Raw genomic sequence first — 144,179 nt, forward strand, 5'->3', positions numbered from 1 at the left:
ATTGTAAACCTTGAGGCTCAGCTTTTCCTGCACAAATGATTCTTAACTGGACTGGATGACGCCTCTGGCATTTCTTCCCTGAGGGTCTCGGGCAACTTCATGTTTTTCCTCACTGCTTCCAGATATGAGTATTCGCTGTTGACAAAACTTTAGCTGTTATTGTAAAACATGTTGCAGAAACAGGAAGCTCTTAACAAAACAAGCCTGCTTGTAGCAAAGTCCTCAAAACTGAAGAAAATAGAAGTGAGTAATGAGAAGCGGAGAAAAATAGAGCAACAAAATTGCTTCAAAGGGGTCATTTTTCCCACCTGCAAATGGGGGAGGGAGGGAATTCTATGTTAGGTGGGAAAAAAAAAAATCTAAATTGAGTAACATAGAATAGTATCAAGTATGGCACAGAGGTGTGTGTATGAAACTTTGGTTTGCAGCGCATCTATTTCTAGACTTTAGCATGCAAGCCAGTCACTGTAGACTGTTTTGGTTGCCAGCAAGCAAATCACATTAAGAAAACAACACAAAACAAAACAAAACAGAACCATAAACTGAATGCATACATAATATCATATTTTCAAGTGATGGCTATAAAACGGAAGTAGTTGTCTGTGGCATGAATGGAAGGGGAAACATCTGCAAAATACACAAGCTCTTAGATAAGATGTTAATCATATTTTAGGGATACATTTAAAATCAGGGATGAGGCATCTAAGATGTACAGGCATTAAAAGACATTTGCTGCTTAGCTGTATGGGAATAGATGAGAGCATGATTTATTTTTTATTTGCCAGTCTGACTTGTGCAGAAGATTTGTGGGACAGTATTCATGAATGAATGAATGGGAGACGTTGGCTTGTTTAGTCTAGCAGAACAAAAGTTGAGAAAGGATGCTATTGCTACCTCCAAACACTATCAGCAAGAGGAAAAAAGTATTTCACCTAAAGGGCAATGCAGGCACAGGAATGTCCTGGTATAATTAGCAATTATAGTTCATAATCCTAGGCAAGGAACTAACTTTCAGAGTAGTGTAGGCAAAACTATCTCACTCATCTTAAAATAGAGGTAAGAACATTTATAAACAGGATTATATGGTGCCATTATCTGGCAGAACAAGGACCAACCTCTGTAACCTCTAAGGTCCTTTCCAGTCCTCAGTTTCCTTGGTCCTATCAAACACTTTTGTCATGCCTATTGCGATGTATGTTCTCCCTGACCACCAAGCATGTTCCTTGGCCAACCACCACATGCAGAGAAATAACTTGTTTGTAGTGTGTATCCTCTGTGTATCACGCAGCCTGCAAAGGTTTCAAGATTAGTTCTGCTTCCGAAAGTGAGTTCAAGCACATGGAGTAGGTCAGGAGATAGGGACTGGGGTGCATGTGCGGGGGTTGTAGGAGTCTCTGTGAGTCAAAATCAGCAGTTCATATCCTAAGACAAGCAACTCTTGCTGATAAGCAATGTAGATTAATTGCAGTGTATTTGCAATTTCCTCTCGATTAAGTGATTAGTATAGATCAGTTGTGAATATCAGCTATGACCCACAGCCTGACAGGCGTTGACACTTCTTCCCCCAGTTGTATGTTGTCACCCAGGACCAGCTGCTATGAACTACTGAGCAGCGAGGAACAAAGGCAGCAAGTGTAACCAGTCACTGCTGATCCATCCCTGAGCAGAAGCAGCAGCTGCTGGTGACTCTTTGTCCTTGGGACTGTTCACCCCAGGTTCTGCCTGCTCAGCTGCTCTGTGGTGGGATCATGTCTGCGAAGAACAGCTCCTGGGTATTGTTTGCAGCTGTGAGGATCCCCCTGCTGATGGATTATCCTTGGGGAAACATCTGCGTTATGTGAGGCAGAGGCTGGAGAAGCAAGAGGTGCAGTGGTGTTGGCACACTGCCCTTGGAGATGATAACAAGGTGGAAAACTGCAGCGAGGGAGAGGGAACAAGGGTGTTGGTGACTGGGTGAGGTCTTCTGCACACTTATCTGACATACTTTGCGTGATGAGACGTGAGTACAGCTTGGGTTGGGTGACACCTCTGTGGGTGATCCTCCACATTAGCTAAGGAGGTGGCAGCTGCCCGCAGGCCTACTACAAAGGTACGGCCACCGTTCTTCTTCCCCAGCTCTGCTGCAGTCCCAGCACAGTTAATGGAAGTGGGAAGATGAGAGGTAAAAAGAAAGCTTACTAGTTCCAAAGACAGAGGGAGCAAGGGGCTGGAGCGAGGTGGCAGATGAAAAAAAATTCATAATCTGTATTAATTTTATTAGCTTTTTAATGGAGAAAAAAAAGATGTATTTACAAAGGAAATTTTATTTTTACTGTCAGTTCTGACCTAGCAGCACCCCTCTCTGATTAGCGAGAGCTCAGCTGTACTCTGTCCCTATTCACCCGGGGAATTTTGAACAATGATATTTGTTTTTCTACTACATCTCAAAGTAATGCTTATTGCTGTTATTTTTATCTGTTTTGTTTCTTATTGCACATAGGTGGAGACCTTAGTTTTTTAAATGTATTAAAAACGATTTAAAAATAACTTTTCAGTAGCCTATTTTTTAATTAAGATAATAGGATTAAGATTCTAATTTAATTAAAAACTCTATTTTTAAATGCGCTAGAGAACACAGGAAAAATGTACAGAGAAATGTACAGGAAAAAAAGGTATGGAGGAAAGCAGAACAAAAATATACTTGCAGTGAAAAGAAACTAGTGTGCTTAACTAGAGGAGGTGCTTTCTGTGGTTAGAGAACTCACCTGGTTGTATCAGGACACTGTCCTTCAAGGTCTTAAAATTAGTCATTCTCAACCCCTCTTAAGTGTTTTTTGTTTTTTTTTTTTGGGGGGGGGGGGGGGATTTGTTGCTATTTTTTCATGCACTAGAGACAGGAAATAATCTACATTTATATTTTTTTCTTTTTGAAATCATGATTAGTCAAACATTGACTTTAATTTGGTTAGTACAGAATTAAGAAAACTTAAACTTGTTTGAAGAAAAGGTTACTGTTAGAAAACCTAAATTTATACTCTGATACTGGTGAGTAATGTACTGGAGAATCTGGCTTTTTTTTTTTTTTTCTAGCTTGGTGATAAATATAGTATTGCAATTGTTTCACGTATATACACAGTAAAGATTTTTTGGAATCTTGATTTTGAGAGAGATAGTAGCTTTCAAAAGCAATTTAAATTTTTCAAATGAAATTATATTTAGTTTTCATTTTTCACTTTTTAATAAGTGATTCTTGTGAGCTCTAATGACGGCCCTCACAAACGTGCTGTTCGGAGGTTGCAGCGTAAGCGACCAGAGGCAGTGTTTGCTCTTTGGGCAAAGAAGAGACGGGTGCTGCACGAGGTGCATGCTGAGGGCAAAGCAAGCTCGCTTCTACCACTGCTCCTGTGGAAGATGCTGGTAGGGAGGCGAAGAGGAAATGTGAGAGAGACGTGTTCAGAAAAGAAGAGCCTGGAAGACACGACATGAAGGGAATTCTACTGCTCTGGACACACCAACATGCAGGCTCCTGGGGAAAGTGGCCAGGCTTTCCTTTTATTTTTTATTTTTAGCGGCCTGCATTGCTGTGTCACAGGCACATGGGCAATGGCAGAGGGGGCCGCACGAGGCCCACAGGCCAGCCTTCGAGTGTGTTTATAGGAATCCATCGGGTCGCGTGTCCACTTTACCAAAACGCCCTTTTTCTTTAAGCAAGGTGGGCCGTCCGCTTACCCCCCCTCAGCGCCGCAAACCCCAGGACCTGCAGCGAAGACACAGCACCCACAGCACCCACCCATCTCCCCGCAGCTCCCCGCACCGCTCAGCGCCCACCATCGCGTACTGCCCGTGGCGCCGGCACCCCCCGCGTGTCCCCGGCCCGAGGGTCGGCGTGCCGGGGCTGCCGGAGGGCGGTAGCGAGAGGCGGGGGCTGGCGATGGGCGGGCAGGGAAGGAGGGAAAGAGGGAGGGAAGAAGGAGGTGGCGGCGGCCGCCCGGGGCTTTCGCCGCTCGCCGCCTCGCCGCTGCCATGGCTCCGCTGCGCTCCGGCCCGGCCTGGTGGCGCCTCCTGTCCTGGGCCGCTCTCGGCCCCGTCCTCTGCGGCGTGCCGGGGCGAGCCGAGCCGGAGCCGGGCAAGGAGCCGCAGCCGGAGTCGGACCCGCACGGGCGGCACCTTTACAGCGCCGAGATGCTGCGGCACGGCGCCGCCGCCGCCCCGCACTTCGTCATGTTCTTCGCCCCGTGGTGGGTATCCCGAGCGCCGGGCGGGCGGGAGGCCGTGCCCTGCCCTGCCCTGCCGGGCTGTGCTGTGCCCTGCAGCGCCCGGCCCGGCTCGGCTCGGCATGGCCCGGCGCGGCGCGGCGCCCTCCCCGCCCGCCTCTTCCCCCGTTGACGTGGCGGCGGGAGGCGGCCGGGCCGGCGCGGAGGCCGGGGGGCGCTCCCCGAGCCCCAGGGGCCGGGGCTGGGGCCGGGGGCGGGGGGCGGCCGGCGTGAAATGGCGGCCGGCGGCGGCGGAGGGCCCGGGCCGGGCCGGCTGCGGGGCCGCGCGTTTGGCAGCCGGCACGGCCCCGGGCTGGCACGGTCCCGGCCGCTGCTGTGGGACGAGGCACCCCGGCTCCTCACGGCCCTGCCAGGGGTTGCTGCTGAGGGTTTTGTCATAGCGGTGTTTAAAAACTGCTGACTTACGGTTTTCCCGTGCCTCTGGCCTTGCAGATACTTTCTTGAAGAGGTTGTGTGCTCTCTGCTCCGGCAAATAAAAGGATAAGTTTGCTACAAAAGCAGTAGGAAGGGTGGCGTGGTGTCCCCGAAGCCACAGGTCACTGTAGCACGTTATCAGAGCTGGAGTTGTCGCATCTGTGAGACATCTGCTGGGATTTTGCCCTAGGCTGGTACACCTCACGCAAGAATAGTTGAGAAGACTCTGACGATAGGGCTTTGTTGGATATTATAGGTATCAAGAGGACAGTGTTCCTTACCTCCGCACATTTCCAGCAGTTGCTCATATTCATCTTTTTTCATCATCTCTTCTCCTACCATTTAAAAAAAAATCTGTTTCTGACTTACCGATACTAGTAGAGTTATTAGGAGTTTTGTTGTAGGTGTTCCCCCTCTCCAAGTTCTCTTAAATTTAGATAAAGTTCATGAAATGATGCCTTTGCAAAAGACACATTTCAATCCTAAGGTAGCCTGTTGGTACACGGTGCCATTGACGAATACATGTGTCATGCTTCTACTCGAAATGAACTCTAGAAAAGGATTTCCTTTCAAAACTGAAAAAAAATACTTAATTTATTTTGTTATTGCAATCAGCTTGTTAATGCCATACAGAGATATTAAGCAAACACTTGAAAGAGCATAGACCCATAGAATATCCTGAGTTGGAAGGGACCCATAAGGATCTTCAAGTCCAACTCCTGGCACCGCACAGGTCTACCTGAAAGTTCAGACCATGTGACTAAGTGCACAGTCCAATCACTTCTTAAATTCATACAGGCTCGGTGCAGTGACTGCATCCCTGGGGAGCCTGTTCCAGTGTGCAACCACCCTCTCGGTGAAGAACCTCTTCCTGATGTCCAGCCTAAACTTCCCCTGCCACAGCTTAACACCATTCCCGTGGGTCCTATCACTGGTGTTTATAGAGAATAGGTCACCTGCCTCTCCGCTCCCCCTCGTGAGGAAGCTGTAGACTGCAATGAGGGATGAGCAGATGTCTTCCTCTGAAGATCACGAAAGTGGAGGAAGCCCAACTTGCTAGCAGAGGACCCTTGACTGAGAATAAGGTCAAAGAAATTCCTATGCAGAGCAGCAGTGCTTCTGCTCTGGTCTCTTCTCGGGTGATAATACCTTTGTGTCCTCAAACTTTGACCGTTTCACAGGCATCTGTAAAACCAGATGAACTTTTGTCTTGGCACGCGGTTTATAGGAGACCCTCTGCCAAGTAGGCTGTTGCAAAGTCTAGCATGTGCTTTGTCCTCAGAGTGCATCAGAGAGAGCTCTGGTCTTGCAAACTTGGACCATTCTGTGCCCTTGGGAGGGCTGAGGATCTCTGCCCAACACAAGCATGAGGGAGCGGCGTCATTTGCCAGACTTGTTGCAGCTTCTGTGTTTGTTACTCTCGCCTTTAGCAGGCCTCATCAACATCTCTGGGTTTCAGCTCCAGGGCCTGAGTCTGGACTCCGCGCGCCTTTTGACTAGCAGCAACAGGTCCAGGTTTCAGGTCCAAGGGGAAGAGAAGGAAAGAGGGAACATCCAAGTGGTTCAGAAAAGGTGCTTAGGTACACCAGTAGTTTTGTCATCAGTGGGATCAGATGATGGTTTGACAGCCCTGGCGTCTATATTAGAACCCCCTGCCCTGTTCCTAGGTGATTCTAATGTACTAATCTCCTAATGCTTCTCACTGGTGCACACATTTTGTCAGTGCTCCCTGCAGCTGTGAGGGAGAGGCCTAGCAAGCAAATTGAGTTAGAATTTTCTTTCAGATTGTTACAGGTGCTGCTGATGTTAGATAATGAATACTATCAGTGAGTTGAGTTGGACAGAGCAAAACTCTTTAATACAGAATTCTTGAAACAAACTTTGCCACAGGCCTCACACACCCTTTTGGTAGCAACAGTAGAGATGACATCCTGCATTTGTTTTAAATATGGTGAGCTACACCAAAAAATAATTAAAAAAAAAAAAAAGTGTACTCCAAGTCATTTACCATCAGATGTCTAACATTTTTCATGATCAGGCTGTCCTCCTTTGTATCTACAGGTGACAAGGCACAGAACCACGAACAAGTGGCACTAAATATTCTTAAAATTTTAGCCATGCCTATTGCGTGCCTACAGAGAGAGGAGGTTTCACTTAGTTGAACTGAGTCTCAAACAAGTAGGCTATTTTTATTTTTATTTTGACGAGTATAGGTCTTTTCAACATACTCTGGAAGTCCACTGAGCTGAAGCAGACTTGATTGCCACAGTTTGTTGTGGCTGAATTGAACTCTGTTGACTGGATTTTATCTTTGCTGTACTCATTTGTCCAGAGGGGACTGGTCCTTTGTTGCCTGTACAATTATACCTATCCTCAGGCATACAGAACTTTTTTAATTGGGTAATGATTTGCACTATGTCTTGCTATGAAGCTGCCCTAGCTAACTGCAGAACTGTAGCTGTACTGGTGACCTCCAAAAATGTCCTTGCTGCACACTAACTTCTCATAGCCCAGGAAATACACCATCAGGTCCTCTAGGGTAGAAGCACTGATACTATAAGCAGAGCACTCATCTGTCTGCGTTAGGTAAAGCAGCATGGTGTTCTGGAGATACTGATGCAGCAAAATAATCTCCAGGCACAAGCAATTGTGATACATGGTTGCTCTGAGTTAAAATCAGCAACCAATCTCCAAAATCTTACAAAAAATGTCTTTTCACCCTTATCTCCTGATGTTAGTAGTATAAAAGAAGAAGAGTTTTTGTTGTTGTTTTGTTTGTTTGTTTTTCCAGCAAGCTGGGTCTTTCCTATAGCACTGCCAGTCTCTTTTGGATCATTTATGATCCAAACATCTTCATTTATGTTTCTATGCAGAGATTATGAACTCTTGCACCTGCCTAGCCCATGCAGGGAAGGAATAGCAGGACTCCTCATTGACTCTCAGGTATCTGCCATCCCCAGTGGGAAAACTAGCTGTTTCTCCAGTCCCACTGATTGATAGGGAGTGATAGCAACAAATGACTGTGTAGGTACATGGGCCTAAGAGAGACTAGTTACATGGTCTTGCTCTCTTTGTTTTTGACTTCTCGATTTTATGTTGTTCATAGCAACACCTTATGAATTCTAGAAAAAGATCTTCCAGGGACTGTCTTGCATTCTGCTTCCTTATGTATAATACTGAATTTATATGTAAACCAAGAATGACTAGCAAGTCAGTTACTGATTCAGATATGAACCTTCTTCATGCTTTATTTTCAATTTCAGCTCATATAATCCGAAGAAGAAGGAAGGGAGTGGGGAACTGCATATAGCAGAGATCATAGCGTTAAATATGGATAAGGCAGCTCTGTTCTGTGCTTAAAAAAGGTTTATTACTTGAAATTTCCCAACATAGATTTCCACACTCAGTTCTATATCACCAGGCAGTACTCATTATGTTTAAAATTTCCACAGACATTAGGGAAGGGGACCAGAGAATCCAAAATTCTCCTCTTCAAGCTCCATGATGAGTTGACTGTGGAGGAAGTTCAGTCTGAAGTTAAATATTTAAGGAATACTTAATTTTGGTAGTAGTACATTGTATTCCTTCACCATTACAGTTCAGAATGAGATCGTATTCCTCCACATAGCGGGAATATGTTACCCCCCCCGACCAACTGCAACAACCTTGTTAAGATTGAAAGATGGTTTTATTTTGCGTTAATGATATCAGGGTACCTGTGGAAAGGTGTGAATCCATGCAGCTTTTCTATAAATTGACTCAAAACCATCTGTATATGTGAAATTTTTTAATGGGATCTTTGGAGAGCCTAAGAAGCAATTTACTCTGGAGTCCTAATGCTGTTTTAATTGTTGCTTTAAAAAGTAGACTTTCTAGGTCATGTCAAGGGCAAAAACAGCTTTCAAACTGCCAGGTTGAAAATGTTTTTAGTTAATCCAAATATGTATTTCTAGATGTCTTGAAGGATTGGCAAAAGCAGCTGTTAAAGATAACTGGAAATCCATTCCTTAGCATTTTTCATCATAGTTATTTACAGGAATAGGGTACTGCTATAATGGCTAGAACTACTAGAAAATTAATGAGAAGAATAATAGCCATTTTCTACTTCCAGAGAGTTGCTGTTAACAGCAACTACAGTAGGCCACTTTTCCATGTATATGCAAACATAGTTTATAGTGTGCTGCAGGGGCAAAACACAGCATTGGAGGATTTTGAGAAACCCTGTTGAGATTTTAGTGCCTGATGTGCTTCATGACCCAAGAGTTACAGTTCCAGTGATGCACACAAAGAGACTTGCAAAGAGACCACGAACCATAAACTTCTTGCCTGCTGCTTAAAAAAACAGTATTTTGAAATGTTGAATTAAAAAAGCTGGACAGCCTCATGTGATCTTTTTCTAGATGGTTAGAAAATGCAGAGAGCTTTTCTAAATAGCCTCACTAAGTTCAGAGGGTGCTCAATAGGCTTTCTCTTGACAATTTTTACAAGGTGTGTTTGCAATGTTGTTCTACATTGCATAGTAGTATTTGCTGTTACTTACTGTAACAGTGCTCAAGTATGGAAGATTTCTAACTTAACTATTTTTAAATTTATCAAAATCTTTGACTGTTCGGTGCATGACTTCTCCATCGAATCATTGCCCTGTAAACAGAGCAGCTACTTGAAAATATTTTGTTCATTCTGTCACAGGTGTGGACATTGCCAGCGTCTGCAGCCAACTTGGAATGATTTGGGAGATAAATACAACAACATGGAAAACCCGCAGGTCTATGTTGTTAAAGTGGATTGTACCATAGACATTCCACTGTGCTCTGAATTTGGTGTCCGAGGATACCCTACGTAAGTATAAAAGGTGGTCTGGTCCTGTTTCTTTTTTTTTTTTTGGTTTTCCATGATCCTCTGCCAGCTTGGTGAAGTTAACTTCTATGCCCTATTTTTTGGTATTTTGGATCACATCTATGTTCAATTTAAGCCCTTTTACCATGTTGCCAAGTATCATGTGATGTATACTACTCTTTTTTTTTTTTTTTTCTATTGAAGATACTGTTTCATGTCCTGACTGTTTAAATAAAGTCCAGAATTCGTCCACTTTTTCTCTTAGAGTACCACTTTCTCAAGCAATAGTACATTTATGCAGCCGTGATGTGTGTCATAGAACTGGTCTGGTCTGTCTAACCACATAAAACTGGTATTTTAAAAAAATAATTTGTCACAAGTTTGTCAAGTACACTGCACCATTCTGAAATAACGTATGGGTGATCCGTTAAATTTTTGAGGGAACTGGGTCCTCATAAAATTATAAATTAATAGCAGAATTTAGCATAGTAGTGGTGATGCTGTACAGACTTTTCTGGGTAATTTTGCTTATATTGGCCTGGGAGAAGTTCAGTTGGAGTTTAAGGTGTTTAAGCTTGTCCTGTTAATAGTGATAAATGTCTTACTGCCTTGGCTTTAATAGGCAGAAGGTGATCTAGAACATCTATGAGAGGTCAGCCTAGTTAGTGCTTTTGAGTCAGATACCTGTACTCCCTTTTTCCCTGCTAAAAAGGAGCAAGGGGATTTTTTTTTCATTTGTGTCTTCTTTAAAGCTTCTTGAAAAAATTGATTCAACTGCTTTGCTAGTAACTCATCTTAGTGGGTAAATGGAGAATGTAGTCTTCCATAGCCCTTCCTCAGCCTGTGTTTTTCCTTCTCTTGGCTCACTTTGTTTAGTGTTACTGCTGACCCCAGCAATGGACTGAACTTGACGTACACTCATGGCTACACTTGCTTTGACGCAGATGAGTGCCACTGATTACAAGTTGAGAGTTATAAATAGCAAAGTCCTCACTGAAGTAGGAATTGTTCTGAAGGGCAATTTGTGGCTTAGTTCCACTAGAAATATCAAGAAACAATGAATTTTACAACTTGATTTTAATATCCCCAGAAGCAAACACTGGTTGTGTTTGTGTATTTGAATAGTTTATATTGTGGTGCTGTTCCTTATAAAATAGAATGAATGGCAGACACATTGAGTAAGAAAAGAAACTAATGGATATGTATTATCATTTTTGGATAAGTAATGGCTGTGTAATATCACTTGCATTATGTGGCTTTTTCAACATATTCATGTGTTTGTTTTTCCCGACCTGTGGAATGAGCAGAGAGGAAAAACATTTAAAGAACGAAAAAAAAATAGGAAAATGTAATGCAAAATAACAGCTTGGCAAGGGAAGCTGAATCTGGGTGACAGCAGTAATTGAATCTAATTATGATTTGCTTTAAAAGATAAGACTAGGTCAGAAGTTTGGTATTGACCCTTCAGCAAATGCATTTCCAATTTTAACTAAAATATTTAATAGTAAAAGCTTTGGGTAGTTTATGTAGGTAGGTGATGGAGAGGGGAGAGCAAAACAAAAATAATGTTTTTTTGGTGAACTGAAATAGGATTCATAAGCATAACAAGTGATTATCCCCAGACCTGAACTCTGCAGTGTTTTATTTGCTCTTGCTTATTGGTCAAAGTAATATTAAGATGCATTGATTTTTAACATGGCATTTCTGTTTACTGTTTTTAAAATCCTCTTTAAAAGCTTACATGGGAATGAAAAAGGTGTCTTAAGTTGTGGACATGTTCTTTCTAGCTGAGAGCAATTTCAGATGCTGATGTGAATAATCAAGAGAGCTGCTAAGCCTGAATTGCTGTGAATTAGTAAAGTATGTTAACACTCTGGGAATGTTTCATGTGCAAAAATTTTTATCTCACTCTTTTCTACATTTTAATCCTTTAGTTTAAAGCTGCTTAAACCAGGACAAGAACCTCTGAAATACCAAGGCCCTAGAGACCTCCAGGCACTGGAAAACTGGATGTTGGAGAAACTAAACGAGGAACCATCTGTAAGTGAAATGGGAATAGGAAAAGGAAATACTTCCTTCTGCAGACTTGCTGATCTGTCGTGTCTATAGGTTAGGTTTCCCTCACTATGAGCAAATCTGCTTCTGAATATAAAAGTCTGATGGTAGTAACAATATGGAACAATTTTTGTGTCTATCAGAATAATAATTAAAACTGCCATCCTATGACCTGCCCTTGGTTCCTATATTTAAAACTAAAGTGCATAGTGCAATTTTTAATGTGTAGCATTTTGACATTTTAAGATACAATTTGTTGTGTAAATTCCATTAACACCAGTAGTCTATAATGTCTCTAGAGTAAGAAAAGCAATTTAGCTGTAATACAGGATAAACTGCATTTATATTGGGCTTAATTTCCTCTTAACAACATGCAATGTCGTCTTCAGCTCAGTTATTAGCTGATAATGTTGTAGCCTACAGAAAGGGTTTTAAATAATCAGTTAAGTAAGTTAAACGAGTATCATCACTAGGGAAAACTAGGAGTTTAGTATTTGTGTATATTAGGTAAGCCTTGTCTAAAATTAATTTTGTTAACTTGCCTAAAATTAACTTTGTAATAGCTGTTTCTAATCAAGATGAATCTATAGTCATTGCTGGTCACAGTTTGAACGTTTATATTCAAATAAAAGAAATTACGATCTTTTTTAATAGCTAAGCATTAAATCCTAAACTAAGAAATAGAAATGTACTTCGCAGTTTTAAAATTATTATTTCCAGTTCTCACCTAGTATCTAGAAAGTCATCTTTTGCTTTTGCCAAGTGCCAATGAGTTTGCTGCAACTTACCTATAAATTATTTGCACTTTTTCTGTTGTTGCTACCTTCACAGGACCATTAGGTCCTCTTTCCTGCATTAGGGCAGCAGAAAATAGCTTTTTCACTACCTATTTTTAAATAGCGAAAATATCACCAAAACTGGTGGTATTTTTGAGACATCAGCAGATGTGGCTGATATATGAAGCTATAGAGTAAAGTAATCTAAGCATATTAATATACGGTGATGTTTCAAATGCCATAGTAATTAAATAAATGTGGACTGTGACTGTACTACAGCACAGTGAAAGACTGTTATTCCAGTAATTGTTTTATTGTGTCTTTTCTATTTGGTATGCTATTTTGCATTTTGCTTTCAAGTAATAGTTTAGTAGGAAATGTTAAGATACCTAAATCAAAGTAAATTAGGAAGATAGCTTTAGGAATTTAAATTTTCAGAGTGCGGGGTTTATAGCACTACCACAGAAGGGCATGATACAGGAATCAAATACTGTGCATTTACTGAATGAGACAAAAACTTTTCTCATGAATAGGATCCAGAAGCTGTTGCGGAACCACCCAAAGCCCCTGAACCTAAGCAGGGAATGTATGAACTCTCATCAGACAATTTCAAGATGCACATAGCAGAAGGTAACTGTTTTTTCATAAGCACAAGATACCTGCTTACAGAGACATAACTAGTGGGAAGTATGCAACAGAAATGTTAGTTTTCTAGGTACTTCCTTCCCACTTTATTTTCCAGTAACACCTTATGAAAGAGGATGAAACTACACACCGTGTAAAAAGGCTGTAGTTTAATTATGCATTGCACACCATGAGAAAATTTAAGAACAGTATTCCAGAAGACAGTAGAGTTAAGGCCAGATTTATTGTCTGTGCCCATGTGATAACACGAGTGAGATAGATACTAAAGCTTACTAAACTAACCATTAATTAATTAGAAATATTGTCAAGTGTAAAGGAATGTTTTGTGCAGTGAACTTAAAAAAAAAAAAATTCCCTGTATGTGTGGCTTAACAGGGAATTACATCAAAATTCTTTATGGATTCTTCTCTCTACCCTCAGGGATACACTGAGCATTAAACAAGTTTACAGTCTGAGAAGATAGTGTCAATTGTTAAGTGTAGTGTATGTGTAAATGTTTTTAAGTTGTATCCATTGGCATTCATACACAAGCGGAGGAGGTATTCTTATGGCGATACCCAGGAGCTGATCAGGTTTATAACCATCTGTAAAGCTTTTGTTGTCTCTGGACTTCGATTACAGAAAGTTCAGTGCTTAAATTTAGCTGGAGGCTTAGCAGTTCTGCTTGGAAGGTTTACTTTTCTTCTTAAAAATAGCCTTTATGTTTTTTTGTGCTCTAGGGATAAAAGATTTTATTTTTGTTTCTATCAGAGAGGAGTGTATATCACAGAGTATGTGATACAGAATAGATGATTTTGACTAGATGTTCTTAATTCCTTTATAAGAAATTTCATTATTCTCTTTATGTGACCAAAGCAAAGCAAGCCAATCAGTATGAAAGTATTTCTGATGCAGAATAGACAAGTTAAACTGCTGCAGTTTACATTTCCTAGTGTTTTTGTGGTATTTTTCATCTGACATTCTTCTGTGAACAAGCCCTCAGACTAGAAGGAAATTCTAGTAATATCAGCCCCAAAGTAGTCTTCAAAGGATTGTAATTCTATTAAAAAGAGTTTTCCCACAATAGCTGTTTTTTCCTTCAAATTATTTTTTTTCTTGTTTTAATTAACTGTATTTTATTTTGCAGTAACAGAGACTTGCTTTGATGTGTGCAGAAGCATGCAGCATCTTGAATTAATAGTGATTCTAATTAAAGGAAATTACATATTCTGCTTCTCTGCAATTAAGATAATACTTTTAAATGAAGCATTAGTATGAGATAGCACAAAGACTCTTCTCTCTATGAAACACTATGAAATTCTACAAAAAATTTCTATTCGTGGAAACTGTACAGCACTTTCTGAATAGTTAACATGAAAACACAAAGAGCAGGGCTGGAAGAGGGTGCATTGAAAGCTGAACAAAATTAGTTTGGTAGCTCAGGGACTCAATGCAGTGGTGTTTGCTTAGAGATCTGTAAGTTGAAATCTAATATTTACTTGGATTTATGCTGTTATAAATACATGCTCCTTGGTGGTTCTTTCTACTCTGTAATCGGGAAGTGATTGATGTAATAGAATTAGACATTCTAGCAAGTGGTAAGGTTAAAAATGCCATAGTTTTAATATCTCATTTGTTGGCTCAAGGTTGTGATGCTGTTTGGATTTTCAGGGAATTTGGCAATGCTTTGGGACTGCGTACAATATCAAAAACCTAATTGCAGAAATATTTTGCCCTGGTCTTTTATTCAGAGTATTTCCTATCTTTAACCCAGGAAATACCATGATAAATTTGCAGACTGAGATTAATACCTAGCCTTTAATGGCAGCCAAATTAATTTCAAACGGGTTACATCTTTTTTTATTTTCTTTGACTTCAAAGGTAATCACTTTATCAAATTCTTTGCTCCTTGGTGTGGTCATTGCAAGGCTTTGGCCCCAACCTGGGAGCAGCTGGCTCAAGCCTTTGAACATTCAGAGAGTGTAAAGATTGGCAAGGTAAGTGAAGTAATCTTTTCTTAATCTGAAAATGTGTTTTATGCGAATGAATTTTTCATTCAAGTATCATGATATTCGTTCTGTGATTTAAAAATAACATTCATTTTCTTTGTCAGCTCTTAAATACTTTTATATTCGTAGTTCCTATTTTAATTTTGTGGTGGTTATTTTTTCTTGCACATTCCATATTTCACTCTGTTTTGAAGAGATGTCTGTTTTGTTACAATTGACAGGACTCCCTCATTTTAAGCAAGGACTTGTTAGAAACATCAAATGCTGCTCCTTGTTTTTCAGAGAGTGTTGGGAAAAAGTCTAAATATTTCAGAGGCAGTGAATAATATTTTGAGATTTCTTTTCTTAGGCTTCCCCTCTGTCAGAACTTGATAGACTTAACTGTTCATTTTGAGTGGGAAAGTGACTTGTAGTTTGCCTTTTACAGCATTGGATTTCTTAGCAAGTTTCAGACCTACAGGGTTCTTTAATTTTTTTTTTTTTTTATTTTATTTTTTCTGTTTACCCCCATTGAACTTTCTAAAGGTTTCAGGGGGTCTTTCACCCTAAAAACTGATATCTTGTCCTACTTTGCTATTTCCCTTAGGGATGATAACCAGATTCTGTGGTGTATTTACCATGGGAACTTGTTACTTGTACGTGGAGAGACATCTATGCAGAGGTATGGAGGTGGTCTGGCAGTTGCAGTTACTGGCTTTATTTGCTGACCCATACCTAAGTCCAGGTGGCTAATGCTGCAAATCTCCCTGTATGTGCCAGCAGTGGAAAACTGACTGGGCTCAGCTTCCGTATCTTTAAACTTTCAGATCAAGCAGTGGTGTCAGTCCTGCAGAGGGACAGGAAATTGGCAATCTCATGTCTCTGCCCTCATGAGTTTTTTGGCTATTACTAGGGGTGATGAGCTTGACTTTTTTATTTGTTGTTTTTTCTTTTTTTTCCCATGAAACCCTTTTGAAAATTCTCTAGTTCAGATATGCTGTAGATGTACAGAACAGGTCAGCATGGTTAAACTTTAGAGAAGACATATATATACACTTTTTGAGACCTGGTAGATATAAAGCATGATTCCTTCTAAGAGTAAAATATCAGAGGCTAATGCTCCTTTGATACCCTTTGTACAAAATATCCGTATGCTGATTTACTTCTTGCAAACCTGGAATGCCTGATAAAATCATTTCTTAGCTTAATTATTTTCTTGAAGCTGCCATTCTCTGTTATCCAGAGAAGAAAAAAATAAATCCCAAATTTATGTTGTATTCAATTGTCTGTCATGTTCACAGCTACTGTTGCTGATATTTGCTGTGTAATAAAGCCACTAAGGTTTGTCTCCATGCCTAGTCAATTTTGTGTAACTGTATACCTTACAAAACTAATTGAAACACATGCTGGTTGAGATTGTAGGTCGGTAAGTAAACAGGAAACACAACTGTTTCTAAGAAGGCTGAACCATGACCTTCATGTAATCTGGAGAAATAGTGTCTTAACAGCAATGCTATCTACTGGCAGGATTGTGTTTAATCCTTAGAACTGATCTTCAGTGATCTGAAGCAAAGTGTTTTTAATGTCAAATACAAAATCCAAGTCTAGAGAAAAGGCTGCAGTGCTTAATTTATATTTTTTCTTTGCTTCAAAAAAGATCATGAACTGGTAACTTTATAGATTGTTTTATGACAAATTAGAATTGAATGTTGCTGTGCACTTGGAATTTCACTTGGAATACAGTTAATTTGGTAGCTGTTGACATTTATTCTGATTTTAAAGAGTAGTCGTACATTTTACAAAATGGATGAGCCAATAAATCTTCACTTAAAAGCTCTCTCACATTAGTGTTTTGTGTTGTCTTCGCGGCAATTTTATTCAGATAATTTCCAAGTGCTTATCTCTGATATTTAGTTATGTTTCTGTTGTTCCTTGCTACTGTTTCTACTTCCGTCTATCCATACCTCGCTCCTTGATCCCTCCTGAAATAAAAACAAACATCCACACAGCCTCCCAATTCTATAACCAAACCACTATTTGGAAGAAGACCTAACTGTTCCCAAGACGGTACTTCGCATCAGCTTTTGCCGAGCCGTGTTCATGTATTGTTCATGTATTTTGTTTGTTCATGTATTTTTCTGAGACTTTTAAACATAAGATGATGTTTAACATGTATCTATTTTATACATGGAATGTTTTTTTTTTTTTTTCAAAATGTAGGTTGACTGTACCCAGCATTATGAGGTCTGCTCTGACAACCAAGTTCGTGGCTATCCCACACTCCTCTGGTTTAGGAATGGTGAAAAGGTGAGTCTGCAAGCTCAGCAGAAGATCAGACCATTTTTTCCTGGATAATACGTGGGCTATGCTTAGATCCCGGGGGGGAAAAAATATCAATTTCATATTTGAAAATCCCCTTGTGACACAGAAGATGTTTGAGGTTCAGACTGTTACTGGAAGAGGTATACTTGATCCACAGATAAAAGTTAGAGCTGTTCCGTGCACCCAGTTGACGTTTTTCCTTGTAGCAATTCAAAGAAATATACTGAAGTTATAGGAAAGTAAAATATTTATAAATACTGCATACTTGAACAGCAGCGAACAAACGTATATAAATAGTAGTGTTACTTATCACATGTAACTTGAGAGAGTGCTCAAGTTAGACAAGGTGGCACATCCAAGGTTAGAGGCATTTTCAGTTAGATATACTTTGGTCTGTAAATAGATTGAGTCTGAAGAACAAGAAATGTTCTGCTGTTACTTCAGAATTATTTTCCAGCTTTTTTTATTTTTATTTTTCAAATAGCTACAAAAGGCATGACACCTTGCAAGAACTAATGCCTCAGTGTAGAAAAGTTAGCTGTGTTTTTTTCTCAACAAGCAAGATCATTTTTTTTGGACCCTTTGTAATCACTGAAGTTTAAGTTGCTCTGACTTACTTGAATCAAGTGGAAGAAGAAGACAGGTCACTGCTGTTGTATTTGGTCAAGATGAATCTCAGCTGTTAGTCTGAACAATATATTTCTGTTGACATCAAATTGTTTTTTCTCCATTGGCAGTGTTGGTATTCCCTGGTGACATGCTGCCATCAGAATCACATGTTCCTTCATTGCCTGATACAATACATTTAAAAGTAAAAAACCACAAAACTAAGTCCAACAACTTTCCAATAATGTGACACAGAGATTCCTGGAAATCTCTTCAGCCGCTATTGTAGTTTTCAGTAAGGAGGGGGCGGAGGAGGGCTGCTTCAGCCTTCCAGCATTGTTGTCCATAGTACCATCATCCCCGTTGTCATAACTGAAATCTGGCATCACAACATTCATGTCGGTTAGAGGTAGCAGCAGCCCTGGGAGGAATGAATTGGCATTGACCTCACTCTGCTGAAATGGATACGAACAAGCAGGTACAGGCTTCCTGCATTATTTTAAATTAAAATTCCTTTGTGATATAGACCCCTGCATTGGACAGGGCTCTCACGGTAACAGAGACTACCACCAGATAGCAATGGGTATTTTATTATTCCTTGCAGTAGCTTTAGGTTCACAAAAATAAAACATTAAGAATGCTGACTAGAGAGAGAGAAAGATTAAAGTGGAGAAGTTTCTGAAATTTACTTCTAGATGCTCACTTCTAAAATACCTTTCTCCAAAAGAAATTTTAACTTATTTCCTTCTGGTACAACAGAATCTATGGCAAATCCTGAAGACATGGGGTGAGTAGAATGCCGTGGAGAGGTTTAAAGGCTAGCTAATCAAATTATAAATACGTTTACAGTTAGCAATCTTACGTTCTTCTGATAAGTATTTGCTAGATTATCTACATATGTACGCTTATGCAAACTATTTGCTACTTGTAGGGTGACCAGTACAAAGGGAAGAGGGACTTTGATTCCTTAAAGGAGTATGTGGATTCCCAACTACAGAGCTCTGAGAAAGAACCACCAGCAAGTAAACCCACAGAAGCCCCACAGCCGCCTGCGGAACCACCCCAGGCAGAGGTAGGTGTTCCCGCACTCTGCGATTGTATAGAAACTGTTCAGACTGTTTCAGCAGCTTGTCCAAGTCTTCCATGTGTTTCTCCCTCTGATAGATTGAACATTTTTAGGTGTAAATGGTACCAAATATCTTCCTACTTTTTAAAAAAGCAAATAATGAGTGGAATCAGACCATAAATCTTGGTGATACTTTTACTAACCCGCTGAATTGGAGAAGGTGAAAAATATCTGCCTCCTTTTTTAATGGTTGCAATAAGTGGTTTAGCCAGAGTGGCATAAATGCAGTCTTTTTTGGTGTGCTGAATTACGGGCACCTGTCTGTGTGACAGCATACTTTGTTGCTATGGAGATGAGTGTCACTTGCAAGGTTCTCACTTGAACCTAAGGAGACAGCAAACAGCACTGAGCCTCTAAAAAAAGTCACTGTCCCATTCTTTCAGCCTATCTGCAGAAACAACAAACAAGCAAAGATTATGAAGACTGATCTAGATGTGTCAGGGTAATGTGTGCCGTGGCAATAAAACTCTTGGGTTTGGAGACTTGGTTGCAGGAGCTACAGGGGTTATGAATGTTGCCAAGGAATTGTCAGGAATAACTTAATCACCTCTGCACAGCTGTACTTCATGTCACGTAATTTTCTGTCTTTTTTAATAACGTCTGCTTTTCATCTGTCATTTTTCTTGCAGCTGAATGTAAAATTGGCAAGGCTGAAAGATCAGGGGTCATTTTAAAGCATAGCTTGTTATCAAACGTGGAGAACACAACTCTGTCCAGAAAATAAGGATGGTGACTTACACTCCCTTGTGATGTAGAATGAACTTATATAATTAAAAAGTGTCTATATTGTTAATATAAATACAGTTTAGACCCAGTTTCTCACAAGAGAATATTATCCTTCCCATTTCACTTCTTCCATTTGGGTTACTCGTCTTATATAAGATGGCTAACAAAAAGTGATGTTAGTTTTGCAATTTTTATGTCCCTCAAAAATTATATTTTTTTTAAATCGGCCTCATATTTGGAAGACAATAACAATCTGGTGTTAGTACAATGCAGAAAGTAATCAGTCTTCTTTTTGTTTTTAGAGAAATAACAAGCCACATGTGATGCAAATTCCCACTTATGCCGTGATTGCACCACCATACATGCAAACAGGAAGAGATTGTTGGAGGATTTTTTTTTTCCAAATAATAGTAGATACGGTATAGAACTAAGGTTAGTCTTTGCAGTTTTACACCCCAGCTGTGGATGCCCCCATTTCTTCGTTGCTCACCTTCAGACACTTTGGTTCTGCTTTTCTTTTCATGAGGTTTGAAACAAGGGGCTAGCCCACAGCTGGCACCACAGGCAGCAAATCAATGAGTTCTGGCTCCAAATGTGTGTCCCATTGTGGATTCTCCAATTATATGGGCCAAGTACATGCTAGTACTTTGGCCAAAATTGAACTTTTACATCCATTCAGTTCAGCCACACTTCACTAAATTTACTCAAAAATGATCCAGATGTATTAAGGCAGGGTGACCAACAGATGCCCAGATTAAGTGGTTGCATAAGCTGTATTTTCCTGGCGAAACCAAGCTAAAATGTAGCTGTCTGATATTATACTTAGTTTTGTGGTTGTATAGCTCACAATGCTATTCTGATAGTAATCTACACGTCTTTGAAATGTGTTTTACTATGTGGATCATGGAGAGGACATTTTTTATGGGTTTTGCAGATTTGGTATCTTAGATTGTAAATGATGGATATCATGGTGGATAGTCGGCTGAATATGAGCCGGCAGTGTGCTCAGGTGGCCAAGAAGGCCAACGGCATCCTGGCTTGTATCAGAAACAGTGTGACCAGCAGGGCTAGGGAGGTGATCGTCCCCCTGTACTCGGCTCTGGTGAGGCCGCACCTCGAGTACTGTGTTCAGTTTTGGGCCCCTCGCTACAAGAAGGACATCGAGGTTCTCGAGCGGGTGCAGAGAAGGGCGACGAAGCTGGTGAGGGGCCTGGAGAACAAGTCCTACGAGGAGCGGCTGAGGGAGCTGGGCTTGTTCAGCCTGGAGAAGAGGAGGCTCAGGGGTGACCTTATCGCTCTCTATGGGTACCTCAAGGGAGGCTGTAGCGAGGTGGGGGTTGGCCTGTTCTCCCACGTGCCTGGTGACAGGACGAGGGGGAATGGGCTTAAGTTGAGCCAGGGGAGTTTTAGGTTAGATGTTAGGAAGAACTTCTTCACTGAAAGGGTTGTGAGGCATTGGAACAGGCTGCCCAGGGAAGTGGTGGAGTCACCATCCCTGGAAGTCTTCAAAAGACGTTTAGATGTAGAGCTTAGGGATATGGTTTAGTGGGGACTGCTAGCGTTAGATCAGAGGTTGGACTCGATGATCTTGAGGTCTCTTCCAACCTAGAAATTCTGTGATTCTGTGATTCTGATGTTTGGAACAGCTCGTAATAGAGGAATACGTCTTTACTGTCATTTTTATTAATTTAAGATTTTGTAATTAATAATTAAGTATGATTTCTAGTTTACAAATAATTTTTTAGAGGCGATACCACTTCAACTTAATGGAATAACTTAATTTGGTGAACTAACAGTCATTTACAGTAAAAGTTTATCTAGTACCTTTAATTTGTAATTTCAAGTCTCTCTTTGGCATCCTTTCTTAAAACTCTTACTGGGTTAAAAGTAGAATTGAAAATCCTGTCAGCTGCACTCTTGTTTTTTGCTTTGCTTTCATTTGAATTTGAAGCCTTTACAGGCATGAGATTCACTCATTTATTTATTTTGAATCCCTCCCACCCATAAAAGTGTCACACAGAAATTAAGTTTGTTCTGGTTCTGTGCTGTCATACAATCAGTTAGACTGCCTTTAAGCAATGTGCTATCCTCCCGTCACTCCCATCCCATTGCTCCTGATAACATCAGGAGCAACAATTTTTCACGGCATCTGTGTGAGTATGGTGTGGTGATGTTCTCCTGGCAGGCAAGTATGTGTTTCTGGTAACAGCTTTCTCTGCGTGTGCAGTGCAGGGGTATATAGCAGAGGGAGAGCAGCTGTCAAGACATCTCTAGTATGCCATAAATACCTCCCTCCACTAACTCTCCAGTGGTCGTTGCAGACTTGATGCCAACTGCTCTCAGCATTATTCCTTTGAAACACTTGCATGACGGTGTGTGAAGGTGATTTTTTCCAACAGCTATCAGTTTGGCTACAGGCAGAAGCCTCTGGAAGTAGGGATGCTTTGCTTCTGCAAATACAGGTGAGATTCATAGTGAAATACGTATTTCTCTACATCTCTCTAAGGGAGGAAAGCAGCTAAGGGATAAATGCTAGGTATTCTGCTTTTAATTTTGTTCATATCATCAGTAACAACATCTTTCCCAGTTTGAATTTCCCTCTCAGGCAGCTCATTTGGCCAATGTTGTACATACAAAAAGTTTTGATTTTTTATTTTTATTTTTTAAGCAGGCTGCAGTGCTCTCTCTGTCCGAAAAAAACTTCGATGCAACCATTGCTAGGGGAATCACCTTTATTAAATTCTATGCTCCATGGTAAGAAGTTTACACCTATTTTTATACCTGTTTTTCAGGATTATTGTTCTAAGCTGTTTGTACATTACTTTTTTTAGGTCTTTTGAGTTCTTTGTAGTATGGTATTTGTCTGGATCTAAAATGTGAAATAATTGAAGAATGTGCATGCTGGCATGAGTTACAGCAAAAATGTTCAGTCTCTTTTAGCTTTCTTGAGATTCCTCTTTGTGGAAAGGCTTACAGAAGCTTTTCTGTGTCAAACTCCAGCTAATGTCAGGGAACAAGGAGAGTGAAGCTTTCTTCACTGGCTTCTATACCTTGATTAGGGCAAGCTGAAGGGAAGCTATCAGCAATGTTGGTTGAGAAAGGAGAACGTGTTGGCCTTTGGGACCTCTCCTGCCACAACCAACCTCTTCTGGAAGTGTTATTTAGCACCTGGAAATTGGTACAGACTGTAGAACTATGGATAACGGGCTGTTACTCTTGAAGTAACTGATGCATATGGTGTAGGTGTAGACATGGAGTGGAAAGCACTAGGGAAAAAACCATCATGTCCTATCTGGTCTCTGCAAATACTGGCATATCCAGCAGAGCCTGGGACTCAAGCTGGGATAAGACCCCAGTATTACCAATTCGCAGAACAAATATTCCCCCCAACACACACACACACACTTTATCTTACTATTCCGTTTCTGAGACAAAAAAAATGAAAGTTTTAAGTTGCTTTATCTGGTTTATAGACTTCATCTTATTTGTGCCTTGTTGAATTTTGGGGAATTTGTTTGCCATCTTTCGCATCCATTGTCTGCTCTTCTAGTCAGTAAAAGAAACCTGGTGTAGGGGGATAAAAGAAAATTAAGCTTAATTTCAGTACCTGATTTCATCACTAGCCATTTAATGAGAGCAGGACATGAAGAATATAGAAAGATCTTTTGTTTGTGGTGGCAGAAGACCGCTATTACATAGCAATGCAAGCAAATTCTACCCATTTTTAAATGTATTCATGAATATCAAAATATTGCTTCTTAACTATGCCACTAGGCCCAACCGTGTTTCTGACTGTAGACTAGAAGTATCAGGGGAAGTTTGATTTTTACATAATCTGAGTGATGCAGTTCTTCTCCAGTCTTTTACCCCTTTATTGCAGCATGGTTTGCTGCTTGAGAGCCACTTCCATGTTCTTTTATGTCTGAAAGATCTGCTTTTGGATGTGGGAAGGTATCTGCCACCATTGTGTTAGGAAACCACCCTTATCCCACACCCCTTCGTGCTCACTGCTCTTCATTCAATTCCTTTATCCTTTCTTTGCACTCTGGGGTATTGAGATTGATTCTGTGCCTGTTGTACTACACCACCAGCAGAACTGGCTGTTAAATTCAGTTTATACCTGTGCACAAAGCAGAAAGATGCCAGTTTGATTTTGCTTGTTGGTAGATCTAGTTCATCATCTGAGAATCTTCTGGCAAAGTTGGATATAAAGATATATACTCCCTTTTTAGTTAATTTTTCTGAATAGCATGGCAACTTAACCATCATCCCCTTTGTGAGATTCTTATGGGGCGTTGCTGGCTCCCAGAAATGGCAGGCTGAGAGATGGGGGTTCAAGATGCATTGCAGAGAACCAAGTTCTTAACCAGTATGGTCTCCCTGGCCACAGAAAGCCACCATTTAGGAAAATACTAAGTATATTTATGTAGCTGGTATCCTAGTTTTAGCTCTTAATGTCATCCTTATGTATAGTTACAGTGCACTGCATATAAATGCCCCTTTTCTCTTCCAAGTTGGTTAACTTATGTTGGGCTCAGCAAACACTATTATGTTGCTTGCTAGTTCTGTTCTTCAGTTAGTTCTGGAAAAAAATTAATGGTAACTTGCGTAGTAAGCATACAAGTCATCCTGTTCTAGTAGTATTGTGCATGGTCAGAAACGCTTTTATACCGTTCTACATTAACAAGGTGGTTTAAATATACACAGGCTTGTATTAAGAAAACTTTTGCAGAGACATCATTCCTTATTTTTTGCAAATGCCCTGATCTAGCCTTAGGGCAATTACAGGGCTGTTCTAATTACCCAATTAAGGTGCAGCTGGGTTAGAATAGAATGAGCAATGTAGCCTTAAAGTCTAAAGCACTTTGGGAATTCTTCTTGAAGGCAGTTTAAGAAGTTCAAGCTATGAACTTGGCTTGGCCAAGTTAAAAATATAAACAAAATTAATACTTTACTATAATGCCTGCCATTTTACAGTATCATTTTCTCTTTTGACACTAGTGTTTCACTGTGTGTACTCTGTGGACCACATTCTCAAGTTACTGTATTTACTTATTCTAGAACATCAGGAAATGAAGTAGAAATAGGCTTTTTTTTTTGGTGTTATTGGTGATATCACTGGGATAATTCTATATGTAATGCAAATCAGAATAGGATCTGTTTTTTTTTTTTTTCTAAGTGAAGCTTACGGACTACCACACAACTCCATTTTGGCTCTACCTGAAAGTACAGTGATAGTGAACTTGAAAGTGAAGTTCTTCCCAGGAAGATTATACCTTTTTAAGTGGAAAAGTAAATTAAACTACTAGTGTAGCCCTTAAAAAGAGAATCTATGTTGAGAAATGTTTCTACTAAAATTAAATTTCCAGCATCAGGAGATGCTACATTGCTCAAAGTGGCAATTAGGAACTGGAGGGAATTCAGTAGGGAAATTAAAATCTCATTTAAGCTATCTACTTTAAACCTAACAGGCATATACTACCACAAAAGTCAGCGTTAACTCAGTCATTTTTAAAAGAATTAATTTGTAGTATAGGCATTCTGTACCTCATCTAAAAAATCGGTTATTTCTGTGTGATCTTAACATTCATTTAAGTTGTCTCTGTGCTCATCTTTATTTGGTTTCGTATTCCTCTGTAGAGTAAAATGTTAATGTGCTGACACCTAGAATACCATTCCAGAAGAGACAGATGAAGGCCAGAAACTACTTCAGTGCTGAACTTACATGAAATCACTCACTTTTGTTTTCTTAGCTCATTTACTGACATAATAGTGCAAGGGAGTTGGAGGCCTAAATCATTTGGGGATAGGAAAGGCAGCTAGTTAAACTTGCAGATATTGCAATAAGACAGTAGAGATAAATGGGAAGGTGTATCTGTTAAACAAATCTCTCTCTCTCTTTGTTTCTAGGTGTGGTCACTGTAAGAACTTGGCTCCGACTTGGGAGAACCTTGCCAAAGAGCAATTTCCAGGTTTGACTGATGTCAAAATAGCAGAAGTAGACTGCACTGTGGAACGTAACGTCTGCAGCAGATTTTCTGTAAGTGTGAAAGAGCTGGAAATGAATTGGATAGTATTGTGTTCCAAATGTTAGGGGCTCCAGTGTGCAGCCTAGCTGGCTGCTGGGTTGTGGGTGCCTAGTGACAGTGAAACTGGATTCTTAGCTAATCCAAGGGAAAAAAGGTAGTTGAGATTAGCACAAGTAACACAGTTTCTTTCCTGGATAGTTTGCTTGGATTTGGTCATTCTCACTATTGGATGAAGATGAAGGAGTCCCTAATTTAAGAACCATCCTTCTGTGAAACCACCAAAGCCATTGTGGTAGTCATTGAATAGTTCTGTTCCTAGAAAAAAAAGGTGGCTTTTAGAGCTGGTAGCCAGACAGTTGAAGACAAAGGCGGGAGCTGGCATTCCAGTTGCTGCTGGAAGAACCTAGAGGACCATTTATTTTCCTACTTAAAATTTAAAAAAAAATTGCAGGTTGGCAGTGAAATTTCTTTTTTTTTTTTTGTTTTGTTATTTAATTGAAATGGTTTATTGGTTTAGAGTGGTTTGGCGGCTTTTCAAAGTCAGATAAATACCAGTAAGTCTGGAAATTACTGACAAATTTCTTTTTTGTGTGTTGTGTCTTCTTGAAGGTACGCGGTTATCCTACACTTCTGCTCTTCCGAGGTGGGAAGAAAGTCAGCGAACACAACGGAACGAGAGATCTTGAATCGCTGCATAGCTTTGTGTTGCGTCAGGCAAGAGATGAATTGTAATAAAAATCTGGATGCTCTATCCCTGGCTGTCTTTGTACAGTGGTTGAGGGATTTAAGTAATTGCTAACTTTTAAATAGTAGGGGGGGGGGGCTGGGAGGGCATTTTTTTGTTTGTTTTTAGGAAATTGAATGTACTAAACATTGGTATCTTCCCTCTGTGTGTGTGTTAAATACATGCTACCCTACTTGTGAAAGAAAACTAACATGTAGCTACTGTGCAAACAGAATATTTTCAGTAGTGGTAGTGTTACTGCATTTCTGCATTCCCACTAAGACGTGTAAATGGTTTCCTTTGAGACTAAAATACATTAAGAAAACCAAATTAAGGACACCAGTAGAATATTTTTGTCTTTGGGTTAGATTTGGTTAAAAAGTAATCCTTGCAAACTGCACGCCATTGCTAGAAAGGTAAAAATGGCAGCTGTGTTAACTTCTGCCTCTACAACTGCACTTATAACCTATTTGTCTTAATATAGCTGCTGGTTAAGAAACAGAGAGTCATGGGAGATTGAAAACACACACACTTTTGGAAGATACCAGGCCACCATGAGCTGGTTGTTTCCTGTTAATCCTCTCAGCATTGGAGGTCTAGCCATAATGAAAGTAATGGTACTGTAACATGTGCCTGAACATTACTGCTGCCACAGTGTACGTCAGGTGGATTTTTTTGTAGGCTGTTTATGTCCAGCTCCAGAGGAGTAACTATGCTCTACTTATATAGAGCCAAAGTGAATAGGCGCTGTTATAGCTACGCCATTAGTATTAAATGATGAGTTAGACCTCAGAGCTGGTGACATGCGTTTCCTACCCTAACCTGAATTCAGACTTTGTGCTGACCTGCTCCTAATTCAGAGCACTTATAGAACATCAAGTAGTACAATGTTTAGTTTTTCCATTCAGCTTTTCTACAGTCATCTCAATTAGTTCCCCACTCTTCTTAAGCCTTAACCTTTTTCCAAGCTGTAAGTGTTGATAAGTTTGAATGTTAGGCCCATGCACTCTCTGTTGCCTTGGATTATAATATGGACCTATTCTTTGGTGCATAAGATGCTCCATGTTAGAGGTAACTGAAAGCCAAAGAATGTACACTGCAGATACTGTCATAACACGGTGACAGCTGCAAACCAAGGACGGAATTCTGCCATCCTGTGTGCATAGAAACTCATGGAATGAGTACAGCTACAGGCTAATTTGACTAATCTGTCAAAATGCCAATTTTTGTCCATCATATGGAGTAGGGATTTTTTTCCTTTTTTTTTTTTTTTTTTAATAAAAAAAAGGAAAACAGCAACCAACTTTTAAATCAGTGAAATGTTCCTGGTACTTCACTTTACTGTCTGTCAAGAACCTTTGGTTCTGTTCAGTCTAAAAATGTGTAAGAAAATCCACAATGAAAGCTAAGTGTTGTACTGGCAGATGTATTAGATCAATGTATATTCTTCTGCCTTAAAGGAAGCCTTTATTACCATGTTTTTAACAACTTTCTAGTGAAGCACAATGCCATGAGTTTCTTGTATAAAATCGAAGTGGTACAATTGTTTACACTGAGATTTTTCTAAATAAAAACTTTTTAAAAAAGCAGTCTTTCTATAAATGATACAGCACAATGAATATACAGTGACAAGTGCAATAAATTATAGCTTGTATTTACAAGAAGCCTTTTAAATGCAAGAATCAGAGGTAAGTGCATTTAATACGCGTTTAATATTGATCAAAACAATTTGCTATTAGCTTCTGCTAGACAAACTGTGGCTACCATGTGATTGTATCCTTTATACCAGTTTGTTAGTTGCGTGAGTCGAAGGGGAAAAGTTGGCCAAATACTTGAGTAAGTAAATTGCTGACATTCTTTCTTCCTGTAAATAAATTGTCCAGCTAGAGAATGAATGGCCCCTAAACTTTTACATCTGAATTACAGCTAGAGAAGTGTCCTGACTTCCTTCCTGAGTAAGTGGTAGTAGATGAGGCAGCTCCATGTGCGGAGTGGAAGGAAGTTGCGTAAGAACAAGTGTATAAACCTAGACTGCCTAGTCAAATACTGAACTGAAAAGACCAGTCAGGGTCCAACTTCATGCTAGTATTTCTAACACAGGGGGCAGCCAAGCCATCTCACGCTTGCAGCATCAGATTTAAACTGCTTGGAGACCAAGGGACTCAAAACGTTTGCTTTGGCACAATTTAAGATGCACATATCATGACAGGTTTCAAGAGGATACCAACAGTATAGGTGTGGTAATATGAGTCCTTCTAGACAAAAGGCAATTCCTAGCCTTAGGCATTACATATTATTTTGTACATGATGTATGCTCTAAGTCTGATGTACTAACATTTCTTTAGCATCCCTTTCCCTCCCCCCCGAAAAGACTCACTGCTTTAGGGTATCCATCTGGTAAAACTGCAGCACACATCCAAGCAACTGATAAGGCCAAGCTGCTATGTGAGATTAAGACCATCCCAGCCAAGTAAAGCATGTGTGCAGGCATATTGCTGCTTTGCAAGCCCTGGCTCTGCGGAGCTGAGTGGCTGCTGCAGCGTCGGGTTGGGTTTTAAGAATTCCAGCTGTTCGCTCATGCCACAGTGTGCGGTTCCCCAAGCCCTTTTCTTGCACAAGGCACATAAATGGTGTTTGGAAAGCTATTTTGTCAACGTTTTTTTCCCCCCAAGATCAGGTAGTTCATCGAAGTACAGAAGGTAGTATGGAAGTTCATGGTAGAATCACAGAGTCCACCTGAAGACTGTTTGTCAGTGACATCCACAAGCTCTTACTACCATATTCCTGTATTTCTTCAAGATTACATTGGAATTATCATCGAAATAAAGAACTGATATGGCATTTAGTTTGGTAGGTGCACAACATGGTTTGGGAACGTAATCGGGATTCATAAGATGAACCTGTTGTCAAAAAGAAAACACAATTGATACAATGGTAACTTTGAGAAATTCACTTATGGCTTTGGGACAGATCTTTCTGAAGACTTACCAGAGTCTGTACGATGGCATGATTGGTTGCATTCATATGTGCGTTGAGTGGAAATGAGCACTCCCCATCACAGTAGTTGGCTGCATAGCCCTTTGGAGCTATTATCCAGTCCTTTTTAGGAAACAAACAGAACTTGATTGAAATTAAAAAGTTGCCAGCTTCTACAGACAACTGGATGCAATTAAGAGCAGCTGAAAATTTTCCACTAACTTTGTCTTGAGGGTGAAAATGTGTTTTCACTGAAAGTTGTTTTTTTTTCTTTTTTTTTTTTTTTTTTTTAGTAAGCTGTGACTTTTCCATGGACACACTGATTTTAATGTCCAAAGAATGGTGCATTGCTACGCACAGCTTAACTGCCACAAACTAAAACAGTTTTATTTCTAAAGCTGCTGCTGTGGTGCCTTGTGAGGATTGTGGTTTGGATGCCTTCACGTTCCAACGTTTCCTGCAGGTTAGGCCTGCTGGCTGAACTACCTTTCCTAGGGTCAGTGTAGGAAGTTTCATCTGTCTAACTTCACTGCTGCCACACTCCCACACGAGGGGAAGGACAGCCTGCCTGAGCGGCAGGTGGCAGGGGACCCTTTGGCAATAAGCAGAAAGCTGTGAAAGGAGGGGATGCTTTGCCATACAGATAATGCAAAGAATTTACAGATTTTTCTCCTGCTGCTACAAAAGAGCCAAAAGTAAATTAAAATAGAAAAAGAAATTGGCCTGTATGCTAATAGTGCAGAAAGGTGGTTTTAAAGAGCCCTCATCAGTTAACAAGAAACGTTTTTCTTCCATCAGTATCAGGCTCTGCTATCACCCTACAGGATGAAGCACTCACTGGTGCTCTTCTTAAGAGTCTTAGAGTATTTCTCCTTTACCTGACACTATGTACCTGTGGTAGCATGAATTTTGCTATAGCAGTAACTAGGCAGCCAGCAAATGTTACCACAGCTTTACTAAGTCTGCTGTGTGATTGCTGACGTGAGGGTTCTTGGGCATATCAAAACTACCCCTTCCTTTTACAGCTCATCACCCCTTCGTTTTACTTGCTCACCCATAATTTGCTCCTGGGTAAGAGAGCTGCTCTTCATAAAACAGTCACTCTCTTGATACAGAAGCAAGTACTGGCTATGTAAATACATTTGTGGTTTAATGTGGTATATGGGAAGCACTGCAAAGGGCATGGGGAGGTGTGACTTTGCTAGCTCTACACACACACAAAAAGTGTTGATTAAAAAAAAAAAAAAAAAAAAAGACATTCAGTGAAACGTGACAATAAATGATACTGGCTTGGCCCTAAATAAGTTGCCCTAAGGACCCCTCTAGACCTGCAGCATTACAACTAAAACCAATCTTTGGTCTAACTACTACAGTCAGTGCTAGCCCCCTTGGGGGCACAGGTTAAAACAAAGCTGATCTCTAGAAAAACTTGATTTCATTAAAACTAGTACTTAAACCATTTTTTCCTTATCATTAGAAGCGCACAGATAGGAGCCCTTGCTGTGACTCCCGTGAGTGACAGAGAATGACCAGGTATTTGAATCTTATAAAGTATCAAACTTCCTCTGGATTCTATCAAATATCACAGCTATCAATATTTATTTGCCCTTCACTATGACTGGTTTTAATGGGGAGGCACAAGGGACATTTTAAAGCATAATGGCAGCCTCGAGTGGAATTACCATGACACTGTTTAGATAACATTTCATAACAAAATGTCTGGTTTACCCAGAGAGAAACATCACACACCTGCCATCCCAAGTCTTGGAAGCTCACGTAAAGTTCATGCTTCCTGCACGCTGTTTTTAAGTCACTGCTGTTGTAATCTGTTAAAATAAAATAAAATAAAATAAAATAAAATAAAATAAAATAAAATAAATAATAAAATAAAATAAAATAAAATAAAATAAAATAAAATAAAATAAAATAAAAAAGAACAAAACAGGAATTTAGGAGGTAAAACAGTCTGGAACACACAGCTGGGCAGATGTGCGCACTGCGGGCTCAGCAGCAAGGAACAGCATGCTCCCATCAGCAGCCCAGAGGAGAAGGGTGTTGAGGGACATCCAAAGCAGGCCTGAAGTTTTTAAGATGCCTGTGGGAATAGCGGCACCCACGTAACAGTGACTCCGTTACAACTCCTTCAGTCTCCCTTAAAAACCTGACAAGCAGTGCTCAGAAAACACCTCCCCTAAAATCATTTCTTAAAAATAAATCTCTGCTCCTTCAGCCCGGCACGTGCCACATCCCTGCTGCATGCTCACGGTTCCAGTGTGCACTGCCCCGGGGGATACGCTCAAAATGCACAGAGTTTCCAAGAGCAATACAGAGGCTCCTCGCCACCCTGTACCTGTTAGAAGACATCCTTGCACAGCTCTGATGTCCTGTAGCCAGCAAAGCCACATGCCCTGTCTCAGTCTGTGCCTTCCCCCAAGCCTACCCCAAGCATGGCTCCACATAGTACCTCTGCTCTCAGACCTGTATCATCCACACTCTGTAAAACTCCTTCCCAGAACCCACCAAACCTCTCTGGCAACACGTTTATCTGCAGTTGACACAGGATTTGACAAGCTCTCACCGTTAACTTGCTTCCTGATGCCAACATTGTATACAGAGAAGCATGGTGTACCAAGCCCTGACCCTTACCGCAGCGATGTTTCGACCGTGCAGAAGCTGCTCCGACAGCCCTACAAAATGCAGCTTTTGAACAGTGAGTGGAATTTCCCATCTATATTTGGAAAGAGAGGCGGCTTCGCATGCGAACACCTGGGACCGTGGCGAAGGGAGGACTTTAGCTGTGACAGAGGGGCCTTTCACTCCCCGATGGCTGCCCAGATCCAGCCTGGACAGGCGGTGGCTGAGCATCTCCCCCACAGTGAGAGGCAACCCTCACGCCCAAGAGCATGTGGGAGGGCAAAGAAAAAGCAACAGCCACGATGGGAAGCAAAAGAGCTGGTGTCAAGCATGGTGGGAGCCTGGCTCCCCATGCACACAGTGACACCGATGTGCTCGTCCTGCAGGCAGAGCCTGGAGCTGGACCAGGCCTCCCAGCGTTTCCACCCAGCGCTTCACCAGACACGCTGCCGCACGCAGGAGGATGCCACACACGGATGCTGATGCCTTGCCCCAGCCAAGCAGCCCCCCGGCGCCCCTAACACTGCGTGAAAGGGCACGGTCCCAGTGCAGCTTTCCACAAGTGTGGCAGCTGGGATAGAAAAATATTTTTAGTGACTTTTTCCTTGGCTCTGAATAAGCCTTTCTTTTTCTTCTTCTTCTCTTCCCCCTCACCCCCCAAGTTTGGGAACTACAAATGCAAATATTTATTCAGAAGAAAAAATATAATACTAAAAGCACATCCAACTGACATTAAGGGCAGCCCAGTGTTACAGCTGGGTACAGTTAACACTGAGGTCTGAAAAAAAAAACTTACACCTCAAAACAAACCTAGACTCCAAACCACCAAAGATTAGAGAGCTGTTTTTAGAAGCAGTTTGGGTTTTAAACTTTCAGGATTGCATTTCAGGCCTTCAATAGCTTTGCTTCAATCACGAACCAGGTGAGCAGAGCTGGCTAACAGTCTGCTGCCACATAAACACACACTATTTCAGCAGTGCCTGGTAGCAAGGATGGAGGAAGGCCTTTCTGTTCAAGCTTTCCACTTTCAAACCAGACATACCCAGCAGAAACCAGGGTGTGGGTTGTTTTTTGTTTGTTTGTTTGTTTGTTTTTTTCCAGATGAAACTTTTCAGTCCCTGAAATTTCTAGCGTGAGATGTTTCTAAATGATATTATTTCTCACAATGAGAAATGAAATGAGCAGAGGATATTTTTGGTGGTCAAAAGCTTTCATTTTAGTCCCTGAAAACATGACTTCATTGTTCTATGGGAAATATGCTGTTTGCTAGGGAAAGAACATCGGTATTTGACAGGGTGTTATGGCGGCTGGTTAGATGGCATTTATCTACTCATAACAAAGGACACAGAACTATGATATGTCCCAAATACAGCTACAATTTACCCTAATTAGCTATGGGAAAGGGGTGAAGTGAGGGAGGCAGAGACAACAGGAGTGGGAAGGAAGGCCGCAAGCAATCAGAAGTTCCAGAAAACAGAGGGGAAAAAATTGTTTAACAAATTATACCAAGCAGAACAATGTGTCCTCTCTCAGTGTGTCCTCTCACTCTGCGTAAAATTGCCCCTAAAAATCCTCAATGTCACCTAATTCATACCTTGCACTGCATGCCAGCTACTCTCTATCCCAGGTGGACACAGCCAGTCCTGCCTTCTCACTTGCCCAAACACAGAGCTCACCTACCTAAGTGTCAACATAGTGAACATCCCTTTTCCTGGGATTTGCACTCTCCCACATATAACCCTTACCCCTTCTCTCCCACTTGTTATATTTTTTCTTACTGCATCTTGAGGATTTCTTTCAAAATCTTTCAGCTTCATGGTGGTGCCACATCCATCTGTCAAGCTCCAAATAGTCAGTGATTCCCAAACAAAGTACTGCAATGTTGCACTTCCCTTCCGCTGACCACCTTGACAATGGGGAGCTCTTCCATGGCGAATGTACAGCACCTGAGGTCTGTCACTCCAGGGATTTGCAGATTTGTCTTCCAGTTTGCATTACAGCTGGCAAATACTTGCAAGCAACATTGTCTGCATTCACGGGGAATTGCTTTTAGCCCAGCTTTAGGGATGCTACAAACCTTTAAAAACCTCTAAGCAGTGCTTTTACAGATAGAGGAAAAAATGCAGCAATACACAATGATCCTTTTCTTATGGTTTGGGGCTTGGCACATGCCCTAGAGCCATGTACTCCCAATTATGACCCTGAAAAAAATGGGGTTTTGCCTGAGAGCTCAAGCACACTGATCTACTGAAGGTAGCCTTCACAGCACATTATCTTGACCCTGGAAAGCAGTGTCAGCTGCCCCAGTCCAGTGTGTTCAATGGCCCAAATTGCCATCCTCAGTGCAAGATGTTTCCCAGAGACATCCACTATCCCTGTGAGTTCATGGGGCTGCTTTGGGACTTTCTACAGGCCCACTGTGGGCTTAGCAAATTGTCTCTTCAGTATATTTGGGAATACCAGCTTGGCACTTGCAACAGGTTACAATAAATAAATAAATAAATAAAAGAACACCCCTTTTTCTGCACTCATAAATAAGCCCCAGGGCAGGGCAGTTCCAGCAGAAGAGCTAGGGCGGCTCCTCTCCATGGGTGCCTGCTCCAAAGGCTGTCTGCCCTCACCAAGGATGCACCGTGACACAAGCCTGCCTTTCTGCCAGCACAGATGTTTCTCTTAAGGCTGGACACTGGCATTTCCATTGCTGAAAGGGGAGAGAGCATAGTCTGACCCTAATGATCTTCCTCCTACAGATAGTTGCACACGAACCTCAGATTTTTTATAACCTCTCCCACGTTAAGTGCTGGCAAAGAAGATATAAATATTTACTGAGGTTGATCTGCCTGAGAATACCCTCACTGCTCCCAAGGTGCCAGTTTACCAAATTCCACAGGGTAATTAATTGCCTCTGTCATCCCAAATAGCTCTGACAGAGGTCTCTGAGGCCAGCCCCTTCTTCTTGGTGTTTGACTTTGGTGATTTGTCCAGATAAAGCTGGTGTAAACCGATCACATAGTTAACAACAGCCCACTTCACATGAAAGTGGCCTGCCTGGGCGGGAAGAAGGGGAGATATGGGGCTGGAGAGGACACGCACGTTATGGCACATGGGCATGCTGGCTGCACCACATCCGAGACCTCCATTAAATAGATTTTATGTGAGATAATGATGTTTATTAACAAGATCCTTGCCACTGTGAGAGCATTTGGCCTTACTTGCCTTCAGTGTATGCACGCACTGCCCTTTGAGGTATCGAGCTCCCACATACGCAGGGTAGCATGCCGGTAATGGAGTGCGGCACGCACACACAGTGCTGCATGGAAGTGTCACCTTGAGAGCCCCTCTGCTTCTCATCTTATCTTGGGGCCTCCAGGACTGTGTGAATCACAGAACCATAGAATATCCCAAGTTAAAAGGGACTCACAAGACTCCGAGACCAACTCCTGTCTCCACACAGGACTATCCAAAAATCAAACCATGTGTCTGAGAGTGCTGTCCAACACTTCTTGAACTCCAGCAGGCTTGGTGCTGTCACCACTTCCCTTGGAAGCCTGTCCCAGTACCCGACCACCCTCTCAGTGAAGAACCTCTCCCTAATCCCCAGCCTGACCCTCCCCTGTCCCAGCTCCATGCCATTCCCTCGGATCCTGTCACTGTCCCCAGAGAGCAGAGCTTAGCGCCTGCCCCTCAGCTCCCCTTGTGAGGGAGCTGCAGGCCGCCATGAGGCCTCTCCTCAGCCTGCTCTGCTCTGGGCTGAGCAAACCAAGGGACCTCAGCCACTTCTCATATGTCTTCCCTTCTAGACCTTTCACAATCTCTGTAGCCCTCCTTTGGAATCTGTCTAATAATGTTATTGTTCTTATACTGTGGTGCCCAAAACTGTACACAGTACTCAAGGTGAGACCGCACCAGAGCAGAATGGGACAATCCCTTCCCTTGACCAGCTAGGCATGCTGTGCTTGACTCACCCCAGGACATTGCTGGCCCTTATGGCTACCAGGGCACACTGCTGTCTCACATTCAACTTGTCATCAACCAGAACCCCCAGATCCATTTCCATAGGGCCGCTCTCTAGCCTCTCATCCCCCAGCCTGTACGTATAACCATCTGCACCCTTCCCAGGTGCAGATGTTATTAAACTTCATGCGCTGGTGATTGGCCAGCCCTCTAATTTGTGAAGATCTCTCTGCAAGTGAGTCTTGCTCAGAGCAGCATGAGCAGCCAGAAGCTGGATGTTTACACCACAACCTCTCAGTAAGGATGAGGCATGGAGTGGGATGTGCCTGAAGGATGACTTGTGGAAGAGAATGGTTAGTGCCACTGGGCAAGGAGATGGCCACACACACAAACCAGCTTTCAGGTAACCTACAGAGGAGCTGATCACACAGCACTAACGCTTGTTGGAGACTCCCCAGGTCTTCAGGTTAACAACAGGGTCAGCCCAGAGCATGGGCTGAGCCCACTGTAGACGTGGCATGGCAATGGCCTCCAGATCCTGGAGGCAACTGTAGAAAAACACCTGCACTCTCCTCCCACCCACATTGTGCCTCTGTGTCCTGGGCCTGAGATGACATGTGATTTTCTGCCTTAACGGCCAAAAATACTTCCTTTTCTTCCTGCTCATCCTCCTTCTGCAGAAGACCAGAGCTCGGCCCCAGGAATGCATTGACGCAGGACTCTATGTCAAAGCAGTTCATAACCATGGGGGTTACTCAGTTCTGCTTTATATAAGCCAGTTATAATTACGTGTTTATAATTCAGGGAAATGAGCATTCTTGGCGAAAAAATACAGACTATTTTCATTCTTATGCCACAGCCATAACCTTAGCCTCTGAGCACTTGGTACTGACTTCAGGACAAGAACTGCACATCACAGGAGACACAGCAGGGTCCCAGTCCTGCAGGCAGTAGCGTGCTTTAACAAAACCCTCTGGCTCACCAGATCTAGTGCCAGTCCAGCAGCACACTTCAAATGCTCCTAACAGCAGGACTTGAAATGCTTTCCATATTTTGAGAGTAAATAAGGCTTTTTTAAACACAGCACCCCAACCTAAATCACAGCATCATTTGGGAAAGGGGCTCACATAGAGGAGGGATGGTTCAATCCACAAAAAAAGCACCAACACCAACCAGCTGCCTGACTCACCATGAGAGAAACTGCCCTCAAGCCCTGATGGGTAGCACCAATCTCCCAGCTGGTAGAGTACGCACAAAAAATCTGATGAGATGCAAGATACAGTGAAAGAGGAAGATATGCAGGTGGGGAGTTGAGCAGGTGGGGTCCATGTGTGGTCCTGTACCCACCTTAGGTCCCAGTGTGTCTGGGTGCCCCCAGGAGGAAGGTGGCTGTCAGGGTAACCTCTGGGTTCATATTCTACATTGCCCTGTGGCAAAAGCTTCCCCAGTCCTGCTGTGCACATGTGGGGCATGTATGTAGGAACCCACCCAACTAGAAAAGAAAAAAAATCCCTGCAATCTTTTTAATGTTAAAAACCCACACTGGTCCATAGAGCCGTCCCTGTGGGGTCGTCAGTGCCTCTTGGGCTATTAAATCAAACACTTCCTAAGGAGAACAGACTCTGAGAGAGTAACACTTTGAAAGGAAAATAAGCTGACGCTGTCTCTCTTTTCTAAACACAGAAACCAACCAAACATACATCTTAACTTTAAATTCCTCTCCTTTTCCCTGCCTTAAATCCACAGAGGCTCAACTATGCCTTGTTGACTACTGAACTGCCAAATTCCAAGTTTTACATTAAAGCTGTCTTTGAGTGAGAAGAGCTCAAAAAAAAAAAAAAAACAAAAAACATTTATGATCACACAACAGCCAGCTATTCCCCCCCCCCTTTTTTTTTTAAAAAAATAATTTTATAATCTCATGCCTGTTGTAGTCAAGAAACCAGCAATATAAAAATGGCCCTTTTTGCCAAATGTATCTGCTCCCTCTGGAGCTTGGAAACACATCTCCTGATTTAATTGTAGTAAAATCTTGCAAGAAGAAGCCTGCAGAGCTAAGGAGGTGAAGCTGGAGCCCATCCTGACTCTGCTACCAGCTCCTACACGAATAACAGTACCCACAGCTCTGGGCAGGGTGGTTGCTCATTCACTAGACCACGTGGACACCAGCTCCCCCATGTTTCCTCCCTACCCATGCTCCCCAGCTCTACTGCCGGTCTCAGAGAAAAAAGCCTCCAGTGCAGCACCACTGCCAGTCCTACCCATGACCCAGCAGCATGTGCATGACCACTGTGGTGCAGCCTGCCCACTGCCCGAGCACGCCAGAGCCAACGGGTTCACGCTGGTGAAGCTTTGGTGAGACTGGCTCATTTTCCCGCAACAAAACTAACAACAAGACTAGCAAAACCACCTCTCTTCCTGGGGGTTTAGTCATGCCTAGATGCAGGAAAAGCAGGGATCCTACTGGAAAAGAAGGGGGCAGCATAAGCAAATTAATCAAGTAACCAGGAATTGGCTGAAATGTTTAAGAGGAAAGAAGGTACTCAATGAATGAAGTCCTGCAGTACTGTGACGTAGGGCAGAGCAGCTGCAAAGCAGTCAAAATGCACAAGGCAAGACTTTCTCAATTTTCATCAAAATTTCAGGGTTGTCCCACCAGCACATAGCAGCACTTGTAAGCTTGTACAACACAGCAACATGCAATCTTTCCACAGCAAACAGGCAAGCCTGCTTGCATGCCTGGAAATGAACCTCACCGTTTACACTATTGTTCCCACAAAGGGAAAAAAAATCTCATGCTGTTCTAAAAGGGTTTTTCCAAAGAAAACCAAATGATGACCCTGCTGGAAACATGTATGAGCAATATAATAGATCCCAGTGTACACTGAAATGGTATCTTTTAAATATAGCATTTCATATGGTGTGATTCTAGGCAAATATTGAATTTCATGGCTGTGACTTCACACAGGGGTCTGTATTCTACCCTGGGTTTGAAAACTCCTGTAAAATTACTTACGTGAGACTCCTACTCCCATCCCATCACAGGTACAACCTGTGCCCCCAAGGAGGGGCACCCCACCTCACATCCCCCTTCTTGCTTTTCCACACCAGTGCAAACAGGAACATCACAAGAGGAGGCCCCAGCTCCCAGACAGAGTGGGTGTTTCATGATTACCTGTGACAGTCGACACCCTGGAAACATCCTGAGCCTGGGTGGAGCGGTTTCGACTCTGCTGCCTGCGTCTGCTTGTTGCTGACCTAGTGGTCCGGACGTGGACTTCACTCACTTTGAAGAAGGCCACCATGAAAGGCTGCTTGTCATAAGGGCCATCTCGCCCTATAAGGCCTGCTTCTCTAGGATTTACACTGAAACCTTCAAATCAAACGGAAAATTGATTGTTAGAGGAACTACACAGTTGGATTGCTCTTTCCAGCGCTGCAGCATCCCAATAAATAGGATTTCCTCTCTTCTTGATCATGCTGTTTCTCTTTTAGCATTAAACCCCCCCCTTCTGCCACCATGACCTGTGGACATTTTTACAACAGCACCCCATCCACCATGGACAAGAAGTTCCACCATGGCATCTGGCTCTTTGGTACCCCCTATGAAATCTCTACTCCATTTTAGGCATGAAACAGGTATAGAGATATATATATAAAACACAATGACTGTATGTCTCAGGACTGTTTAAGCAGCTGCCAGTGACTGTCTCAGTGGCTGTTTAAACACAAGGAGCAGAGATGGAGCTAGGAGACCTTTGGGGAAAGCAAGAGATGCTTTGGCCGGAGTACACAGATGGGTTCTCAGCACATTTGGGTAGGTGGAGGCTGGCACTGCATTTTCCTCAGGGAGAGCAGTTAACAGTCCTTCTGGTCTCATTTGACCCCACAGTTGTACCAAAATCCAGGATGGAGTGATAAGAAGAAAATATAAGGTTGGAGGCCAATTCCCACAGAAGGAAAATGTCATCATTGTCTTTAGTTGCCATCTGCTCACTTAGATCTTCTCCTTCCCTACTGCTTATCCTGCAACACTCAACTTCATACTGTCTTACATTCTCTCATTTTCTTTTCCACTTTTCAAATTTTCTGTGCTCTGTGAAGTGCCATCATTACAGCCACCCACATTAAATCTGGACGCTGCTAGCACCACTTCCAAACAGCATCCAGGAGGCTCATGAGATTACTCATGTTAACTGGCCCATGACCTACCATCCTGGGTCACCACGCTCAGCTGGAGCCCCATGTTGTGCTGAGGGTTCATCACCCACATGTTACTGGTGGCAGTGACATCAAACTCCAGCCATCCCTCCTCCGAGGCCCACACCGCCCTTGTGTCCAGCAGAAACAGGTCAGAGGATCTGCAGAAGAGAAAAGCAATAACGAGACAGTGATATCTGGGGTTTTCTCCCCTGGCTATCAACCCCCAAAATCTGCCTGTTTGTAACAGGAGTTTTTCCACAAGATGCATGTGCTTCTGCATGTGAAATTCAGGATCACAAAGGTTTTTCCACTGTTTTCTAGGCTGTAGGAAAGGAATCTCAGTCCTTAGGTCTTGGTGTTTCTCTATCAGCAAGAGATTCATAAATCACTCTTCTTCCTGAAGAGAGTAATTCTAGCCCTGGCAGGACAGTGGTCAAATTACCAGCATTTCCAGGCATTCAGTGACTTTGGTCAAAGGGTTTTTGTGGTTTCAGTCCAACTTTCACAAGACAGATCTACCACAATTGATAACAATAAAAACAAACAAACAAAACAAACAAGTAACAGGCCAAACATCAAACTGAAGCAAAATGAACCCTAAAGACAGATGGTCCCTAAAGACATTTTGCTCAGGTTTTGCAACATGGATTAGAAAGTGTTGTTCCAAGGATGTTGGTACTGGGTCTCCTTCATGGACTTCAGCTTCAAGTGCTATCAAGTCTATGCCTTTTCTGCAGGATCAAACGGACACTAAAATTCGGTTCAATGAAATCAACTGCAGAAGCATCCGGAGAAATCCTGTTTACATTTTCTCACTGTATTAAATGCATAACTTTCATGTGCAAAAGAGCTACAATTTCTATCCTTAACATATGACAGCATCACAAAAGTGGATACCAGGCATCAGTCCCAACTTCACCTGTCTCTCTCTGTTGATTTTTTTTTCCTGACAATAACTTAATGGAAATGAAAAACGGGATACCTGTCTCTTCAACTAATCAAAGGTTAACTTCAGAAAAAAAGAAGTTTTAATTGAGTTACACTTTATTTTTGGCCAACTGCTATGTCATACTGCCCAGCAGCTTGGTTTACATGAGATCACACATGGAAAAATAAGCACTTAAGTATATTAGGGCTCCTAGTGTAGCTATTTTTACAGCGTGAAGGCTTTTCTCTGCCTCGCTGGTAGCTGCACGCTGTGTGGTTGACTCAGCAGCCTTTCCCACAGGAGTCTTTGCCATCGCTTCTCCAGCGGTAACAGGGTTCAGAAACAACTCTGACCTTCACCTCAAACAGCAGCAAGTGGCTGGGGCTAGCCAGCTGCTACATGTTTTGGAAACCTTACGGTTGAAAGATATGGGCTTTCCCAGGCAAGTATTTAAGCTGAGGCATTGCTTACAGGAGGCTGCAAACAGCACCTGCAACTGAGACTACTTTTCCCCTCTCTGGGTTAAGAGAGAAATGAACTGCTAGATCATCCCCACCTCTGACTAAGATTTACAGACTGGTCCTCTCCAGTGCTTGACATGGTCTATACCTGAAAAGTGTTTTTCCTAGAAGCTGTTCTGACCTACCCCCTCACATTGATTTCTTTTTGGTTTCCCATGCCCAGTTTCCCTTCTCTAGGTGCCACACATTCCCTTGCACTTGTCTGCTTCAGACAATGTCCCACTGAAGCCTCCAGACTGGAGCAACTTCAGCATTATGTCCGCCCAAACCAAACAGGTCTGGCTGCAGAGCTGCTGGGAACTCTGTGAGAGCAAACTCTGTATACACCTTCATGAACACTCAAGCACACAGGATTAGTCAACTCTGCACAAATTTGAAGAGGAGGCTCAGTTGTTAATACCCGCTGCCTTGCACTTTGTGCACACAGACCTTTTAAGCCAGAAAGGAACACAAGGACCTAGTCCCTTGCCTCTGAACTCCAGGCAGGATCAGATACATCCACATCACTCCTGAGAGATGTTTGCCTGACCTGATCTTCAAGTTTTCCTGTTTTTGGAACTCCACCATCTTCCCAGGAAGTCGAATATATTTCAGTTGAAGTTTTTTTTTTTTTTTTTTTAATAAAAATAATTACCCACAATATCTAACTAAAATGACACAACAGCCTCCCCTCCTTAAAGCATCACTGAGTCTTCAGTCCTTCCTTGCAAGCCATATTTTCTAGACTTTATTGTCACTGCTATTCTATGGACCTAGGTTGGATCAAGATCTCACTGATGCTGAGTACAATGGAAAGAATCTTCATGTGTTTCTGAGACTGTACCTCTACTCATACATCTCAGAATAGCATTTTGGCTTTTTCACAAAACTCACTGTTAACTCATGATCACCTTGTGATTCACTGTAATGTCTAGATTTGTGCTGCTGCACTGCAACATACCCAGTCACTTCCTAAGGTGTATTTACATCACTGATTTGTCGTGCCCAAATGTAACTTTCCTTTCTATCAGATCACACTTTTTTCTCCAGACTAGACCTTTTTCACTCTTAGTTTATTTAAAATACAGCCTTGTCTTCCAGTGGGTCTCCCCCATTTCAGTGTTCTCCACAAATATAATGAGCAAACTCTCTGACCAAGGTACAGTGCTACCAAATGTGAGTGCTCCACCTTAGCCCAGTATCTCACACTGGCTCTGGACAGATTTAAATGCCTTTGTAAAACAGAGAAAAAGTGACAACTAGGCTTTCCAATCCAGTTAACTCTTTGAAGAAAAAAGAAAAAAAAAAAAAAAGAGTTAATACACAATTAATTTTCAACCAGCTTCTCTATTTAACTGGCTTCTGACTTGTCTGAGTGCATAAAGCCAATGATGCAGATTCACCTCACAAGTACTGTAGGTCACATCTGTAACATTCACAGGTAACATGTCCTAATACTTAAAGTCTGTTTTCAGTTAATGTTTGTTACCTGAAACTTGCCAGGCTGCACAACATTTTCTAGTAACTAGTAGCATTTATTGCTAGTTTTGTTTTCAGCATGAAGATTTAAAAAAATAAAATTAAATTAAAATCACCTATTTCCAAAGACCAAATTAAGGAAAAAAAATGAATTTACTTAGAGCCTGCCTTTCCCTAGAGCTGCAGGGCAGAGAAATGTCCATGCTGCTCCTGACAACAAAGTGTACGGTGTCTGATGCTTGAACAGAGACTGAGAGGTCTCCCAGGCTAGGTGGAAGGGATATTACATCCAACCAGGTGGGGAAGGGTGAAGGCCTTGCTGTGATGGTGGGGGACATGTCGACACACAAGGACCAGATGAATAGACTCTGGAAAAAAGCAAAGTCTGCAGAGAAAAAGAAGTAGAAAGTACCTGAGACCACTATGTACTCCATGAATCAGGTCTGTTATTCCTGAGCCAGCATTTCTCCACTTTTAGAAATATATGGTAAACTGCTGGCACCTTCCAGCAGGGATTGCTCACAGAGTGGACAACCTGCTACTGCTACCATTTGTGGCAACACAGCTGTCAACAAATGCAGTGACAGGCATCAGAGATGTGAATCCCACACCTCCAGTCTTGCCCCGTTACATTCAGGAGCAAATGCAGCCACCTAACTGAATTTGCTTGATTTTTTTTTTTTTTTTTTTCCCTTCAGTCCTGCTTCCTGAAGATCATGGAAAAAAGTATCTATTACACTCTTCTCCCATTAGACTGCAAAATACAGATGGAAGCATGAGAGCTAAAGCTGCTGCCTAGCTTACTCCCACTCCTGATGCTGGACTGCAGGCTGATTTTGACAGGGACCATTTTTGTCCTCTGTCTTTGCTTTCCAGGTTCAGACTCTATGACGTTACCCATTGCAAAAGTTGGAGCACACACAGCAGATGAGCAGGGAGCTCCTGCAAGCCAAAGGGTGTTGCTGGATATATATATATATATATTAAAAAATAAATAAAAATCTGGTGTCAGCAGCTTAACCTAGAGGAGACAGTTTGCCCTCACTGGTATACAATATTATATAACAACTGTTACTACAATGTTCGACCATCTCACCTTTATTTTCAGCATGCCTAACCTGAATGAGTTTAATTAATGACTTCCATAGTAAGGGTGTTGCAGGCATAACATGTATTCATGTATTATTTCTCTGCAGACTTTGCTTTTTTCCAGAGTCTATTGGAAGACGTACGAGGAACGGCTGAGGTCACTGGGCCTGTTCAGCCTGGAGAAGAGGAGGCTGAGGGGAGACCTCATCACAGTCTACAACTTCCTCGTAAGGGGGTGTCGAGAGGCAGGAGACCTTTTCTCCATTAACACTAGTGACAGGACCCGCGGGAACGGGGTTAAGCTGAGGCAGGGGAAATTTAGGCTGGACGTCAGGAGGGGGTTCTTCACAGAGAGGGTGGTTGCACACTGGAACAGGCTCCCCAGGGAAGTGGTCACTGCACCGAGCCTGTCTGAATTTAAGAAGAGATTGGACTGTGAACTTAGTCACATGGTCTGAACTTTTGGGTAGACCTGTGCGGTGTCAAGAGTTGGACTTGATGATCCTTAAGGGTCCCTTCCAACTCAGGATATTCTATGATTCTATTAAAGGAAAGCTAGTGTGTGGGAGAAACTGAGGCAATGAGCCTAAAAAACTCTCCTGAGACAAGAGCGGACATTAAGTGGGAAGATGCAAATTAGGGATTCCTAACTCAAACCTGGAGCTCTCTGCTCTGGATCATGGCCATGCAGTATGGTCTCAAATCCCAAGAAAGAAATGGAAGTCTTTCCATGGCCTTCAGAGGACTCTGGAGGAGGACTGGGAAGCTAAGGTCAACAGAGCAATCACAAGTGGCTGCAATAAACAGAAAGAAGTACACAATTTACCGGAGAAATGTGGCCTGTGTGATTCAGAAGGCAGTATTTAGCTCCAGTGTCCCCAGAGAGCAATATGATTTGTCAGATATAAATATCAAATACAACTACTATTCTTAACACCGGCATCCCAATCATGTACTCTGGGCATTTATAGGAGAAACAGCTTGCGTTTAACTCCAGTTCCTCCCTGTCCCCCCCAAGATAAATATTTTGTTAACTGAAACCTCTGTGTAAACCTTTCAACAAAATGTTTCTGGGTGTTAATTCACTTTAATTGAATACTAATTAGATTAGAATTTATTCAAATTAGTAACCAGGTCAAGTGGTTAATCTCAGTTGCTATACTTAGTGAAATGTTTGCATTAAAATAATTTCTCTGTTCTGGGTACACATTACAACATGGAACTTTGCTACAGGAAAAACACCAAAGCTATAAAAAGCTGAATTTAAAGAAGCATATGTTGAGCTAGGTTTTTTAGTTTCCCACCCTCCCTGGCCTTTTTTCCCTGATCGGGCAGAAGTCTTACAGGGAGACAGTGAGAATAAACAGAACTCTCACCTTCAAAATGACCAAGTTAAAGGCCTCTTATTTTAATTACAGAGCTCAGAACAACGTTTTTGGCCCAACTTCAAAGCTTGCAATTACCCAGGTGTTTAAAGGATTGTTACGCATCAACAGCCATTTACCAAAGCATTAATTACTCTAAGTCTCTAAAACTTTCCTCAGCTGAACCTTTTTGTTTACTTTTCTTCAAAGACAAGTTGACATAATAGTCTAGACTGCCTAACAGCAGTTTCTCAAAAGGGAATTTTGAACAGAAATGTGTGGGATTTACATTTTAATTAACACACTTTCTAAATACTCTTCTGCGTACACTGGATCAGAGTCTTTAGCTTGAACAGATACTGACCTTGTATAAAAATTATTCTGTACATAGCAAACTACCAAGATGATTTGCTCTTATCAACTAATGACAAATAACTGTACTCACAACAGATGCAGCCTTACTGAGTTGAATGAAGCTTCTTGCAGATAAAACCTTGAAATCATCACAGCCTTTTAAAAACTTTGGATCCACCACCTTTCAAGAGATGTAAGTCCTACTGTGATTTTTTTAATGTTTATTGCTTGTAGAACATATGGCATGTAGAGCTTACGTAGAATAAAATACTGTCAACAGATAATACACAAAACCTTAACAACTTAGTATGTCAAATGACCATTACTGCAGAGAGTTAAAAGCACCGTGGAAAATCTCATCCATCAGCACCCATTCATATGCAGAGCTTCAGGCAAAGGAATGCCAGCACCTGCAATGAGCTGCCATGGAAAGCTCTATCATTTTAGTGAAAAGAAAAAAAAACTCAGTTTAACTGTCTCGAAGAATCTATACCATCTCTGGGCCAGGGGAAGAGATATGCAAGTCCTATAAGAATTCATTAGAAATAAGGAAAGAAATTCTAGGCGCTGTCAGCCTGCAGATGAAGCTACTTCCAATATGGAATAGGAGACCAGCAACTGGGAACTAATTTGCAGGAAAAAGCATAAAATGGAGCACAGGGACACACCAGAATGGAGAGGTAGGTAAGCTTGGCTTCACACTGCTCACACCACCAGTGCTCCATCTGATTAAAAACTCCCGTGTTGAAAAAGCTGTCCTGTTTTAAGGCTGCATCTGGCAGAGTGGAAAGTGAGAGCCTAGAGATGGAGGACATGGTTCCCCCACATCAAGGCTGGGGGAAGTTCAGCCTACACATCCGTGATAAGCCCCAGCAAAACCAACACTGATATTTGAGCACAAAGGTGTCTCCCACACCCAGCTCAAGGTTGTGAGCTTCACAGCTTTAGGGAATTAATATTTCACCAACAGGAACAGTAAAAAAGAAAAAAAAAATAGTCCAAAGTCAGGATAGGACACATATTTCTCATTTCCTTGATTAGGACATAAGGACACCAAGGGACATTCTAGTTGTAGTGATAATTAAAAGTACCACACCTCAGCTTTTAAATGCAATTTGAGCCATGAAGATGGAGGAGAGCGTAAATGGGAAGTATTTATCTTTAAGAGAAGAAAGAAGGCAGTTATTTATATAGCATTCTTTAGTTTTGGTAGAAAAAGCCAGCTGGTTATGGAACCGGTAAGTCTCATCCAGAATAACTTTGACTTTTAAACTACTAAAAACAACCACCCTAAAACACAACAAATCACATACGCTTGGTGGGAGTTGAACTGAAATGCTGACAGACACTTCTCTATAGCATCATGGAAACAGCTCTATCATATACAAATATATGCACACTATATACAAACCTGACCCTAACTTGAAACAGATTGATGCTAGCTTTGTCATTTGTGTTACACAACCCAGTCCAAAATCCAGTTGAGGACAGATATTTATTTTCTAAGCTATAAACACTGCCGGCAAATCAATTTGCCCTTTAGATTAGAAGCTCGGATCGTATTTGTATAAATATCCTGTTGCAAAGAGGAAGACTTTATTACCACTGTAACTGGCAGCTAAAAAAAATGATGACAGCCTTAACTCTTGAGCAGCTGTGCTCAGCAGAGGAACACGGTCCTTAGATGGTGGCTTGGGAGGGCACGCTGATGCCCACATGTGTTTTATCACATAGGAGGAATCTTTCTCCAGTTCTCACTTTTCATTCCAGGTGCAAATGAAACTGTTTAATAAACTTTGACCATTAAGGTACCGTATCTTCCTTTGATCACTAGCACAGGCCGCTGTGTTTTTCATAGATCAGTTGTTTGGACAGTGTGGGAGTGTTTTGAGGTCTGCGTTAACAGGATATTTACACTTGAAAACACACTGATGATCCAAACCAAGGACTAACATCTTTGATCAGCCACAAACTGCCTTCCCTCCTCACTCCTGACCTGACACCTCACTGGGTGAGAGTGAGGAAGCTTCAAGAAAGAAATTAATGATCTGTTTCCAGAGACAAACTCATTTCCTCCTTTCCCTTGCAAAGGTTTCGCTTACACGACAATCCACACCCAAAAGGTATCAGAAGTCACAGAGGGCTTTGCTGGTCTCTCCCAAAACTGGTGCTTCACCTCAGAAACAAGCCTACTAGTAGCTGTGCACCTGTATCACCACAGGGAGGAGAGCATAGCTCCCTCCTGCCCAAACACAATGTCCCCACAGCTGTGCCCACGGTGGGACAAGCACCGAAAAGCTAGCACCACTTGTGCTCCTAAACTGGTGCTTTAGCTGACATCCCTGCTTCTGACACATACTGATAAAGAAGAAAAAAAAAATAAGAAAAATTCCACACCAGCCTTCAGACAGCCTGGTCTCTGATGTGCAGCAGCACTGGGTGGACACATCATCACCTATTCTGACTCCCACCATCAGCCACCACAGCCCATCTGAATGCCCGAATCCATCCCACCCACAGCAAACCAGAGGCCACCCCAGCACTGCTTCACACATGCTCCATGCTGTCAGAAACCCACGCTGGCCTGTCCTGAAGGTTTCATTAATCTCTTCTCCGCATCCCACTGGCATCTCCAACAGTTTGTGTTATGACAGAACGTGGCCGCTAGCTGTGGCTTGGTTATAAAACAAAAGTTTAGTTTCTAGGCACTATGTTTTTTGACCTTACAAAAGGGTGGAAGGAATGGAGAGATGAAAATATTACTGACACAAGTGAGTCAGTATTAAAAATGTTTTCTTTTTGAAGAGAGAATGTTCTTAAACCACACTGTCCTCAATATGTGTTTCATTGCCTGGAGACTCACGAGTATCGCTTCCATATTTCTGATTGCTTTTAACACAGAGAGTGCCGAGTGGCTCCCTGAAGGTTTCCTGCTGTTTCAATAAGCTTTGATCTCTGATCATCCACTCTTTGTGTACACCCCTACCTAGGAGACAGTCTCAAATGGCTCTATATAATCCTTGTTTTTAATCTCATCTATGCTGTCTGTCAAAAATAGGTTTGATAATTTAGTAGAAGGTAGAAATTTTAAGTCTCAAGTTTTGTTTTGTTTGTACTGTGCCCTAGGGAATTACCAGTAATGCTGTGTGATTCTGCTAAGCAGAACCCATACTTGTATGGGTTCACACACTGACACTCTTACTCCCCTGATGATCATTTTTTTGCTCGAGTAATACTGAATTAAGCCACTTCATTATACTTCATCAGAGCACAGGGATACTTCCATGCTGTGAGATTAAGATGATGATTTGTGTTTACTAAATCTTCCTTCTTACTTATCTCCTGCACTCCCAAACTCATTTCTTTGAGAGGAATGGGCAGTTGTTTGTTTTTGTTGTTGTTGTTTTAATTTATATATATTTTTTCCTCGGAGGTGCACACTGCCTTTCTTTTGGGAAGGGCTGGTTAAAACCCATACACTCTAGCTGCACCTGCAAGAATTATTTGCACCAGAAAATATTTTATTAGCTACATATAACTTGCAGACAACTGTTAACCCCGTAAAATCCAAGATTAACATAGTGATCGCCACTGTTGACTGAACAAACATCTTCTGTGGCCTTCAATGATGAATTTTCCTGACCAGAAGGAGTACTTCCCAACAGAACAAGATGAAGAAAGGTGCTACTTCAACTTCTTATGTTTTACCTGCTAGCTCATGAGCTAGACTTTGAGATCTGTGCAGACTCTTCTTTGTGCAATAAAATGCTGTCAAATGTCAGGAAATATCAGGCTGTTATTCAAGCCATTATTTTAAAGGAAGTGTGACAGAATTTTGTTTGTTTGTTTGTTTTGTTTTTTAAGTCAAAGGCAGCTGTTTTTTTCTGGCTCATTAGATGTCTGCTAAAGTGCAGCAGAAGCCTTACAAATATTTATCAAGTTTCTTCAAAAAAATAGTGCTATTCTGGGTTTTAACCTTCTACAATTTTCAACAGGAAAGGAAAATATTACACTCCAAATTAATCCACTGAGACAAAAGTAAAAGCAAGTGAACTGATGACAAAAATAAAAACTACTCAAAGAATACAGCTCCTTAAGGCATCCCAGAAGAATCTGAGGGAAAAAAAATAAATCAATATTTTTTCCTCCATGAAGAGATACTAGAGAACAACTAAATACAATGTTTTAGTATTAGCAGTGCTGTAAATGTATGTTTGAATCTACAGCAGCAACAGCATCCAGCAGAGTCAGAGGTGGTAAGCAGCTTCTAAGATATTAATTGTCTTTTAACAGCTATATACTTTTAATATAGAGAGAATAATTACTAGAGAAGACAATATATATTAATATATATACTCTTATATATAGATACATACAAAGAATATCTACATGTGGATATATTTATACACAAATGCATGTTTTCATATGTGCTTTTATATTCTATATATACATGAAATAGTCCTTTGGGGCAAAAGTACGAAGGGTGAAAAGGGATATCTCCTTTTTACAGCTGCAAAAATCAATGAGCCGTGTTTTGCCCCTCTCTGCACAGACAGCGTGACACGTCCCGCAGTCTCATCCAAAGCATGAGTTCCTTTAGCCAAACGTCTCCCTCATTCCCACCAGCAAAAATAAATAAATAAAAAAAGAAAAAGAAACAAAAAGGGAGTCTGGAGGGACTGGATGAGTCAGAGGTTAGCAATGAACTACAGACACTCATCTCTGGGTCAGCAGTTCATGCAGAGCCTGTGGCAGGAGGGATGGTGAACTGCTGGCGGTCTGGACCTAGAGGAAATTGCCTCACCATTCCCAGTCCCAACGGCACAGCCAGTGGTAGCAGCAAGGAGGACCATGACAAAAGACCCAAAATGTTCACCAATTCCAGGCTGAGAACTCCCTTGTGACCTGTCTGAGATGCTGTCTCTGCCCTGGACGTACAGAGGTCTCCACCTGGCAGTGCCCAGCATGCATGAAGACTGAAGCACCCAGAGCCAAGGGATGTGCCTGAGCTTCACCGCGCACATTTGTGGTGTGTTTAATATAAAGATACAAGGTGAGAGTACAGTTTTGTATAAAAAACAAAAAAACAGCCACCTTCTGAACAAAGATTTTATGAATTTGTTAGGAAGGAGGTATGTCTACCTTGTGCTTTATTCTCTTTCTTGAAGTGCATTACTTGCTTGCTCAGTTTGCTCTAAAATAGTGTGATACACACATGAAAGTTAATGTGTCTTTTTACAAGAGGCAACTGCAAACCTGACATGCTCTGTGTCCTGCTTTGTTGACCATCACAAAACTTCATATCTACCACTTCCATAGATGGCTTGGTAGAGATTTTCCTCCAGCTCCAGAGATGGGTCAGTATTTGTGAAATCTAAAATGAACCAACACTCACAATTTTTCACTCTATGAAACCATAAAGGAACAATACAGCTAATATCTATGGAATCTGCATGACCATCTGACTTTCTTCAGTTCTTTAAGTGGTCACTGAGGTATTCCCCAGAAGACACACGAGCCAACCTGCAACTCAAAGGGCAACGGGAACAACACTACTGTAAAACACATTTTTTTACTAATAAGTATATATGCATTATTTCTCTCTATTTCCCCAAAGGCCAGAGTCCCCACAGAACAACTGGTAGCTGTTTGATGAACTCTTCAAAGGTAGATTCTACAACTGGTATCAGGGGAAAGGCTGGAGAAAGATGGGCCAGAAAGGAAAATATTTAGCAAATCTTCACAGAGAAGAGATTAAGCTTTTTAAAACATTGTTATTTCTGATTCCCTTTTTTATTGTAATTATTCATCAGCAGAGTAACAGTTAAAATCCTGACATCCTGACATGCTTCATCAGAAGCAAGGAAACACTTTTGTGCCACAGCGTTACTCTGACATTTAATTGACCACACGTTCCCCAGCCTTGCATGTTCCCTCCCTCATCAGAAACATTATTCTTTTGAAATGAATCAATCAAGGTTGCACTTTGTTGTTTTTTTCATCTGTCAGTTTGAACCCTCAGAGCCTCTCTCTTTCACCTACCTCATGGCCACTGAAAGTCCAGGAGTGATTTTGTCCCTGCATCAGCATGCTGAACTTTATTCTGCTCTATTTACCTCAGTGTCAGTCTAGTGGACAGCAGATCAAGGCTGCAATAATCACAATCAATTGCAATAACACTATGATTTTACGCTGGTAGTATCAAGTTGAAAGGAGATACATGGACTTCAGTATGCAAGAGCAATGCAAGCATACATCATCTTTGGTTTAAAACTGTTGCCTTGCATCAGATTCTTGCTGTATGCCAAGACGTCAAAAAGGTCATACCGGGGACTTTCTGTGGCTGAGCCCCATTTAGGGCTCTGCCATGCCCTTTTCCCACAAGGGAAGGACCGTGCAGTGACATGTCCTGTACACGTGTACCAGACTGGTTACTATCAAGCATGAACACCCATGCTCAGCCCTCCTGGGGACAGCACATAGCGGCCCAGAGCAACAACCTCTCACAGAATCATGTAGTTTGGAAGAGACCTCCAAGATCACTGAGTCCAACCTCTGACCTAACACTAACCAGTCCTCCACTAAACCATATCACTAAGCTCTACATCTAAATGTCTTTTAAACATCCAGGGATGGTGACTCAACCACTTCCCTGGGCAGCCTATTCCAATACCTAACAACCCTTTCGGTAAAGAAGTTCTTCCTAATATCCAACCTAAACCTTCCCTGGTGCAACTTTAGCCCATTCCCCCTCGTCCTGTCACCAGGCACATGGGAGAACAGACCAACCCCCACATCGCTACAGCCTCCTTTAAGGTACCTGTAAAGTACGATAAGGTTGCCCCTGAGCCTCCTCTTTTCCAGGCTGAACAAACCCAGCTCCCTCAGCCGCTCCTTGTAGGACTTGTTCTCCAGACCCCTCACCAGCTTCGTCGTCCTTCTCTGGACTTGCTCAAGGACCTCAATGTCCTTCTTGTAGCAAGGGGCCCAAAACTGAACACAGTACTCGAGGTGCGGCCTCACCAGAGCCGAGTACAGGGGGACAATCATTTCACTAACCCTGCTGGCCACACTGCTTCTTATGCAAGCCAGGATGCTGTTGACCTTCTTGGCCACCTGAGCACACTGCTGGCTCATATTCAGCCAACTATCAACCAATACTCCCAGGTCCTTCTCCACCAGGCAGCTTTCCAACCACTCATCTCCCAGCCTGTAACGCTGCTTGGGGTTGTTGCGCCCCAGGTGCAGGACCCGGCACTTGGCCTTGTTGAATTTCATACGGTTGTCCTCAGCCCATTGGTCCAGCCTACCCAGATCCTCCTGCGGAGCCTTCCTACCCTTGAGCAGATCGACACACGCACCTAACTTGGTGTCATCTGCAAACTTACTGAGGGTGCACTCAATACCCTCATCCAGATCATCGATAAAGATATTAAAGAGAACTGGCCCTAGTACTGAGCCCTGGGGGACTCCACTAGTGACCGGCCTCCAACTGGATTTAACTCTATTCACCACGACTCTTTGGGCCCAGCTACCCAGCCAGTTTCTAACCCAATGGAGCATACGCCAGTTCAAGCCAGGAGCAGCCAGTTTCTTCGTGAGAGTGCTGTGGGAAATGGTGTCAAAAGCCTTACTGAAGTCAAGGTAGACCACATTCACAGCCTTTCCCTTATCCACCAAGTGCGTCACTTTGTCATAGAAGGAGATCAGGTTCTTCAACCAGGACCTGCCTTTCATAAACCCATGCTGACTGAGCCTGATCGCCTGGTTGCCCTGCAAGTGCTGCATGATGACACTCAAGATAATCTGCTCCATGAGCTTCCCAGGCACAGAGATCAAACTAACAGGCCTATAGTTTCCTGGGTCTACCCTCCAGCCCTTCCTGTAGATGAGCATCACATTTGCTAGCCACCAGTCGACTGGGACTTTCCCTGATAGCCAGGACTGGCCATAAATGATGGGAAGTGGCTTGGCCAGTTCTTGCAGCACCCTTGGGTGGATTCCATCCAGCTCCATCGACTTGCATACATCTAAGTGTTGTAGCAGGCCACCAACCATTTCCTCATGGATTGTGAAGGCCACATCCTGCTCCTCATCCCCTTCCACCACCTCAGCGTACTGGGTATCCAGAGAACAACTGGTTTTGCCGCTAAAGACTGAGGCAAAGAAGGCATTAAGCACCTCAGCCTTTTCCTCGTCTCTCATCACTAAGTTTCTTCCCCCATCCAGTAAAGGGTGGAGATTCTTCTTAGTCGTCCTTTTCGTGTTAATGTATTTATAAAAACATTTTCTGTTACCTTTAACAGCAGTATTCAGATTGAGCTTCAGATGAGCTTTGGCCTTTCTAATTTTGTCCCTACACATCCTTACAACGTTCTTACAATCCTTCTGAGTGGCCTGCCCTCTTTTCCAAAGATCATAAACCCTCTTTTTTTCCCTAAGCACTAGCCACAACTCTCTGTTCAGCCAGGCTGGTCTTCTTCCACATCAGCTTGTCTTTGGGCACATGGGGCAGACTGCTCCTGAGCCTTTAAGATTTCCTTCTTGAGAAGTGCCCAGCCTTCCTGGACTCCTCTGCCCTTCAGGACTGCCTCCCAAGGGACTCTGTCAACCAGTGTCCTGAACAGCTCAAAGTCCGCCCTCCAGAAGTCTAAGATAGCAGTTTTACTGGTCCCCCTCTTGAATTTGCTAAGAATAGAGAACTCTATCATTTCGTGGTCACTCTACCCAAGACAGCTCCAAGAGTAAAGCACCCCATGGTCAAAAATAATAATAATAATAATAAAAAAAAAATTCTGTGTTGACACCAGCCTCTGAGCTGCTTGTTTATCAGGTAGGCTTTCCAGGTCCTCTCTGTACCCCTCCCTGCCACTGTAGGAATGGAGGAAAGCGTGACCTGTACTGCTTGTCAAAGACTCATCTACTAATAGTCCCTGTTCCCTTAAGTCCTGTTTGATAGCCTTCAGGCTTCTCTCTTCAATATCATCTCTGCCAACCTGGACTATCAAAAGAGGATAGTAGTCAGAGGGGTGAACCAGGTTAGGAAGCTTTCTGGCAATGTCCATGACCCTGGCCCCACTGAGGCAGCAGACTTCCCTACAGGTAGGGTCAGGTTGACAAACAGGGCCCTCTGTTCCCCTGAGAAAGGAGTCACCTACAATGATCACCCTTCTGTCTTTCTTAGTGGAGGCAGTCCTGAGGCGTGGAGTCGACTTCCTCACCCTAGGCATCCTCTTTGGTAGACTTTTCACCTCATCCTCACCCACCGGTCTCTCAAGCTCCAGGGCCTCAGACCTGTTGTGTAAGGGCACCTAGGGAGGCAGGGCCAGTAGGGAGGGGAGTTGCCTGTGACGTTGAGCAGGGACCTGTCTCCATTCCTCCTCATCTCCTAGGTCCCCTCCCTCTGCTCAACAGGGCAGGGGGTCCACCACTGCTTGGGGTATCTCATCCCATTGCCTTTCCTTCAAGCCTTGCAGAGAGTTGCCCCACAGGTCTATCTCCCATTCGCCTACCTGTTTGGATGTTCCTGCAGCACTTGGTAGATGCTGATAAGGAAGGTTTGGTTTTTAAAGCTCTCCACCACGCAGTCCTTGTAGATCCGAAACTCAGCGGCTGTGACAGCCTCGCCCTCAGGAATCTGAGACAAATTGAACTTGAACTCCTTGTGGTGCCGCTGGTGAGGCATGAATTCCTTGTCATACTCAACTGCAGATGAGGAGAGGGAAGACAAGAAAAAAAGGAACCATGACTAAAATTTAACAACAAAAGGTCTCCTCATGCTGCCACCTGTTCCTTCAAGAAAACAGAAATCATATTTGTTTTCCAAACACAGACTTGGCAAGTGCCAGAAAAGCTTCTGCAGCTAAAGCCTACAGTACTTTGAGAAGATGGATGTTCATCTTCTTTAGCCTATGCCTTTGAGATTTCAGTATTTTATTTTATTATTTTTTTTAGAGAAAAGTCAGCTTTGACAGGTGAAATATGACCATGCATGTTGTTCCTTTTTAGAACATCTCACAACAACTCTGAGGCTGGGACCTCCCCCACCATTTTCCACCTATGGATCTCCATGTTTTTTATGGCATTTCCATAAGCCTCACACCTCTCTTCCAACAGAGGAGATGATTAGCTTCTTTTCATTTTAAGGCAAAAGAGAAAAGCAAAGACAGAATTAATGTTAGCACAAGGTCAACCAGTTCCATAATGGTCCTAAAAGCAGCTGCTTTGTGGCTCCTAGGTTTGTGCTTTTGCTGTCAGACTTCCTTGTGATCAGAGTACGATTAACACGGCATTTATCTCAAGAGTTAGACCTAACCAAACACTGTGCTTTCCTTCCTTTGCAGGAGCTTATCTGAGCCTGAGAGCTGTGAAGAAGTGACCTCTTCTGCTTTCTGTAGTCATCCTCCATGGCCTCAACCCTCCCGAGGTAAAATGTCAAGTATGGATTTTAGACAGGTTCAAACAAAAAGCCCTCCTTCTTCAGGCCTGAGGATTTGCATTTTCTCTGTTTCAGGCTCCCTTTGCAAACTTTACTTCTCATTCCATTCTTATAGTACTTTACTACATCTAGTTATAGTCTGATTTGAATTTATTGTTTATTATTTCTTCTAATTTTCTATTAGTAATTGCTTAAAACATTAACATGTTATGTAAACATACATAATTACACCTTTAAAGCCCTAGGGAGAAGGAAAACTAAAACCAAAATACTGTTCCCACCCGTGCAACTGAAGCAGCATACGTCAGTGAGGGATCAGTCATGATTATATTATCATTAGAGATATGATTAAATTCAAAGGCAGTGATAGAAGCACTGATTCCTTTTCACTTCAGTCTTTGTGCTCAGTTTTTGTTGCCTTTTTTCCCCTGCTCCTCACTGAGACATCAAACTGCAAGAGCATCCACCAGACTACTGTCACAACAGTCTGTGAGGCAAGCCACAGTCCCTGTTTTGCAGATGCAATACTGAGTCACAAGAAGAGTGACTTGTCCACAGACAGGCTTGTGGCAGAGCCAGGAATGATGGCCAACAAGCCTGACTTTCACTGCTTTACCCACAGGTGACCTCCCTGGAGAGCAGAAACCTCTCCTGGCTGCTGGAAACAGCCCATGGAGATTTTCCTCTCTACCTTTCCCGACTGCCTGTTCCTCTTCATTCCCCAGTCCCGGTTTCGTCTGTCTCCTCTCCCTTTCCTTTGGCAGCCCTTTCGTGTGAGCTGCCTCATCTGGCTGGATGTGCATCCTGGCTCCCTGTGAGACACTTAGTCACATCCTTCTCTTTGAAGCTCGCCTGGAAATCCTTTCACCTCCGCATGACTGCCATGGAGCATTTTGTGGGACACCGCGCCTTGAGATGCTGCCTTAAAAGCTGCCACAGGGCAAACAAAACTGCTGTCAAAGTCAGATGCTGCTGCCAATTTTGGCACGCTAGCATTATTAACTGAGCAGTTTGGACATGAAATGACTGAAAGCTGTGGGTGACGACACCCTGAGACTTCCAGAAAGGAGGTGGTAATGCCCAGCATCTCCACTACAGATTGCTCCAAGTTAAATGATGCAACGTCACCAAGCAATTAAATAGTTACCCACCAGTTATGGGTGACCCTCTGAAGCACTTGTCCCTGCTTTTAACCAGGAACAACCTCAAAAATGCTGGGCTAGTTAGAGAGACTTGTGTGGACGCTGGCCAGGAAGGGACCTGAGCTGCCCAGTGCCCAAGTTGCCCCAAAGCACAACACGTCTCCCAAAACAGAGTGGCGATGTATTTTCAGAAACTTGCAAGGGTCCAACCACTCAGAAGCTGCGTTCAGCTGTCTGCAGCAGAGCAACGTGCCCAGCCTGGCTTTGTAGCTTGCTGCTATAAGGTGAGAGGACGTAATTAATGGTGAGGGAACGTCTGCACCAGCCGTTTTGGAGAGATGGAGGGGATGAAGCAACGAGTCTCAATTTAGAACTTGTAACATCCTTGCTTGTGGGTGCAACAACCTGCTGAAACCCCCATCCCCTCCTGCCTTGCCAGTGGGATGAGGGAACAATGCACTGCAGAAAGACTGCTTTCCCCCAGGCTCATGGCTGCAGACAACAGGCAGCAGCCCCACTGTGCGTGGTAAAGACCTACAAGAACAAGGGGAAAGATGCCACTGGGATGAACAGCAGACCCCAGGCAAAAACCAAGCCAGGGAGACAGGCAGGGAGCAGGAAAACCTCAATGACACAGGAGAAAAATAGCCATGGGAATGCCCCCACACCTCCTGCCAAGGCATAGAGTGACAGTGCAGAGCCATCCCACCTGGCCTGCAGTGGGGACACAGCGCTTGGTGTGAGCAGAACAGCCACCTTCTGCAGTTACTTGCAGACCTACGCTACAAAATTCACAGTTTAAAAGGGAAATAGCACTACCCCTTTACTAAAAAGTCAAACGCATCCACAAAAGGGAAAAAAAAATAAATAACACCCAAACATGCACCACTGAGCATCAAAAGTAGATGCAGGTACAGCTTCTGACTCTGAGTACCCTTTCCCAGTTTGCAACTTGTGTGATATGTTACAATAGTATTTTCCTGTTTTTTAAAAAGTTCTTCCTTTCACCGTGTCCTTGTGTGAACACCCCAGACAATCATAGAAGCTGACCACACTGTTTATGGGGGAAGCATTCAAACTGATTTTGTTATCAGAGCTGGGAGAGTAAACAACCTGAAACACACACACAAGGAAACCTTTTTTTTAATCCTCCAGATTAAGTAATTTTGCTTCTTCTTTTACAAGAAATGCACATTCAGAAAGGCTTTATGTATATGGTATCCTTCTCAGATATGTTCAGTGTCCCTGCATCATCACAGGGTGGAAAAAAAGCCTACATTAAGCTTGTATGAAGTAAGTATAAAAGTTTAACGAGTTGGAAAGTTTTTCTGGCTATGTATCTTCCCATGATACAATGGAGGGTGGGTTTTTTTTTCTTTGTGGGAGTGGTGAGATATTTAAGTTCTATATACTCATTGTCACCCCATCAAGTTAATAATCAACTGTTTTCATTCAGCAAGACAGTTTAAAAATATAAAATGCCAACAGTTCTTCTCTGGGGGCTTTTTACCCCCTGGAAACAGTTCATTTTGAACAAAGAAGTCAAGCTTTAGAACAGTAAAATTTGGAAAAACAAGACCCAAGCTGCTGCTTCCCAGGATTACCCAGTTTGTATTGCTATCACATTACATCACATCAGATGATCTATTATTCAAAACGCAGATGGCACATGCCAAGATGCAAGGCAACAGCAAAAAAGAGAAATCATTTCTCAAGCTGCTTTCCTTTTCTTTCTTTTTTTTTTTTTTTTCCTTCTCTCCAATGGGAATTTGTTCAGGTTGGTCTGCCCAGCAACATGGTCAATCCAAAGCTGATTTTTGCCTGAGGATGGACATGTGCAAGTTCCATCTTCATAAAGCCCTTGCAGAGAAAACCAGACAGCTCATGGCTGGGCAGATTGAACACCAGTGCATCAGGAACAAGCCAGGCTAAAATAGGGATGGTAGGGTACTGACACAAACTGTAACCCTCTAAAATTCATCCTCAGGGTCACCCTCATTCTAAGCATTATTACCCATTGGTTGAAGTGGCTCCTTGGAGGCTACAGATCCAGGTTTGCATGTTACAAGCAAAATAGGGTCCAAACTATGGGCTCTGGGAGTTGCCCCCAAATTTTCATTAAAACTCTCTCTGAGCAGAATGGATGAGCACACGCAAATAGTTAACAGAGAACTGTGCCGGTAGCTCTTTACATTCCCCTTTACAAATATTTTTAAATACTATACAAACACAACACTATTGTTGAGCAGTTAAAAAGGCAAGAATGTCAAAATTAGGGTTACTGTGGTTTTGAATTTTGTGTATTCTAATTCTAAACTAGTTTTGCAATGGCCAATTTCAGCACAAGATGTCCTTAGTTTAAAAATAACATACTGCTTACAGTACTTGCTACTTTAAAAGCACTGCACAAGGATAATAATAAAAACAAAGTTAATTAAGAAATTAACACATTTTATCTGTCTTGGTAACTATACCATACTACTTCCATTTGAGAGTGTCACATACAGCTTTCACCAAGGGAATCTAACCCTGATGACAGTCATTGAAATGAACTCTTCTTGCACGTAGGAGCTTTCAGGATTTCTTTGGATCTGAAGTAACTAGTAAGCAGAAACAAGACAACAGTCTTTTCCGATTAAACACAATTTTCTTTTAGAATAACAACATGACTAACATGTCATGATATTTGGTGTCTTTCTCAAGTTCTCAGATGCTGAGAAAGTGTTAGGTCAGGTGTTCAGCTGACAGTCTCAACAGTGTCTTAAGTCTTTAGGTCAAGCTCCAGGAGCTAAAGCCAAAAATATTAAAATATATACTCCAAACCTACACCTCTAAAAGCAAACATTTTACATGTATATATTATCTGGGTAGGTAGTTATAATCTCTGTGGCAATCTGACTCCTTGGAGGGGGAGGAGAAGGAGAGTTGACACAGTTGACACACAAATAGTTGACACACAACTATTTGGGTTGTGGCATTCTTTGTCCATCCTGTCCCCAGCAAGCCTGAAACTTCCGAAGAACCTTTTGCACTGTGCTTTTGAATTGTGCTTCAGCAACGACTTGGCTTTGTAGGACCACACTCCAGCAAAAGCAACCAGCATTCATGACCTGCTTATAGAGAGTGGGTTTTCCACAAGTATTCAGGAATTAAATTTGAGTACATATACAAGACATTACTAGTCATTTCTTCTCAGCCTTCATGACCCCATCCCTAATAAAATGAGAAAGCCCCTAAAACTAATAAATAAATAACAGCAAAAGGAGTAAGAATCAAATTATATGGCAGGATTAATATAGAAGTTAACAGCACTTTTGTAAGTAATTGAGTAACTGATGCATAGTGGGAGAGGACAGAAGAAAAGATTTCTGGCATGCAAGCTTTGTACATGCAAGAAGAGGTACATTTCAGTGTAAGATCTGGTCTCCATTTGGGTCTTACAGTTTGGTTCCTGTGTCAAAAAGTGTGCTTATCTAGACCATCAGGCACCAGGACCTACAAGTTTGGAACCTGCAGCAAGTCTTTATTTAACTCTGAAGAGATGTCCAGGACAGACCTGAAGGCTTGTCTGGATTTTCTGAATATACCAGGTCAATCTGAAAAAAGACATCAAGTCTCCCAGTTAACCCAACTGTGGAAACAGTGCAGCTCTTACAGATTAAAACTGACTTTTATTACTAAAACACAAAGTACAGTGTAAAAAAGAACAAAGAGTACTCCCCAAGAAGTACAAAGCACCCATTTGACTTCTTATAATGGGAAGAGGAGAAATCTAAAAAGCTTCATGCCTTCTTTCAGCTTGTTACAGGGAACAAGCATTGAGTTGTACACTGAGTGCACCTGCAGATGTTTCATCTGTAGGCCAGCAAGCAGAACAGCTGGCTCCTGGAAGCAGTGAGGATACATCAGGGAAAACATTGCTGCTGCCTCTTGTTCACACTTAACTGTAGTGCACACCACTGCCAGATGGCCATTGGGCTCAACAGCCCTGTGCTCTTACCACTGCAATGGCACTCCAAATCTGCTACCCCTTGAGGATAGCACTGACCACTTCTTTCCAGTAAGGGCCCAAAAGAAAGCAAAATCTCCTCGTTCTCCAAACTAAGATCTACTAGCAGACCATTTTACAGTGAGCAAGAAAATTCTTTCAAATAGAAGATCTGAAAGATGAGATGAGACATTAAAATAAAAGGTCTGAAAGCAAGGTGGGGATCATCTTGCTGTCAGCCTAGCACCTTTACATGCCTTCCATGATCACAGCAACTCTGAACAATCCCTCAGGGTCTCAGAAAAGACTGCTTCTCTCCATAGCCATGATCATGGTGGCAGCACCATTCCCTATGTCAAACACATTCTCCACTGTTTCTAATGTCACCGTGAGATGTGTTATGTCTCCCTAGGTCTTTTTCTTCCTCCTTGAGTTCGTCTGCCTCTCAAACACCTCTTCTGGACCTGCAGTACTGCATCTCAGACACCATGAACAGACCAAGCTCTCTCCTGATAGACAAGGGCACGTTGAAGCTCACTGGACGTAAATAGTGAGCCTTTCCCATTTGCAACTGCTTACACTCTTCACAATAAAAGCAGCTTTTAAACAGAAAGAAGCCAAGATACATATGGCTGAATTCAGTATTACACCTGCTGTTTGTCCCTCTGAGTACAGCCGAGGTGGTCTAGAGACAAGGGCTAGCTACGCTACCACAAATGTAACGCATTTGGAAGTTAATGCCTAGATAGATTAAAAATAGTGATAAAAGATTCAAGGCCAACAAAACTCCAAAAGGGCGCTTTCTTAGAAACGGCTGTAATATCACATCTGGGCCACCACAATATAAAGTGGAATTACTCCACTAACTTCAGTGGAACAATGCCAGTTTACATCCAATGAAAACCTGGCTTTATACTCCAGAGCTGCGAGTGCCAGAAGAGAATGATTCGGAAAAATAACCCGTCATTAATCCAACCCCAATGTAATTATGGAGATTAAATTTAAACAATAGCAAATCACTCTCTAAACATAGCATTCTGCAGCAGAGCTTCAAAGGAGGAGGGCCTTCTACTTTTGGATGAAAAATACAACTGAGCTCCTCTTTGTCTCTTTGTGCTGGGAATCAAGCTGGAACTGACTTGTAAAATCAGATTAAAAGAGTTGCACAACAGCTTCCTTTCAGGATTCCTGAACCAGAGAGCCATCTAAAAATCAAAATAACGCACTAACTGAACATAAAATACCCATAGGACAGCAGAGAATACTAAAGGGTATTTCCACACTCTCCACCAAGATGCCTACTGTATGGCCAGCAAGGCGTTCCCTTTGCAGCAGGCAGGACTGGGGGCCAGCTTGCATCAGCATGTGCAAAAGCAAGGAGGGGAGACATCCGGGGATACTTCACAGGGCTAAGTGTGGGAGGCTGCCTGCAGACCATGGGCATCTCATCCACGGCATTAAATTTTGGGCTTCCTGTGCTGTCCCCTTCTTTGCAGAGGCAGCTTCCTCATACATCTCCTCCCCACAGCTTCCGAATACAAACATTAATGAAACTGGTATTTTCTTTCCATATGCTGGCACATATGCCAGGTCCCTGTACTGAAAACAGTGTTGTGTCTTAGGGAAACAAAACATCTTTCTGCTTAAGCGATGCCAAATTGCTTTATCAAAGGCACTACTGTTTGCATTTTTGTGGCAATATTAATGCAGTTCCCACTGAGAAGCTGATAAAGACCCTGACTGCACAAAACACCCCTCTGGAATAAGTGATCCGCAGCTATTTCTGTATCAAGTTTCCAAATAATTTATGATTAAAATAACATTATGCTTTCCAAACCCCATGCATACTTCACAGCCAAGCTTCGTACAGGCAGAGGCAGCATTTGTGGGAGCAGCCAGTGCCACCCGCCCAGTGGCAGCCACAGGCAACCAACAGCACTCTGCTGCCACACACAGAGGGGTGAGGACACCCCTGCCCTGCTCCTCTTCTCTCCCTTGGCTCTTTGTTTGCACCCGTGGCTGCTTTTCCTGTCCTCTGGGCTTGACACAGGTCACGCTACATTTGCTGCTGGAATCGCCGCTCACGTAGCAGCTCCCTGCAGTTGTGCAGCTGCCCAGGGCGCATCGACCGGATCCTGAAATGTTTTCAGGGATTTTTAAACAGTGTAGCAGCCGCCTGTCTTATCTTGCGTCCTCTCTGTAAATTATCTGCCCTTCAGTAGGAATTTAAGGCAGTCCCAACCAATTCACTTGTGCGCTTGGGATAAATAGCTAAATTTCAAAACTGAAGTTGTGCAAAGTGGAAAACATTTTTAACTTCATTACATTTCCCTCTCCCCTTTTTTCCAGACAGCTTTAGTATTGATCAGCAAGACTGAAAATCAACTAGCAGCAAGCAGGAAAGTGAGGAACATAAAAATGTTTGCAAGCTACATTCATTTTGTTGAGTGCTCATCTCTTTGCATCACAGGCAGTTTTCCATGAAATAGCCCAGCTGAAAAAGATATCTCCTGACACTACACAATCACTCTCTGTAAAAATAGGGTCTGCAGCATTTAAGATTTTATAAATTATTGAAAATGTTTAATCCATCACTCAATAAAAGTCCTTTGAACACTGATACACATAAAAAAGTCAGCTGTGCTTCAAAATTTGCAATGCTCTTCCAAAGCCTACACAACTGAGCTGCAACTGGAGCATCACTGACGTGACTTGTGACTCCTAAGAACACTGTAAGTTGTGTCACTGAGCATTAGATTTAGTGTTTAGTATTTTACACAAGGCTCCAATGCCAAATGACTGCATGATGCAGTGTCTGGCCAAAGCAAGCATCTCCACGCACCACTTAAGAGCAGGGGCTTTAGGGAGTTCACAGGGTGCTTGGTGAAAAAAATGGCAATAAGAAAAAGAGAACTGAAGGACAACAGAATTGTTATCAAAAAGAGAAAAGTGATACAAGAAAGGCAGGAAATACCACACCCAGTGAGGGCAGAAATGATGGCAGGGTTAAGAACAAGTAAGACCACTGAACAGAGATTTCAAAAGCTCTCAGTGTTCAACGGGATCAAAAAACAGCCCTCTGGGAGAGTCAAGGGGACAAGATGCTACATCTCTGAAGATTGAGGACAGAGAAGGTGTGATGAGTTTGAAGACATTTGAAGGTCATTCCTCCTGGTCATGTGTATTTGTCTAAGGAATAGTGTGATTTGGTAGCAAACCCCCTCACTACTTCCATTTGTTGCTCGTTGGTTTTGCACACCAATTTGGAGGAAATATCTTCAACGCTTGACTAGGACTGGAGGCTCTGAACCACCACTGGGGTCTTGCACCACCATGGCACTAGAACAACCCATGCCGCTTGTAGAAGCCAGATGCTCAGAAGACATCAGACCACTCAGAAATACCAGAGCACCCTTGCAACACCCACTGAATTAAAAAAAAAAAAAAAAAAATAGTATCACATTGTTTTAACAACCTGCATAGGGATAGAGAATTTTATCTCTTAAAATAAATAAATAAATAAATAAATAAATAGATCTTTAAAAAGAAATAAGTTAAAAACTTTTTTTTTTTATAAAAAAAAAAAAAAAGACAAAAAGCCCCAGTTTCCCTAGCCTCTTTTCTCTAAGCCTTCCTTTTCCATTATTTTTCACATCCCCGTATCCCCCAGTGACCAGAAGCATACTTGGAATGCTTCTGTCCATCTGATAAAGAGATTGGAGGCTGCAGCCCCATGTCAGGCAAGGACCCATGGGGCACACAGTTTCTGCTCCTGGCCACAGCTCCCAGCACATCAAAAGCCCAAGAGATACAACGCTTTGGGGAAGCTGGGAGAATCCCAGTCAGGGTGGGAAATGATAGGAAAAAGTAAGGCTTGAGGAAAACCACCATTAAAAGAACTACTAAAATGGGATTTGTGGAATAATCCTTAGTTCCACACAGTTGGCCTGACTTTAACACAGTAGCATAGCTGGGTAGTTCACCTGAAAAACATCCAGCAGGAAAAGGGACAGCCTCTGCCAAGTTCTTTCTCTTTATATATTTTTCCTTTTTTTTTTCCCCCCTCTCAGTTTCACCAGATACACAAAGCAACCCTTACAATCTAGACATTTAAAAGTTACATACAACTGGTCTTAAAGTAACAGCACATAATTGACTTGAAGTGCACAGGTTAACAATTAATTGAGGAAATTAAACCTCACTGATTTAAAACGCAACCCAGTAAGTAGGCATTTCTGACTTTCAGCCTATCTTGACCATTTTCCTTAAGTGATCAGGGACCTGAAAACAGCAGTTAAAATGAACAAAAGGGAATGTGTTAAAATTCCCAGCAGAGCTGCTTGCCCACAAATTAATTTTCAGACATTTGGCTTCTACATCTTTGCTCTTTGCAATTCATGTCCCGGCTGTTTGACGATTTGAGCAGTTTTCTGCCCCACCCAATGCAGCCTTGTCATCACTGATTTTATTTTTCCGCTGCTTCTCTCTTAGTAATGCCCTCCTCTCTTGCCTTGAATGGTCACATGCCATCCTTGGACAAAAACATCAAAACCCTGACAATTTTTAGTAAAGATAAATATATACAGAGAGAGAGAGATTTAAATAAGAATCCAAAACCAATTTCAAATTTTGGTCTTGAAATCTGTCTTTTATCCTTTGTCGTGCTTTAAGTGTTTTTAATGTTGTCAACAGCTGAATTGCCCAGACACAGAATTTGGTTTATGACTCAGTGGCAAGCACATTGCTTACAAAAAAATTCAGCCTTTTTAGAAGTCTTTTAATTTTTTTTTTTTTTTCAAGTTACTGCAACATGGCAATGCTATAGCTCTGACAGTGTAAGAAGGACTCCAGGGAGACAGCTGCTGTACCTGGTTGATTTTTGGTTGGGTTTCAGCAAGAAAACGATCAACCATCAGAACGTTTGGATTAGGCTAGATTTTCAGCACACTCTCTTTATGAACATATAGACAATAGGGTAACGTGACAAGTAAAAACATTTTCAATGCACATGCATGAAATCATTTTTACCTCTGACCACTAAACCAACCTTAAAAAGTGGTGTTCTTGCCTGCAAGAACGAATGCTTTTACTGCAGTCGTCCCACACAGGCAGCAAGGCTAAAGCTTTGGGTAACATTTGCATACAGAAGAGAGTCCGACAATGATATTGCATGTCCTAGGAAAGAGCTTCCTCCAGTTGAAATAGGAACACGGGAACTTCAGTGTTGTGTACTTTAAGTTATTAGCTGCAGCTGCTATCATACTTGGAGAAATCTCCAACTCAGAAACAGCAGCGATGAAGCGCTCCAAGATGAGTAATAATATGCTTGATATTAAGGGAGGGGGATAAAAAGGCTTTAAAAATGCACTCTCTGGTAAAATAACAGTCTCTGAGAGAATTACTAGGCAGAAAACAGTGCAGGATACCAGAAGGAAAACACGCCACATTTAAAGTGTTGTCTCCATTAAACTGAAATTGAGGCAGAGGGGCCGGCATGGAGAGGAAACCCCTCGTATTTACCTAACCGTGTGAATGCTAATGTTCACATGTGTGTTGTAACAAGATTGAGGACTTTGAAAGCTCTAATCAGTAGGTGCATGAGCAAATATTTGTTCTGATCCATTCCAACTCTCTGTGGTTTGTAAATCCCCAAGAAAAAAAAAAATCAGCAGAATAAACCAGTCTAGACCACAGATTTTGGCTACTTGACGCTATTTAGAAAATTACAGGAAAAAGGCCAACTTCAAGGAGGTTTTTGTTGGTGGAGATTTCTGTTTGTTTTCTGGAGACCGGTGAATACCTGATTTACACACATTCACCCAGGTAGCCTAAGAGAATCCATTAATCCAGGCATTCTTTAAAGCCTTGTCACCACAATATAGAATTCCACATAGGTGATGTCTAAGCAAGGTGTTGATATATACAACCTCTCATCTCCTTCTGACCCATGTTTTCATCCAATGGCATAAAAAAAAAAGTAAAAAAAAAAAAAAAATAATAACACCTTTGTATTTCAAGATACTCAAGAGTTTCTAGCAGCATTATTTCTCTTCCTGTTAACCAAATGCATGGAAAGAATCACTTGATGATGTGTTTTCATCAGAGGAAAATCTGAGCTGGAAAATACTTTAGATAGAGGGCTAAACTTATCGGGGATAGCATCCATTCAGTGTTAGAAGATCTTTCCATCCAGAGTTAGAAATCCTTTTCTATGGGACACAGACAAAGTTTCTGCCTTTGCCATGTGGAAAAAATCAAAAGCTTGAGCAACCCTGCTTCAGGCTGAGCCAGAGTCTGGGTGAAAGAGAATTCTCAGCAACTACTGTGGGCATCAATGTAAGGCAGGGCATGTAATAAAACACCGGTAAAAACAATAGGTTTCCTAACAAGTATTTCTATTAGAAATACTTATCTAATAATTATGATCTTCATATCTTGGATTACTTTTTCAATTAGGGAACACAAAAAACTCAGATACTTTTAGTGGGAAGACATATCTGTGTTCAATAAAGACTAGCTTTCATTATAAATATATATACATATATGTATATAAATGCTGATGCTCAACAACTGTGAAAGTGATACAAGTCTTTCTGTGCATCTGTTTTAACCTCACATTCCCGGTCCAAATTCAGGAAAAAGTTTTTTTTCCTCTGCCACATCTTGCTGTGGCTTCTTCACTGATGCTTGGGGTGACAAGAGCAGTGCTGATGCAGCAACAGCAGCAGGAATACTGCATTCAATGCATCATTTGCCATAGGACCTACACAAGTTGCATCTCATCCAAAACAAAACAAAACAAAACAAACAAACAAAAAAAAACCTTTTGGGTATGGATAATGGGCAGCCTGACTGATCTGAGGCAGGTCTATTATTACCTGTGATTTACTACAGTCATAGATTTGACTTGTCTTGTTGTGTCACGAATAAATTCTGCTTGGGTACTGGGGGATTGCCAAGTGTAAACATCAAGCTCTTTATATGGGTATCATAAATAGTCTGATCATTAAAAAATAAATAAATAAGCAAGCCAATAGTCCTCTGCACACAGAAGACAGTGCAGTGGAAAACCTCTGAAGCTGCCTTCTAATCTAAATTCTGCCACCAGAGCTTCCTCCTGTTCAAGCCATCTCCAAAAGAAACTAGGTTTTGCCCCTGCTCCCCTGTTGAAACCTATTTTAAAAGTCATTGTTTTCAGAATGGATGGGACAGAGAAAAGAAAAAGTTTACAAACTAGTCTATCCACAAATAAATAAAATGTTAGAAGGATTTGTCAGGGGCCTTTTTATTTTGTTTATGTTGCTAAAGGCAAAATGTGCACTGATGAACTTCCCAAATTAATACATACACAAGGGCAGAATCAAATGCAAGTTGCTTCACTTCAAATAAACTGTAGTTTTTACTACTGTAAAACAAAATATCTCCATAAATTGTCTCTTTGTGTGAGCAACCCTACCTGCGTTACAGAAGGACCTCAGGATTCTTAAGAAAACAGAAGCAAAATTTGGTGCATACCTCCTATGAGGACAGGCTGAGGGAGTTGGGGTTGTTCAGCCTGGAGAAGAGAAGGCTCTGGGGAGACCCTACAGCAGCCTTCCAGTACTGAAAAGACAAAGTGGAATGGCTCTAAAATGAAAGAGGTTAGATTTAGATTACTTATAAGGAATAAATTCTTCACCATGAGGGTGGTGAGGCCCTGGCACAGGTTGCCCAGAGGAGCTGCGGATGCCCCATCCCTGGAAGTGTTCAAGGCCAGGCTGGATGGGGCTTTGGCAACCTGGTTTGGTGGGAGGTGTCCCTGCCCATGTCAGGGGGTTGGAACTGGGTGATCTTTAAGGCCCTTCTGACCCAAACCGTTCTTTCATTCTATAACTCCATGCAAACAGTGAATGGAAGCAAAATAAAAGCCAAGAAAAATTAATACAGTGAAATGCCTTAATATTTTCTATCTGCTGATACACACAAACAGCCAACTCTCGAGTCAGCATCTTGTGCTTAACATTTGTAGGGTTCTGCATGCAGATTGAGAGAGGAGGCTGAAGCTACATTTCTGTATAGCTCAGATAAAGCTGCAGGGGCATTTTCACTATACCCTTCGTCATCCTCAAGGTTCATGTTTCTTGTACACACAGCTTTAATGTTGCACTTCCTGATATGGATTAGTTTTCTTCTTCAAACTGACTGTTCCTGAAAGGCTGCACACTCTTAAATAACCAATATAGGCTGATCCCCCCTCCCATGCAGCTGCCTTTGCCAACAGAGTTACATGGAACGGTTTTGTTTGGTTTCCACATTGTTAGAAAACAGAGCTTTAACAACGAACACTACTGAATAAGCAGTGACATTTTCCTGTTCTTCTTCCTTTAGAAATTACTTACAAGATTTATGAACACACCATTATTGCTCAGACATCTTGCAGGTAAATATACACTAGATTTGGCAATGCCCTGCTTAAGAAGCCAAATGCCTCTTCCATGGATAACATTTTCCAATGTTGAGACACTCCATTTAAGTCTTAGGTGTTCAAAGTGTGCAAAAGCGCTCATCAGCTGCAATTGCCACACACTTTCTATTTTAGAGCATTAAACAAGGCAACAAGGCCTAGAATCCATAATTCTTTGAAGTATTGCAACCACCCTGCTTTTCACAGCATCTAAATCTCTTTCAGTATCTTTGCCTCAGCATTAAAAGACAATGCTCACAGGAGTATGCCTAGTGAACCCCAAAAGCCCAGGACTACCACAGGCCTAGAAATTGAGATGCCTTTTCCCAAACTCAAACACCTCAGAGGGGATGCTATTTAGGATCAGACTGGGACCAGAGTATAACAAAGTTGAACTAGTGAAAGAAAAATTCTGAAGAAAAAAAAAAAAAAGTTTTGCTGAAGCAACAATTTTATGCTTAACAGTACACAAAAACTCAAACTTGTGAGAAAACAGAAATTACTATATGAAAAGAAACAGACTAATTTCACCTCAACTAATTCTGAGGATACTTAACTCATTTTTCTTTTTTTCAATGAAATCAACTTGCTCCTAAGAAATATTTCTATTCTAAGCAGAACTTTGTTTTGCAATGTGAAACAAAATTTAGTCCCAAGTGCTCACCCACTCCCATCTGCAACCCCAGCTGCAGTTCTGGGTGCTTCCTGGGGCTGCCACCTCCACCAAGAAAAGTCCCAACCTCACAGGGAGATCAGACCAACATAGTGGAAGAAACAGAAACCCACCACAATTCCCCCAAAGCAGCATTAATCCCTGTTCTAAGAAGACTAAGAGCATTGGGCTGTACAGTGGTAGCACAGTACTTTTGACATGCTGAAACACCAAAAGTCTTGCACACACCTCTGCTCTTAACAAGAGTCCCTCAACCAAAAGCAGTGCAGGAGAAGTTAGTTTATTAACTGATGTAACAACCACACCCTCCATGAACCTGCAGTAGGGATACATTTATCAGAGCATTGTTAAGAGTCCCATAAAAACCCACTTCCACAAAGGAAGCTCTCTCTAAACTATTTTACCAATTGCAGCTATTTGTTCCTGACATTAAAAAACAAAACAAAACAAAACAAAAACAGAAGTCTATTTGCTTTTGGTATTAAAAAAATGCTGTGGAAAGACCTTGGGAAACCAGAATGTAAATTATTTTGCAGCTTTCCTCACAATGTTTTTTTTTTTTTTTTTTTTTTAAACAAACAACTAAATATTTTGCTGGAATCTGTAGCAAATCTATATTTTTTAATACCAGTAGCATGTTGGACAAGAAAGGCAATTTCATGCTGGAAAACACTCGACTTGATTTTCCTTGTTTCCCAATAAAATTGGCTGACCTTTATTTGGCTGCTTACCAACATCAACTAAAGACTGACATCTGCTTTTTGATCTATGTGAGCAATAGAAAGTTTTCATTTGTTTAGATTTTATTTTGCATTCCTATAGATAGTAGAAAACTGTAACAAAATTTTGCACTTGCAGGAAGTAGCATTCAGCTCACAACGTATAGTAGTAGACACTCAGAGAGACTAGAAAATAAAATCACATCTCCTGAACAAATACTGCATAATCTATTCAGCCTCTTAAAAATGGCTACTCCTGCAGCATTTGCCTGTGTAAGCAGACATTCATTCTGTTGCTCTTGAGTTCTTACCTCAGTTGGCCTTCATGCATACAGTTCATTCACTCTCAACTGAGCTGTTTCTTTTCAAGTATATTGTCCCTCGTGCTCTTAGACACTCAGTAAAACAGCAACAGTCAGATGAGGTGTAAAAGCTAATGCTCATATTGGTGATGAGAGACTGGTAGGTTGGTATGTCTGCACAGATGTACCATGCAAATTTTAAACACACTTTCTTCTTGTGTGTTGAGTTTGCATCCACATCATAAAGCTCTTAGGTCTGCTATACTAGCAAGTATTATCGAGGGAGGGAAATGGCTCTGCATCTAGCTGATACACCCAGTGCTATACTAACTCCAGGAAATCAACGCTTGTCTCCACCAGGAAGGAAGAAGAGTCTCCGTGGCATATACGCTCCATTCACTTCCCTTATCTCCTCAAATAAGAGACTAAGACAATTCTTTAAAAATTAAATTCACATAAAATTACATAATTTTCATTTCACACATCACATCACTTGTATACTGCATTCTCACAGACCCCTGGTGAGATACTGAGTGGGGATTATGCTTTGCTTCTTCCTAGCATCCCAAGAATTTAGACAGGGAAGCAGGTTCCCTAGTCACCCCCAGCACCAGCAGAGCAGTGACAAAGTCCTGCTTTAAGCTACGGAGCAAAAAGCATCATCAAAGGCACAAGAGGTTTGGAAGCATGAACTTATGCACATCATATTTAGTTCTGAAGAGTTGGGCAAGGACAGAAAAAAAAAAAAAGTTTTCAAGTTATTTGTAAGCCAATTGTGAAGCACACCAAACAGAATCAGTGGAGCTATGAAAAGCTTTTGACAGTGAAAATGGGAATTTGGGCCTCTCTTACACAGGCAATGCAGGTGAGAGGTATGATGGAAGACTCTGCCAACTCTGTGAACCCCATGGCACTTTGGGACATAGGCTTGGAGCGCTGGCCCAGTTCCTAGGGGCAAGAGCTCAAACACTGACTGTCAGTTTCTAACTGGCTTAAAACTACACACGATGTTGAAGAGGGTTAAGCCACCTGACTAGAGGTAGCCAACTATGCTTTGAAACAAAGCCTTTTAAGACTAAGAATATTCGTGCTTCATGCTACTCTGCTCAAAGAGCTGGGGGTGGAGTGAAAACAGAGAAGACAAAGCCCCTTCCATAAACCATGGATTCAGCTGACCTTATGTCTACAAATAGTTTAAATCCCCAGGAAGAGCTTGTGAATGCCCAGCATAAATTCCCCATTCTTTGTCTATTGAACCTTTTCCTATTCTTCCACCCCCCAGTCCAGATGGGGCCTCAACTTCAGATATAAACCAACTCACCAGCTGCAAAACCTTAAAAGAGATACAATAAATCGTTCCTCAGGAAAAAAATAAAAATCTCTTGCCATTGGCTTTCTCCTGGGTTCTGAAAATCCCTAATGGGTGGTGAGTGGGATGTGGTGAATGGTCAGCAGTGTCTCCTGCACATACACATTTTCTGCACAGTCCTCTGAGGAGAACAGCAGTTGTCTGCATTTGATTTCCGAGCCACATTTTCATCCTTTTCTGCCTGCACCCAACCACAAAGAAAAATAACATCCGTGCTGTGCATTCTTTTCCCAATTCTAGAGCTGCTCATCCACTTCTCCTCAGGACAGCTAATCTCCTATAAAGAGCTTCATCTCACAGAACAGCTAGATAAGCTGGGATGCGAATGTCAGGACCGCCAGCATTTATTTTTTGAGGGACTGCCAGCCAAATTAGTGCTTATGGGGATGCCAATCTATTTCTGCCTGACAAGGGTTATACACTGAAACCACTTCTGACAGCCCAATTTAAACTGCATAGAGGAGACGGCTGGGGATATAGCAGGGGGCAAAGCCTTTCCCAAAGTATGCATCAAAGATGACTGTATATATCCTGTCACTGTTTGAAAGTATTGGAATTTTTGCCAGATTCTGTGTGGTTTTCAAAAGAAATGACTGTACGTTTTTTTTACAGACTCAAGATTTCAGAAGTTTAAGGAAGCATCAGAAGTAATGAGAAGCGGATGACGCTGGTTACTGTGGTTCAGCCAATTGTCCAATTCTCCCTGTCTCTCAAAGTAAATAAAAATAGACAACTCTAGTGCCGGCGGTGAGGGGGAAATATCAACATGTTTCTTAGCCTTCTGGTTTCCTAAGAACAAATGTTCAATTCAAAACAAAAAAAAAATTTCAAAACCAGAACCTCAACCGAGCTATTTGTAGCATTTAATTCAGAGTAACAGATTGTGACATGCTGGCTTCAGCTTCAAGACACTGAAAAGGTCTCAGAAATGAAGATTTATGAGATTCATAATCCTGTTTTAGAAACATCCTTCCATTAGGCCTTGCTGATCGGAATACATTCTTTGGCACTCAACATATGAATGACAAGAGCCATGAGAGGACCTTGACAGATCATACATCTAGAAGAACGTTGATCTTAAATTTTAAGACATTCATTTAATTGTGCTTCCTTTTATTAAATCATATAAAAAGAAGCCACAAATCAATATACACTAATTTAACTCATCATCCCACTGTTTTATACAGCCACAGAACTCAACGCTGACATTATCTATGCCTTTCTGAAATAAATTTGCCAGTTACTCTAGCTTACAAAAAGGTTTGAACGAACAATGCTGCCACCATAAAAATTTGCTCCTCTTAGATTTTATACCACATAGACTATTGCATTCCTTTAAAATTATGACTAAGGCAAATTGTCCTCATGCCACTCCAAAAAAGTCTGTGTATTAAGCTATTTCTTAGCCAGTCTTTTCTACATTATTAATACACGACAAGGCATGATGAAACGCCACAAAAGTAACACTCTTGAACAGATACAAAAGCATACCCATTTCTTCTTAGTTACTTATTTTAGACACCCACCACTACAGTTAGAAAGTCACAAGTCAGCAGACATACTGTGTGGTACGTCGGAAAGCCTCATCAATGGTTTTTTGTTGTTGTTGCTTGTTTTTTTAACAGATGTAACAATATTTTTTGAACATGTGGGCATTATGAAAGTATCCTGTTTGCTAGCTTTCTCCACAAAAATTTCAAGAATATGCTGGAGAAAACTCTCTTCTGAATAAGTTGTTTTTTTCCCCAAAAAGTTTTAGTATGCAATATGATAAATGTGGAAAGTAAAGTCAGAAATGGGAAAGTATTGGGCAAAATAAAGGGCAGTACTTTCTTGCTTGACCTAGATCAGACATTTGCCCCAAGACTTGTCCAAGACTGACATGTTTGTGTAACATAATTCACCCTGGCAATCTTCAACGATACAAGAGCAATGACTGCCAGGACCACTCTGCAAAGAACAATAGGATCTGAGAAAAATATGTTCTTCTGATTTTGTTTCAGTTCTCCTTTGCCAGCAGCTGTGGCACACTGTATTCCTTATATCAAGGTGAACATCAAAAAGTCCCATTCACAGACATCCACAGGGTTAATTTTGTATTCTCAAGGACTTTAGTTTTAAATGTATTACATATTAATCGTAGGCAATGTTTTGAGCCATAGTGCTGACCTGACCCATTAAAACAGAGCAATCCCTATGGGTGAAAAGCGTGTAGTCTTTTTAACCTGACACTTCACACTACAGCAGTAATGAGACTAAAACCCAAATGAAGTCATGTGTCACTTTGACTGGAGATAAATAGTGCTAACTCTGCTTTACTTGATGACCTCCCATAGTGTGGGAAGGCTCAGCCTGAAATTTTTCGCATACATATCTAAGACATTGAAGCCTTTGTGGCATTTTTCATTGTACAGTACTTTATGCTCTCATTTGTGCTCTTTGATGATCTTCTCTGGGATTTTGTTTTGCCTTAAATGGTTCTACAAGTTCCTTTCTGAAACAAAGACTGTTGAACCCACTGTTGATGCCACGTTTGTTTTCTTTCATCATAATGAAGTATCATGTAATTGATTCACAGTCACTCTCATTACTTGAAAACTTCAGCATGATCCTAGCTGGAAAAGATCTGGTTTCATTCCAGAGTATCTGATGCATCTGCACAATTAAAATGCCATCTATTTTGAACCACTTAAAACAGAGATAAGCTATGAGAAAAAAAGGAACCTGTGGAATGCAAAAAAAATATTAGCATCTGAAATTCTCAACTGTGTAAATTGATCATAGGGGAACAGTTAAATCCAGTCTCCTATGCAAGCTAATCATGGCCCAGATAACAATCTTATCTGTGCTGAATGGACGCAAAGCTTCTCTCGTACCTGTATATCAGTATATGATTTCATTGTCCAAAAAACACAAGGCCTGAACCACACATTGTGAGGGACGTTTACAATGAATTCACTTGTAGCAGTTCAGCACAACAAGGCCAAGTGAGTCAGCAACTGAAAAATTCTGGTTTGTTGTAAAGGAAAATATACATTTCTCCCTTCCTGCTTCTAAAGCAGGAAAACAATAGGGCATTAAATGCCACAGATGTTTCAATAAATGTGAAGTTTTTACGATCATCACAGAAAGAAAAAATAAAGAGAAGCCCTCAGTGACAGCTTCCACCACAGCAGCTAACGTAACATCCATGTTGACCTCCGCAGAAGCAGTGGAGGATGCAAAACTCAGTGTAAGTGAAACTGGCTACCATTATTTCTGACCAGTTAATGCAAACCTGTAAAGATTAAAACAAACAAACAAAAACCAAATGCTATAAAACACTGAAATAAATAGGTGTGTGTGGCATAGTACAGACTATGTGCTAAATGTTCTCCATTGTAGTTTTGTTTCTTCCAAATGCTCTTCTCTCTCCCATTCTTCTGGTCCATACCAGGAGAGTTTCAAGATGTTCGGTGGGGCATGCAGGCTCCCCTACATCACGTTTTTTCCCAGGGTTCAGAAAAACAATACCAATCCTCCCTAACAATACCCAAAATTGTTGTATTCCATTTGCTAACATGACGTTAGCTAAGCAGACTTTAAATCGTCACTCATTCAGACTTCAAGCCAGCTAAGCAGACTGAAAATGAAGAATGCAAAAACTTTATTGCAACAGAAACAAGATAAATCTTTTGGGTGAATGAATGAATCTTCCTCCATTGTTCTGAGAAAAGGAGCAGCCAGTTTCCCAACCCAAAGGCAAACAAGAATGGCTTCCAGGAGTTTAACAGGAAAGACAGAAAAGGGATGAGCCAAGAACCACAGGTTCAAAGGGCAAGGCCCTTTTTGTTTCTTAGGGGAGATTACATGATTTACATAAGGTCAAAATGGAGCCAGAGTTTGAGCTGTGATCTGAATTCAGATGTTTTTGGAAGACTCATTATTTGACACAGTTTAGAGTGTTTCATCTTATCAGAAGAGAGCCTGGGAGCCTGCCTTGGTGTTCCCAAATTACAGAGTGCTCAACTAACCACATGCCCTGCAATTCCTCTTTTCCTCCTCCCTTCAGGGCTTTCAGGGACAAGTTTTTCCCAGGACCCCCAATCCCATCCAGCAATAAACAAAGTGGGAGTGGTATCAATCTCCTGCACCCTGGGAAAGCAGAGAATAACCATCTGGGACGGGGGCTTGGTAGTCCATACAATATCCTTAAGATTCCCCCAGCATCAGCCTAGTGGTAGCATGCACAGACTCTGCTGAAAACCCACCAGCCAGGCTCCTCATGCCAATATGGATTCCCACAACAGCTACCCCCAGTTACATCAATACAGAGGACACCTCAACATCAGCATTGGCACTGAAAAAGTGGTGTGGACAAAGTCCTCTTCCTTTTGAAATGCCGTCTTTCCCCATCCAAGCAAAGCCTACGCACTTCAGCTCTATGGAAGAATGAAGATTCAGTCCTGGGGAGCATAAACTTTACCCACGCATTGAAGGCTAGTTGTATTTTTTACAACCCTGATGTACTGAACATTGGAAAGACTTTTTTCCTTGGGACTTTTCTGAGTGGGAGGAGGAATAATTGCTTGCTCTTTGGAAAAAAAAAAAAAAAAGAAAAAAAAAAAACAGTAAGAGATTTTTGATGTAAAAGACTCTTGAGCATTTAATAAAGTGGAAAATAAGTCTTTTTTAAAATAAATAAATAAATATAGCCTTCAGTAGTGCCTGTGCCAAAGTTAGACCTCTTCAGAAGTAAACTCGGTTCATCACGCAAGGATTAGTGGATTATAGGGAGAGGCAAGGGAGAGATTACCCACCATATCTCTTGATTAGATGCAGCTACTCTAATTCAGTGTTTGCCACAGTATTTTTTTAAAGGTCACGCCAAAGTACAGCAGTGAAGGACAGCAAAGGTGGACTTGGGGGCCAGCCCCATCATGGGGCAAGGATGCAGGAGGTCAGATATGATCTTGGTGCTCTGCAGCATTCTTTTCTCTGCAGCTTTCAAAATATAATCTGCAGATTAAAATAGCAGCTTTACCTCCTGTTCAGTCCACCTCTTTGCAGAAGTAGAAGGAACCCTTGTCTGATTAAATTAGTATTTTATATTGGGATGTGACATCTTGTGCCTCTTCCCTTGGTTTCAGAATTTATTTCAGCCATCATACCCTATCTAGTGGCAATCCTACTTCTCTCTCTGTGGAAGCTTTTTTCTCGTGCAGCTTGCTGGCAAGGCCTCATCTTTCCCAACCTCTATTGACAAGGATGCAAACTTCTCAGTCCAGTGCTGCATTTTACACACAACAAAACAGCCTCTTAAATTGGCCTCACAGCACAGCTGACTGAGGCTCTGGCTCATTGCAAATCCTGGAAGCACAGCAGGAGCCTGCATGGCAGGGCTGTTCACCTGTGCATTATTTGACTGGGACTGAAAAGGCCCACTGCCAGCATTTTGCCCTGGATCTGAAAAATCTCATCACATCAGTGGAAAAGACCCTTCGGAGGTGCTATTAACCACCATTATGGAGAAGGGAGAACCAATGCCTGAGGAAAGCACCACGTGGGCTAAACGGAGACACTATGCCAGAAGCCCAGAGAGACAAGACCCAAAACTCTGTCTCAAAATGCTCAATACGACACACACACTAAAAGCTGCTTTAGCTTTCAGCTAGATCAAAAAGCAAGACAAACTTTTTGGCACAATAAAACAGAAAGCAAGCAAGGCTTTATCATATGATTCCAATCACAGACAAGAGGCCTTTCAGCCCTCCAGAGATTAGCAGCATTGGTTTGGGGTGGAATAACTCTCCATTTCTTTGGAAGTTAATCTGTCTAATTTTAAGGGGGGGAGTAGGAGGGGAGGGGGCTCTCCTCCTCAGGAGATAAGCTCCTTTTATAGCCTTGGAAATTCTTACAGCTGCCAGGGGTATTAATGAGTCTCATACACACAGCATTATCTCCTTTGTTTTCAGCAAGAGCAAACCTACAGCTGCAGGCAGCCCTCTTTACAACCATCACCCAACAGGCAACGATCGGGTCACACCAGTGACAAACAGGTTCTCTCAAAATGTTTCCCCAAGCATTGCCGGATTGTTTTCATTAGTTTACAGGAATCTTCCATTTGTGTTTTTTAATAGGAGGCAAGGAAGGTTTCAGCATTTCTTTCAGGCATAACTGCATTTCTGACATGTTAATTGCTACTCAGAAAGGCTGTAATTAGCCAAGCCTAACATCATTGCACTCCATGTCTATTACTGAAATCATACTTGCAGACCAATTAAAGAAGCCCCTCAGCCATCCGATGAATAAGGTTGGGCTCCTTTGACACGCAAAAATCTTTTGTAGTGGGCATGACTACTTGGAGGATGCTGCTGGCTCTTTCACCAGTTGGATGAAGTCTCCTTCTCAAATAAAAGTTTACAGAGAGAGAAGACCAAAGTAATTCTGCCCCTGACAGAACAAAAATAAAATTACCTGGGGAACATCTTTGAACAGCATCCATCCCACTTTCTGACCAGCTATGCCTCACCACTCTGTTTATTAACAAAATTACTCAGTTTGCACTGACATTTGAAAGACCACTCATGTTCAAACCTCCTCAGATGATTTGTGTCTTCTAACACTCCTTCTAATCATCCTTCATTTGCCAATAACCTACAATTTTGGCCAAATCCTCACAATATAAGCTCCAAACCATGGAATTTAGACAGAACCAATGGGCATGTTATGGAGCCCACCACCTTCCTGTGACTCCTCTGAACAACACCATCACCTCCTAACTTAACTTCCATCCCTATGTACTACTTCCCTACTACTGTTTCTATCACTGTTTCTACTAGAAACTATGGTTTCTACCACCATTTTCTTTCCCTGGGTGCATGACAGGGTGCTCTCTTGATGACCACCAGGTGGAAGAGCTACCCTGCTAGCAAATGTCTGTTTATATCAGATGATTTGGTGTATACCCTTAACGCAGTATCTGTACTTGCTCATTTTTGATATGCTGACTCTTCTTTGTAATTGGAATTTACCCGTGACCTCCCTTTAACTGCTTGAAGTAAACAATGCCACCCCAAATGCTTTTGCCTCCTGCAAATTCTTAGCAGTATCTCTTGACCCAGATTAAGATAATCCTCCGACTAGATAGAGATTTACTGAAGCTGCTGTGAAAACACAGAGGGATTATTTTTAGCAACATATCACCATTCTGTAACTTGGTTGTGGTATCTGCCATGGAGAAAATGGTTTCCCGAGCAAGGTACCTCCTTGAATTCTGTCTGTGTTTTGGAAACAAGTCCTTAGATGTGACTATCAGTAAGTTTTGTTTCTTCATTGCTGCAAGTGATGTGCAGAGCAACTGCAGTGAGTGAGGGGAGTGAGACACAAAGTTCTTATGCTTAAATAATGTTTCTTCCAAAATACATGAGGTGTTTTACTCTAAATTGTTTGAACAGCAGCATAACAATAAACTGAAAACATTCTGTCTTCATTCCTGACTTTTTCAGCTGCTTCTCACAAATATTTGAGAATATTTTAGAAAAAGAATTATATAGTCAACACATGACTTGGCAAAATCCATTTCTACTCTCACTCAGTATTTAATCATAGTAGACCACAACATCAAACCTAAATTATTTCCCCCTTTGCCACAGAGGCAATTGTACAGGTGCTTCTGAAGGTGAAATTTACTCCTAAAATATTGACAGAGGGGAAACAATTTTCTCTTCACCTGGATTTGCCTCCCTTAAGAAGCACTCAGAGCTAATCAGGCAAAATCCAACTTCACAGTGTCACTTCTCACAACTATCTCTCTGTCAGGTTTCAAAATTCCAAAACCCAATGAGAAAGAGCTCATCTTAGGTCTAGCAACACATGGTAAAACCAGAAATAAAACTTTTTAGGGGTTAAGAAAAACAAAAGCAAACTCTCCCATAGCAATTGCAAGCCAGGTTTGAAAAACACAGATTTCTGGTTATTTTGATATATTTAAAAGTAAGCAGGATGCTAAGTTGCAACCTTAGTCAAAGTACCCACTATCTCTGCAAGTGTTGGCAGCCTGACCTATGAGAAAAACGGCCCCTAAAACATGAGCTTACTTATGATCAAGGCAAAGGAAAAATGAGAGGTCAGATCCCATGGCAAAACTCAGGGGAAAAAAAAAAAAAAAGTGTTTCTTAGGGAAAAAGAAAAAGAAAAATATGCAGCTGGTAGCCCATCAGGTGTTAGCCTGGGGGCTAATCATTTTCCTGAGCTCAACAGCTTATCCGCAGGGGATGCTGTGCTGAGGATGACTCTGTCACTTCACTGGAGAAGCCTAAGCAGAAAATACGGCTGTTTAATCATGCTCTTTCCTATACATCTGACACACCTGCTTCCTCCTCTGACTAATTCCCTTTTCTGGTGGAAATATCTGGTTATGAAGACAGCGTGGGCACAGCAAGGCAGCTAACTGAAGAATGCATTTGCCACCAGTCCATAAACAAGGGTAGTAATGGGAAGACCAGTAAGAACAAACAGACCATTCTTCAGTGCCAGCATGATTAAGGAACAGCTGCAAAATACAGGACCTATCCCAAAAGCCAACAAAACGAATGGAAGCTTTTCCACTGGTGGCCAAAAATCCCAATCCCAGCCTCAGCAAGAGTTTCATTACAAACACTGGGGCGTCTCCCAACCAGTGGTGCTGCTCACAAGCCCTACTGATGCCAAGGACGGCTGCAGGAGCCCAGACCAACCTCAAATCAAGCTGGGCAGGCTCTGTTTCAGATTCTCCTGAGCTCACTCTACATGCAGTCTCATTTGACTTTGGGGTAAGCACTGGGTGGTGCAAAAGAAAAGAAAAAGAGCACCCATCTGCCTGCAAGCTTGTCGCTCTCCCTGGGAGCCTGGAACAGCTTTGTGACACATCCCTCCACTTCCTAGATTTCTGTTATGTATGGAGAGAAGAGGCATTTTGCAGAATTATTTATGGGTGGGATTTTTAAGAATGCCTGAAGCCTTTGCAAGGAGGTCCTGTGATCCCAGCTGACGCAGGAATTCATTAGTCTTCATCTGTTCATGTTCCATGTCAAATATCTTAAACCAAATCCTAACTGACTTGTGGTCCAAGTCAAGATACCAGCTTGAACATTCATTAAAGCACATGTGAACTTCACACACAATGCAACACAAAGACAGAGGCTAAAAAAAAGTTACTCAAACTTGCCTTGCATAATGAACGTGTGTATAAAAAGCTCTCTGACCAGACATTCATGATGATAAAAAAGAGCATTTCAAATGAAACAAACAAATAATAATAATAATAATAATAATAATAATAATAATAATAATAATAATAATAATAATAATAATAATAATATTAAAGGAAACACCAGGATTTTTGCCTTCGGTTTCTTCTAGTATTGTTAAAATGTGCTTACGATGGTCTTTACATATTTTTCTGATCTCCAATTACTGCCCGATGGCACCTCTGTGAAGAAGAGAGTTCTTCCCTCCCCCTGCCTCTACTAATATCCTATGCTATTAAGCTCTTTTTTTTAAAGAAGCTAAGACTGAATGTAAGATTTAGTTCATATATCCAGAGTTGCAAGAAAGTTCTTCCCTTTCTTAACAATAGTAAGTTCGTTGTGATGCAAGTTTGCTTCTGAAATGGGGGCATTTCCAGCATCTGTCACAAAGATTTCTCCTTACCGGCACTGCCTCCTTGAGGCTTGCCCTGATCGAACAAACTCCACTTGAGAAGTTTGCAACCATTCACAAACAGAAACAGGAAGGGAAGCACCTGTTCCCAGTCCAGGTTCATGAATGTCGATATGAGGAAACTGTCTCAGGTGGAGCCCTTCCTGCCAACCACTGCAGAAAGGCTGATGAATAGACACTGGGATTCAGCTACTTTCTCACCAGGTTGAAGAGAGAGGACACCCATGGAACACCACAGCAAAGCATGTATTGCTGCTGCCCATCCTAAAGCTGCCTTACAGGACTGCAAAGGAGGATCAGGTAGTGGTAGTGGTTCAACTCTCCTGCTTTGCTATGAAAGACATTCATTTTTGCAACAGTGCAAGTGTCTTGATTGCAACTTGCTTTTTGCTCAGTGAGGTGGAGGGCCAGTATCAGCTTGGGTCATTGACAGGTAAAGAAGTATTTAACACCTGGTTTGGCAGGCTCCTTTCTGCATCTAGTTTAGCTTCAACAGTAAACTCTTCTGGACTGATCCCTGTGTAGAGTACCTTGCACTGTGAGAAGACCAATTCGGATCAAGGCTTCCAGATGTCACCATAACACAAACAAAACAGTATGATTTCAGATGAAAAAACTTCTCCACCTCCAGCGGTAAGCCTCATAAAGGTGCAGGTATTTCCAGAGAATTGCTTGAAGACTCAGGAGCAGTAATTTGCACATTCATGACTTTATAACTGTCAACTGACGTTTCCCTAGCTAATTAGAATGCGTACAAACAATGTAAATCAAAGATACTAGGGCATACATCAAATTTTAATGAGCTTTTGGAATCAAATTGTTTGGAAACCTAGCTTCCAAGTCATATTTAATACACTATAATGTTTCCAAGAGGGAATAATATTTTCTGCTCTAATTCTATTATGTAAAAATATGTTTTCTCTGCCAGTAAAACATATGGGACAGCTTTTCTGTTGTTAATAAATGAAGTCATGCAGTACAGATTTTCACATTTAGCATTCTGAAACTAAGCCCTTTTTGGTCAAAAACTGGGCAAAAAATAATCCTAAGCAGAAGTAAATTAATTGTTTTCCCATCATCTTTTTAAAGAGTGCATTTACATACAGTATTTTTTCTACAGTCACGAAATGCAGCTGTCATGGACAAAAAAATCTCAGTGCAAATCTCCCACCTAGGTCACTAACAAGTCTGTGAGAGGAGGGTTTGTAGAAAGAGGTTCTCAGGAAGAGGCATGGTTACTCTTCTCAAGGTAAATGGAAGAAAACAAAGCTTTCATTCAGTTGAACATATATTCAAAGTTTTGCTTTGTCAACCCATGAATGCCTCAACCCTGAAAAACAGTATTTGTCACACAAATTCCACCTGAACTTTAAGGAGTCACCTCCAAGTATTCAGATTTAAGCATGAGCCTGAGCTTTTGTGGAATTCAAAGCTAAATCTGGAGCAACTAGGTTTTAAAGAGAAAGAGGAGCTCCCTTTTTAAGCTAGCAGCTGGGCAAAACTGGTAGGTCTGTGTGAATGGAAAAAACAAATCAGACCAGTAATTTATCAGGAACAGAAGGTGTCTTACATAAGGATGTCAAAAAATCCTTATTCTAACTGCATAACAAAACCACAAAAGTGTTTTTGTTCTGAAGAACACCTTTGCAAATATGAGAACTGAATATACCTTTCTAGCCATATAGTGGCTTTTGTATCAGACTTGCTAATGCTGCAAACGCCATAATACTGAAGAAATTACAGGAAAAACTTGCTGTATAACAGAATCCCAATAGAAGAGAAGCATCTCAAATGCCAACAAGAGCAAAATGTGGAAGTGAAGAAAAATTAAACCTGAGAGCTGGTCAAAACTACGTAAACCTTCTGTGATACTTCTATCATATCAAAGCTAATGGTTTCTAAATATCTTGCTCAGTTCCAGATGGCTTTGTGCAAGGCTTCCTAGAACTGCTCAAATCTTGCAGGAGTACAGAAAACATCTAAAAGCATCAGCTTTCCTGAGCCCTTTTCCCCTCTACTCTACAATACTGTATGACCTACATATTAGCCAAAGATCTCAAACATGACCCACAGCAATTGCAGATAACCAATGTGTGTCATCAGAGAGAAAGACACTTCCTGACTTCCTCCACTTCTGGGACATCTGAAAAGGCCAGCATTTTTTTTATTTCTTTATCTGAAAAGAAAAAAGTTGACGTTTCAACACTTCCAGCTCCAACCAGACCCACCTCTGGTTATTATGGCCTGCTTGTATCCTCCACATTCAAGAACTAAGCCAAAAGAGGACTCGAGTGGGAATTCAACACCACCCACTGTAAAACCTGGGAATTCTCAACCACTTGTAAAGCAGTAGGCTGCACAACACATGGGAAAAGAAATGGTTCATTTCTGATCTAACTGCACAAGGAACCTGGACAAAAGCACTCCTCTGTGGAAGAAAGGTGCAGAGACATCCCTGCACGTCCTTCTCTTTTTCATGAGTGCTCTGAGTCCACAGCCACAGGGACAAGGTCCCATTCCTCAGCCTTCCCAGCATCAACCCCCTGCAGCCCTCTGGTTTCACAGCTGCACAAGGACAAACTAAGACAGCAACAAAGCCCCAGGTCCTGCTCCATCTCCACGCAAGAAAGAGGTTTGTTAGGATATGGACCACTGCTGAGCACATTTCTCCAGAAGTCCAGAAGCATCTTCAATGCAGTTTTTTGATAGCAACCAAACCTGTGCATTTCTCTGGACAAGGCAGGACCCTTGGGAGCAGAGACCTCAACCACAGACTCTGCTAAGGATCTCCAAGAAATCTCTCAGTGCTTTTTCCTTCCACGCCCAGTGCTGCTCCACGTACTCTGTGAAAAGCCAGACCATGATGGCAATTTATTAAAAGAAAATTGTGGAGTCTTGTGCTTGGTTTTGCAAGACTGTGTGGTTAATTGAACTCAGCATGAAGGGCAACGAGTGGAGTCCTTCTATGAAAGAGTTGCACAAAATGCAAGCTCATTTAATCTTGTTTCCTTATCCACCAAGAATCTGGGCTGAAAAATTAACCTTATTTCTTGGAGTTGCTAACTTGTCACCAATAATTATTTTCCTAGACTTGACAATGTGATGACGAAACAGCTGACAGCCCCTCTGAGCTAACAAAGCCAGACCCAACCCTCAACAAACTCCCCTAGTGCCCTCCGATCCAGGTGGTCTTTGAAACCTGGAGTTAGAAAATTGGAAACCTCGTTTAGAAAAGACAAACCCAGGTTTATTGGCCTTGCAGGACATAACCAAGTAAGGCAGCAAGGAGCCAGCAGCCCCCTGTAGCACATGCACGCCTGTGCTCCTCCAAAACCAAGGAACCACCACAGAATAATAGAAAGAAAAGCAGCAGATGGAGTATATTCACTTCTGATTTTGTGAACAAGTTGAGGAACAAACAACTTGGTTAAAGAACAAGTGGAGAAAAGATTCATCTCTCAACTTTTCTTCCCCTTCTCCCTTCAAACCATCTACAGAAATCTGTCTGCTGAAAGAGTGTATGAATGGGAAAAAATCCTGCTCGTGAGCCAAGGCTCGAGTCGCAATTGCCATCAGACTTTTGACTGCTGGCCAAATAAGGCTCTACGGCTTGTTTTCATTCTTCCTGCTTCCTATTACCTGGGATCTAAACATTTATCTATCAACATTGGACAAATCTCCATACACCAGGAAGCACCCAGGGATGTGCCAGGACTGCAAGTGCATTCCATGCGAGCACCCAGGGATGTGCCAGGAATGCGAGTGCATTCTCCCCCAGGATGATGGATGCAGGGATTTTAATCCATTTAAGCACCACAAGTGGGATAAAGACTAATAAAATGGTGTACCCCTGAAGCTCCCACTGCCTTGGAGGAGCACTTGTCCCTCTCCTTCCCAAGGCATGAGGGCTGCAACCTGCTGAGCTGAAGCCCTGCTGGGGTAGCAGGTGCTGCCTCCGGCTCCATCCCGGGGCCCCGTACGAGGGCTTTCACGGAGGAAACCACTGCCAGGGCTGCAAGCCGTGAGCCGTCCTGAGGGGTTTGATAAATAAAGGAAAAACAGACGAAAGAAGGGAAAAGCAGCTGTTTGGAAACGAACTGTAAAAACATCTGTAGTGCACCACCAACCTTCCCTAGCTGCAGCGGTGGAGGGTTTTAAAGGGACACAGCTTTGCAGCAGGGGACTAGGGCTTTGCAGACACCCTGAGACAATGCACGCTGGTACCCACTGAATCCCCAAAACAAAACAAAGGAAAACAGAGGACACGGAGCTGTGCCTCCACAGTGAGCCCTCCCCTACTGCATGTGGGACTACGCAAAAGAAGAAAGGAGGAATTAAACCAGAAATGAAGAAAAGCCTTCAATAATGCCATCCTACACCTCTGAGAGTCCCCCCAGATGACGCTCTATTTCACAAGTGGCATTGAGGGAAGTCTAAAGAGAGCTCTGTGGCATTTTAATTTACTGCTGGAAGGATGGCTGCACTACTGGAAGCGATTAGTTCACACACGGACGGCTCCGCTGCTGCCCGCGCTTGACTAGCTGAGAACATACCAAAGAAACATTAAAATCAATCTATTTGGCTTCAGCGTGCATCATTCCAACACAATTTTATGCATTTGCTTCAGACTTAGCGGGAGGGAGGAAAAAAATAAAAAGATGGTTCAAGGGTCTAAGTAGCTCAATTTATTTTTCAGTAACTAAGTTACCAGAGGCTTGTAGGGAGATTGTATTTATTTTTTGAAGGAGGCTCCAAGTTGGCAGAGAGGTCCTTGGAAGTACATATTTCTTCACGTTCGCTTGATCTCAGTGTGTGGAGATTCACTTAACAGCTGTTTTATGTGCAAATGTTTTTTCAGGCATGTCCTCCCCAACCATAAACAGATTTTTAAAGGAAACCCTCTTAAAAGAAGTTAAGAAACAACAAATCTCTGAGCCTCTTCTCACCCAGACCTGGAGATGAGATGCAAGCAAAGCTCAGAGGGTCTTTAAACTGCAGAAGGTTGTTTTGTGCATTTTTTTCTTTTTCTTTTTAATATATCAGTCCTACAGCAGCCCTTACCAATACAAAAAGCAGCTCTCTGACCTGCACACAGCTGTATTTTATCCCCCCCCCCCTTCTTTTTTTGACATATATGTGCAATATCTGCGTTAGGTATACCTACATTTAATCTTTCCTTAAATGACAAAAACAACTAGATTTTTTGGCAATGCAGAAAGCAGGAAAGGCAGTCATTTTCAAGGGCTGCGATGAAATCATGTAACAGTTTGTCTGCTACACAAACCAAGCATACACGTAGGTGTGTATATGTGCACACATACAGAAAGGGATGGGGAATTCTGGAGGGGATGCAGACCATCACTTCCCACTATTTTCTGAGACACAGATCTCACTGACAACACTTGGGGCTACTTCTTATGGACATTACAAAGCCAAGGTCTTGAACAAAACAAAACAAAACAAAACAAAAACAAAAAACAAAGACAAAACAAAAAACAAACAAACAACAACAACAAAAAAACACTTAAAGGCACTGCATGGTATTACTAAATAGTATGTGTTAACTTTTTCAGACTCTTCAGAACATGACAGAACCCATAGGCTGGGCTTCAAAACAGATATATAAATTGTGCCTCTAATGATAAAAGATCAAGAATACCAGTAGGAAATAATAGATGCAGAACTGTGTTGAAACACCAAAGGAAAAAAAAAAAAAGAAGGAAAGATAAGCCATAGTTTGAAGAGAGTGACAGCCAGCACCAGAAGCAGCACCTCTAAGGCCACCTGGAGAGCAAGGCCAGCAGATTCTGGCTCTGACAGGGCAGTCCCACATCCCGCATCCTTTGGTAGCAGAGACAAAGTTGAGCTATCTGTCTGGCTTTCTGCTTCCAGGATGCCATTCCAGACATTCCCTCACCTCTGACGGCTGTTATCGGCCCCTCGTTGTGCCGAGTGAAGCATCTGTGGAGCCAGGCTCCAGATCAGGTCTGCAAAAAGGTCAGGCTAATAAAGAAAGAGGGAGCAGGGCCGAAAAATCAATGTTAATGCTGATGCTGCAGTTTGTTGGTACAGTGAATCCAGCTTTAAAACTCTGCTACTACCAAATCAAAAATGTGACGAAGAACCAAGACATAGTAAAAATTTCCTTTGGCAGTTTAAGCTTGCTCTTCTCTTTGCTACCGTTTTGACTTTGGATTGGCAGGCTCCTGGCCAAGTCATCTGTCAGCCTGTGACTCCCATAGGCAACATAACGCCAACATAAAAGCACCAAGGTAGCATTAAATCCCACGTTGTCTGTTCAGAGTCAGTCTAGATTGCGCTCATGCTGTAGTGATCTGGTCTGGGGCAGAGACCTGGGGCAGGACAGCAGATCCTGGGCTGAGTCATTGCCTCACATGAATGACTCGGCAGGACAGTTGACAAAGTACTGATGAAATCTGCTTCCTGATTTTAACAGTGCCATTACCTCTTCTGTCCCAAGCTGTCAGCCAGTAATTAGGATCTTACAGGTTGTTTCCATTAGGAGATGAAATCAGAGCCAGGTATAGAGCTGGCGGAAAAACAGGATTTCCAGTTGTCAGGAAATTTTCATTTCTTTCAAGCATGGTTTTGGACTGTTGGATGTGTTCTTTGTGCTGCTGAGGATGTTGGTTAGGATCTCTGGTTATACCTCTGCAGCAACTGGGGACCTCAGAAGCCCCAGCACCTCCCACCACAGGGGAGGGCAGCCCCATACATCTCCAATGAAACAACTGAGGCTCAGCTGCTGGCATTCCTACTTGCTCTTGACAAGCATTTACTCGAGCTTATGAACCTGATTAACAGTGGACTTATCCTTATGCAACGTGGATCTATACACACTGGAGTTCTCCAACGTCAACATAGCCATTTGTATCCCCCAAACCACCAAAGAAACTTACATCACATCTGTTCTGAACACAAAGAAATAATAAATGTCCACAACAAAATTTAAGGTCTGAGATAAACCAGCAGAAGCACCTTCAGGAAGAAGGTGGAAGAAGCAAATCCCTCCTTCTGGAAGTCCGCTGGCCAAGGAATAGAGGAAGGATGTGCGCTTCACTGCAGATACCTCCCAGGTAAGCCAGGAAGAGAGAGCATGAGCCAGTTCAACCTAAATGTGATCATTTGATGGCTCTGAGAAATGCTTTGCGTGTACTGGAATTTTGTGAGAACCATTAAGTATCAGAAATAGTCCCTTAAGATTAGTGATATAACAATTCCCGTCATGGTCGCTTTTTCTGAAATTCACCATGAAAGGCATCTTTCTGCATTTTGTCTTGTGAAAAACAAACAAAAAAAAAATAATAACAATGTTATTGAACTAATACTTAGTTGCAAGTACTTCCCCTGGAGAGCTGCTGTTCTCAGAACTACTGACCCTACAAGCATTCACCTAGCCAAAAGATATTTCTCCTTTTGCCAACCTCCACTTGCCAGTTGTCAATGAGTAGTTTGTGAACATCTCAACACTGTTAGTTGGCATCACCCACCCCAATGTTTTCTCCAACTAATTTCCCGGGGCTGTCAGCTGCAGACTGACAGCTCACAGCAACTGTTCACTGTCCAACCTACTGGCTTGCCTACCAGAAGCTAAATCTGCACCTTCTTGTCATTCATATGTACTCAAGATCTACTAAAAATCTCATGCTCTCATGCTTAACATCAGCAATACGGAAATTTTCACAGGCTGCAGGACAGGAACGTTTCTTTCTCCTGTTTTGCTCTAATAGTTTTCCAATATAAACATGTTCTAATTCTAAATGTCCTTTTTACTATCCCATATTCAACCAAGTTTTAACCTCTTTACCACCATCCCTGCCAGCATATTCACTTATTTGTGTGCAACAAACATAGAAGGAGGCACCAATACAGTTACATAAATTATTTTTGTGAGCAAGGTTTCACAAATGAGCATGTGAAAACTTTTATTTATTTATTTATTTATTTATTTATTTATTTATCTTTAACCAAATTTAAGTCCTTCTGGTTAACTGAAGTCAATGTCATAAAACATTAAAGGCACTCCTATTAATATCTAGCATCACCATGATTCACATTTTCCAATACAAGTATTTAGAATCCAGGTCCCAGCAGCTCGAGTATCAGTATCTGTCTTTTGTGTCCACAGACTCCCAATGATCAACTCACTTGACCAACCTCCCCTGAGAACAAAGACATTCTTTCAGAATCCAAAAATACACACGAAAACACAGTGTTGCACCCAAAACATAGCATGCCGTGTGTGGACTGGGGCCAGATGAAGCAGCTCTCTTGCAGGACTGAGGCTCTGCAGGGGCTCTGGGACCTCTCCCAGGAGGCTCTGCTCACCCCACAGTGGGATGAGGACCCCATCCCCTACACCCAGGGTCCAGCAGTGTCCACAGGTGCCATTGCAGTTTGTGCTGGCAACAGCCTGAAGAGTCATTTCAGGACTTTCTAATTCTGTTGTAAGGTCTCCCTCCAGCCTTGAACCAGAACTTGGCACTAAACAACCCTGAACTAGGACTGGATACTTTTATTCAAAGCAAAACAAAAACTTGAAACAGCTGTTTGCACTTTTTTTTTTTTTTTCCTAATTGTAGGTATGTCCAAACCAAACAATCTTGCCTCAAAAGGTTACCATTTGTGTGAGCTCTCATAACACAAAGCCAGTATTAATAGTGTGCTTAGCTTTTTATAGGCCCATAGCCTACTATTTAGGTATATGCTCACAGAACTTTAATGAACAGGTCTAAAAGTGAAATACAAATACTGGCACCTACATGTATCTCATTGCCTAGTGCAGAATCTGCTCAGCTGACTCACAGAAAGGGTTCTCCTGCAGTCACAGTGCAGTTGATGCCCAAGTACAACCACTAGTTGCTCGTCATCTCCTTACAGAATAAAGGAGTTTTATCATGAGTCTTGTAATACACTTTGTTTTCATTTATTGAAAATCCTAAAATCAGCCAATGAAGTAAAACCAACTCCTTTTTTAGTATTAAAGTATATATATATTTCTACTTTTCTAGCCTTCCAGGGGAAAATTCAGAGTAAAAAGAAACTTGCAGGCTCCAAACCCAAAAGCAAGGAAGAAAAATCCTAAATGTCTTGGCTGACAAAAACAAGATGACCTGAGGAGTTTGATCTTTCTTTGTTCATTTCTGCTCTTGAAATACACACAAAACAAAGGCTGGCAATCCTGCTCCCTGCAGTTTTCATGTGGGAAAATTGCTCATGAGAGCAAAATCACAAAAAACTGTAGCTGTATGTCCATGGCAGTCTGTTCACAAACTCTTGCCCTGATGACAGGCCACCCTAAGGCAATGCCTGGATGAACCCTCCCAGAAGCGGAGACCAGCAGCAGGCGAGTGAAGGGACAACTTCCAATAAAGACTCCCAACGCTGCTCTATAACAAGAGAAAAGGCTGAAGGATCTGCCTGTTTCAAATGCTTCATCAAAATACACAACGACTGAAGGCTGAGACTGATCCTTCAGCCTGCTAACTGATACTAAGTCATACTTACTTATTTACTCGCATGCTTCAGCTTATCCCTGTGCAAAGCAAGGAGCTACCTTCTAGGCCTTCTTGGTCTCTCTCTAGTTGCCTGTAAAGTACTTTAAATAGAAGGTTATGTATGTATGTGACAAATGGCTCGTCAGTTCTGTTGTGCACTGAATAGTTCATCACAAAACAACTAAATTCTTCCCTCAGGTGCATGATGAATTCACCCAGAAGAAACTGTGCAATCAATCCAGTACATGAGGAAATGTTCTTTCAGGTGCAATCTCAGAGATGACAGTAGGTTCAAAACTATAATTCTTTTCAATTAGTGGTTACCTCATAGAATCATTTGGGTTGGAAAAGACCTTCAAGATCATCAAGTACAACCATAAGTCTGACATACCATGTACCATCAGTAAACCATGTCCCTTACTGCCACATCCACACGTCTCTTAAATACCCCTAGGGATGGGGACTCCACCACTGTGTTCTTTCAGGTTTTTGAAATGTGAACTCTGTACTTGAGAAACCAAGGGACAGAGAGCATTTCCCCACAGGTTTCCGTCATTGTGTTGCTTATGAGCTTTGTGTTGCTTGCACCGTGAACTGGGGAAGCACCACACAGACCATGTCAGCATCTAGTTTTTGTGAGACAGTGAAACAGCCTTACTGGACTAGAGCAAAGACTCAGACAGACCAGCATCTTATCTCCAAGGATGGTCATGCCAGCCAAGGTCATATTTAGGGATGAACATAGGAAAAAAGAATATACAGAAGGACCTGAGCCCTAGTACATACTCTTCTAGCCATCAGAAACTTAGCAACCTCCTAGGAAATGCAGATCATCACTTGTAACAGGAGAATAATATATCTGTTGGTAGCTTTTTTGAGCCATTCACACTCCTAGCCTCACCAACATCCTTTGGCAATGAAATCCATAATACTGATACGCATACAAAAAGATTATTTCTGAGAGGCAGGGGGGGAAATTGCACTTGCAAGACAAACTGAACATAAACATGGACTGATAAGAAGATACACACAGCGTGCAGACAGATTGGAAGCCAACCATAAGTTGGTAAAACAATAAATGCATGAGAATGAAATTAATGACAAAAACATACGTGCTGAGATAAAATCTGAGAAAGACAGCTAAGGAATTTTTGAAGTACTGTGCAAGAAAAAGTTATGAAAAGGCAAGATCAGTATTGTGAAATAAATGGTTATGCATGACTGTACAAAAAGAACTGATTTTTCAATTATTTTCAACAGAAAGCAAGAAATTTGACCCAAACTATACTAACCTAGGCATTTTTTTTTGCATTCCAGAAACCAACCTTCGAAAGATGGTACTTTTTCTCTGGTGTGGCTCACAGTGCATGAGATGCATATTTTCTGCATATTTTTATTGGGCTAAATATTTTAATTATGTCCATTCTGTCTTTTGAATGGTTCTCTCATTAAAACCCTACTCTTGCAAAAAGAACAACAACAGTTATGCAGAGATCCACTGGCAAAAATAGACTCAAGATACCAACTATGTAGACCCAACTGGTGAACCAGGGTCATACAAAGAAAAAACTCCAAAATTAAATAAATGAAAACTGACATTTTTTATTTTTTAAATATTAAAAAAAAAAAAAAAGGCAGAGGGCTGTTAAAAATGAAATAAATTTCTACAAATTCCCACTACATATTCAAGTAAAAGGATGGAAAAAAAAAAGTTTTCTTAATGGCAAAGAAACTCTTATTTTTTCGTTTTCTTTCCCTTCTCTTTTTCATTTCCCTTTCAACAGAAAAATTAATAATGACCTTAAGAAGCCCAAGTCATAACACTTCAGCTCTTTTGTTAAAAAAAAAAAGTTAGAATGTTAATTTTTCAAACAAATGACCAACAGTGATGCTGAAATCCAGCAGTGCAAATCATAACAAGCCATACTTAGGCAAAACCAAAATCATCATTGACCAGAACAAATCAGAAAGATACTTCTCACCTGTGAAGGTAAGAGGTATTAGGGCAGCTTTCAAGCCAGGTTACATCTTGTTGGTGCTAGTAGTTGCTTCACTGTGACTTCTCTTGTGAATAATGTTTCAACATGCATTCCTTCCTATGGGAAACTTGACCTACTTTACTTACACTTTATAAACAAAACAAAACAAAACAAAAAAAAAAAAGTAGTATAGAACTGAATAGAAAAAAAAAAAATCCAAATTCAACGAAGTGACTATGTCAGAGAAGCAGCAGGTATGTATAGGTGATGTTCCCATATGGTCCCTTCAGCTATACATCAGAAAAGAGCACACCAAACCCTCCAGTTAGACAAAGGGAGGGAAACTACGGAGAGGTGACCCACAGCAAGAATACCTGAATCTGAAGCCCAAGGGCTTCTATCCCCTTCTTGCAGATGCTGTTGAGACCTATGTCAGAGCACCATTGAAAGTCAATGTCAGCAAAATTACTGCAGCTTGCATTGGAAATCTGTCTGCTTCAATAAAGCATTGCTCATTTATTGCCTAGGTAATTCAGCATCTCACAACTCTTAAGAACATTCTTTAAATTTCTTTAATGTCACCATATACTAATCTTTACACAAAAAGCATTGCATTTCTAAAAGTAATATAATTCTTCAAGGTGTACATATATAATAACATATATGCAATTAACCCATTATTTGCACAAGCATACAGGTACCAATGCTGTCTCAACTACCAAGGGTGCACAGCAGCACCCTTGCACATAGCACAGAAATCCGAGCTGCTCCAGCAGTGCTCAGAAGTCACATCTCTCATTCCCACACTCATTATCCACCAAGGGACTCATGCAGAAATGCTCTTGCCTCCCACTTGACTGCTCACCCATTTTGGACTCGATGATCTTGAGGTCTCTTCCAACCTAGACAATTCTGTAATTCTGTAATTTTACCAGCCCTGACTACCCGTTTGTCTCTCCCCATCCCTCCTTGGCCAATGTGGGCACTCACCCACAGACTCTGGCTGCTTTCCACCCCAGCCTGGCTTACCACTGGTCTCTTGTTGCCACCATGGAGCAAGGGCCTCATTTACTGTCTGAATTCCTCACTGCCACGTCAGAAACATGTATTTCAGAGGAGCCCATGACCATCCATGCTCACCCCAGCACCCACTGTGTCTAACCTGTGAGGTTCAGCAACTTGTCAGTGCCAACCACTGGGCATACAAAGCAAGCCTAGAAGACACATCTTGAATGTTGGCTGGATTGCAGTGGAGATGGCTGGTTTTTCCAGGGCAAAGATAGGAAGCCCTAGACCTAAGAAGGAAACCTCAGCCATCACGTAATCAGTGAACAGGAGACTTGAATGGTAAAACATGAGACAGTAAGGGTGCGACACCGCACATAGCCTCCCACACTTGTCCACAAAAATGTGACCATCTCAGAATTATCTTACCAAATGATGATCCATGCCACAGCCAAACAGTGGTCCTCCACTAGCTTATGCGTTGCCTTCGATTGCTGCAGATGGCACACAGCAAACGAATGCAGATCTGAGGCTAACTTCACCTTTACTGCAATAGATGGCAGTACATTATCCTTTTTAATCTCCTTGGGCAACTTCAGTGTATCTTTTGTCCCATCTAGTCTCAATGATTTCACAATGATTAGTCATAGGAGAAAGGCCAGAAAGAAATTCCAACACACATGGAAGACTGTGCTCCTCATCTACGGGGAGCCCATAAGCTTCCCTGCAGAACCTGCCACCAAATGCAACCTCCAAAGATGCCCACAAGCAAACAGCATATGAAGGAAATGGCAAATTGCCTAGTGCCATAGTGACTCCTGGTTGTGTCATTCCCCTTCCCCCAACTCTTGCCACCCCCATCCCCCCCCCCCCCAAAAAAAAAAAAAAATAAAAAAAAAATAAAGGAAAAGCTTCCTTTCTGCTTGTGTTTGGGCTTTGCACTGAAATACAGATTTGTCTGCTCTCCTTATGTTCAGCTGACCATCCTAAATTCATACACCCCCACTCTCCAAAAAGCATGGTGATTCTGTACATTACATGGAGAACAACCATCAACAAAAGTCCATCATTTTGTAACACAACTGATCCTTCTGTTCTCCACTGAGCAAACAATTCAAACCATCTATTGACATTTCATGAACAAATATCCAAGTTCTAAACTCAGACATCACTAGTGCCTCATTTTCTGTTTCAGTTTCAACCCTCCCAGGAACATTGGAAGCAAGATTAGGCACAGAAGACTACAGTGTGTGTATATATAAATAAATTTTGTCTGATTCTTACATTTCCTCAAAGAGAAAAAGCACTTAGATATGAAATACCATTAAATGCATATTCCTACATAATTGGTGCATAACACTATTTTTCAAATAATCTGTTTAATGTGGGTAGCTGTGTATTTATCTGTTAATCACTGTGCATTTTGTTACTTTATCCTCCACCCCTTTTGTTACTCCCATCATCCCGTCATATCCTCTTAGCTGTCAAGAGCAGATCTGTCTTCTCTGTTATGTACGGGTACAACGCCCAGCGCAGAGCAGTTCTCATTACTAACTCCAAGCACTGCTGTACAAGAAATAGCAATTAAGCCCATGAATACATAGATAAATTTCTGAAGAGAATATACAATTTACATAATGACACAAATTCACAAAAATGTTGGTTTCGTGTTGGTCAGAACTGCAAATGCTAAATCCCTCGAGAACTTCCATGTTTTACAGGGCTTTTTATGGTGAGCTGGGACAGAAGTGAGAAGATGACAGACTAAAGCCAGCTCTTAATCAAATACAGATTTACCTATGGAGCACAGACCAATGACTGGCAAATCATAGCAGAAAACTGTTGTGAAACCAAAATGAATCTTGGTGCAAACTGATTCTCAGCTCACCTGAAATTAAAATAAAACCCTTGAAGAAAACTCTCTTCTGTTAGCCATCGTGTGTTTTTTTTTTATTACCGGTATGTGGGACACTCCCTGCTAGAAATTCCTGCTCGTCTGGGTGGAGACTGATGGCTTCTGAGCCATTTCTTCACAGAGTCTGAACCACCCACATCTACCAGGAAAATTTATTGTGATGAATAGACCTATTAATACCAGCTTCACCCCACCCTATACTGCTTCAGAGTATGGAAACTTGATGGATGTATCTGGTTTTGGTTAATACGCCATGACTCTCAAGTTTTACAATGGGAAGGCAGGGGAAATGCATAATGTATTTTATTGTAGTATTTTGGCACATTCTCCACAAAATGGAAAATTCAACCTATCAGGGATCCAATTTGCAGTCTTTACTTACCACAACTTAAAGCATTTTTTTTTATTTTTTTTTTTTGCAAAGGTTACTTTCTCTGTTCTTTGCCTCCTTGCTGAGTGAACTGGACAAACCCAATAACCTCATGTCCAATTTATTATGTGGTAGTACAGCAAAGGCATTAAGTCGTTTTCTCTACACCCTGGACACTGCCAAGAGCAGCCTCAGGTCTTCCCAAATTCATGACAGAAAACTTTGTTCCACTTGGGCCCCCATCTCTCCATCAGGTCCTAAAAATTAATACCAGAAGGGACAGTCCCTTTCCCCTACTCAGTCAGAAACTTATAACCAGAGGGGAAAGGTGGAGCCGGCAACAGAGAAGAAGGGGACCACAGCACACAGAGTTTTGCATGGGGATGTTCTCCAGAAGCAGTTGTGAATGCCTCATGAATTTGCTCTCCCCTCAGTCCATTTACTTTGGTGATGAAAGGGAGAAAATGCAAGGCTAGCCATGGTTAGCACCTGTTAATTTCAGGACTTAAATGCTGATATGCAAAGCAAAGGTACTGTAACAGGAGGAAAACACTACACTGATACGACTTAGAGGAAGACATTCACACAAAGACAATGGCTTTGATTGCTGTGTGCTATCCTGCAATTACAAATATCAAACTAAGGAGCAAAGAAAATAAAAGTAAGCCATAAATGACAACCACAGTAGCAACGAAGCCAAACCCAAGCAGCAGGATGGGACTGAACTGCTTTGGTTACAAGGCAAAGGGTAGGCCCAGAGAACCTAAGAGGAGAGAACGAAAACATAATAGTGTTTCTGAACATACACACCTCATTTAAAGTCTGTATCTCCAGGAAAACCAAAGATTAAATTTCATCTTCCACAGGTCAGCTGAGGCTGTTACAAGACAAGAGCCCTAACACCACTTGCAGTGCTTCTCCAAGCTGGCTTTTGGACAGGGGTGCCCAAAGTGCCAGGCCTTGGGTGGGCTCTGTAGGGAAATCCTCTCCTAAAAGTTACTCATCTGGCTCCAAGCTGCTCAAAAACATTACTTTTCTATGTTCGCCTGACATGGCAGGAGGTACTTGAAGGACACATCCTCAGGAAGTAAGGGCTTCTTAGCACCACATTCCAGAAGAGCTTAATTTTTATCCTTACTAGTGTAAATACCAAGAAAGCACTCAAAGCCAGGTCTGGACACTGAACTGTCAGTAGCAACTGTTAGAAACATGACCGGGTCCTACTTCTACTTCCCACCTGCTTCAGCATCTTGCTCCTCCAGTTAGAAAACAGTGAGCATCAGAAGTGGGGAAGGCCAGGAGGACTGAATAACATTCCAGTCCTACATTTCATAGTGATACAGACCAGCCAGGATCCTGGGGCAGAAGGGAAAAAATAGCATTACTCTGACTCCACTTTCTCTAGGTCAACCGATAGTGCCATTAGTACAACTGGCACCCAGCCACAGAACTGAGAAAAAGAGCAACTGGATGCTTGTGAGGAATGACTGAATACAACTCTGATGTCTACATAAACAGACCAAAACATTTGGCGGGGTTCACAGTGGCCAAACCACATCTGTTAACTGCACCAGCAGAAATTGTTCAGCGCTGCAATGGGCAAGAGCCCCAAGCTCAGGCTGGTTCCACTGCAGATCTTCTGAACAGTTTGGAGCCATATTGGCAGAGCCTTGTCCATTTATTTTAGATTGCCAGCACTAGCCAGAGGGAACTGTTGGGAAGCCCATAAAATTAAGTTTCCTCTTCTGGTGTCAACTGATGAAGCAGTCTTCACTTGCTGACCTCAGTCATTGTAAAGCACCCCCGCCTGCTGTTCCAGAAAGTTGCTGGATGTCAGTAAGCAAGTTGACACCTAATTGTTAAACTCAACCAAGTGTTTTAATTAAGGGAAGAGTGTCTTTAAAACAAACTCTTAGAAGAAGGCTTTGGCCCACATTCAGGAAAGCACTTAAGTACAAGCCTTAGACTGTCCCTATTCAGGAAAGCATGTGCTTAAGTGCTTTCCTGAATACAGATATATTCCTGCCCTGGGGCCTTAAAAGTGCACTAAATAATAAAATTTATTGCAATTTGACTTCATCATTTTCTTGAAATATTTATTTAGCTGCTTCTTTATTAAGAGTACAGTCACTGAAATTCTGTATCTATTTAACAGCCCTTACTATTCACTGATTGTAATCCAAGAGACAGCCTCTAAATGCTGTTTCAGTTCAGCTCTATATTTTCCATCACTGTCATTCAAATATATCTTGTTCATGAGAAATATCTCAATAAAACCAGTTACCTTGATACAGGGTACTTACTGACAGCATATCATTTGATATTCACATGGATAATTTCACATGGAGTTTGAGGTCAACTTCACTCTCAGTAATATTCAATAAGGATATAATTTCAAACTTCACCTAAACCAACACTCATGTCCGAAATCTTTACTGATCAGTGACATTCAGCCAGTGCTTCTCCAAATATTATCATATGTTATACCAGTGTAGATGTCACAAGTCAGGCCAAAAAGCCAAATTTCAGCAAAAGCTGATCCTTCCACCGTAGCCAATGTACAGAACCTGCATTTTTTGCATCTCTTACAAGCTACCTCCAGTATTTTTCCTCGGCAATTTTATATTTGCCTAAGAAGAAGCCAATTGCGTTGAGCACAAGGGCTAAAGTGTGTGAGCACACACACAGATGTATCTACAGGAAAAACTCTGAGAGGATGCAGGGTATGTTTTATCCTAATTGACCACTATTCCTGAAGCTCCTGAAATTAGAAACTGAAGCTGAAACTGAAACAAGGCCAGAGCTGTCAAATTTTTTAGCACTGTCAGTATGCAATGAAGTAGGACACAATCATCATTTTCACTGAATTTGTTTGGACCATAGCTTTTTCTATCCACCTGTGAATCATCAAAGATTGACCCCAACTAGAGAAGAGCCTCAGTGCATCTCATGGCAAAGGAGCCTTCTGGCACACAATTACTGAGTTACTGACAGTGACTAACAGGCAAAAATAATGACTGCAAGGGCTAAGACCAGCAAGGAAATTCTCCTCAAACCAAAACACAAGGAGAGTTTGCTGTCAGGTAAGACTGATGACAGTCCACCTTGTGCCTGGGGACGTCACCCGGCACCTCTTTTACTGCTGGAAGGACCTAAGGCACCTTTGTTGATCTCTCCTGCTCCTGGGCATGTCCCCCCATCGGCAGGTGTGGGTCTTTTACTTCTTTGCTATTAGATGTCTTCCAGGGTAGGTGGTAGGTACAAGTCTTGTGACCTTCAAGAAATGTGCAGGATTTCTGTGGAGCTACAATACAGTTGCCTGTGATGGCCCTGAGGATCCTTGCTGGTGACATCATTTTACCTTTCTTCCCCAGATTTGGGCTTTTTGTGTGCACCATTGCCCCTAATGAAAGTACCAATTATTATTCCCTAGCTTACTAGCTCTGCACTCCAAGCACACACAGAAATACAAAAGCAGTGGAATGAGGACATTTAAGTCTATCTAAATAATCTGCAAAACAGAATTTAAAAAGTGTTCAAAGGCTGAGAAAAAAAAAAAAACAAATCCTCAGGATGAATTCTCTTCTGACTACACATAGAGGCAAGTGAACATATAGATGCCCCCAGCTGTGACCAACAGGTGCCTAATTAAAGGAACACCCTATGACAACCACATGCATTTCATTTGTTCAGGCGGCAAGGTTAACAAAATAAGCTTAGGGAATGAATGTTGCACAAGCAGAATGACTTAAAAACGAAAAAAAGACCAGTCAAGATGAATCACACGCCTCAGTCAAACATAGGAAAGTCTGCTTACTTTAAACTTGATTGTAATTGGTTTCCCCTCACCTTTCAAAAATGTATTTACAAAGGAAAACAGTATTTATGATGTAAGCTAAACCACGACCATTTTATTTATCTGTTATTTCAGTTTTTCCTTAAGGCTTGTGTTTAAAGACAACCCAGACAAGCCTACTCTCAACAGCCTCTTAACACACACTGCTTTTAACAAGAGAGAATAAAGAATATTATGATCATTTTTCCTAGAAAAGGAGATCACAAGAAAAGCATAATAACACCATTTCTTCTTCGGCAGCTCTGTCAGACATCCCTCGCAGGCACCTCCAGACAGAGCCTGCTTACCACACGGCTGCCTGGGGAGATGCCAGGGGATGCCATGTGGGAATACTGAAAGGGGACAGGGCTCAGAGGATCTGATGAACAAAAAGGCTTTTGTGATGGAGAGCCTGCCTGTTTTCTCAGCTCCATCAGTTGATCTAATGAAGATAGTAAATGTCTTGCCCCTGTAAACCTTGACTCTTCCATTGCAGCTCCACTTTCATGGCAATGAGATGCTGTTATGAGTGTTTACACAGGTCTGAATCATGCAAACTAGGAGACATGAAATAAGAGGTAAAATCATCAAAAACTTCATCAACAAGAGCTGTGGTTTTGTCCAGCTGGAAATGTTATTTTTAGAAAATTCAGATCTCTTAGGCATCATCCTTCAAGCCCACATTTGTGTTCTTCCTGCCCCAAAACTGCACGGATGAGAGCAAGGACCCATGCACACACACTTTCCTCCAGTCCAGCTCATTTCTCCTGCCCCCAAGATTTCTCTCCTCGTTCTCTGTGGCCATGAAGTCAGAAACCAGCTCCAGTGACTGTCTGTACATGATCCACTTGTGACCAACCACAGCATCTGCTTTGACATCAGTGGAGTCTTTCAATTCAGTCTGTGATAGTATCAGACAGTCTAAGGCTTTCCTTGCAGGGTTTTTCCCCAGTTATGCTTATAACTCCAGCCTCAGACAACTCAGGCTGCTTTCACAGCCCATCTGCCTCAAACAGCACTTTATTATTATTATTTTTTTCTACTTGAGTACAGCTTGGGTTTATTCAACCAGAAAGAGCAGAAATAGCAATGGGCACACTTCATGTCACACATAGTGACAGACGAGTACTCTGCAGCCCAAAGACAGTAGTTTCCAAAGAGTTCAGACTGAAATTCCTTAGGCTGTCTGGATAACTAACTTAAAACCTTCCAAATCGAATCTGGGTTGACAGACCACATGCAATTCTGCAGGGGATTCCCCACTCCCTCCACCTTGTTTCTTCAGGTCCCAGCAAACATGAAGGCCATAGTGGGAGATGCCTGGGGAATCCTGACAGCAGCAGAGACCAAGGCAAAATGAACATGCAGCTCTGCTATGGCTGCTTTAACTCTGAATGTGTGAGAGGTAGCAAGGAGTCCCACCAGGAGACTATGATAGAGCACTGGCAAGTGGTTTGGTGGTTTTTTTTTTTGGAACAATTTCCCATCTGCATGAATTTTTGCAGTGGGGAATTGATACTGACCTCAGGTAACTTCCCAGAGAGAGGAGGGCAGTAGGACAAGGAAATACATGGAGTGGAAAAAAGCCATGAATTCCAAGAATGAGAGTGAACATCTCCATCCAGGTCATTACGACCTGGGCTTAGTGCACAATCCCTAAAGTCATCTTTGTTTTTGTTTGTACTTGCTAAGTTCAGGTTTTGCTGTCCTTACTCCTCAAATAGCATCAATGAAATCTATGGGACTAGATTTTAAAACTACTGCCTCTGAATCTGGCAGTAGGCAGTACTTTGAGCAGGAGAAACACGCTAGAAAGCCATTGGTCAATATCAAAGCCTTCAAGTTTTCTTACTGTTCCTTCACATTTTTGTAGCTTTTTAGAATTTTAGAAAATTTATCTAAATTAAAAATAACATGTTTATTTAATCATGATCTCTCTCTCTCTCTCTCCCTCTCTCTCTCTCTCCCCCTAATTGCTAAGAGGACCTATCGTACAAATCCAAGTTTTCTTCCATCTCAAATTGGTACAGTCCAAAGCCAAGAATACGTATGTTGCTAGCTGGAAAATAAAGTGCTCTTGATTCCTAACTTTATTTTGGACAGTCAACTCCAAGTTATTAAAAGCCAAATTCAGTAGTGAGAAAATATATATAGCTTCAGCTGTTTTGTGTGGGTTTAAAGTAGTATTTGCTTTATGAGTAAGAGATTCAATAATGCATATATTTACATAAAAATAGTTTTGACATTTAAGTTAACTTCTTGCCAGGCTGGTGCAAAAATGGAAATGTAAAAAGCATAAATGCAGAAATGAGCCCCTATGCTGTAAGTCTGCTATTTACATTTTTTTTTTTTTCTTGGCAGTAAGACCTGAACGGTATGTTTTATAGCACTAGACCTAGCCACTCTGAGTCAATTTAGTGTTTATGGAAAGTGCCAGACTGACAGTTCAAGAATTAAATTCTCCACACCAGAATATGGTTTAGCAGGGGCAACAACAAAGAGCATTTCTAGAAACCTGGGCCACTGAAGTGCCTTGGTCATGTTCTGTAGACATGACAGAAGTCAGGATAGCACAACTGAGTGAGCAGCAAGTTGAACACCCAATTATCTCCTGAGACCAAAGAGGCTTCTGAAGAGGGTGACACCACTACATGCCATGGGAAGTACACAACAAAACACCTCATGTAATTTGAAGTAAAGCCCCAGATGGCTACAAAATCCCTGAAACTTTCGAACTGGAGCTGCTCAGATGAAGACTTCTATTTCACACAAGATTTTATGTTTGCAAAACATGCATAGATTTGAGGAAAGAGACAATCGACAATCTGCCACTCTCAGGTTTTCTAGGCAACTGGCCTCCCCGGAAAGGACAAGCAACAGAAAGCCAGGAAATAACAGAAACCTGCCTTGTTTGCAAGTGCCCTGAGCAAAGCATACATCCTCCCAGCAAGACATATGAAGCCAAGCCGGTCAAGGACCAGGCACACCTCCTGACAAAAAGCCCTCACAGGTACCACCAGAGGATGATTCCTTAACTCCTCCAACAAGTTATACTTAGCAATTTATATTCTGTCTTATCTATTCTTCTTTACTTTCCACCTGAACTATCTATCTCCTTTAGACTTCTCTTTTCTCAAAGTGACAGAGGAAAAGAGATCTCTTTAATCCTAGATGAGGGTAGGTGATGCACAATATGATGTCATGCAAATTATAGGAGCCCAACTGTGCTAGGTTTTGGGATGACTGTACAGCAGCGACTAAATAATTGATGTGATGGACAGAAGAGGTTGGAAACTGTCTTTTGTACTACAGCAACCAAGACTGTTTCTTACTTTTTTTTTCCCCAGAGCAATTAGTCAGCTCAAGGATGTCAAAACATGTAACTGTGCCACAAGACAAATTACAGTGTAAGTGCCGCTGTATTTGCCAACGACATAGCAGGCTTTGCCCCACGTTCTGCAGGGTTCCAAAAGGCATTTTAATAATGACAAAATAACAGACAAATAAATTTATTTATAAATAAATAATAAACAATATTATAAATAAATTATATTATATTTATAAACAAATAATAAAGCCCGGATGACCAAACTGATGACATATCAAAATGAAAAAGAGAAATATAAAATATATGTGTATACATTTGTTAAGCCTTCAGTCACCAATTCAGACCCTTTTACTAAAAGTTCACAACTGGCTCATCAATACTTAGTACTCTGACAGTCTCGACTAAATGGCCTGGCAACTAAAAAGTCATCGTTGCATTCTAGTTATCCAACAGCATCATAAATAGAGGAAAACAGAAACAATTAATCAGAGCTGAGGATAGTCTTGATCCTTACTGCAGCCTCATATGTTACATATTTTTTCTGCTGTGATCTCACTAGCAATGCATCACTGTTTTTAACCACTCTGAGCACTGATTCTATGCTCAGCAGCTGTGTTTGTTTACAGGGCTAGAAATTAGCACAGGACAAATGGACTTTATCCAACTGAAATTTTTTTTTTGGCATTTTCCACTACACTTCACAATATATTGGTCCTCATAGTCCAATTATGTATTTGCCACTGACGCTGGCCAAGGAGAGCAGATAAGCAAAGATGGTGCTTGCTGTTACTGCATGGGGAAGCTCCAAATGCAGGCTCCCTGATTGCTAAGCATGGTTAAGACACCTGTAGCCAAGGAAGTCCACTACTGTATTGTTCATGCTTTTTTCACTACAAACATAAAGAATGTCATCATAATCCATCCTGCATTTTGCACCATGCCAGTTCAGTAAAAGTGATGAAATCCAATGATATTTTATACTTAGAGAGACCTGTCAGTGCCCTTCATACTCATAACTGGCCGGATTCCAATTCAAAAAGCCAATTCCAAAAGACTGTTAGCCAAACTTCAGACAAGTCAGTCCTAGAACCATTTTCCACTTCAAAATCCACATGATTTTTAACAGAAAGTTACTTAAAAACAAATAAACAAGCAGTCCTGTGCCCTTATGTATTTTTAATCTCCTTGACACTTTTCTTATAACCGAGCTGGGGAGAGGTTTGGTTTTTCCCTGTCCCATTTTATGATAGACACTTAAAAAGGAGTTACTGGACTTACTGGGATGCAACAATGAACAGTCCTGCCCTAGCTCTCACATGCATGAAGGTAAATATATTTTTAAATGTTTGCCCTAATTATTCAGAGTATTTTTGCAAGTGACCCATATTTATGCTAGAACTTACACAACAGATAAACACAGCATGCATCAAGTTGTAGTTTACTGACTGTTTATGTCTTCCACGCTGCTACAAACACTCCAGTCCCATTTTATAAACTGTGCCATACAGAAACTATCAAACAGCCTTCTGACCAGCTGCTGAAATCCTGGTATTCAAACAATTTCCCCATGCAAATATTCAAAACTGTCCACTAGTTCATCACCAAACCTTAATCATGCACCCCATTGGAGAGAACATGGTTAAAAGTACTATGAAACTTTATGAAATTTATGTTTTCTTGGGAACCAATAAAGCACATTTCTGGGAACAGTTGCAGGGCATTTCATTTCTGAGAGACTGCATCTCCCTATTTTTAACTTTGTTGCATGAAACAAAGTACATATTTATCTGACAATTTCAAATAATAGCAATTATGATGTTCTGACATCACAAGACATATGAAGAACGCTGTCAAAGTAATATATTGCACTTTGCTGCGTAATTATGTTATGTTGGAGCAGAGTGTTGGAAAACTTAGTATAATCATTAGCTGAGTGCTGAATGTTTTGATTGTCAGACAGGTTGTATATGATGCAAATATATGACTCAGAAATGATTTCACATAAACATTTTGGTAACAGTAATCTGACTCATAACCTCCAACATAGAAAATAACAAGCTTCACAAAACATCTGTGCACTCAGAGCAACCCAGCCTCACAGCAACCTTTGGAAACCTTGCAGTGCCAAAAAACGAGGGAGCCCAGTCTCTGAAGACCCAAAGCGGAGAGGTGCTGAAATCCACCCTCCCAAATGAGTCAAAGCACCTGGGGTCAGAGAGCAAGCCCACAGCAGGGGCAAAGCAGGCTGCAGTTCCCACCGGGCATCTCTGCCAGACAGCCGCGATATTTATTCTGTCTGATAGCCTGCCTAGTGGGCATTGCTTAGTTCAGGTCCACATTTAACAGGGAAAACACACGAGGAAAGGTTTTTTGTTATTCTACTCGAAGTCTTGCCATGTCAAGCATGACACAATGCACAATTCATCCGCTATTTATTTTCTCATTCATTACGAGATGGACAGCTTCTTTCACTGCCCCTTTCTGAAGACAAATGTGGGGTCTTGAGTGACAAGGAGGATTTAATGTCTGTTATTTCAGAGGAGGTTTGCCATGTTTATTCTGGAAAGTGCCATGAATTAATGAACTATCTCTTCAAGCCCCAGTGAAGCTGAGCTGCCAGCTCAACGGCTGCCAGAAGCAACAGAATGTTTTGGGACCCCATAAAATTATTTTTACTGAGACTAGTGATAGCAAAAGCATCAGGCGGACTCAACTTCAATAGCTCCTGCAACATAAAGGAGTTATTATAAGGGCTTCAGCCATTACACTGTGTTGTTTTTTTTCAGAGATTTTTAACAAAACTATCAGTTAACTCAGAACACCTACTTTTAGCCTCCCTGCAGCATGGATATTGCTTTACCTAAAAAAAACCCTTTCACTGCCTTCATGTTAACAAAAGTCAACCAAACCTTTTCTAGGTTCTCCAACATTTTCAAGTGAAAATCATGCCAGCCTGTGACCTCTTTCATCTTTCCTGTTGAAATCCTTTTGGACACTAGCCTATGCCTATGTACCAGAGCTTCAACACACACATAAAAACAGAGCTATTTTCAGAAAAGGTTCAACTGTTGTTAATTCGATAGACATTAAAAATAGAACTGCATTCAAACATAATCTTAGCTCCCCAGACAATATTAGTAACCTGTGAGAAAACTGTCAAAAGTGGGGAGAGCTCAGGGCAGGAGATGCCCCCAAATCCCTCCCCTCCTGGACAGACTCAGGGTGGCCCAGCTGTGCTCATGCCCACGCAAGCCCACCTCTGCCCCATGCCATGTACTACACAGGATAGGGCAAATAGTACATGTCAGGTACAAATGGACAACTGGTGAATATTTGTGTTCAGAGAGCACCCATAAAAGCAGGAGGTGATACAAAAGCCAAGCTGCTTACAAGCACGGCTGAAGAGCTGTGTCCCTGAGGGGGGGTGCCCACAGAACATTGTGCAACACTGGTGAGGAAGGTTCACCATCAGGGAGGACCACAGCACATGTAAAGTGAGAAGCCGTGGTCTCCAGATAACTGATGCTGCAACCTGGGGGAGGATGGGTTTTGCCAAATAAGAGTGTACTGTGCGAGCCACCTGGGGGCCTGCCAGGCCAGAGATGTGGTTTCATGGTTAGATCAGAGGACCACGAGCAAGAACCTCATGGACCTCATCACAGCCCCCTGGTCTGGTCGTGCCCTCTGAGCCTCCATTCAACCATTTGGAAAATGAGTATAATGGCCATTGACATTAGTCAGAGCACACTGTAAGACTTCGATGCTTGTGAAGTGTTTTCAGGCCCTGGATAAAAGATGGTTGTATCCTTGCATTGTATAACAGGCAAGGAGGCCTCCACATCCTGCAGAATGGAACATTTTTGGAGAGGATGGCTGCTACAGTCATTAAAGTGTAAAAACCATCACATGCTAGAGACAAAATACAGACATCTTGAAGTGAAAATATCTCTTGCCCTGCATTCAGCAAACATTTTCTCTCCAGCTACCTTCCATAGCATACTAAGCAGGAACTTCCTTAAGTATGAGAACTTTTTTTTTTTTTTTGGTATCCCTCCTTTCTTCATTCCCTCCCTCTCCCTCTCTCCCTTCTTTTTTTTTTTTTTTTTTTTTTTTTTTGGCGGGGGACGGGGACGAGGTTGGGGGGAACGACACTTTAACAAAAAAGAGATTGAAAGAGCAAGCCAAGAGATTCACAATCACTAAAGCTTGCAGAACATACAGTGAATTTTGGCAGGACATACATGTTTATTCTTTTCATATGCTGTTTAAATTATTTTTATAAACAAGTCATTATCTTGCATAGCCACTGCTTTGTCCCTTTCATGTTGAAGACGTTTGATGTTACAATAATTAAGTAAAAGGGTCTGCATGCCTGAAATGCGGTCTCAGGATGCTGGTTTGTGGGCAAGAGAGACTGCTGCTTTTCTAAAATGAAGGGTTTATTTTCTAGACTTCATCATTTCAATCACATACCTGGATTCTGTACTTTCAGATCAAATCTTTGTACAGATATCCAAATACAAATTACGTAACTAGCTTAACTTTTAGAACCATGCTCCCACCATATTGCACTAAAGATCGTGCACAGCTGAGTCATGCACTGCAATGAGAAAAACATATTTAATGACAGGAACTATTGCTGAATCGATCCTGTTCATTCATTATGAATTTGATGCTTAAAAATAAGCACACATCTTCTTTCACTCATGTATGTAACTGGGATTTTGGATCTTCTGGTTCTTCATGGCTGTTACTGAGATTTTAAAAGCCTGGCTTGGTGAATCACTGCTCAACATTCCTCACTAACCCATAGGAACATGCCTGAGATGTAAGCTTTGATCCCCAGTTCTTGGGTAAACGAGGATGTCTGTATGCTACCCCTCTGCAGGACAGAGCCTTGCATCCCCTCCAGCCTGTGGCACCCAGAGGGTGTTCTACTGCTGGGACCCTAGGGGAGCCAAGCCTGACCCTGGCAAGGTGAGGAAGGTCAGGGGAAAGCTGGTGGAAAAGCCTCTAGGTCTTGCATGCAAATGTATTGAGGAGATGGGCTTAATCTGCTTTGGATATAAGGGGAAAATGTTTCAGGATGAAGGGAGTGAGTTACTGGAACAGGCTGTCCAGAGAAGTTGTGGATGCCCCACCCCTGGAAGTATGTTCAAACCAGGGTTGGATGGGACCTTGGGCAACCTGATCTGGTGGAAGACGTCCCTGCCCATGGCAGGGGGGTGGACTAAATGATATTTAAGGTCCCTTCCACCGCAAATTATTCTGAGAGTCTATCACACCTGTACTTAAGCAGAAATAAAGCCCCATCCACTTCTTTATCCCCCAGTAAAGATCCTTATTCTACATACTTTTAATGAGGTCTGAAAAATACGGAAGTTAGACTACACGTTCATGTCTAAACAGCTTTTATTACACAGTTTACGAAGACGAAGGCAGACAAGTATTTTGCGTCTTGTAGATGCTTGTTATGGTTCAACATTTTTTCCAACTAATTTGGACAATTTTATTCCCTGTAAGAGGACTGGGATTGACTGTGTACAGTTTTGCTCTCCCTGATTCATCTCTTAAGCGTTCTGGAAACTCCAGGGAACAGCGGTCAGGAGACACAATGATGCAATACGGCTCCTCCGTTTCAGACAAAAACTACAGACCCCTTTCGCCAACACCTCTTTGCTTATGGGCGTGAATATCACAGCCTGCCCACAAGCTTTAATCTGTTCTCATTTTTTACATGATCCTTGTTGCCTGGTGTGAAGCTAAACGACTACACTTCAATAGACATTATGTCACCCCTTAGCCCTTACAAAAACACAGTGTCTAATACCTTGACCATACGCACCACGCACACGTAATGCAGTAAATGACAAGATAAGAATGTTGCCTCTGCACTTACATGAAATAGCACAGTTTTGTGTTTTAAACACAGCATATTTTACAGCCTGCACCTGATAAAAAAAAATAAAATAAAATAAAAAATGTGGCTCTCCATTCACCCCAGTAAGTTTTCAGTTTGATCAAATGCATCTTATTTACATGGGAGTTTCAAGCAGTTGATTCATATGTCTTCCTTACTGCAAATAACTATTAAATTATATGGTGCGACACATCTTTGGAATACCATTTGAAAAACACATTCTCATTTACTATCAGGAAATTTAACTTCTTCAGAACAAGTGTTAACCATGCCTTGATTAATTTGTAAAGCTATTCAAGCCCTGAAGTACATCTGCACACTGAGTGTATTTCAAATACAGCGCTTCTGTTTTCATTTTCAAAATGTTTTTATTTATACACTAATATTTGACCTATGAATATTCCAAGTTTACATGGAGCCAGCTGTTCTAAATTCTGGTTATACTGAGCATTCGTGCAAAACATCAGGTGATATCATTGGATATTTTTAAGGGGAAAGTTCACAGGAAAGCATTTATGTATTCTTGTGATTAACACCACATTGGATCAAAACAGTCATGTCTAGCTCTCTTAAAATACAGCTACTGTTTTAGTTAGCAGAACACTTCAGCTCTGTCTACATTATACTTTTTTTGCCAAAAAATCCCACTGTTGCTATGACTGATTCAATTCTGTCATTGTGCTATGATGAACATTGCAACGTGAAAGAGAGAGCTGCAGGCAGTTCCGTCAAAATCTTTGTGCCCTTAAAAACAAAACAAAAATCATCTTATGCCATCACAAATATATATATATATTTATATATATGTATTTATATATAAAAATATATATATGTATTTAGATATATGTATAATATATACGTATACTTTATATGTATATGTATAATATATATATATTTATATATGTGTGTATTTATATATATATAAATAAAATCCACACCCTAAAACCCACCCAATCCTATGTTGCTGTCTCCTGGCCTTGGAATCTAACTAATTGAAAGTTCAGGAAATACTGGCCCCAGTCCAAAGTGGGTTTTATAAATCAAACCACAGCATGACCCACCAAACACCCTTGCAATCCCAGCAAGGCTCAGCTCCCTTAATTAAGCATTTTTGGTTTATTTTTCCCTGCAAGGCCTCTGCAGCAGCTGCATCCCTATGCCCTCCCAAAAAAGCCACCATCCTGGGAACCAGCCCCAGGTGCAAGGCACAGGGCCGCAGAGCTCCCTGGGAGGAGGCAGGAGGCTCCTCCTCCTTGTCCAGCCATGAAAGGTCAAAAGAAACAAGTCACTGGCCAGTTTTCACATGTATCAAAGCTGGTGAGTCCCAGCCTGGATCGCCCTCTCCACACATCAAACAGAAAACTTTGGGATGACCCAGCATCACCCTCCAAACCATTCACACAGAAGAGACTTTCTGGACCTTGGTCTCCCACACACTGGTGTGATGCCTGCTAAAGCAAATGGGACTCTCTTAACCACGAGTGATTTTCCCATCCATGCAATACCACAGAATCCCGGAAGCATTCAGGTGGGAAGGGACCCCTGGTGGCCACCTGGTCCAACCCCCTGCTCAAGCAGGGCCACCCAGAGCAGGCTGCCCAGGTGGCTTTTGAAGATCCCTATACTGTCTGTTCTCTGTTTCACATCACTACAGAAATGGCCAAACGGAAATGCTAATCTGTTGGTAGGTGGAGCGTACTTAAGAGCACTGCTGTGCCACTGCTGGGAAACAGCAGAAACACACAATGGTACTGTTTATGTCTCAAGTAACTCGTACTTTCCTCTAATGCTGCACGGGTTAGCAATGATGCAAGATGACTTAAAAAGAATCATGCCTCCACAGCATGGAAAGTCTAAATACCACCTTCCTTCCTCCTAAATCACAAACACCACTTAAAAGTTTATATTTAAAACTATGAGAGAGAGCGTCACCACCACGATGTGCTAGGCCAGGTTGAGCAAGGACATGCAGCTCATTGGCAAAGGCACAAGCCTGCAGCAAGAACTCCCTGCAGGGGCTGATCACAGGACATCCACGATGGCTGCCCAGGTAATTTGCTGATGAAACATTCAGCTGAAGGGAAGCTCTGAAAAGAGCACCTTTCTTAAAGAAGCAGTTTGGTTTCAGCTTTATTTGAGTGGCAAGAAGAATTAGGAAATGCTGCTTTCATATTTTCAAAATAAACAAACACACACACCTAGGTTTGTGTTCCAAAGTGCAACTTCTTATTTACATACATGTACAAAATTTGTCTTGAATTGATCAAGACCACTTTGGCACATACTTACTTTTTCTAATTACAATTGCTTTTTTATCTTTTTTCCCTCACCCACATTTAGGACAGTGTAAATTTTTAAGCTCTAAAAAGCTTTCAGAAGATAGAGAATAGTCCTGGCTAATCCCACGTGATCTGGTTCAAATAGCTCAGTCCGGATGACACTGACACCTGGATATACTGCTTGGATACAAATGTGGCCCTCCACCAAATTCGACACTGCAGATTTTGATCAGCAGTTTCTCCTGGAGCCACACATCTGTCCAAAGCCAGAAGGATTCCTGTAGTCACCCAAATTTATAGCCTGAAGGAGCTAAGGACTCCTAAAAAGTCCTTCTAAAAAGGGAAAGAGCAATCAAAGGATGACAGCGGACTGTTTGCCTTTTCTTTAATCCTGTCATCAGTCAGCTACGTGCCAGCAGGCAGCTAGCAAGCAGAGACTTCAGGAAGATGACATACATGAGGACCTTGAGCTGCATCAGTTGAACAGCTAATATAAGGCTGCTCTCTGACACTTGGGATCTGTCTTGGCATCAAAACCCAGCACACTAGTCTTGGCAGATATCAGTAAGCTTATTCCCATCATCAGCTTCATGATTTCTAATACTGGCCTGCTCTGGACACACGTGGAGGAGGATGCTCGCATGCCGAGAGAGTGAGGCTTTACACAGCCAGCTGGCAGCACAGTCAGATACACAGCATCACACACTCCAGTTATTCCCTGTGAGTAGATGTCTTGACCTTTACAACATGCGGCCAAGAGTATAAACAGATGGGATGACAGTATGAATGGTAAGGTCCCGTCACTATAATCACGCCACGTCCCTGATACATCTTGGTTGCTGAATTCCACATCCCCCGACACCAAGCATGATAGCATGTAATAAGACAGGTAGGCTGATCAGATGCTGCAGAAGAAAAAAATTCAACTGCTTTAGAAATGAACATGGAGTCCTGCTTCCTTCCCATGAAAAGTCATGGTGCTTGTGCATAAGTGCTTGCCATGGATTTATGCAAGATTGTTCCTAGAAAGAAATCTGGATAGTGCAGGCTGCCAAAAGAGATGAAGAGATGATTTAGAAGACACCACATCCATAAGTTGCTGCTTTGTAGGTAAGCCGAGAGAGAGAATTTGTACAGCAAACTTTACATTGGCAGGGAAGACAGTAATTGCCTGGGTTTTGGGGATTCGAAGATTTAAGAAGCTTTTTAACATGGCCACAACTCAAATAATGCAGAAAAGCTTCAGGGATGATCTGGGTTTTCCTTGGGTTTGTCCTAAATCTTTCCAAGAGACCTGTGGGTCTTTTGACATATAGGTGTGAGCATTTTCTCCCAGAAATAAAGTGATACAGTGAATTCATGCTGTTAGGCGGCAACAGGAATGTGCAATACTGCGGATAATCAGCCATCACAACTCAAAAGTGTGTTTTCTATGGTAGTTGTCCCTCGAATTTGGATTAGTTTGGACGTTGCTTGCATTGCTATCTGGCTGTCAACAGCCCTAGATTTGGGTTACTGTGTGTTTTTTTTTCCCCCTTCATAGGGGAAGCACACATATTCTTCTCAGTGTGGTTGCCTGGATAGGGAATCACAAGGATAAGAGACCAGATAAGCTTCTCAGTTTTGATCAAGATTGTTCCTCCCATTACACAGGGAGTAATTCTGTTAACAGTCAAATTAGAAAAGCCTTCCAGAGTCTTGTTTCTGCTGTTATGAATTGCACATACCACTCTCTAAAGGCATCAGCTAGTGAAACAGGGACCAGAGAACATCTCCCTTTCACTTCAGCAATGACGATTCAGAGGAAACCAAGGGGACATCAGATCAGTCACAGCCCCCGGCCCATGCCTGCAGTTTGGTTTGAATAGTGGCTCCTCTTTCCTCATCTCCCTGGACTTAGAGAGCAGGCATTTGTTGTGAGGGACTTGATACATCTCTCACTAGAGCAGCCTTGGAAGAAAAACAGGACACTTGCCTGAGTCTAGCCCTCAGTCCAGCATAACTCTCTCAAAAAGCAATATCCATACCAACCCCAGGTCATACCAAGAGGATAAAGAAGAGTTAACCCTACTAGGTGCCATGAGGAAGGTATACTAGTCAAATAGGAAATATTAACACATTTTTCTTCCCCAAAAAAAGCACTGTGTCAAGATGTGCCTGTGCCACATTTAGATCAGGGATGTTCCTGAAGAGGAACGGTTTCATGAGGATATTCGTTGATCCATAACACACCCTCCAGCACCTCAGCCCCTGCTGTACAACCATTCCCTTGGCACAGAATTTTGGTGCCCGGGTTGATCTGATAAACCTCAAATAGAGAGATCCAAAACACAGATGTTTCTATCTGAACTTGATATTCAGGCTTCCTATGAGAGAAATGGAAAGAAATAGGCACTATTTGAGTGCCTCGTCCCAGTTAAAATGCCTGAAATTAGATACTTTGGGGATCATCTTCCCATAACAGGAAGCAGGTTTACCTGGGGTAGCCAGTAATTTCTATCAAAATCTGTTTTGATATCTAGATTGACAAATTAAATTTATTCTCTAAATTATATGAACTGGTTTGAATCTTCTGTGTGTTTTCACTTGCAACAGAAACAGACACTTATGATACTCCCTGGTACTGCTTCCCAGGTGCCTAACAAAGTAAAGTGCTATATATATCCTAGGAATGTTGAATTCTCCAAGTTTCCCTGAAGTTAGCCCCTCAAGGAATTATTGACCACATCTCACAAGTCCATACAACAGTGCAGACATCACTAGGTATGCAAGACAAATCCCACACTCTACACTTTGAAAATTGTAGAGTAGTAGTTCCCCAATATCTACAGTAGTTCCCCAATATCTACATGCTTCCTTCATCCACACGCACCTTCAAGGCAATCTGTGTGAGGTATACTCAAATAATACCACACACCTCTGGTTCTGAGAAAATGGCAAGGGCCACTGAGATCTCTTCGGTAGCTTGTCACCTCAGTAACAGAAAAACAACTCTTTAAGGTTGAACATGGACACAGCTATTCAGAAGCTGATTATAACCAAATGCAAGTCATTATAGGAGGCCTGACCCCATGCAGAAATATAAATTAAATAATTAAATAAATAAAATCCTTCTGGCAGGATTTGCTTATAAGGACACTTAAGCTGTAAGCTTTTAGGATTGCTTGGCATACACCCCCCTGGAATAGTCAGTGTCCTTGAGGGGCAGGGCTCTTCCCTTTCTGCTCTGGTCCCCACCATCCGTGTCTGCGTTTTCTAGACTACATCCTAATAAACCACTCCAATAGATCACAGGCTGGTTTTCACCCATTGCACCTTCAGTTTCCATATCACAGTATAACTTCTGGCTTCCTCTAGTCTTCTGCCATGAATTATTGTTTGTTGGAAACAATAATTTCATACACACGTGAAGAAAAAAAAAATCCCTGGCAAGTCAGAGGAGCTGCAGAGAACAACTGAAGAGTTCTTTGGTTTCAGTCAGTTGCTCTGCAAGCACATTGGTAACAAACAATCATGTTCAATGACATTACGGTTTATGACTCGGAACTTGGAAGTTGATGAGAAATTTCTGCAGTTGATTCATACTTCCTGAAACTCCTAACCAGCATTTCAATTGCGCGATTTTACTACATTACATGAATAATTTTCCTTGTTGTTACATAAGTGTCTAGATAGAAATTATTAGAACTGATATGAATCGTATGAATACATTTATTTTCAAAAGAAACAAATTCTTTCAGGTCTACTGTTTAATACTGCTTGCCAGATGCTTTATAAAGCTGGGTGCTAACACCTAAAAACACCCCATGCTCAAATTTCTCCCTGAAATCAGCTCCTCCAGGAACTGCCCGGCACTTTGCCAAGCACCCCTCAAGAAAACTGCTGTGGGGATTGCTCACAGAAAGCTACAGGGACGATGCCGTGCTTACTAAAATCACGTGCTCCATGCACGGGTCTCTAAAGTCCCCAGGACAAAGGAGAGAGACGCCGGCAGCAGCTCAGTTTGCCCGAAGGACAGGCAGATTTGGAGAGGCTGGGAGGGGAGCAGCGCAGCAAAAGGGAGCACAGAGGTACCTGCTCTCTGGTTGCAAAATCCACACGCTATTTCCACGTGTCTCAGGGGCTGAGCTAGCCACAGACTCTGCTGGCTTTGCTACCAGCTGGTTTCAGGACGCTGCACTCAAAAGCAGCAAAGAAAACACAGCGCAGGGGATGCACCTCTGACCTGCCCAGGGAGTTCCATCGGGTACAAAAATTTCCCACCCCCAGGGACTAGGGCTACATCTTTTCTAAATACAGATACTATGGTACAGAGCTGTTGAACACATCTACCAGTGCTGATAACTCGGATGGATTTCCCACTCCTGAGATGTACCCTTGCTCTAGATTTGGAAACACATGAAATGCACACCAGTTTGTATCTGTCAAACACCACAAGCTGTTTGCAGGTGCCTGACTTGCAGCTCTGCAACCACTGGTGAAAAGATCCAGTTTTCAGCCGACTCACTGCTGAGACGCTCGAGCTTCACAGGAATTCACTAAAAAAGGAACTACAATTTGCCAACTGAAATATTTTCATTCTCCGCATTAGGCTGAATCTAATTACACTGTTTCCTTATAATTGCAGGCTAGCATTCAGGGCTCCTTCAAGTAAAAAGCTTAATGGCTTTCCCACTGAAATTCCCACCTCGGAGCCCTTCGCAGCAGCAACATGCTGACAGCATGATTTGTTTGAAGAGCAGGTTGACGTCTAGCAGAAATTATTTCAACATTTCTATCACATTCCCGGGCTTGAGCACCAGAACAGCTGACACGGAGTCACGTATTCATCCCCACACTAGCTCGGACGGCTCAAAAGAGACGAAAGGGACAGCAGGGGCTAGCAGGGGAGGCACTCTGCCCCAGCTCCGGGAACATCGGTGCAACCTGCACTCCCGCGGCTGTGCACGGAAACCCGGGAGGAGTGCTTTTAGCCCCAAAGGGCTCTGAGTGTTACCATCACAGCAAAAATGCAACTTTTAATGATTTATTATTATTATTTCTCTGTTTGGGCACCTTTAGCTGCTCAACATCGGAGGGCGCGGAAGAATGCTTCGCCCTCCCCCGCGGCAAGCTCCGCGCAACCCCAGCGCGCCCCACTCCGTTCCCACCCTCCGGCCCCTCGCCGCGCATCCCCGGCGAGGACTTGCGCGGCCGCGCAAACCCCCCTGCTCCGCACCCGCGCAGTCTCCACTCACCCAGGTTGACGAAGCTCATGACCATGTCGGCGTCGTTGAGGAAGGCGCTGTCCTGCGCGCTGGGCACGGGCACGGGCACCGGCTGGCGACCACGCCGCTCCGCAGCCGCGGTGCCCTCCGCAGCCTCTGCCAGGGCGTGGTAGAGGCGCAGCATGAAGCGCGGAGCCGCCGGCAGCCTCCCCGGGGCCGGGGCCGGAGGCTGCCGGGGCGGCGGGCGCGGGCGGTGCGGCAGCCCCAGGACGGAGAGGATCTCCCGCTGCATCTCCCGCTTCTCGTGCGACTTCAGCCGCCGGTAGAGGAAGCCCGAGGAGGCTGCGGGAGGAGGCTGCGGCGGCTCCCCGAGGCTGCCTCCCTCCGCGGGCTCCGCGGAGCTGCAGGAGCCCGGCAGCAGCAGCAGCATTGCCCAGCAGCAGCAGCAGAGCCAAGCCAGCCGCCGCGGCATGGCGCCGGGCCGGGCGGAGGCAGGCGAGCTCCCCGCTTCCCCCCTCTCCTCTGGGGCTCCCCGCAGCCCTCCAGCCTCTCCCTACCCCCCCCGGCCCCCCGCGACACCCTAACGCCGCGGGCCGGCCGGGGGCAGCCGGGCCAGGGGGGCTCAGCGCTCGGCCCCCCCTCCGCCGCTCATCGCCGCTCAGGTGAGCCGGGGGGCTGCCCCCCGGCCCGGCTGCTGGGCGCACGGCTCAGCTCGCCATGCCCGTCGGGGAAGCAAGGCGAGGATGCTGAGGGTGATGCTGAGGACGAAGAGCGGACTTTGCCCCCTCTCCGCGCTGCAGCCGAGGGGCTCCCCTCCCGCAGGCTGCAGCCCTGCTCAAGCCAGCCCACGGGGACCGGGGCTGCAGGCGGCCGAGGCAGATCAGCAGCGCCCCCGCCTCTCGCCGGGGCGGGCGGCCGCTCCTCCGGGGCGGGGAGCCGCAGAGGGCGCAGGTAGCGCGGCCCCGGGGCGGAGCAGGGCGGGGGGAACGGGGAAGGGGCCGGGGAGGTGGGCGCCGGCCGCAGGTTGCGCCCTCGGAGCCTCTGAGCAGCGCTGCCCCCCCCGAAACCAACGGGGATTTTTCGCTCGGAGGAATAAAAGTAAATGGGGTGACGGGGAAAAGCGGCTCGTTCCTCCTGTCCGCAAGATTTAGGGAACGCGGGTTGTTTGTTACGGAGGTGGGTGGGCTGCTGCTCGTCTGAAAACATCCTGCGGTGAGCGGGTGCGTCAGGTCCCTTTTCCGAGGACACCCGGCAGAACTTAGCACAGGACACGCACTAAGCACAGATGACCCCCTTCGGGTCACTGATCAATGCAGGACTGATCCACACGTGTGTTTTGGGACAAATGTTCTCCTGCTGTAAAGGAACAAGCCGGTTCTGACAGAAAATATCTGGGATTGGAAGCTCTGCTTCCAGCTCCTTCGCAAAACTGGAATAAAAACGAACACCCTTTAGTGGCCGTCGGCTTGATCGAGAATTGGCTCTTCCCTGTGCTGGCCTCTGACTTCAAGGATCAGCTTCAACTCTGCTTGGGCTGGATGAGTAAATCCAGGCTAGCCCCACTGAAATCAGTGGAAATGCTCTGGGTTTGAACTGGGATAATTTCATAGGAGTTGGCCCTGAGAATAATATCTGGACCATTTGAAGTCACTGGCAAAATTTCCATTAACTTTATTAGAATCAGAATCTGGCAATAAGCTCGTATTCAGTTTCCCAAAGACACAGCTGAGAATATTCAAGACAGAATATGTTATTTGCAGAAGCAGAGGTTACACCGAACGTTTGCTTATGTGCAAGTTAGGTTACAGATGAGTGCTTTAACTCCACCAGTCAAGGAACCATAACATTGGTTATTTAAACCTTGTTTCGGAAGGAAAAAAAAAAAACGTTTTTAAGGAGATCTGAGCACAGATATCCTTTTCGGGGTGGAAGCGAAGAGTGTGGAAGTCACTTTTGCAGCTGGCCTATTTTTCAGTTTATGCAGATACTCTTTCATTTGAAAGCAAGTGTGCATGTGACAGCATGGACCCAACACACTCTTTTTGCTATACAGGACCCCATTACCTTCACATGTCATCCCCTAGGCAGTAAGGATGGCTGTTCCAGGGAAACTTTTGTACTGTGCACTTTTTTTATCCACTTTTCTAACTAAGCCTGGGGCTGGTTTGATTAAAGGGGGAGAGGCAGCGAGCAGCAAGGTGTGGGGTGCTGCTAAGAAAACCCATGTTTCCCAAAAGCGAGCCCAGTGCACAAGCTCTCCTGCATCTCTCTCAAGGCCTTTTATACATTTGTCTTCAGAGGGGCATTCGGAGGCTGGGGAGGAAGCACAGGAGCTCTGGAGTCAGTGTGAGGGGGATTTCCCAGGCAGATACTTATCCCCAGGGTGGTCAGGGAAGGGAACAGCCGCCTCTGTGGCATTCGCTTTCCAGTCAGTCACTTTCCAGTTTCCAGTTTGGTTCTAGTTTATGCTGCTTTATCCGGCAAGACTTTGTAGCTGCTGCTTCCTGTTTTGACAGCTACAGAGGGAAGTACCACATGATATGGTTAGCTCTGAAGAATGATCCCTTTGGTTTGAAGTGTCCCCAGCTCCTCCCGAAGCCAGGCAGAGGTGGTGCATGCTTAGCAACAGACAGCACTAAACTCCAGGGCAGCTGCCATGCATTTTTGCTTCCCTGATGCTAAGTAGCAAATGTGTATCACCTGTATGTTTTTATTCTGAAAGAAAAATATTTGGAATGTTTCCATTTGCTTGTGGGTTTATGCGGTAAATAGCAGCTGTAATAACAGTTGGCAACATCTGGGCATCTGAGCTTGATGTGGTCTAGGGACATAGGCACACAGTGAACCTTCAAGTACTTCCCTATGAAGTTACCTTCTTGTTAAGTTCCTGCGTGTAGCTAGGAAGCTAATCGCCCTCCTTAGTAAGTCACTGCACTTTTTGTGAATTTTCATTTAAGTCTTAGACTTTTTTCAGCAATGCTCCCCAGAGATGTAGGCTGCTTACCCCTGGAAATGCCTCTCATGTGTAGATGTGAATGTACTTTGGGTTTCAGCTAATGTTATCAGAACTAGAAAGAATTAAGTATTCCCACAGCTACAGATTTCAGATATCCCTGCCATCTGAAAATGCATGTTTCTGAAAAAGGATGTGAACACTTCAGAAGAGATATGAATACCTAATCCTCTGGAGGAAGGCGAAGGCTATGTATTATGTAGTTGCTGCAGGCTACGACACACATTTTAAGAGTTAATTAAACATATACTGTAGTGCTACTGGCAGAATTTTTTGTTTGTCGTGTAGCCTTCGTAGCATGCACGCTATCCAAAAGCTCTGCTGTAACAGTTACTTTCACTCAAACTTTCCTTTCCCTGTCATATCTTCAAAAAATGTGGATTACAGACATTTGGGTATCTTTCAGGTCATCGGATTTCCCTGCTCAGGAGGGACATCTGGTGGCCAAGGGGAGAAACTTGTGTCTGTTTCTGGAAGCTTTTCTCATCGGCAAGTTGGCAATAAAGACGTTTTTCTTTTTCTCTGAAAACAAACAAACAAACAAACAAAAGATGATAATTCAGACAGATCTCTTACCTCTCCCAGAAAAATCATCATTTACTTTTCTGCCTGTGAGCCAAACGTCAGCCCGCATTCAGACACTCACACCTGCTCAGTCCTTTGTCAGTCACATATTGTGAGCGTGGCCATTACCAGACCTGTTCGCCCACAGGAATCCTGTTCCAAGATATGGCATGTGGCCCGCAAGGATTAGCTACAGCAGTTAATTTCTTCTGGTAGTGGCGGTGTTTAGGTTGTATGCAATTAAAGCCCTGCTACCTATTTCTAGTTGAAAATAATTCATTTGGTTTTCATTTGTCTTCGTTTAGCAAATCGTTCATCAATCTTATTTAAGCAAATTAGACTTCTTAGTTGTTTTCTACACAAGTTAGGAGGAACAGTTCCAGGCCTGTGAAGAAGTGAAATGGAAGAGATGTAACTTTTTAATAGGAAACTTTTAGTAAAAAAATACATATATACTGTAGAAAATTGAGAGGGTCCATGACCATGCAGTTATTGATTATTTTAGGAAAGCAGTGCCTTACCAGAAATACACCATCTCATCTTTATTCATAAGGAGGTATATGCAAAACCTGTGTCAATACTCTGAGGTATGCAACATCCCAGGTACAACCCTAGCAAAATGGTACACCCTGGATTTAATTTTTCTTGGGACTAATAATAATTATTGAACAGAGCATAGACCTTGCTATTCTACTAATCAGGCAATTTCCCCCATTCCCTTCTCCACCTTCTGGAAACAAAAAAGGCATTGGATTTTTATAACCTTACATTCCTACCTTCCCTCAAGCTGAACCATCGAGTGCCAGAGACAGACTCGCCAAAGCACCTCCAACAAAGCCAGTCTTCTGCCCTGAGGGGGTCAGCAAGGACGCTGCAGTCAGGGAGTTTCACGCTTGTATGGCCAAGCAGAGGCAGATTTATTTTTTCATTTTTTTAAAGCAACGTGGAGGAGTAATAAGGTAATAGAGAATTGTGTTTGCATTCTTAAAAGAAAAAAAAAAAAAAAAAAAAAGAAAAAAAAAAAAGAAAAAAAAAAAGAAAAAAAGAAAAAGAAAAAAAATATGTTGTACAATAAAGACATAGCTGGAATGGATTATTTGCACTTGGAGAGGTTGAAAATGCAAACACGCCTACTAATTTTAGCGCATTCGTTTCCAAGGCCTACTTGTGAAAAGGGAAAGAGAGGTTTAGTATAATCTTAGTTCAAAGATGGAAGCAGGCTAAAAACAGCACTTGCTATGAAAGCTCAAATTTTTCCTTTCATTTGATGAACTTACTTTCTCCACTGCAATTACAGACATTTGAAAAATAGTAACAACATCTTATTTGCACATACCAAACCACTGCTTTCTTTACCTAGAAATCTCAGCTAAAAATATATAACGATGATTTCCCAGATCAGAATACTATAAAAATGGTTATAAATATTAATTCAGTAACACAGCTGGACCACTATCCTTGAAAAAGCAAACAGTTAAAAGTGAAGTAAGTCACAGCATACATTTCACAAACAATTCCAACTCTGTTTCAACCCTGTCCACCATCTCCACCCTATCAAAGACATACTTAAGAGCTAACAATTATAGCTTAAAGTTTATTTGAAGTCAATAGTATCAAATATTAAGGGAAACTGACCTACGATGGCAGCAATAAAATAAATATTAATATATCATATCATATCATAAATATATTTTCTCTGAGCCTGTTCATGGTATTTGGTTTTCATTTTATTTTTACTAGTAATGTGCTTTCTGTTTAAAACCAAGAAAAGTAAATCATTGACCATACAAGGGAAAGAGAAAAATCTGCTCTCTACAGCCTGTGAATTAGACTTTTTAAACTAAAAGTTACATTTTCTATGTAGAATTGAGATTAATGTAAGTGAAGGTTCAGAAAATATAGAAATATATTAGCCAACAAGAGGTAAGAGTCTACCTTTAGCCTACATAAAACAAAGGCCAGATTTTAATAACACTAGGCCCCCATTATTTTAGTTGTCACAAGAAACAACAGTAGGAAAGATGTACCTTGTAATCCATACAAGCTGGACTGCAGGTGTGCCTGTGTTGCAAACAGACCTTCTTCCTCTGTGCAGATAAACCCACGTATGTTGCATAATTGTTCCACAAGTACAAAAAAAAAAAAAAAAAAAATGGTGCCATGTCCAGCCTGTACAGACGGCTTCAGAGTGGGCGTGGGTACTGGATGAAATCTGTGAAGTTTTTGTCCTCCAGTGGAGTCTCAGAGAAAGAACTGAATTTCTTCTGAACGATGCCAGCTAAAGAGGTACCTCGCTGAGAGCACTTGAATGCAGCAAAAAGATGACAAGAGAAGTTCTCATGCAATTCCCTGTGGGTGACAGATGGCGAGCTATCAGCCCATGTCCCTCCTCTAATGCTGTCTGACGTAGTGGGCCAAAAAAGTAAACGTTGATACAGGATAGCTCATAACGTGATGATGAATGGGAAGACTGTGATTTTAGCAGGTAGATCATGACCTTTAGCTCACATGACATATAATGAATGGAGGCAAAAATGTCTAGATGATAGGTTAAGGTTGGGAGAGGATAAAGAGGTAAAGGGGGGGGGGGGTCAGCATGTTGATTTTCACCAAGACTCTGTTTTCAAATATTTGTTCTACAGCTGTGTTCTAATGTTTTAAATTGGTAAACATGTATCAGTAACTCTTAACTCTGGCTTACATTTTTTGTTTAGCAATTAATTTGTTTGTTCTTTTTTAACAGAGCTGCACGGAAGAAAGTTTCTCAGATCAGTCCAACTTTAAGCCTTGGCAAATGTAGCAGGGGATGATACAACTGAAGTACCCTCTCTCAGACATGGAAAGCTCTTACAGAGCTTGTATTACCTCCCATTTCTGCCCTTGTGCCAGTGGATATGCCAAATGATGAATTCCTTGAACTCATAAAAGCTCCTATAATTGAGTAAAGAAGCAAGAAAGCTGGGAAAACATGTGAGGTTTCAAATGCCACTTATAACCTCAGAACTTGCTGTGAGTTATGACTTGAAGATTAAACTTAGATCAAGATTAAACACAGGTTCAGGAAGATTTTAATCCAAACAGTCTATCTATTATAAAGCCAAATGCCCAACAAAGTTGGGTTTCCAGTTTAATTCATATTTTCTTGAAAGAGGTAAGACACCAAAGACAGTGCAAGGTATCTGCATTGGCCAGTTACTAGAATTAGTGAATAATTTCTGTTTCAATATGATAAGGATGGTGTTCAGGTGTTTTCCCCCAGATTGTATACATTTTTAAACAGATAAAGGAAGACAGTAGTTTTGAGATATAAGGGACTGATCATCACCTTTTGGTTTGTAACAGGGAAAAAAATATATATTTTAATTATAATATTAAGAATAGCTGTTAAAATTGCTAACAAATATTGCAGAATAGGCCTAAAAATATGCTGATAAGGACAAAAATGGAAAAAAAAATCTGAAATCTTACTTAAAATAATTCTGACGAGCTCTGCTCTGACCAGTGTGCAAAATATGTCTTTTCAACAATACTTTTCAATAAAATTGGGATAGACCCAAACAGCATGAGGCCACAGCAGGGACTGACAGATTTCAGTTTGAAAATACATACACTGCTCCCAGCAGCACCCCATAGCAGAAGCAGCTGTACTTGATCTGTCCCCATCTCACCTATTGGCACATAGAGACAAGCCTTCAAAGGTGATTACCCCTAAAAAGCCTCCAAAAATAAATCCCTGAAACTGTTCCTTGCATGTTAGGTTCAGCAGCTGTTTCACACCAGAAATCCAAGTGGATTGCACCCATCCCACCCAGACCCTAGTGAACATCTTCCTCTGTGCGCCCATGGCTCATCTCCAGTGCACTGGGAATGATCCCCAGGGGGACAGGAGGTGACATTTTGGACCAGAGCAGTGGGTGGGTTTCATTGGTGCAGCTTCATGCCCTCTTGCTGCCATCTCCAACACTTTCCTTTGGCCACTAATGAGTGCACCCCCTTCTTGCCACAGAGCTACCATTTTTCTTGTGGCTTACTCTTGGGGATAAAACACATTTCCTATAGCTTCTTGCTGCTTACAGCAGTCGGTAAACACAACGTGGTTTCGTTCACATTCACTTTAAAAGACACCTCATCCAGTGCCAACCCAAACATGTGTATTTTAGGAAAGTGCAGGGTCTCAGAAGGCATGCTACACAGGATAGCAAAGGCATTTGCAGGCATTACGAGCTGTAGCAGCTTGAGGAGCTTTTAAAAAACTATTGTTTTATAGCTGATCCTTTTCTTCCATACAAACAAACCAAATTTAAACACTCCTCCATCTGCCATGGAGGATATATTTCAACACCTGTATTTACTGTCATGTCTGATGGATTTATGGATTAGTTCCTTAAGGGAACTGAGTTTTCAGCCAGGAGGAAGGGGGACAGGGGTGGTTCCCAAATGCCATTTAACATTTAGACATGAAAGGTACACACTGCAATAATAATTTGGTGAACAAGTCAGGAGATGAGCTGAGGTAAGCAGTGGTAATATATCAGTTTAAGCTGAAGAGAAGCAGCTGCTACTGTACACTAGACCAGTTTCTGTGCCAGTTCAGAATGAGGTAACTCAGAAGAAAGAGTCTTCTTTTTGCTTTCTACAGGAAATACTTAGAGACTGCTAGAAAAGATTTTTTTACATTTGCCTGCTGGCGGTAGATCCTACAGTGATCACAAAGAGATAGAAATGTGGTTTCTTTAAGGACTATTAGAAGAAAGCCTTGTAAACATCTATTTGTGTGTTCTTAGCCTTCTCTAAATTAACAAAATCTACTCCTTGGTGAAGCAAAACTGATAACCAGCTCTTAATGGCATTGCTTATGAGAGCCTTCAAGTTTCCGAAGCAACAGCACGCCTGCCCTGCCAGCTTTGCCTTTGTTAAAGTGCTGGCCCACAGCAGAGCTCAAATGCTGTGCCTAGGCCAGCTCACGCACCAACTCCAAAACCTCTATCCCCACTGTGAAACAAAGCCCAAAGCTCACCGCCCCTGCGATGTGGGCCACGAGGTTACAGCTCCCAGTGCCCTAGCCAGGAAAGCCGGTTGCGATGGAGTGATGCTATGCTATTGGGCTGTTGCATAGCATGACCACTCCCTCAAGCTAGGACGCCTACACAGGCCCATACAACACAACTGGGAATACAGCACAGGCACGCAATCCCAGTTATGAAAACTGGGATCTTGACAAGTTAGAGGGCTGGGCAATCACCAACTGCATGAAATTCAACAAGAGCATGTGCCAAATTCTGCACCTGGAATGGGACAACCCTGGCATACAAACTGAGGGGACAAGCAGCCCCATGGAAAGGGAACCCTGTGGAAAGGGATCTGGAGGTTCTGGTTGATGACAAGTTGAACACGAGCCAGCAGTGTGCCCTGGCAGCCAAAAGGGCCAGCCGTGTCCTGGGGTGCATCAGGCACAGTATGGCTAGCTGGTCAAGGGAAGGGGTTGTCCTGCTCTGTTCTGCCTGGTGCGGCCTGACCTTCAGTACTTTGTGCAGCTTTGGGCACCACAGTATTAAAAGGACTTAAAACTATGATAGTGTCCAAAGGAGGGCTACAGAGATTGTGAACGGTCTAGAGGGGAAGATGTATGAGGAGCAGCTGAGGTCCCTCAGTTTGCTCAGCCCTGAGCAGAGCAGGCTGAGGGGAGGCCTCATGGCAGCCTGCAGCTCCCTCACGAGGGGAGCAGAGGGGCAGGCGCTGAGCCTGGGGACAGTGACAGGACCCGAGGGAATGGCGTGGAGCTGGGACAGGGGAGGGTCAGGCTGGGTGTTAGGAAAAGGTTCTTTACAAAGTGGGTGGTTGGGACAGGCTCACCAGAGCAGTGGTAACAACACCAAACCTACTGGAGTTCAAGAACCATTTGGATGATGCTCACAGGAATATGGTCTGACTTTTGTGTGGTCCTGTGTGGAGCCAGGATTGGATTTGATGATCCTTGTGGGTCCCTTCCAACTTGGGATATTCTATGGTTCTGTGATTCTGACTTCCCCTTCCCAGCCCCAACAAGCTGTTTTTGAGGGACCAAGGCAGTTATCTGCTATGCATCCAGGGTTCTTTGCCTGTACATAAAAAGATGATTTGCACAAGGTGGAAAGGGTAGCACATAACGTATTGTTGCTGTTTTCATATTTAACAAGTGGAGCACAATAATCAATAATGTAAAACAATAAATAAGTAATGTCAACTAGAAGATAGGAGTAGCTTAAAAACAAGTACCTCTGGTGCATAGGAGTAGCTTGCCTGCTCTTAGAAGCCAGCTCAGCTCAAATGAGTTTGGGGGAGAATAACTGCAAAGCCACATCTCCTTTTTTTGCACTGGGCAGGCAGGAACATAGAGAGCAAAGGTTTTTGCACCATACTTGTCCTTGGCTGTTGGACTGACACACAGCCAGCTTTGCATCCCTTATTCTGCTCTGTGTCAGGGGACTCTTGCAGCAAAAGACAGTCTCAGAAATGAGCAACAGAAGGGTCATTTCCTGGCACTTTTTAGATATTTGATGTAACTGAGCAACACAGTTTAGACACTGAAAGCTGCATAGTTGCATTAGCAATAATGCTCTGCCCAGTCTTTCTGGCCCAAATGCTATGGCTACTCTCAGGCTCATTCAACATGAGCTGGAGTGGTGGGAGAGGCCCTGCAGATGACTGTTGTTGCAGGATCCTAATCTTCCCTGCTTCTAAATTAAATGTTGTTGTTACTGCTTTCTGGGACTGAGTCCCTGGGCAGGGAAAGCTCACTTCCACTCCAATGCTATCTTCCAGTGCTGCTGGTCTGTGCTAACATCCACACAGCAAGGGAACCATTCATGATCTTGACAGCTATCTCAAGCAAAAAAAAGTGCTGGTGTTCAGCCATGCAGACAGTCCTGTTCCAAGACATAAGATCATAACGAGGCACTGGTTGATGTATGGGGACAAAGGTAGTGTGTGAATGCCTGCCAAGCTGTGACACAAATGGGTTGCTTCAAGAACACCCTCAGTGGCAGCCTAGGAAAGGGCTCTGCTCTTGTTCCTGGATCTCTGCTGATGTAAATTTAAAACACTGCTCATTACAAAAGGCTACCTGAAGTTTTAGTCAGTTTTTTCTAACTGCTGAGCAGAGCTCTGAGTGGAAACATACAGCATTCAACTCATGAGGGAAACACTTCTAAGAGAACTTCTTGCTTAGAGTAATTCTAGTCTCCTGCAACATCTTTATTTCACTCGGCTTTGAAGAGATAGAGAAGGCAGATAATTAATTATAAAAGACGGTTAAAAAAAAAAAAAAAAAAAAAAATCAGTCAATCCAGAGTCTTAAATCCCCAAGACAAAGCTGATACACCAGTGACAGTGTATGTGCCCTTGCTAGCATGGAATCAAACGCCTACAGCTGATCTGCATTAGAAAAGCCTCTGTTCATCTCTCTCACCCAAAACGATAGGGAAATCCGTTTCATTTTCTTCAAACCATACGACAACATTTGGTAAGTTTTGTTTCCTCCCACTTAAAATAAAATAAAGTAATAAAAGATGATAACAGTCCATCAAGTGATGTTCCAGTTTCATTTATATGATGTTCAGAACAGTTTGTGTCAGTAAAAGGAATGGGTACTTGAATGATATATTATGGTTAACAGCCTGCTGGAAGATATATTTAGTTTAAATACTAATAATAGCTTAATAGCAAGGCAAGATAATGGGATGTGACAGATGTTGGATGTTCTCTCTTTGCACTGTGCCAGATGTATACTTCAGATTACTGTTTGCATCACGAAAGGGCCCAGAGGCCTCAGTTTTGGATTCAGGGCCTGGATTCTGCAATCAGGTTTTCAATCCCTTCCCCTAAATATATAAATGACAACTTATTTTTATCATGTAATCAGTATTTGGTACCATCAAAAGGTTCACATGAAAAGCCATTTATCTAAACCACACAGGGAACATGGGTTGGTGAGGTGAGGGGTCCAGATCTAAACAGATCTAAAGCTCCTGTGGGATCACTTCATTTGGGCAGGCAGGACAGAATGGCAATTAGAGGAACCCTTTCCAAGAGCAAAAGCATACAGATATGATAGACTCATTTTTTGAATTAAGTGAATGCCAGGAATGCTCTACACAGTTGAGCACTATCATTAGAAAGGTTTGTTTTTTTTTAGTATTTACCTTTCAGTTTGGTACCTGAACAGGAAAAAAAAAAATAAATAAATATTTATATATGTATATATATATACGTAAAATGTCAATCACAGGTTCATTTTGTAGAAATAACATTGAAAATGAAAGTGTTGACTTCTGCATTTTCCTGCCAGGAGTGATATCTTACACTCATTTCAGTTATTTGTCAGTAGCACGAATTCAGATGGGATTTCTAGCCACAAACAATGCCCATCCCCTCATTGGCTTCCATCACTGCAAATACATTATTGTCGGTCTGTATTGTGACCTCAAACACTTTTTCTTAGACTTGCCACCATCAACAGCATTTTACAGAAGCTATAATTTAGTGAATCACTGGGCCAATGCTGAAGGAGCGGGAGTTCAAGCTCACATCTCCTTTACTTTGTTGCCTCTACAAAACTGTCAAAAGTAAAGTACAGAGATCTTCTGGGTGTCTGCATAATACACAAAGTAAAATCTGCTTTCCCAAAACTCTCCAGATTAGGACTATCTCATCGGTACATGCTGAGATGAGATAAAATGATGTTGGTGGGAATAATTCCCAAGAATCAGTACTGTTATTCATATGGCTGCTCTGTGACTTGGTAAGTGACTGCACACTTTGCTCTGGCACCAAAGCTCTAAGGAGTTGCAAGCTGCAAGCATGTAGTCTAGTCATCCCCTGTCCTACACATAGGTGGTCATTCAGGGCTGAATCCCTCAAGCACCAGAGGACATCCCCACTTCAGGTCTCCAACAGCACCCCTCTGAGCTCCTTACCATCATCAGCTGAGTGCCTAGCTATCCCAGCACTTGGGCAAATCAAGCTTACAGGCCTCTGCAAGAAAGAAAAGACTTGTTTTCACCTGGAAAACTAAGGAACAGCGATAATGAAACAGTCCTACCAAGGAAAGGAAACCAAGAGCTGAATCCCATTTTTCTGATTCCCATTTAGAGCCCTAAACATTTGTCTATTTTTCCTCCAATAACAGATTCAATCTGTGACAGGATTCTGACATATGGACTTTTTTTTTTCCTGTAAGTTTTTTAAGTATTTGGGTTTTGATCAGCCACTGTCACCACCACATTTCTTCAAAGAGATGTTCTGAACTGTTCTAATGAGCATGAGCCGCAATCTGAAACAGAGAGAAAGGGAGAAATGGTTCACAGATCCTCAGAGCTACCATGCGGCTATGTGGTTGTGTTCAAAGAGGATTGCATATGACAACAGCAGCACTTAAAAGAGATCTTAAGAGTTGCGTTTTCTCACATGATGTTTTATACAACCACACCACTTTGTTCTCAAATATTTGAACAGGTTAGTGACAATGAATAAACTGCAATAATTATAACATGACAATATATTGAAGCCAGTGTGGTGAAAGTGCTTTGTATTCCCAGTCATCCTACAGTCATCATCATCCTCAATATCTGACCGTAACTCAGATCCAAGATAGTGCTAGAATAAACCATGCTGCTAACAAACAAATAATTAGATGTATACTTGATCAACTACTTCCTGTACAAAGAGGCCCATATGTTGGATATACTACAGTGTCATCAATAAAATTGTTGGCTGTTTAAGCCAGAGTGCACAGCTATCTGTGCTGTGAAGAATAACTGCAACATGACAACTATTCACAAAGGTGTTCGTTTGTTTGCTTTAGTTCAAGCCATCCATGAATTAAAGAAATTCAGCTATCATACACTAAGAAAATTGTACTAACAACAACTAATAAAAATTTTCCTTTATCTCCCACCAAAGGACTTCCTAAAAGTCAGGGGAATATCCATAAGAGAAAGATTACAGTTCTCTCTTTCTTCCTCTTAAGTAAACTTTTTTTTTTTTTTTTTCCAAGTGTCTCAAAATAATGTAGACTCTATTAAGTTTCCTGTTAAAGACCAGTGAGATACAGATAAATGCATGCTTGATAAAAAGCTATTAGTTACTCTGGCAGTTTTTAGTTAGTTCTCCAAACCTGTTGGTGAGCATGTCTCTGAATGAGATGGTATGAGTATGGTACTGCTCTCAGTGTAGGAAGCTGCACGAATTTTGTGGCATAGAGCCTTCCTGCCCTCTTCTCTGAAGCTTACCCCTTCTGAACAGCCTATTCCTCAAACTTTCCTTTGCTTCCAAAAATCCTGTGTCAGGCTCTATAATCTTGTGACTCCCCCCAGTCCCACGTCCAATAGGATATTTCTTACAACAAAGGAAAATACTTCAACAAAATGCCTCTACACACACTGTTTTTGGATGATTTCTTACATATCTTTGTCTTCAAAGGACGTGGTATGGAAAACACTGGGATAAACAGTTTGCTTTGTTTGTTTATTAAAATGGAAAGTTATCTTTTTGTTTAATTTTGGGTAAGCTATAACAATCCTTTGAGCTAAAACTTTAATAAAATATGTAACATTCTTAGTTTTCCACTGCCATTGTCTGTGTCTATGCACAGACATGCTGAGTGCTATTAGAGCTGGTTCAGTAGAACCAATGACTAAAATCATAGCCTGCTCTCAAAGCCGCTCTGAAAAACTTCCTCCACAGCTTCCCCATGCTAGAGCCCCTTATCCCAAACCCTTTCTAGTTCTGTTTTGGGCTGCCTGTGTTTTTTCTGTCTGTTCAGAGGTGGACCCAGAAGTCCCCATCTCTTGCATGCAGGAAGTCAGTACCTCCTAACTCACCTCCCTTTGACACCATGACCAAGTCACACTGAGTCCACGACTGCTCCTACCCCAGGATACTTTTCCTGATAGCCCCTGACATCTGTATAGTGACAGCAATCTATATGAATATTAGCCATAAACATAACATCCAAAGGAAAATGAGTTATGAAAGGGTGTCTTTTACTCATTGTCACTGCAAACGGGTATGTTCAAAATACAAACTAAAATATATTTTATTATTATATTCAAACTAATTACTTAAACTCTTTAACTGACCTAAAAATGGATTCTGCTGTGTTGCACTTCTAATATATTTGGCCTTTTTAACACATGTTCAAGGTCGTTTCAAATTCCACCTCTTTGCACTTATCACTACATTAACTGAAGTCATTGTAAGGTGTCTTGTTTTCCAAATCTCCATTAAAAATACAGCAATTAAAAAAGGAGACAAAAGAAAATTTAAGGGTAGTGAATTAGGAGGGATTAGGTCTTATTCTCAAGCAGGCTTGTAATGTTACATTTGCAAACCTAGAGCATACATAAACCAGATGCCTATGGGTTTAGGAATGCAATTTGCCAGAAAATAAAGGTTTGCATATATAAAATCTGCATGTATGCATACTTACACAGAAGAGAAAGTGAATCTGACAGCTTGTTTTAGATATTCAGCATTTGCCTTTTCCATAAACACTTCATCAAAAGTCACCAAAGTGGTGTGGAACACTCTGAAGAGCTCTTCCTCCAAAGCATGTCAGTCAGCTAGAAAAGATACTTAAAGTCCACCAGTACTGCATATCCATGTACTTAAACAGCCACTGCTTAGGAGAACTTTGGTTATGAAGAATGCCATTGATATTTTTTTTTTTATGTATGCATCTATATACTATGTTTATACAGGACCTAATTCTGCAGAAAAATACTCCAGTGGATAAATCAGATAGAGGATGCAAAGATGTAAAAGACCTGAGACATGGAGTATTTGCAAGCTCATGCATTACAGTAATTCTGTCTGTAGCCATTGCACTTCAGCTAATCCTGGATTTGTTTTGGTCAGGGTATGTTTTTATCAGTACAGTTTGTTTAGCTTATTGGAGACAGCTCTAGCATGCAACATCCCAAGCACCTATTAGTGCAATAAAACTGAATGAGAGTCACTCCTGTTTAATCAGAACTGTATCAGGGAAAAGGCAATCAAACAAACACTCACCCAATGCCAAGGATTGAACTGACAGTTAAGTGAGTTAACAGATACGTATTTCCAAACTTAAAACGCAGTGGCTTCCCTACACAGGCTAAATAGTAACTACAAGCCCAAATATATCCTCAGGTACATCTACAAAATCCACTTCTCTCCCCAGGAAAATTGTGTAAAATCTAATAGCATTTTGTCTGTTAACATTCATGTGATTGTAGGATAAACTTGAGACAAGTGGTTTTCAATTCTTCTTAATTTGAAAATTGCTAAAGTTGTGGTTTAGATGTTTTTCCTGATTGTTTGTTTTCCCAGTAGGAAAAGTGCAGCTCTGCAAGCAAATTTAAGCCTACTAGCAGATTTGGTTTTCTTAGTTACTTTGCACAGTCTTAGAAGACATCTGCAGAGCCCCTAAGATCCAAGTATCACAAGTTGAAAATCTTTATTTTAAAAAATGCAGCTGCACAAACCCCAGACTGGACAGTGAGGATGTTGTTATTGGTTGTCATGTAGATAGCAGAGAAAACGCTGTTTGATTTCCCCAGCCCAGGCTAATATTTTTAGGTGCTAGCAGCTTGAAAAATATATATTTTTTTTTTCTTATATAATTGCAGAGTGAGGAAGAAAGTCCACAAACATGACACTTTCCTCACTACCTTTTCCATTGATTCAGTCCTTAGAACAGAACTGAGCTTTGAATTAATGTACAAATCTGACAAAAGACAAAACAACATTTAAATTACCCTTGATAAATACCAAGTCAAAAGTAATTACTTCTATTGTGGCTCATTAAGAAGACATTCCTTTAAAGCTTTAGAGTTAAATAATGAAAGAGATGACAGAGTTAAGATTCAATGTGCTACTGTGCAAACGTTTGTAGAATGTGCAGACAGTATTTTCAAAACTTTGGATCTTTCTCTCTGTATTTCCAACCTACTTTAGTTTCTCCTAGCATCTATTTACCCACAAAGACAATCTCAAAAGTTTTGCCACACCTCTGACAAGTCTCCTTGAAAGGTTGTCCCTTGCTGAGCATGAGCAACATTTACTGCAAAGCAGCAGGTATGTGTCAGTGGGAAGCTGCAGGTCCAGAAAGGCAGGGCAGAGCCCAGCACAACCCATGAGCACATACGGACCTCCAGGCTGGGCATGGCTTGTCTTCCTCCTCATCCTCCACCACTTCTCAAAGCAACAACAAAGATCCATGTGAAGAGGCTCTGTCACAACAGCTGCAGTGCCCTAGGCAGTGTGGTGGAGCCTCCTGTTCTTCACCCACTGGGGCAAGAAGGGCTGTGAGGGGCTGGGGATGCAGTGAAGGCAGGGAATCTCAGGGGCTGGGGTAATGAGCAGAAACTGGGATGGCTCCTGGGGTCTGGTGAGCTTTGCTGGGGGAACCAGGCAGGCTGTGAAGAGTTGCAGAGAAATGGTAGGGGGAAAAGGAGTATTCGATTTCAAGTCTTAAGCTGAAGACCATGGCTACTCGAGCTGAGCTTAGAGGGAAGATATGTATAGAGGATGGGTTTGAGTTAGGTGAGTTAGCAAGGAATGGATGTTGGACTGTAGAAGATCCAAGCCATTACATAAAATACAATGGTTAGAGTAGGAGGGTGGTCTAAAAATGCTGGATAACGCTGATGACCACTGAATGAATTCACATACTCAAATTATTTTTTGCATTTTGGTTTTGACTACGTGTCATAGCCTTATAACCCTGTGGCTACAGTAAGGGAAGAGAGGATAACTAATTTATCATGACTCGTCTTTAATGTATTTAGTTTGTTCTTTCCACACTATTCCTATCAGAAAGCTGTTTCAGAAGCTGAGAGCTCTGATACAGGGAACACTCCTATTTCTTCCTATTCGATGCAACAGTCTGCAGGTGGAGAGTAAAGAGTCACAAAAATGCAATCTATATTCTCAACGTGGCAGTAACTTTAAAAGCAGGATACAGCTTTTAGACTGTACCTTTCATTAGACAACCTCAAACCTTAGAAGGCTGCAGCAGATTCATTGTTGCCTTCAGCAAAAGAGGGAAGAACAGAAGTGTGATGCTATTTATGAAGGTCACTGCACAGCTTTAAACAGCACAATTATTTTGCTCAGTGGAATTATGTTGAGGCTAAGATTCACAGGATTCCATGAATAAAGCATCTGGAAAACTTACTTTCAGGAAGCAAACCCTCTGTATTTGTTACATAGCTTTGCCTGTCAAAAACCAAGAACAATCTCCAAATGAAAGAAGCTGCTACAAATTTCAGGTGATACAACTGCCCTGTTTCCATTTCAACTGGAAAAGCTTACTAACCTTACTGGATCTAGCATTACCTAAGGTGAGACCAGAAGAGATACAGTGTTGGGCCAGTAGATACTGATACCTGTGAATCCAATACTGATACCTGTGTATCTAATTCAACCGTTTGCTTTCTGAAACTGTATCCCCCTGCATTGCTTTTTATTAACAGGCCATTATGAATGTGCTTCTAGAAAATTTACTGCTAATGGAAATGTAAACATGTCTCTTGATATTCTGTAAAATGATTTATAAAGAATTGAAAACAATCATGGACATGCAGCAGTGAAGACATCAGAAAGTGGAAAAAGTCACTTGCCCAATACTCCCCGCCTGTAACAGACCAGTTTGTCCCAAGCCTCTTTTGAAAAAAAAGTCCTTCCACTGCCCAGCCACCAACCACAGCAACTCTGAAAGTATAGGTCACATTTTTAGGAGTAAAATGATGCATTTGACTCTATAATTGGAAGTGGAGGCAGCTCTCCTATCATCTTTGCAGCAGATGCACTGGAAAGAATTGAACCCATGAGAATAGAGGAGTAAATGATGTGTTTTAACACACCAGACAAATCATGCACTCTGATTGCTACCAGCACTGCAGAAGGACGTTGTCTGAAGAACTGGATCAGGAGATTTTGCTGGGTGCCATGTCATCTTTGTCCATGCTTTGTAGTATACCCAGATCAACATAGACTCTTTCTTAGGGGCTTCAGTCTAACTCAAATTTTTAGTAAGACAGACTATATCCACTACACTGATCCTGACAATGTTTAGGCAACAACACACATATCTGATGATGATTACTCCCAGTTTGTAGTGAAAAAGATCATCTAGGTAGGAAATTTTGTGCAGAGGAGACATTCTCAGAGATGATATAAGTCCCAGATTACCCAAAACTCTTAGAGCTTTTGGAAAACCTGTGACAAAATTGCGTAGGTAGGTGGGTGTGAGGTGAAGAACAACAGATTAGGAACATATGTTTTTTTCTCTACAAGGCAATAGTTATGACACTCTTATATATGTGACATGCTTGGTCTGCCCAGAGCTACCAAAAGGTACTCTGTCACTTCTGTCTACATTTTCACAGAGAATTTGCAGAAGACATAAGGCAGCCAAAACTAAGTACAAGGGTATAGTCAATAAAAGAACAAGAATAACTCAATGTCATGTGGTGAAATTAAAGTTGTTGAACTCTGACTCATCTTAAAAGATAGGAAGACACTCAGCTAAAATAGGTATTTCCACTGACCTACAGAAACATGATGATATGACAGAGAAAAAAGTTTCAGAAGACAATTTATTTATGTCTTAATGACATTTAAAACAGCTATTACTAAGTTAGCTGAAAAAAAAAAAAAAAAAAAAAAAAAAAAAAAAAAGACTGGCAAATTGGAAAAGATCAACCTTTAGGTCAATCTGACAGATTTGCTATCCTGCTTGTGGAAAAATATCCCTTGCAAAATTTGAATTTCACAGCTGGAGGAGAACACATAAGCAAATTTAATGCAGAGCATAAACTGTTGATTGTCACCATCAACAACCACGTACAACCAAAGCACACCATGTAAGTAAGAAATGACCAGCCTCTCTATGTTCATTTAAAGTCTCATGGAAATCCAGATTTACCAGCAAAAATGGGGTGTCTCCACATGACACAGGGCCGAAGTTTCCTTTTAGATCTATGCTAAGCCACATAACAGGGCATGTTAGAAAAGGGTTAAATGGCAGATCTTAGAATCGTGTCTATCTTTCAATAGCCTCGGCATAGCAGCACTGCATTTCCATTTGAACTACAAATGACCCTGTACACACAATCATTTAATTCATATTTATATAAACAGAGGGTACAGTATGTATAATTTGAAAGATTTCTGGGAGGGGATGCATCATAACTAAACTCCTACTTTTCCCTTGGGGAAACAATCCCATTTGGTTTTAGTTAACTTCAAAGGAGAAAAGTATTTTCCCTTCTGTGTCAATAATTTAACAGAAATTTGTCATTTCTCTCCACAAATCAAACTTTCAGAGTTGCCTTAACTGTTAAATGTAAAGCAGCAACACACACATAAGCAAAGTGCACACCCACCCACCCACCCGAACATACACAGCAAAACGACTGAAACACAATGAAATGCTCCTGCAGCAATTTCTAACCATGGAAATTGAGTTTAGTTTCACTGAATTGCCAGAAACCTCTCCACACTGGGGAGTTGTATTTCCAAGTACATACCATGGGACCAGGACCTTTGGTGACATGTTGTTCCAATTTGATTGAGGCTGGGTTGTGGGCCAGCTCTTTCAAATCATAACCAGCACAGAAATTACCTCCTACAAAACACGGCAGAAAAGATAGACTGTGCAGCAGTGAACCCAGGAAAGCTTCATTTTGTCAGTGCAGCTTTAAACATTGTTAATTTTTTTCCCCTCTGAGTTTGTCCAAGACCAAACTTTTTGGGGGGAGTCTGAAGGGACAGTCTTTGCTTTTATTTAGGAATGCATGTTGCCCTGATTGACAAATTCAGGTGTGTTTTTGTTGTTATTTTGTGGGTTTGTTTTTGTTTTGGGGGGGAAGGTTGATGTATGAACATTCTGAGCAACAGATTTATGTTAGAAAACCTTACATATAAATCTTAGGCAACCATCACATTTTTTCAACCCACTTACTGTCTGTAACACAAAGCTAGGAAGGCATTGTATTCAAAAAGACTCAATAGGGAAAGTGCAGTTATGTCTTTTTTCTATAATAAAACATCAAGTTTAATTCATAGCAAGTCAAACTCTCTCAGTTTTAAAAATCTGCACATTCCTTACACAGGCCCTATAAGAAATGCAACTGTACCTCAATGGAAGCATCTTTAATCCTGGATGACACAGGGCTGATATTCCCATGCTTTCAGATCCCTGTCTGTCAAAATCTCAACGTGATCATTTTGCAAAATTTGCAGCTGAGTTCAGCTAAGATCTTTAGTACTGGCTTCCTGACTTGTGAAACAAAATTATTTTAGGTCAGACTACAGCATTTCTTAGTGGATTATAATATTCAGTAGATCTGTCTAAACATGGCGAAAATATCTAACAGCTAAAAATATGTTCATAAGTACAGAACAATCATATATCCTGCTTTCAAATGTTTTCATTTCATTTAGAAATTATCTGAATTATAAAATTCAAGGAGGCTTTGGGGCCTATAAATTAGTAATATTTAGAGATATAGGGCCAGTACACTGAGATAGTTTCCTTGACATATCATCAGGATTACACTAATTTAAACTAGCTGAAAATCTGCCTCATAAATTAAGATATTTAAACAGGAAGTAACAGTTCTATCACAGGTCTTTCTTTCAGCTGTATAAAACATAAGCAAGAGAAGACAAAGTACACTATTCTTACTTATATTAATGCCTGTTTATACCATTGTGGACATTCAAAGGTCCTTACAAGGGCATAACTTATATCTCAACACTGCAGGGAAAAGTCATAGGATATTCTGAGCAGCTTGTAGCAGCACTCCTTTTCTCTCTAATAGCACTATGTGCTCAGTTACATCCATTTCCTTAAGACTGTAATATATTAAATGCTCACCTAGGAGGTTTGGAGGTTTTTTCTGTTTGTTTGCTTTCTTTTTGTTTGTTTTGTTTTGTTGTTTTTTACACCTATTAAGTAGCTTATTAGAGACCTAGTGAATGGTAATGAAGCAAGCCATAAGCATTAATGGCTATAAGAGAGGAGAAAATTGTATAGGCATCCTTATTTCATCTCTCCCATAGTCTGAAAGCTTCTTTCCACTCCTCATTTTAGTGCTTCCTCACCCAATTCAGCAATGAGGGAACAAGACTCTTTCCTAACTTTTTTTTTTTTATTATTGTTTGTTTGTTTGCTTGCTTGCTTTGCTTTGTTTTGTTTTGTTTCCAGATGTTCGCCACCTCCAAAAATCCTTTTTTCACTGGATAAGCACATGCCTCAGCATGCTGTGAGAGTCATGAATCAGTACTCCTAAACTTTTAAATGAACACCCTTGCCTTTTTACCTTTGCCCAAGCAAACAGCTCTATCTGTTGGCCTAAAAAGTTTCACATAAGGCCCTGTCCCAGCAGCAGTCAGTGTATCCCCTCAGGTACAGAGGAGATATGCCAATTTATTTCCACAGAAAATTTTGCTCAGTACTTTGCAAACTGGCAGGTCTGAATCCATGATCTGAACAACGCAGGGATGAAGGAAGGATGGAAAAAGCATGTGTCTGCAGGGAATGGTAAACTCATCCAAATAATTTCATTCACAGGTAAATGGCACTCTTTCCCATTGTTGGGATCTGTGCTGCTCAGTTACTACCAGTATGATACAATATTTCAGTGAGAGAACAAAGTGAGGAACTTTGTATTTCTCTGAGGAAGAAAGCACCCTTTCAAGACACTGATGCACAAAGGAGGGTTGAAAGAAAGAAACCAAGAAAGTCTGAATGCCTGCCTCCAAGTACTGGCAGCTTTCACACCCAGCTAAACCAGGTTACAAATAAGGATATAAACAGCCAATTTGATCTTTAAAATAAATGGGAAAAAAATATTCACATGTAGGATGAGGTAGAAGTTTTGTCATTGTGTGTATGAAATCAAGAAGAGAAGATGAAACAGTTCCTCTTTTTTGTTTTGTTTTGTTTTTTTTTCACTGGTGGCAATGCGAAGTTGTGTCACTGCAAAATGAACAACAAGGGAAGTTTTGCTCCAGGACAGAGATTCTCCTCAAAAGACAGTATATTGTCTCCTAATGAGGTGGCTTATCTGTCAATAGATGAAGAATTAATTCATGCTTTTGGACGGACATGCTTCTGAACTTTTTTTGGGCACATTGGGAAAGATGAGGATGTATTCCCCTGAGCATAGGAATATGTCCTTATAGTGAAAGTGGAAAAGTACATACAACAAGCAGAGCTGGTTCTTTATCTTTGAGGTGGTCAATATGAGGTTGATAGAAGGGAAAATATCTCAGTATATGAGCTTTTCCCAGTGTTCTGGTAGATTAGTTAACACATATGCAAATCTCTCATAAAACCAGTTATTGTAAGACTTTAAAATGGATCACTTAATGAATACTGAGAGTCAGACACAGCTGTACATATCTACACAGGTACCTGGATCCCAGACTGAAACGAGATTAAATGATAACCAAGAATTTTTTCACCCACAAGTAGTAAATTCACCCTAACTGGTAGAAGCAGATGCTGATACAAAATGAACTTTTTATCTTTTTATTCAAGCATACAGTGTGATTGAGGTGAAGAAAATATCAGGTGCAGAAACAGAAAAAGGAAAAAACAAAACAAAACAAAAAAAGTGGTTGAAGTGGTTGAAAGAAATAAGTGGTTGAAAAGATATCACAGAAATAATGCATGTTCTGACTAAATGAGTCCCCAAGAACTGCTCGTGTTAAAAAGTACTAAATTCCTGTCTATGAAAGCCCCATGACAGGGTTCAACTATTGCAGATAGCAGGTTTTAAAAACGATTAAACGATTGTATCTGATGTAAGGTCTGGGGTCATTAAACCATTTACTGTGGACCAGACCTAATAATGTTAGAAAGTATGTACTAGCCAGAGACTCCAAACTTGTAAAATTCCCAGGGATTTACAGGATCAGGTAAAAGCAGTTGTATATTCCAAATTGACAATCAATACAACAGTTTATAGTAGCACTTATACCGGAAAGTAATAGTTTACTTTCCAGTATTGCATCCAGTGGGACACAGAATATAACATTTTTCATTTTTTGGTGGTTACTGTCAAAATGCATTTAGTTTTGGGGAGATGAAGAGGGAATGCACAAAGAAGTGTAGAATAATTATGTGTTGAAAATTAAACCCAGTTGTCTGAAATGGGAAGAACAATGTAACGTACCAAAGGAGGTCTAAAGTGTTTTGGCCAACCAACTTAGAGGTCATCCAAGACAAAATATTTTGTGAATGAGAGGCAAAGGCTGTTCTGTGCAGTGCCCTCCTCACCTTCATTCTTGAGTTCAGATCTATGTTTAACACTGTAACATTCAGAGCTTATTGACACAGTGCTGTTTCTCTCACAGCTATCCAAAAACCAGAGGGTAATGTCAGAAAACACATATGCAGTCCCAAATTTTTAGTTCGTAGCTGCGTGTATGTGCTGGACTCCAGAAACAGATTTTAAAGAACAAATTCATATTCAAGAGTGTCATGAAAGACGGAATGTTCTTCCAGCTGTAGACCAACCGCAATGACAGAGTTAGAAAGACTAAGAAACAACCTCTCCAGGATGGCTGTGGAGCCAGAACTCTACTGGCAACACTTCCAGCTCCTAGTTTGCATCCTGTACAAACCTGCAGGAGGACAGTCTATCTAAGGCAAAAAGGGGTTGTGTCCACCATATGGAACATCTGAATTATATTTCTTATGCAGTTGTATTGTCAGAAATTCCAGTTACCCCTCCTAAGAAGCAGTGGGAATAAATAATTGCCATTATGGAGCATTCATAAGAAAATGTGGTACCTGAAAGGTAGAAAAGATGTTGCATATTTTGGTGCTTCAGCCATCAGGGGTATGATGAGACTAAAGAGGTATAGCATGTCCTCACTGTGATTAAAACATCACTTCCCAAAAAGCTAATATAACAATTTAATGAAGTAAGATGCTTGGCCTCTTGGTGGTGAAGATTCTTGCCTAGCATCAGCATTGCACTGATTTTTCTGGTAATCTGCCCCATGCCCTTTTCTTGCACCCTGACTGATTATTCCCTGAAGAGATACTACATTCTGTAAAGACATGTCATTGGAAAAGGAATAAGCACAGAGCCAAAGCAAGTCTTGCAACGACTGGTGCCAAGATGAAGGGGTACCCAAAGGGAGGTTAGGCAAATGTTGTAATTTGAGTGTTTTGGACAAGGGAGGATGGTATGTGCTTCTCAAAGCTGTGTATACACCACAACACAAAGGAAGACTGCAGGCATGCAACTGCCATGTGCCCTGCATTTTAACGTTGGATACACATAGTGAGAAGTTTAATATAATTTATTTCCAGAGAGTTTAAATAGTGTATGGCAGAAATATATCACTCCTAATCTACAGGCATATTCCTTCATCACTGGGACTGTTCCTCCTCCATACATCCTCCTCCAGCCCAGACAGGGAAAACTAAAATCTTCTTTGGGTAACTGAGGCACTGTTATTCTCAAGTACTTTAAGAAATCTCAGCTGCTGGGTTTCTAAAACATAAAAGAAAATCAGAAATCTCCTTTGCACAGATTAACAGACAGAATCACTATTGAAGCCTGAAAAATCCAATGTCATCATTTTCTCAGTTTAGTTCATTTGTGTGTTATATATAGCTCATGCACATCATAAGAAAACAAAGCTGTAAATCCCACATACTAGTCCCTTCCCCCCCCCCCTTTTTTTAAGATTTAATACAAAACATTTGCATAAATTTGTGGACTTATAATATCACTGCCTCCAATTCCATCTTTTTACCTCTTTTTCATTTGGATAAGAAGAGTGATGGCTCTGTAAGAGCATACATATTAGGATTGTTATCATGTAATAACTATTACAAAGTAGAATAACCCATAGTCTGGAAACTGAGGAGACAAAAAATTAATAGTTAAGCTTAGGGGGGGAAGTTTTCAAAAACTGTTTGCTACTCCAGATGGTTTTGTTTTGGAATACTCAAGGTGAGATATTTTGGAAGGATTTTGCTTTTTTTCTGAAGATGTGATCAGTGCTCCTTTAAGTTACACCTATTCAAGGTGTCTCAGGTTCCTTCAGACATTGCAAATGGATAGAGACTTTCTCTACCTCACTCAAAGGATGCCTGCACCTATCCCAAAGACATATAGACTACTCCGCCTGAGCCAAAAAGTCATGCTAAATGGTTAGTCTAAAGCAAAAGCAGAGCAATTTTGCATTTGTTGATGTCAAACCATGCAAGGATGCCCTTGGCTTAGGCAGTCTGAAGAGTTTCCCACAAAACAAAGCATAAACAAACATGTGGAACACAGACTTTTGGAGAGAATATGTTATCATACTGAATAACAGGAGAATAATATCTATATTTTTCAAGGTTTTGGGGTTAAATATCTTTGCAGGGAAAAAAAAAAAAAAGCTGTGAAACATGGTACAGAAAATATGGTACATTGATAGAAGACAGCTAAATTCACATAGGCTGTAACTCTTGAGGTAAATCAGGATATTGTCT

General features: G+C 41.9%; 2 protein-coding genes across 3 annotated transcripts; one reads left to right on the forward strand and one right to left on the reverse strand.

Moving 5' to 3' along the window:
- The first annotated feature begins 3,941 nt into the window (after nt 1-3,941).
- On the forward strand, nt 3,942-27,749 carry TXNDC5 (thioredoxin domain containing 5). Of its 2 annotated transcripts, none has more exons than XM_082752213.1 (10): nt 3,942-4,217; nt 9,357-9,506; nt 11,438-11,543; nt 12,868-12,964; nt 14,840-14,955; nt 17,167-17,253; nt 18,806-18,946; nt 22,395-22,480; nt 25,637-25,766; nt 26,365-27,749. In XM_082752213.1, the coding sequence occupies exons 1-10, from the start codon at nt 4,003-4,005 to the stop codon at nt 26,485-26,487; spliced, it is 1,251 nt and encodes a 416-aa protein (XP_082608339.1). In that variant the 5' UTR covers nt 3,942-4,002; the 3' UTR covers nt 26,488-27,749. The 2 variants fall into 2 exon arrangements, with proteins under 2 accessions (XP_082608339.1, XP_082608340.1); XM_082752214.1 differs by having other exon boundaries at nt 22,398-22,480.
- A 138-nt stretch (nt 27,750-27,887) lies between these two features.
- On the reverse strand, nt 27,888-118,953 carry BMP6 (bone morphogenetic protein 6). Its single transcript, XM_082752212.1, has 7 exons — nt 118,102-118,953; nt 55,473-55,665; nt 40,256-40,404; nt 39,219-39,416; nt 31,205-31,281; nt 29,468-29,578; nt 27,888-29,379 (listed from the first exon to the last, which is right to left on the reverse strand). The coding sequence occupies exons 1-7, from the start codon at nt 118,541-118,543 to the stop codon at nt 29,230-29,232; spliced, it is 1,320 nt and encodes a 439-aa protein (XP_082608338.1). The 5' UTR covers nt 118,544-118,953; the 3' UTR covers nt 27,888-29,229.
- Nucleotides 118,954-144,179: the final 25,226 nt, after the last annotated feature.

This window comes from Aythya marila (assembly GCF_965140915.1).
Source record: "Aythya marila genome assembly, chromosome: 2".
NCBI lineage: Eukaryota > Metazoa > Chordata > Aves > Anseriformes > Anatidae > Aythya > Aythya marila.

Excerpts from the sequence above, each read along its gene's own strand:
- TXNDC5 (XM_082752213.1), top strand. The coding sequence starts at position 4,003 with ATGGCTCCGCTGCGCTCCGGCCCGGCCTGGTGGCGCCTCCTGTCCTGG. Across the intron at positions 17,254-18,805 it reads GGTTTAGGAATGGTGAAAAG|GGTGACCAGTACAAAGGGAA; the intron begins GTGAGTCTGCAA and ends TGCTACTTGTAG. Across the intron at positions 18,947-22,394 it reads CGGAACCACCCCAGGCAGAG|CAGGCTGCAGTGCTCTCTCT; the intron begins GTAGGTGTTCCC and ends TTATTTTTTAAG.
- BMP6 (XM_082752212.1), bottom strand. The coding sequence starts at position 118,543 with ATGCCGCGGCGGCTGGCTTGGCTCTGCTGCTGCTGCTGGGCAATGCTG. Across the intron at positions 40,405-55,472 it reads CTGCAGGAACATCCAAACAG|ATCCTCTGACCTGTTTCTGC; the intron begins GTAGGCGAATGG and ends TCTCTTCTGCAG. Across the intron at positions 31,282-39,218 it reads CAGGGTGTCGACTGTCACAG|ATTACAACAGCAGTGACTTA; the intron begins GTAATCATGAAA and ends TTATTTTAACAG.